The sequence below is a fragment of the Aptenodytes patagonicus genome, chromosome 1 (genome assembly GCF_965638725.1).
Source record: "Aptenodytes patagonicus chromosome 1, bAptPat1.pri.cur, whole genome shotgun sequence".
NCBI classification, from domain to species: Eukaryota; Metazoa; Chordata; class Aves; order Sphenisciformes; family Spheniscidae; genus Aptenodytes; species Aptenodytes patagonicus.
The window spans coordinates 127,523,429-127,645,324 of NC_134949.1; the positions used below are offsets into that span (position 1 = coordinate 127,523,429).

At 43.6% G+C, this 121,896-nt stretch overlaps 2 protein-coding genes and 1 long non-coding RNA gene across 5 annotated transcripts in view; 1 reads left to right on the forward strand and 2 right to left on the reverse strand.

The window, feature by feature from the left end:
- Positions 1 to 1,290, reverse strand: part of LOC143155906 (uncharacterized) — an 8,269-nt gene extending 6,979 nt beyond the window's left edge. The window contains exon 1 of the long non-coding RNA XR_012994500.1: positions 1,143 to 1,290. This is a non-coding gene — a long non-coding RNA (uncharacterized LOC143155906). The remainder of the gene's footprint in view (positions 1 to 1,142) is intronic.
- Positions 1,291 to 53,645: 52,355 nt separating this feature from the next.
- Positions 53,646 to 89,238, reverse strand: HSF2BP (heat shock transcription factor 2 binding protein). Its single transcript, XM_076328881.1, has 8 exons — positions 89,197 to 89,238; positions 86,347 to 86,497; positions 80,928 to 81,031; positions 76,641 to 76,790; positions 72,304 to 72,442; positions 70,043 to 70,160; positions 62,981 to 63,084; positions 53,646 to 54,364 (listed from the first exon to the last, which is right to left on the reverse strand). The coding sequence occupies exons 1-8, from the start codon at positions 89,230 to 89,232 to the stop codon at positions 54,156 to 54,158; spliced, it is 1,011 nt and encodes a 336-aa protein (XP_076184996.1). The 5' UTR covers positions 89,233 to 89,238; the 3' UTR covers positions 53,646 to 54,155.
- Positions 89,239 to 89,869: 631 nt separating this feature from the next.
- On the forward strand, positions 89,870 to 115,939 carry RRP1B (ribosomal RNA processing 1B). 3 transcript variants are annotated; one of them, XM_076354822.1, is made up of 16 exons: positions 89,870 to 90,031; positions 94,798 to 94,880; positions 95,831 to 95,888; positions 96,613 to 96,698; positions 97,732 to 97,793; positions 100,006 to 100,135; positions 101,601 to 101,665; positions 102,211 to 102,374; positions 102,945 to 103,039; positions 103,879 to 103,976; positions 104,486 to 104,505; positions 104,972 to 105,097; positions 105,914 to 106,650; positions 110,489 to 110,635; positions 111,385 to 111,451; positions 112,599 to 115,939. In XM_076354822.1, exons 1-16 carry the CDS (start codon positions 89,899 to 89,901, stop codon positions 112,787 to 112,789), a joined length of 2,262 nt encoding a protein of 753 aa, XP_076210937.1. In that variant the 5' UTR covers positions 89,870 to 89,898; the 3' UTR covers positions 112,790 to 115,939. The 3 variants fall into 3 exon arrangements, with proteins under 3 accessions (XP_076210937.1, XP_076210943.1, XP_076210951.1); XM_076354828.1 differs by having other exon boundaries at positions 102,948 to 103,039; XM_076354836.1 differs by lacking the exon at positions 89,870 to 90,031 and adding an exon at positions 91,012 to 91,076.
- Positions 115,940 to 121,896: the final 5,957 nt, after the last annotated feature.

Consider the following 121,896-nt stretch of genomic DNA (forward strand, 5'->3'; position numbering starts at 1 on the left):
CAACCCCAACTCTCTCAGCCTGTCCTCATAGGAGAGGTGTTCCATCCCCCTGATCATTTTCGTGGCCCTCTTCTGGACCCGCTCCAACAGGTCCGTGTCTTTCCTGTGCTGAGGGCTCCAGAGCTGGACGCAGTACTCCAGGTGAGGTCTCACCAGAGCAGAGTAGAGGGGCAGAATCACCTCCCTCGAGGTGTTATTAAGGGCATTGTCCAAATGCCTTTTAAACACTGACAGGCATGGGGCATCGACCACCTTTCTAGGAAGCCTGTTCCAAGCTTCCTAGATACCAGCTCCCTGTGGGCCACCAAATCTAGCCCCTGATTTCACACACAAGCACCTTTCACATCCTTTTTCATCCCTTCCTGATGCAGCTGCTCTGGCCAGCATAGCAGCTGCACCCCAGCATCCCAAATACATCTGCCTTCCCCATACCGGACATTTAGATGGGATACTTGGCTCAAAGCTTAGGCTGCTCAAGCTGGGCTGCAGATGAAGCCCTGTCTCTACTGAAGTCAATGGCAGTTTTACCTTTGGTTTCAATGGGGAGTTAATTTTGCCCTGTACAGTGATGACTTCCTGTTTGGCAGCGACCCTGCAGGACATTAGGCAAAGGCCACGGCCATTCTTGTCCCCATCCTGCTCCGACAAGCAACTTGCTGTGTGACTCGCAGTCACGCCACCTTTTCATGCCTCAGTTTCCCCCTCCGTATCTAAAAGGAAGCCCAAGTTGAAAATGCACCTTCCCCTTCTTTATGAAGTTCTTTGATACAAAGATTTAAAGAACATAAGAGCTAACATTGACCTTCACTTTCCTTTACTGTGTCCAGACCTATTTCGTGCCTATTTATGGCAACCTGGTCATTAGCACTATAAGAACAAATTCAGCACAAAGAAAGCTTTAAACCACTGAAGTGGGGTGTGCCGGGCTGTCAGAACAGCTATTGTACAATACTTTCCTCCTTGCCCTATCAAAAGACAAAAGCTGCATTTGATGATTGAAGACACAGAAACCAGAACAGCAACGGGAGCTCCTCCTGCAAAAAAGGAATTCCGTATTTCCTAAACCCCACATTTCTCCTTTCCTCCTTGGACCTCCCCACAAGGGGATCAGAGCAGGACTCTTCCCCCAGCTTCCAGCTCACCTCTCGCAGCCCCTCAAGTCAGTCCTGGGCTAAGCCATTCCAGCAGTGTCAGAAGAGCTTGTGATTTGTACATTTTCTGTCGTTCTGTTTTCAGATAAACAACGGAGCAGGCAGCTGATGTGAGATGTGGACAGTCTCTTTGTCGGTCAGGGAGCTGCTGCCACTTGCTGGCATCCTGTCATGTACAAGTGAAAAGGTTTTTCCTTCTGCATTTCTTCCCATGGAAGGTTTCAAGGGTGAAAACACATTGAAAGGAGGTGATGCACCTCCTGCTAAGCCTGGAGGAATTTTTCGTGTATGGTTTCAGGTTTCCTCATAGCTCTCTTAGCACCCACGGGCCTTACTATTGCACATCTCCTTTTATTTTCTCTCTGTCCCTCTTCCTGGAGCAGGGCTGCTCTGCTCTAGCTCTAGAGCCAGGGGAAGACCAGATGCCTTTGCCTCACTGAAACTCAGAGACAATGAGAAGACCTGAGTTAACCAGATCTTTCACGACTCTCCCTCTGAACCAAAATCAGGCTGGAACAGGATATTCATGTTCAGATGTGAACAACAGTGAGATTGCCTCAGAGAGAAAAAAACCCTAAGAATCCTATTGTGAAAACATAATGTCCTGGTGGGTTTAATTTTAATGAAAACAATTGTGGTAGCAGCTTGATATCCCTTGAAAACACATGCACAGGCACCCACTGTAGGTACACTATATATATCTTTTGTCACTCCATCATTTCTTGTCTTTTGTTCAATTCCATTTCAAAATGCCCATCTGGCCTATGTTGCCAGCAACATAGCAAACCAACTCCAGGCTTGATTGGTCCTAGGGAGGTACCCACAACTCTGTGTAAACAACACCGTGGAAGACATGGGTGTAGTAATATTTTCCAGCTTGGATATGATGGAAATGGAAATCCATACCCTCCTCAAAGAGGCACAGGGTTGTGCAAGTAGATGCAGCAAGGAGGGAAATATAAAAATGCAAAATAAAACTAGATCTTACAAAACGAGCACTGTACTTCAGGTGCCAGACCCTGTGGATGCTTGGAGGATGCTATGCTGCCCGAATAGACCTATTCTGGCAACCGTGTTTCCTGGGAGAAGAGGCTTTAGAGATATTTTATGGTTGACACAAATAAGCTGAAAGGAGGGAATTCATTCCTCCCAGAAAGTGCACCACAAAATGACTGGGGAACACCTTTTCTGCCCAGGAGGTGAAACTATGCTGTGGATCATGCAAACACAAGGCATACCCATCCTGAGAAAGCTCTGTTTGTTTGTTGACCATCGGTTTAGCTGGAGATTAGATAAAGCTTAATTAATGCAGTCCAGTTATGCTTTCTAGGTTAAATTCTCGACACACAGATAAAAATTATTACAGAAAGTCACAGGCTTAAAGTCAAGGGAAGAGAGAGTGCATTTTAATCACTAACTCAAAGGGGCCTTTTTACAAAACAAACCTTATTAGCGAGTTGTTATCTGGTCCATGCTCACAGCCTCCTTTGCTTGGCAGACCAAGAGTATCACCCTGGGAAAAGCCCCAGAAATGATCTCTCAAGCCTGCCCTTTTATGACCCCAAATATCTGTTTTCTACATTCATTTGCAAATATTCTGCAACATGTTGGAGTTGGCCTTTTGTCATTGGGAAAATATCAACTCATTTACATATATATTCACAGAATCTCAATGACTTTGCAAATGTCTTATCAGAAACCTTCAGGGTCACAGTGACCTCTAAGTAGGTATTAATGGCAGCCCCATTCACAAAATCTCACCAAAACCTCATTACCTTCCAAGCAGATTCTGACCAAACAAATTAACGCATCATGAGCCCTTCTTGCCTTTCACCCGATTTACAAACACAATGCCATCTTCTGGGTCAGAGAAAATAATTCCTGTTTCTGTTACACTGATCAACCAGGTTCCTAATGAACCCGGAGTCCAATTCTTTCCAAAGCCTTTTTAGGAGTCGAATTCCTGCCTGGTTATACCACTACAGCTACCCAAAACTTTTGTATCGTCAAGTGGCAGCCAAATGGAAAAGAGATGGACTGAAACCGGGATGGTGACCGAGGGAGAGAATAATACTAAGCAGTAGGGATGACTGCCTCAAGCTCCCCAAAACACCTCTGGAAACAGGACTAAATAACAAAAAAGTACCTTGAAGTTTGAAACACCTCAAGATTATGAACCAAAGTAGGCAACACGAGGGAGAGGAAGGGAGCTAGGCGTAACCAAAGGCAGAAGCAGTGTGTCGAGCCCTTCCCCAGAGAAAGCAAAGCCCACAACCCAGGACTGAGGATAGCGAGGCAAAATGCAGCAGAAAGAAGATGAGCAAAAGGAGAGGCTGGGGCCAGCTGATGTCCAGAGCTATGGCCACAACATCGGTGGGAGCAAGGCCAAAATGACATTAAATCTGCAGAAGCATCGTCAAAATAGCATCCCCCTGGCTGAAACGCCACGAGCCTGAGGGTGAGCTACAGGCCAGCTACTGTAACCGAGTCAGGCGGTTCCCAGGGGGCACATGTTCCAGCACATCCAGCAGACCTAACTTTGGCTACGCCTCCTGTTATTACGCTCAGCGCTATGTCAAACCATCCGACGGGTCCGCAGCGCCTTTCAGTGGGACAAGAGGGTCACTGGAAGAGCACAGCTCGTGTGGCGCAAGCCAGGGGGCATGAGTTAGTACCTGGTGAACTACCCCTGCTCTAACTCTGCTGCACTTGTAGCCGAGGAGCTGAGCGCGTCCCTCCCAGCACAGCGAGGACAGGTCTCCTGAGGAGGAGGAGCGGCTGAGAAGAGGAAGGCATTCGAAACGACCCAAGGAGTCTGTCTGTGCTGCCTGTGGAGCTGGCCAAGGGAGCAGAAAGAGTAAATGGCAAGAAGTAATGATCAGTTAAAATATTTGTATTACACATGGAAGAGAAGAAAATGGAAAGGGAGATAAATTATAGCATGCTAAGATTGCAAATAGTCATTTCCATTTTTCCTCTATAACACACACCCCCCCCCCTTTCTGCCTGTTTTCCTATGGAAACAAAGCACTCTGATCCCCTCCCTCTGACTTTAATAACTTTTGAACTTATTGGCCAATTTTGATTAAATTTACTGAGAGGCAATGATATCAAAGATGATTTCATTCCCGTAAGAGTTGCCCTGGCCAGGCAGAGAAGAGAATTTATCCTATTTGAGAGAGCAGTGTAAACTCACCATTTACCAAGCAACAAAGAATCCATGTGCGCACATATCTCTGCACAGCTGAGGAAGAAAGAGGACGACAGAGGTGTCCAAACACCAGTAACAGCTCTGGCCAAGCTCATGGTCTTAGACATCAAGGCCAATCAAGCACTAGACACACTGTCTTGCTGGTAATGTGTTTGGGAGACATGCTACTTGCAATGGCACAGAACAAGCTCTCCTTTTGCTTGCATGTGCATCACAGATTTCAAATTATGCCCTCAGGTAGGGTCAGTGCTTTGTGCTAAGGTTGAGGGAGCACCGCCCTAACCCCTAAGCACCCACCTGTAGGCTCATGCCTGCCCTTTCTACCTGGGGGTGGAGGCCTTTCCTGCCTCCAAAGCACAAGCGTGAAGCTCCCACCTACAGGCGAGTGGGAGGCCATTCGACACGGGTGCTCTCCTCCTGCTTTTTGGCTGTATATAGGCAGTGCTAAAAACCAGCCTGCATAAACCACCGGAATAGGAATGGAAAGCGTAACAGAATGATCATATGCCTGGTAAGAGGCCAAACGCTGACAGCAAAGAAGCCTATACGGTCTTGTTAACCTACTAAAATAACGTAACTCTTTCCCACTGGCACATTCATATATGACTTCTGCCACAACAGGTCAGTAAAGATTTATTTACCAGGTCTGCGGCACAAAGGGTAGGAAATGCTAGCTGGACCCTGCTGGAAGGCTGGATAAAAATGCAGTAAACAGCAGCAAACTGTTGTGCTGGTGGTGAGCGTAAGTGCTTCGGTGCTTTTCCTCTTGCTGAAACCTCCAATGGTGGCTATAAATCTTTTGCTGCCACTTGCAGTGGGTATTTACTAATTACAGCATCAGCACGTCTTGTACCAGTCTGTGGGTCCTCGGGATAGCCTAGCAAAGGAGCAGAAATAGTTTTGCAATGAAGGCAGGTTCAAGGAATGAATGTCTCAGCACTGATCTCTCCACTGCTCTGGCAGCAGCGCTAGGAAACTAAGGATCACAATACAGAGAACAAGGATGTTAATTCTGCCTAAATAACAGACTGCGTTTCCTCTACCCGGCTGTTCTGGGGAGCTAATTACACAGATTCCCAAATCAAAGAAATATAAAACAGTCTGCAAACGATTGCAATGTTGATGTGTTGGCAGGCCAAACCATGACATATGGTCCTTCAGTATGCCATCCTAGAGAACAGGCTCACGAGCAACGCTCGTTACGCAAAATAATGTCGTAAATAACAGAAAGAGGCTGATTTTAGAAATGTACTTGAGGTGGCCTCCCTGCTTAGCCTCACTAGAAGACAGTCAGTGTTTCACAGAGCTGCTGCCAGCCTGGTGATAGGTTCCCAAATGTACCTCCCTTGAGGGGGAAGGAAGGTGAATCATATCCAGACAGGATCCCGGCTCAGTCAATACCCACACACAAACTTTGCTAAAACAGCACTAAGGTTGCAAAGTCAAGATTTCGGCACTAACGCTCGCAGAGCACCGTGCGCGTGTGCGTGTACCACCAGCCCTGTTTTGGGAGCGCCCCGTGGCAGTGTGGCAGCCCTCACGCCACTCATCAGCAGGATTTGGACCTCGAAGTTCACCACCCGGACCCCTGCCGCAGACCTCATGGAGTAAGGGATGCCTGCACGGACCGTCTGTAGGCCAGGAGGGGAGAGAGGTGAGACACGAGTGCCCCAAGGGCTTTCACATGCCTTCACCCACAGCAGCCACATGGAGGTTCGGCGATCTGCAGTCCCAGCCGAGGAGGTGAGCATCACTCCCGATGGCACAGCGCTTGGGCCATTCCCCAAAAGTGAGACCCTTCCTCTCTCCTCCTCCTTCACGCTGCCCTTGCCCAAGCTCTTCCTCTTCCTCCACCCCGGCAGCGCCTCACTTCGTCCCTTTGCAACCTGACCCACTGCCACCACCCCACCTCGGCCCCTGGTCAGCCCCCCAGTTCGTCCTCTGTCCCTCATGGGCACCCCGGCACTAGCCCAGCCGGCACGCCTGGCCTCAAGCAGAAACACTGGGGACCAGACCAGCGCTCCTCCCTGGCAAGCGCAGAAGTGAATTTCCCTGTGCAAAGGTTAAGGACAGAGCTGATTTATTTTCTCCTTACCCTTGGGGCTACAAAGTTCAGCTGCACAGAGCAGCATCCCCGCATCGAGCGGCTCGGGGCACTGAGATCAAGATTTTGGCCCAGAAGACAGGTAACCCGGGCTCCCCTGCCTGCATCCTCAACCCACCCTCTTCCTGCCCCATCAGGACCACAGGGTGGTAGGGAAAAGGCAAGGGGGAGTGCGACCCACCGCACCGCTCCTCCCTTAAGGTCATAATTTTGCTGCTTGTAGCCCTGGGCAATGGATTACTTTTTACGTGCCCAACACCTGCTCTGGACACACGTCATTTGCTGTGGAGTTTATTATTCCAGGGAAGGCTAAAGGGGCACAATGCCATTGCACTTGCCTGCCTCACTGCACACTGAAATCCCAAATTCTGGCATGCCGAGGGCCCCAGGTTGCCTTCCTCTCACCCTGCCTGTGTTTGGCCTTCAAACAGGCAAATATAACTCTGGTAATGGCATAGAGGAAAGCTCGGAGAGGCCACGGGAGCCTTGTGCCTCTTGGGAAGGAGGCAGCAGATAAACAGGATTAGGGAATTTAGCATAGCTCAACCTGCCAATTTTTGCAAAAAGGAAATGTAGGCAGTGCCTGCAGCCCTGATTCAGAGGAGAAGCCTTTGAAATGCCTGCCAGGCGAAACATGTTAAGATACAAGCTGCTTTTCCTCCATAACAGGGTGCAGTGCAGGGAACAGCCCTCCTCTGTGATGCCCACCCTGCGCCAGGCAGAGTTTGTGGTGCATAGCCGGACGGCGAGAGCCCTGGGAGCCAGGCAAAGCAGGTCTGATCCTGCGTCACAGGCTCCAGCTGCTGCTGGGATTCAAATAGGGAGGTCAGCTGCAAGATGTTCTGTTACGGACCAAACCGAAAAATTTCACTAAGAATTGGTTCCCCAGAAAAATCTTGATTTTTTTTCACCTCTTTTTTTTTTTTTTAAAGAGCAGACCTGAGAACTAAAGTATGTGAAATGGGGTAGGAAGGGGTTGGATTTGGGGTTTTCTTTGGAGAAAGTGTTTGGATTTTCAGGTGAAAATGGTTAGTTTTCATCTTTCCATTGGAACGGCAGCTATACCATGGGGAAATACGGGTGTGCGCCTGCTAGCTCTAACACCTAGTCTCCCAGCAGCAGGATTGTTCTGCAGTGGTTAGGGCTTCGCCCTGTGGGAACGTGATATTAGAGGGGCCACCCTAGCATCGCATAACTCTGCCCTCAGGAGTCTCGCACCACCAGGAGAGGAGGACGTGCCCGTAACTTGCCTCTGCTCTGGGACAAGGGGAGCTGCCAGCGTCTCTCCCCAAAAAGCAGAGCCCCCGGCATCCTCTCCCCACTCCTGGTCACGGCACCGGAGGATGAACGCTGATTTTCGAGTGAGCTTTCTGCCAGCAAGCGCACAATGAAGCCCGCGAGGGCTCTGCTCATTAAACCCAAGGGGAGCATACTGGGAGAAAGGGCAGGAGCACTGTAAAAATAAGTTGCTGCTGTGTGATCAGCTTCATGGTGGTCCAGCCCAGCTCGTACGGTCCAGTACACTGGACTGCCGTGTTGGTAATACTTGGTGTTATCACTAGCGGCTGTGCCTTTTTGCCCCTCAGGTTTGGCTGGAGATGGTGCCTTGAAGGCACAGAGCCAGGTTTGAGCAGTTTAGTAGAGCTGGGGAGAGGGGGGATAAGAAAATCAGAGCAGAAACCACCACAGCCTAAGCAGTCCTTGTGGCACACCTGTAGGGGTGCTCTGACAGGGACAAGGACCCCCCCTGAAAGAACAGTAGCATCCATCATCCCAGCCAGAGAACAAGCAGCTCTTCCCGCTGCCTCTGCCACGGAGCCAGAAATCTTCAGCGAAGAGCTGGGGTAGGCACATGGGGAGAGAAACTGGCATGAAACGATGGAGCTGGTCTGGAGCATGGCAAAGCCCAACCCAGGGTTTTCAAGGCAGGACCAACCTGTTTCTTGGAAACACGGATGAAGGGATGCACACATGAGGTCTGCGGCAGTACGCGTGTCCCCTGGGGTGGGAATGAGGCGACCGGTGCGGGTGGTGGTGATGTAAGGTGGTGGAGACTTCCTGAGTGCCCCGGGTGCTCATACAGGATTTGGCCGTGTCTCTACAACTGAGGGGAGCAGGGCAGCCATCGGGCAGCTGCCGGCGATGGAGAGTGAGGCTGGTGTTCCCCAGCAGGAAGCTCCAGGTCAGGGCGGTCAGCCCTGTCTTTGCAAGAAGGCTGAGTCTGCAGGCCTTGCAACTACAGGGCCAAATCAAACCCCAGCACATGTAAACACACAAAAAAGCTGCACTCCTAGAGTACTTAGTACCAAGTCCAGCTAAAATGAAGAAAACTCTAAGTTTTTAGTTTATATATATATTTTTAATTATTTACTTGCAGGTAGTGATTCAGAAAAAGTTTTTTTCAAAGTTGGTCTGGACAGACTTTTGTTAAAACTTACTTTTCTCCTGCACAAGTGGCACCCACCACTAGCGAGTTATAAGAGCAAAGAATTAAGTGAGGAATCATGTCTGGTTTCCCTGCATCTGATCTGAATTTTCTCTCTTTCACATTGTGTGATATTTGTTCTCTTCCTCAGGGTACTCTTGTCCTTGGACGAGATTTTAGTGCTGCTCTTAAATCCTGTTTGGATGGATTTCCAGCAAGCCCCAGACAGTTGAAAGCTTGGTTGCACAGCATGCGAGATAGGACCCTTTGGTATGTGGTGCATGGAGCAGGCATGGGGAGAAGCTGCTTCTTCAGACAAGGTCTCACATGTGGTGGGCAGGTTTCCAAAGCAGCCCACCCCTTCCCTGCTCTCCTGGGCCTGGGGGTTGCAGGTAACCTGCTTTGTTGGCCCACTCCACAGAGCCCCACGTCCAGCCACATCGCCCACCTTCATGGCCCACCCATCGCACTGTGTTCAGGCAGGCCCTGTTGGCTATCAGGAGCCAGCAAGCGCAATGCCGAATCGGCAGAGGTTGGCAGCACCCAGAGGCAATGCCCAGGGCTGGGAGGAAGGTGGAAGACCTGGGTTGGAGGAAGGGATGGTGGCCCTGACAATGCAGTTCGATGACATGCCTACGGAGATCCTGGCAGCAGCTGTGCTCGCTAGCAGGCCAAGGGATGGCCGTGCTGATCAGCAAGCTGAGATGTGTCCTGTGCTGTCCTGAGCACTGATGCAGTTGGATGCCAAATGTTCATAAACATTGGACCTGAAGCTTACCCATGATCGAGAAGAAACTCAACTCCCTCTCCGAGCCTTTCTCAGGCGTACTGTATATCAAGTTACATCTAAGCAGAGATTGCTTAGGACATGAGAGACAGGCAAGAGAAGCTGTAAGTAAAGAAAATTGTCAAAGAAAAGTTAAAAAAACATCAAATATCCCACAGCGGTCCAAAGTAATAGCTCGGCTGCTATAAGAGGTGAAATTAAACAGGTCAATCTGTGGAGCTGTGCCATTTTATGCCAGATAAAGGAGCTAGCTTCTCATCTGCTAGACTATTTCATTATTTGCTTTTCCAAGAATCCATCTCTCTGCTAGTAATGATGTCAAATAAATCTTCACTAAAATGTAAAAATGTTTATGATTATACTTACTGACCTGTTCCTTTATTAAATGAGGACAATAGGATGATGCCCCGATATTTGCTAATGGATTACTCCCATCTAACCTTTTCTTGTTCATCCAGGTCATCTGTTTTCATTTCATCATACAATAGTTGCCAATAAAATTAAGTCAATTAAATTAAAGGTCTATTATGTTCTTTGAAATCAGGCTGAGACCTTTTTTCTTTCCTCAGTCAATGCTCTGAGATTTTTGATAGGGCAGTTGGGAAATCTGGAGCAGACTCTCATCTGCTGTAAATTGGTTTAGCTTTTCAGAAATCAATAGAGTGGCATCAGCTTACCCCAGTTGAGGGCCTGAACCCTGATGTGTACGAATAAGCCTCAAGCCTGTCTTTGGGCCAAGATTTAGATATGGAATTACTCCCTCACGCGATCTCAGAGACCTTGTCTATGTATCAAAGTGTTAGCAGTAACCTATAACATATACAGTGCAGTCAAACCATGATCTCTTCCCTATGTAAATACCCCTATTCCGGTATAAAAATGACCTTTTAGATTTAACTTTAAATGTGAGCTATTCCCAAAAGGCATAAGGGAAATCAATAAAAGACTCTCATGTCACATAGTAGTGTCTGCTTTAAGCTGCTTGCTTTGGTTTTCTGATATAAAACATTTTACTGCATTTTTTCCAGTGTAGACAAGACCTTAATATCTCATTCAGTGATTATTTAAATAAAAAGGCAAACAGGGGAGGAATGTTCTACATCCTAACAAAATCCTAAGCTCTAGCCTTGAAATGCCATTCAAGTATCTTAAGAACTAGTAGTGGATATTACAACTATAAATGGTCTTAATTTGCGGACGACCCACTCACTTTGCAACATCTTTGAAAGTGACTTCTCATTTCTGGGCCAGGCTTCCAGTAAATTTTTGCTGAAATCAGCTGCTGCTTAGAAAACGACATTTAGCTATTTCATCCTTAATGAAAAGGCTAAGGCTGATAAGGCAGCGTGCCCATAGTTTATACCCCTGCCTTACTGCGGGACAAATGCTTTGTGAAGAGCTGAACATGCCCCGCACACAGGATATGTAAGTGAGGGGAGCTCAACCGCTTCAAATATCCCCGGCGTGACTCACGGCTGGTGTGGCCCCCAGTCCCGTCTCATCTTCTGTTCACCCACAGTGCCTCTGGCACGTCTGATAAAAACACAACGGGGAACGGCCTCTCATGTGGTGGGGCAGGACAGATGCCTCCAGTCAGTCAGTGGGAGATACTAGGTTGCAGCCAGGGCCTCTGACCCATCCAAGGGAGCACCTCGGGGCAAGACGTCTTGTAGAAGACATATAAATTCGCTTGTACCTCCTAAGCAGTTGCAACTGGTAGGTAAGCCATTAGTGGCACTGGGGACATGGCTTGGCAAGGTTTGGGGGCTGCGGTATGAGGCTGAGCTCTCAGCCACCAGGAAACCTTGGGCTGCAGCCTCCAGCAGCAGGGCGTGTGGCCTGCCTGGTGGAAACCCTACACTGTGGCAATCACAGCAGGGTGCGGGCATGGGGGAGATCCTTCTCCAGGCACAGATGAGTGGCAACCGCTTGTGTAAAAGGCCACGTGCTGGCACATGGTCAGGGGAGAGAGGAGAAGCTGCCAGAGCAGCTGGGGACTGCCTTGAGGAGGCTTCCCAAAGGGTGTTGGGCTGCAGTCCCATAGATTCCTGGTGGAGTGAGGGACACCTACTGGAACTGGATAAGTGGTTTCCTTCAATCTCATCTCATAAGGTGAGGATGAGACCTGCCTTTCTACAGCCCGAAATGGCAGGCCTTGGGAAGACAAAGGGTATCATATCTGCCTTAGAGGCCCAAAATATTCTGATTAACCCTTTAGATGGCATAGACAAGCAGGCTTGCTCACATCGCTCCAAGATACATTTTCCTTTTTGTGTTTTAGTGTCTACCCCCTAATAATGAAGAAGGACTACAGATCTTTTCTGTAAAATTCTTATAGGGCTAGTGAAAATGTCAAGAATAAACCTAACCAAGATAGCATCAGCTAGCTCAGGTGATGGTCTTGGATGCTTTTTTCACCTTGAAAGCAGTGAACCTCCCTTAATACTCTCTCTGAATGCTCTGTCAGAAGTCATCTCTCAACTCTTAACTCATCATGTCAGTACTGCTGTTATATTTGAATCTCCAGCCCTCTGTTAGCAATCATCCTGAAGAGCTGGCGCACAAGTAGAAAGTGTTTTAATTGTCTTCCTGCAGACTTGATGGCAAAGTTAGTACAATCCCCACCAAGCCTAGACAAACTCTGCTGTGAAAGGAAGGCAAATAAAGACCTGGAAGAGCTCCTTCACAGAGATTGAGAGGAGAGAAAATGTTTACCCAAAAACCTTAAAGCAAACTTGGGAATTAACACTGAACAGCTTTGTATGTATATCCAAGTGAGAGACTTTGTAAGCAAAGCTTTATTTAACTCTCTGCTGTCACAAATTCAAATAGTGAAACAGCTCCTAACCCTAATTAACTCAAAATGTTTGATATCTTAGCACAGAAGGGCTTTCTATCGGCCAAACCTACAGTGCAGACCAGAAGTTTCCCTACTCAAACTTCAGAGTTTTTCAATTTGCATCAGGCATTGTATAAACTACGTGCAACCTCACACAAGATCCAGCAATGTATTTTGCTCCTAGAGTGCATTTTTCTAGGATAAAAGCTTTAAAGTGATCTACACATTTCTAACTGTAAGCAGAAAATCCCAACTTCTTTTCAAACCCAAGGGACATGAAAATGAATACAAGGGATATGGTCACACCGTCAAAAGGCAAGGCAAAAATGTCCCTTGCACGGTGTTGCAAGGAGGGTAGGATAAGAGGTTAGGGTCAGACCTTCCTCTGAGCTGATCTCTTCTCCGCCACTGAGCAAAGGATGGACCGGAGATACCCCAAAGTTTCTTGCCACAGCATCCCTCCTCAGGCTAGAGACTGGCTAAGTATAGAAAGTTTAACATTCTCTTTCCTCAAAGGATCTTATAATTCATTTATGGGTTTCCAACTCTAAACAGTCTCTGAAACGATGCAAACAAGATTTGGTTGCTCGTTGCCTGTTAATGACCCTGGTGTGTGCAGTTTCATCAGCTCTGTGTAGAGCTAATTTTTGCTGAACAATCACAGCTAAGCTGCTGGAAACCCACATATCATCAATTTCAAGAACTGTAAAGGTGAGCTTCCTCCCAGGAGATCCACACCCCTCCTGTAATTGTCAAATTAATGGAGTTACATTGCAGTAAAAGCGACGTAAATGAAGAGAACTTGCTTGGCAATTTGTGTGCTGTATCAGGACAACGTTATCACTTCTGACATATCAGGCAGATTCTCTGTTCACTGACAGTTCACTGTCACCTTTGTAACACAACAATGATTTTGATGAAATCCTTAGGTAATGATTACAGCAGGAGAGTTACACCACTGAAAAAAACTACAGCATTTTCCATCTGTAGTGCACATTAAATATCAGCAATGATGACTTCCATGGGGTTATCCCTGCATAGAAGTGAAGCAGTAGAGCTCAGATGCTTGCATTTTTGTCAAGGCAACGCATAGCTTTACACTTACTTCCAGTTGCTCACACGGAAACAGCATCTTGAGGTGCTTTACTACATTACAGCTTACAAAACCAGCGGTGGTCACAGTGGTGCCACAGGTAACTACTGCTTCTCATCATGTGAAGCCTGAGAGCCACAGCCAGGAGATCTTAGTGTCGACAAGAGAGAAGAGGAAGGGGATGCTTATACCTGATGTGCTCACGGAAGGAACAGGGTTTGACCAACAGAAGCAGCAGTAGAATGACTTCTCCACCTCCAGATATGCATCATGTCTACGATTCACTGATTCACTCATGATGGTGGGTTTTAACAGGAAGTAGAATAAAAGTACAAACTTGCTGAACAAGTTATAATATATAATCTGAGTTTGTATATAGCAACCTTTGCAATCCAGCTACCTTTTCCTTAAAGAAAGATCTTTTAGATCTTTAGATCAAGGCCTTTAGATCAAGATGCTCCAATGAGAGTTAATGCTCCCTTTGACCAAAACTGAAGTGTTGCTGCGATAAGGATTAGCCTGGGGGCTGTGGAAGAAAGTGCACCACACTCAGGGTAGGCCAGGGCGGCGTGCTCGGTCACAGGGCTGCCCGAAGGGTTTGCAAACAAGGGACATCTGGACTGCTAAGTCACACGTGAGGAGAGAGCCTCTGCTGCAAGCAATGGCCAGATGGCAAAAGCGTACAAGAAAAGCTGTGTCCCATGTGCCTCTCATACAGGACGTGGGATTAGACAGTATAATACAGGAAATCTGTGTTGGAAGGGGTGGCTGAAAGGCTTAGCCCTGAGTGATGGGTGAAGGGCGTCCGTTGCTAGAAACGGCAGAGGTGTGTGGTTCCTGTGCAGGATGGGGCATGCAGCAGCAGCTCACACCCGCAGCACCTGTGCACCCTGGGGGGGCCTGTCCACCACCCAGGCAGCACCCCACGTTTGCTGAGGAAAGATGCTGCAGGGAATCCCTGGCCTCTCCACTGGGCTCTCTTCAGGCCAGAGCTGCCAAGGAGGTCAGCTGCTTGTTTTAAGAGGTCTGCCTTGGCTGGTCTCCTCCCCTGGCTGTTGAGCCTCAGTCCGGGCCCTGCTGCATCTGGCTGCAGGCACCTCCGCGTGGGGAAGGGAGAACTCTCCCTGAAGGCTTTCCCCTGGAAGAGTGGAAAACCACCAGCAGCTCTCGGCAGGAAAGCACAATTGTTATAAAAGAATGATGAGAGAATACATGGACGGGGGTGGGCAGCAGTGAGAGAGAAGATCAGTCATTTGATAGTCTGATTTATTGAGCAGGGGTTATTTACAACAACATCCACAGTGCAGTGATGGAGCTGCAGCTTTCATGGGGGTGACGTGTCTGAGCCCAGTTCTAACGGCCAGGGGGTTCCTGTGTCACAGGTCCTGGCTTTCCTTTTCTGCCAGGTAGACTGGACACCTGGAGTGCTTTTTTTCCCCCTCCTTTTGTTTGCTAATGGGAAGAGGAATTCCATTGCATTAATCTGGGAGCAAAAGCCGAGACAACAAAAAGCACATATTGCAAGACTTCTTACAAAATCACAAGAGCTGGCAGCACTGCGTAGATTCATCTGTACGTCACTCATTCTAGAATAATTGGGAGAGACTTAACCAGCCCACTGGCAGAGACAGGGCACATGGTGCCTGTAAAACCCAGAGCAGAGAACAAAGTGAAAAGGTAGCATAGTCCAACTCCCTGCAGATGCAGAATTGCAGCATGAAACCGCGGATCTAGTCTCTCTCTGTGAATGCCCTTGTTCCTTGCTGCATCCCCAAATCCCTGCAGATTTCACCACGAACACGTATTCCTTGAGCCTTTTACCAAACTACAGGGGAAACAAAGTCCATATGACAAGAGTACGAATTAAGAAAAAGGGCTTATTAACTCCAGGTAGTCACTAAGTCAATGTGTCTAGACTGCATCCAGTAAATGCTCCCTGTGCCATGTGGACAGACCAGCTTTGATTCCCACTGCCTCTGGCATTTCAGTGGCAAGCAGCGTTTTGTGGTGTAAACTTGTCCTTAGTTCACTCACAGTTCTCTGCAGTTCTCTTGGGACTTGTTTGATATAACATGATTTTCTCAATGTCACCACAGTAAGGACCTCTGAGCCACATCCTGTGGTCCTCATGCATTTGATATACTTTCAGGGCTACAGAAATATCCACTCTAAGGCTAACATCTCAAAGAAAAAGCTAAAGATGCCTTTTCAGAAAAATATCATGGTTGAATGCTTTGAGTCTTCTCTCATGTCTGGAGCTTCAAAACCAGTTCTCCGCATGGAGTCATGGTTTAAAGGATAGCAACAGTTTGCATTTTGTTTCTAGACAGCCATTTATTATTATTATTATTATTATTATTTAAATAATAATTAATTATTATTTAAACAGCCATAATTATTTAAATGCTAAGACAAGCAACTTTCCAGGGAATCACACTGGCCCCATTTCTGCCTGCTGAAGGACAGCTGTCTTAACAAGCCACCAGTCAGACCTTTCCCCATGGAAGCACACCAAGCCTAACATCCTGCAGCATCCGGGCCTCCCCTCTTTCACTCCAGTTTGGGTTAGGAAGCATTGAAAGAGGCTCGACTGATATAAAACTGTAGGAAACAAGATATTCTTAGACACGGTGGTTATGGTAATACGGTACCTTTGCAGGACAGAAATAAGACAATTTCTTTTGACAAGAACCAGCAGCAACAGAACCATTGACACTGGCAAAACCGGCCGTGGCGAAGGAGTGAGAGCCATCTGACAAAGTTAAGTAAACACACTACAAGAACCAAGATAATCCCAACAATGTGGTGGGTAAACAGAATAGGTTTTTCTCTGTCTGTACATACACACCCGCACATCTATATACACACATGCACACATGCAAGTATATATATTCAGGTAGAAGCATTATTCAGACAGAGGTCTAATTTTAAGCTGATTATGCCCATTAGTGCAAGGCGTAACCAGCAATTTGGAAGCACTTGGAAGCGTTTCCTTTTGCGGGTGTAGAGCTGCTAAATTGCACTGTAGAGGCAGCAATGGCTCTCTCTTGGGGAGACTGCTGCACAGCCCCAGAAGGCAGGGTGGTGCCTCCACTTCCCCATGTGCCTTTCATTGCAAGTCAGAGCTAGGCTGCAAGTGGGATTTGCTGCCTTATCACCTCCTCCTGCCCCTTTCACTGGAGTTTACATCGGCCTGAATCTGGCCTGGCTCATTTAAAAAAGCCATCAAAGAAAATGTCACTGTGTTTTCCGAAGCACAAATGGATTCAGAGAGCCTAGTGTAGCAAGTGGCATTGTAAAACTTACTTGCTTTACAAGTACAATCTTGCTGATGTAAACCAGAAGACATATGCCAAGGGAAAGTTTAATAGTCACCTGGAAAAAACATTAACTTGAGTTACATCTATTTTCTAATGGCATATTGTGTACGTAACAAAACACCCACAAATAATTTTGGGACCAGGGATGTTCCCCCTTCTAATTGTTTTCATCATGGGGGCCGCCAGGGCTCTTACGTGCGCTTTCGACTGCCGCTGTGAAATATGTGTTCCCTGTTTGTTCTTGTTCTGCCTCTGCAGGAAATCAGAGACTCTGGCTTCCTGTAGGCTGCAGATGCTTTATTCTTTGTATTCCCCAAATAGGAAGTCCTGGGGTCATTCTGCCAAATATATGGAAACTTAATTTCATTTCAACGCAGGATTAATCACTAGGAAGTGTCAGGACATTGATGGTCTGATAACAAGACAGTTACAGCAGAAACCTTTTATGGGCACCAGGGTTAAAGCATTTGGCAACAGATACGAAGCTGTAAGTCTCTGCATCAAATGGGGAAGGAAGGCTACCTGATGAGAATTAATGCCGGTAATTGTAATTGCGGTGGTTTTTTAATGCCCTGTAAACCTTACCAAACTTTTAAGCCTTTTTATATTTTAAGAGAAAGGTAGATTGTTTTTGATGACTAACCCCTGTTTCTGATGACTAAGCTCTATGTTTTTCCTCTACAAATCATAACAGTCTGCGGTGAACGTCCTCTCACTTACCACAGCCCGGCAATGGCACACCTCCGCTCAGATGAAGGAAAGGCTTCTGATTTGCACCCTTGGAAGTCACAGATCAGTCCCCTACTGCCACTGAGTGTCAGAGGGGGTGCAGATTTCTCAGGCTAATGGATACAATGGGAACACTGGAAAAAACAATTGCTAAATTTAAGTCCATAAGAAATTAAATGGAGTTTCACCAAGTGCACTCAGACTTTCTGTTTAAAGCACTGTTTAAACACAGCCAACGCCACACTGCTGGGACGTTAGCAACTATTATTATTCCCATTGTAAAGGCTGGGAAAAGTGAGGCGAAAAGACTGAGAGCTTGGTCTGTGCCCATAGAGTAGGGCTCTTCATCAGCACTCGGGGATTGACAGCATCAATCTTTATGCAGTGTCTGGCTTTTGCTCAGGGCTCAAGATAGCTTGCAGAAGAGTTGCTTTACCTAGGATCCAGTTTTAAGTGCTCAAATCCCAACAGCATGACCTTCATAACAGCTCCTCCTGTATTCCCTTCTGTGCAGGCTAGCTGTTACAGGCCCCGTCTCTCGTACTGCACCCTGCTCAGGTCATTAGCATTTTTACACTTTTTCTGAGGTCTAGCTTTCGGGACAGGTACAACACTGTTTTATCATGACACTGGACTGCGTTCATCTTAGCTGCAATTGGGACAGAAATACAGCTCTGTAAGGGATTAGCATGTTTTATGGCAAGCAGTTAAGGACAAGACAGGGTTGTGCGAAACATTTCATGAATATAATGTTATCTCCTGCCTTAGAGGAAGAGATCTGTCTAAATCATAGGACTTTGTGAAGATAGTATGCCTCTAAAAACATATCCAGTTTAGTATTTTCTACAAGGAGTAAATGAGGAGGGAGGAATCTCCTTTACAGAAAGCAAGAACCCCTTCACAGAGACCAGCAGGCATGTGGTGCCCTGCCCAAACTGCTCTTGTGTGGTGTACAATGGAGCTGTCACCTCCTCCCTTCTAAAAACACGCTGCAGCAACTGAGTATTTCAATTTCTACCCTTCTGAGCTTGTGTGAAATCTGCTATGGAAAAGCAGTCAAATCAGCCCACTGTGCTTCGCGTGCCTCCTCCATCTCCACCGTCTGAAGCCGGAGATGAGAAAAACTGGGTGCGTAGAGGGACGCCCTCTGCATGCTGCATGGGATCACCCAGCTGCCATCACCCTTCCCACGCAGCAAAACTGAGATACTCACCAAGGTCTTGAGCAACCCCACAGGCCATTTCACCTGGCAAATAAAACACTACAAAAATGCCCCTTGATGAGCAAGACTAAAATATCAACACTGTGCCCTGGGAATAAACTGTTGGGTGCACAACTGGTGGAGGGGGGGAGCCTTGGGGCAGGAGTGCACCACTCTTCTGTCTGAACCCAGCTCAGCAAAGCTCCCCCCTCCTTGTAATTAATCCCCTTCTCATTCAGTGATGTAGTGTGGACGTTCACCTAAATCCAATAATAAGCCATGGGATTTGAGCATGAGTTTAATATTAAACTCATGGTTAAACGTTCTGCTGAATAGAAATAGAGCCAAAAATTGGCTTATGTGCTTTGCTGAATAGGAACGGCTTGCTGTAGTTGAGCATCGGTAGAGAAGGGAGATTACTCTGTGAGGATGATTCACTTCACTCAAGCCCAGACAACCCCGAGCTCCACAAGCCAGATCCCACCCTGCTTGTAAAGGAGGCTTGAGAACACGAGAGGCTGGAATCGAGCAGTGATGCATATGATGACTGCCAGAAGACACCCAGGACGTGAAAATAACAAATGCAAAAAGCTTTGCTGCAGAGCGTCACTCCCTCGGGGGTCTACATGAATCTGCAGAAACGCTGCGTGAATAAAGCAGTGGCCTTACCTAACTGACGTGCGGCAATTGAGTCAAACCACTGGCACTTCAGTCAGCTTCACTTAGGAGCACTTGTCTACACTACAAAGCCTTTACCAGCAGCTAAGCTGGCTGATTTATGTCAGCAGCATCTCCTAAAGCAGACTAAGCTTATATTTGGAAGGGGGTGATTTGGAAGATTTATCTTAATGTCCTCCCTGAATAAAATAAGCTGTGTTTTTCTGCTGGTCTAAATTCTGCTTACTTGGCAGGTTTTCCTGACCTACCTAACCTGGTTTGGGAAATAATCTCTTTTCCCCAGAAAAACTTCAGAACATCAGCTTGACTGAAGACACCGATGCGGCAGCAAACACACATAAAGAGGCCAGCCTAGGAGAAATTAAATATAAAGATGACAAGAGGCAGGAAGTTTGGGATAAAAAAACGGGCAAGGAAAGGCTTCCCAATGGTAAATCATTTTTGTTACAGACAAAACCCAAAGGAAAAAAAGCTAAACAGCTTATCACAGAAGGAGTCATGCTAAAAGACTGTCACAGAAGAGTTTACATTAGGGGACAAACAAAAGACATCAAGAAAGGCATAAAATGTTGCCCTGAAGGACACGTCCTTTTCAGAAATGGCGGGGGTCTGGAGGACAGAACAATTGGGGATGAGAAGGAAGCTGAGAGACCTAGATTAAAGGATCCTGCTGAAATTTGTTGAGATAGCCATTTCAGTATTTAAAGTCTGAACTGGAATAGCCCAAAAAAAAGTGAATAACAGCATCTCTTCAATTGAAGGGTTTTACCAGAAGCCCCGTGAAGATTTATGTTGTGCACCTGTGTAGCCCAGGGCATGAGCTGGCTACAGCCCCCGGTGGCGGGTGTGAGTGGGCTCTAGCCGGCCTCCGTGCCAGCCAGTTCGAGCTGTGGCAAGCAGAGATCTCCTGAGCAAGGGAGCTGGCACCAGTGAGGTGCCTTCAGGGCCAGACCAAGCCCCTGGGGGAGGCTGTTCTTGCAACATCACCGACATCTTTGTGCAGCTGTGCAGAGCTGGGATCAGGGAAAGGGGCGAGGGGTCCAGCAGGGGTTATACTGAGAATAAGACGACCAGTGAGCAAGAATTGCATTTCACAGAAAAAAAAAACAAAAAAAAGGATTTCAACACTTGTTCCCCACTCCATGCCAGAGCAGAAACTCAATTTTGGATGGCCCCAAGACGGGGAGAGGAGGGAGGAGAAGGGAGCAGGGGAAAGGGCGAGGGGAAAACATGGAGAAAGCCGGAGAGGAGTGCCTCGGCAGCAGGCGGCTTGGGCTGGGGTAAAGCCAGCATGCCTGAGGTCAGATGTGAGGAGCACTTAATCCTCAGCATGGCCATTCATTTCCTCACTGTTTAAAAAAATACATATACTTAAAGGACCTCTCAGGGAAGGGAAGTTCTGTGAATCAGTGTCTGACTATTAGTTGCTGACCCAGATGAAGGCATTAGCAACTTGGAGCACCCCTTTCACGTCAGCTCCCCAGGCATCCTGTTAGCTGTGTGCCATTAGAGCTAACCTCACCTGACCTTGCATCACTGTCATGTTGACATAGCACTAGTAATGTCTCTCATGGACCTGAGCTCACCTCAGGGGCTTTCTCTTCCTGCCTTGAAACTCTTGTTTCAAGGTCCTCGGCTTGTTGAAGTGTAAAATCTTTCAGCTTCATGATAGGAAATTCTTCAAAAGGAGGTACTCTCTCTCTACGCCGCACTATCCCTGGAGCTTCTTGCAGCAACCAAGTTCCTACCCCTAAGGTGCCTTTGATCATATCATTGCTCTGCAGAGCACCCCAAAATATATACTGCCAGTTTCCAAGAACTATGGATTGCCGAAGGAAACCTTGAAGCTGCCCACGTCCTGCTAGGTATTAAAGAGGCATTCCTTTACCCCTGTGAGCTGCCATCAGGCTCCGCAGTGCTTCTCCCAGGCTGAAGGGTCACATCTAATTTCAGCCGCTGTCAATGAGGCCTTTCCTGTACACCACAGCCCTGGCCTCAGGCCAGAGAGGGGTGGTGTTCAGGCAGCACGGCCGCTGAGGCTTCCCCGAGTTCCTCATCCCTGCAACAAGGGAAACCCTCGGAGGAGAAGGGCCGTTCGGAGCCCTTGTGAATTAGACAAGTCCTAAGTTTTCTTGATGGCATTTTCCAAACTGCCAGCCAAAGGTACCCCCGGGAGGTGAGGACCAGCAGGTCAGCCCAGCCCGGGGAAGCATGGCCAGAGGGTAAGGTTCGAGTCTGTGGAAGTGATGGAGAAACTTCACAATTCGAGTGGTTTCTGGTGAGAATTAGGCACCCGGAGGCACATTTGTAAAGGCACCCAGCAGGGTTTTCAGAAGATCCCAGTCTCCCAACACATTTATTTCAACGGAAGTTGGGGACCAATGGGCTTCCCAAAGCCCCATTGCTCCCCCCGCCACTTGGAGCTCATTGCACATCTGGCCTTTGAGAGCCACTGGCATCACCCACCAGCAGGCTTTCATCCCTGAAGGCTGCGGCTCCACCACCATCAGCGTCAGGTCTCTGTGCTAGCAGGTCACCTGGCAGGACAAATCTGAGCCCAAGCAGTCACGCTCACACGGTTGCCTCTCCGTTGAATGAGCCACAACACATGGCCCAACGTCTGTGCAGCTCTACTTTGTCACCCTGGCCTCATGCCAGCTTTGGGAGGACATGTAGCACCTGATCTAGCATGAAAGCTGCTTTAGTAACGTTAACCCATCCAAAACCACGTTGTCCGGTGAATAAGAAGCAGCAAGGGGATTCAAAATAGCAGCTCACTGTTTTGTGCTATATGGTTGCAATGGATTTGGGTCAGCGCTAAGTGCCCTGAAAGTTGATTTACTATCTCATTGAGACATGGCCTCTGCTATTTGGGAAATTTGAATAACATTTCCAGAAGTACCTAAGTGCTCCTGGTAAATTTTACTGCCAAAAATTAATTTCCTTCATTTCCTCTTTTTCCTCCCACTTTCTCCCCTTATTCCCATTATTGTTTCAGGAGCAAAGAATTGATGTCAGTGCCATGAATAGCTCCGAATTCATTTGCTTACAGCCTTGGGTAGGGAGATTATTTTTTTTTCATCGGAAGATTTTATTGCATTTATTCTCTCCACCTCCTTTCTTGCACCTATGCCTGGCCTCTTCCTCCCTGCACAAGCATTTCAAGACTCCCCCTCAGCTGCTTTCGTAATGGAGGCATCACTACTGAGTCATCCCTTCGCGTTCAGCTCTTTGCTAATCCACCTCTTGCTGTTTCCTTCACAAGGGTTGTTCACTTCTTCTTCCTCACATCCATCCCCAGCGGTCCGTGGTTTGGACATTTCCACCCTCAGACACTCCTGTAACCTCCTCCCTGAATTTCCTCTCTCTGCTTTCTCTGGAGTCTGCATTATTGAAGATGGCGCCCGCCCCTTTCCCCTACCTGCTGTTTATTTGAATGCCTTCCTCAGATGTCCTCCCAAGCTTCTGGCCTTTTCCCCCCCCGCCACCCCGCCATGAAAGTAGCTACCTTAACCTCATCTTTATAGTCACTGCGGATGCAGCATGGACGGGCTTGGCAACCTTTCGTTTTGATAATTTTCCATGGGAAATAGTTTTCCCTGTTTTGTTTTTGCTTTTGTTTCTCTGCTCTGGCGACCGGGTCCTAAGACCTCCTCCTCCTCCCTCTCCTCCTCCTTCTCCTCCTCGTTCTCCTTCAGAGGCAGCTCCGAAGGAAGGAGGCCCGGCCGCTCTTGGAGGCTGGTGACACAAAGCCAAAGCCTCTCCAAAAGCCTCTCTGCACCTTGTGCTGTTGAGGCTGACTCAGGAGACAGCCGTAAGCAGAGCTCTGTGCGAGGTGCGGGAACAGGGAAGGGAGGAGACCGTTCCCTCCCTGGTGCTCCCAGACACGCTGCTCAGGTCTGCAGGCAGCTGCCTCTCTTCTCTCCAGCAAGGCAGCTGAAGTAGGGCGAAAATCGCTGCCCCTCACACCACAGCGTAATGAAAAGAATTGTATTTGCAACATTACACCCACTATTTAGCACATTGCAACGACTCTATGGGCAGGTTGCTTATACTTAACCAAAAACCTTGGTTTTCCCACCTCTCCAAGAAAGGAGAGGACACCACAGTCCTTCAGTCCTCCAGGTCCTTTCCCCTCCCCTCCTCTTCCTGCAGCCCTCTGCTTGTGAGCCCAGCCATAAGGTTGGGTACCCTGAGGGTTTATTCCTCAGGCTGCCTCTGCTCAGGTGTCTGGGAGCTCAGAAATACCTGGGATGAGCATCACAAGAGGAGGGAATCATACCGAGTACCTTTCAGAGAGGAACTGGGGCTCCTTTGAAGACTTCAAGTTCCCAGATCAGAAGCTGGTTGTTATTACCACAGAAGAAACACACTTCAGAGGAGTGGGCTGCAGCCAGAGACAGTGATTGATAGCCAACAGCTACAACACAGGAGGCTGCATGCTTTTTTACATCAGGGTCAGAAGCTTTCATACCACGTCCTCAGGGAAGGACTGAAACCACCGTCAAGATCAGACCCTTTCTCGTCCAAGCAGCAGCTCTGCCCTCCAGCACAGTTAAAGCCTCTGGAGCGGGAAAGACTCCCTGTGCATGAGCACATCGAAACAGGCTGTCACACCACTAAGTGTGCCCATACCAGCATCTTCGCGGTTGTCATCGGAGAAGTCCAATGTGCAAAATGGAGGTAGAAGACGGATAGGGAACAGGACGCGCTCCTCTTCCAGCTCATCCAAAGACCTTTCTTTCAGAGGTATATGAATACAGTCCATGCAGCCAGGACATCAGCTGGCAAAACTCAGTCACCCAAGTAAGAGAGAAAGTTAGAGGATGTTTTGCCAACAAAAAAAAAAGGAGGAAAAAATAGGTTCAAGTGGCAACAAATAATTCAGCCAATAACAGCAGCAACCTTTCAGCAACTTGCTGGCTATTCAGTAGCTTTTGGTGCCATTTTTATTAGCCATATAGGATGGAGATTATATGATCCTATCCGGGTAACACCGTTAAACCAGAAAAAGATACTACAGCAAAACAGCCTTTTCTGTGGCTTAATTATATGGCCTTGATCCAAACTCCACCGAAGTCAATAAGAATCCTTGCCACTGACTTTAAAGACTTTGTACGACTGAATACTCCCAGCAGGGCTTTAATAGGAAAAAAGACTGAAGTTTAAGCTGCAAAATACAAGATATAATCCCTACAGCAGGAAAGCTGCCGACATACTTCCATGGCATATGCAACTGTCATTGATGTGAAAAAGGAGATTCTGACCTAATGGGAGAGCTTTAGGGTTTGCATCTTCGTTTTCTGTTGATGGACTCAAGGATTCCTTTGGGATTTACATTAATAAACCGGTGCCTAACTATAAAACGTACACTGTTAGAGGGCCAAAATGCATGTCTGTGCATCTGGGAGAGGTAGAGTATGTTGTCACCCAGAGTTTGTTTTTCTCACTGTGCCAAATCTTGATTAGGTTGAAGTGAATGGAAACACTTCCACGGGCTTCAGCAGGACAGTGATTTAGCTCACTCTCTGGAAAGGGCTGGCACTGTGGAAGGAGCACTGTTGCACACTCTGGACTGACTGTCGCTTTGTAGAGTCCTTTTTATAGATGCTTCTTGTTTATAAGCTAAGTACTTAGATTAACATTGCAAAAACAAATAGTCTAATGTTACATTTTAAGGGCACATTAACTTGAAAGAGCAGCCAAGTTTGTTGACTAAAATGATTACACAACTCTAAGGCCACTAAACAAGTATTTCTCAATGTCTCAGCAGCAGCTCAAGGGAGCAGAAGCTAAAAATGCCACAGCTCAACAAACAGTTCTGTGTTCCTCCTGTTGATAAGTACATCATGTTTCTTTGCAAATAAAAGACTGTCAGGGGTTGCTTTAAGAAAAAAACAAAAACAAAACAACAAACCAACAAACAAACCAGAAATAAATAAATAACATGAATAATTTCTAAGTACATACTGTCCTCTTTCCCTCCTTCCATTTCATGTAACTCCATTACAACAGCCCCAACAAATTACCTGCAATATGCCCAGGATTCCCTAATTACTTTCAAACAGGCTGCTGGCTGGCCAAGAGGCAACCCCTAGTGTGGCTGTTTCAATGCAACATCCCTTTGCTTGGCAGGGACAGGAAAGTCCAGGTGTCAGTAAACTCCATTTACACAAGTTGATCATCCAAGGCGCCCAGGTTGCCTGAGAGATGCTGAATGTCCTCCACCAGCAAATATTTTGATGGGAGCTGAGCGTGTTCAGCATCACACAGACATGGTAAGCACCTCACAGGGGCCAGCCCTAAGAGCACAAGCCTATGCATGGCCATGGGGCCTTATGCGTAATTCCGTTTGCAGATGCACCCCCTGATCTGTCAAGTTGCAATGGGAATAGGTCCCTGACAAAGGTTGTCATCGATTAAGAGCTCAGTCAGGATCTCTACTCAGTTCACCAAAGGGAAGTGTCCAGGTGCCTTGCCAAGGAACCAGTATAAAGTGAAGATGGTTCCTTAACAAAGCAGGCAAGGGAGTGGTAAAACAAGCAGCTGGAAACTGAACTCAGGAAAACATTATGCTAGCAGACATCTAATACTGAGAGCAATCAGTCAAGGGACTCATTACCAAGGCACACCGTGCAATCCCCGTTACCTGATGCCTTTACATTTAGACTAGCAAAACTTTCATAAGAGACACTGTTCAACCAAAAGCTGATGCGCTTGATTTTAGGAACTGGAGGATAAAATTCAAAGAAGTCCTCCATCACACAAAGGTCAAGCAAGGTGATCACAAAGGATTTAAAAACACTGAAGACTATGAATGCAATAATTTAAGAGATTTGAAAAGCTTTTGTCTCTGTCAAAAATGTCGGAGAAGCAGAATGGGAGAGTGTGCTCTGCAGCTGGACTGCAGGCAGGGAAAATACCAAGAAGCACTACACTGCTCTGTCTGGTTTGGTAATTTCTATGGCCATGGTTGCCAAACAACAGAGATCCTCGCTGTTGTGTTGACTCCAGCAGGCCTAGTGAAGCATGAACACGGCCAGCTTTCACAGCTACAGAAAGAGATGAGAACCAGTGTTTTATGTCATCCAGTCATGTAAAACATAAATATGTCCTAATGGAGGCATGCAAAGTACTTGCCTTACTTTCTCTGCTAAGCCAGCTGAGAATATGTTTTGCTGTTGCAGTAAAAATGGTCAAACCGCCAAACGTCACATTTGGGGCATACATCTTCCATCATATATAGTCTGTCTTTTCTCTTGATTTTCCTTCTTTGCTCTGTAAGGTAGCAAGAAAGCTTCACTGTAAGTAGACACATCCTGCAGACTTGATTCTCACTCAGGTCCTATATCCTTACCATGCATATTCATTACACAGATCTAGTCTGCCCTAAGAAGATGGGTGGTCTTTTGCCTATGATATGATCGTTTGCCAGAAATTATTTTAAACAGAGCAGACAATGAGCCTGTCACTTAGAAATGTTTTCTGATAATTATGTTCTGTCACCCTGAGCCAAAATGGTGTAACATCTGTGCTCAAACAGTTCCTACACAGACGCTGTCTGAGACCCGTCTTCCCTCTGAACATTTGGTGAACAGTGCAAGACAGAGCAGGAAAATACCACTTTGAGTAACATTGGCAGTATCTCCACGATACAGGGAGAAGTCCATGAGCTGAACTCTCTTTTCATAAACACCAATAGGGGATAAGTCAGTACTCTTGAAATCAGTATGTCACCTTATTTCAACATCAAACTAAAGCTTGATGTGAAAGTTCAGTCAGCTGAATCTGGCTCCATGATTTATAATGTTTATTTAACTTAGGAGCCAGCACGATAGTAAAATATCTCAGATATCTCTTTAATCTGGATAGTTTATATCCAAAATTACATTTAACTGTTGGAGGAAGGGAGGGAGGGAGAGTCACAGTTTGGACCAGGTTTTATTGGGTGCATTGGGAACTGCCTCTTGGATGCCCATCCTGGGGAGCAAGACCCGGAGAGCAGCTCCAGAGCGGGGACGAACTCTGGCCTTAGAAGCCAGAGGAGAGGCAGGGGAGGAGCGGGGAGAGAAAAACATGTCCATACAGAAGGGCAAAGGCACTTGGGATTTCCCCCAAAAATGTATGCTACAGGGCAGGAGGCTCAAATGAGAAAGGCACAGGCCAAGCTTGGCACAGGAGACAGCTCGACTGACTGCGCTGCCCTGGGAGGAGACGGGAACGGCTCCAGAGGCGACGCACGCTGCCTGCACTGCTCAGCTTCCTCTCCTGCTCCCTCCCTTTGTGCCGAAGGACACCGTGCATCTCCTCTGCAAGGGATACAGCCCAAAACCTGGGGGCCAAGCTTCGAAACTATGAGAACATGTCCCCGCTGCAGGCTGTGAAACGGGGTCGTGCCACCGCTGCTGGCGGGACTGACCCCTGCTTCCAGAGAGGCTGCTGAGGGGCCGGCTGGGCACGGGGGGCACTGAACACCCCTAGGCATTCAGCCTCTGGCTATTGAGCCACACACAGCCCCTGATGTAAAGGTTGCTGTTATTTTGGATTCATTAATGGCTGGGCTGGAAGCTGCTTCAGTAAGAAATTATATCCAAATCATCTTCAGTTTGGAGGGGCGGTGAACAAAACCTCAACACTTTGAAAATTTCCCGTCTGGGACATGTAGCTATGCACTTGGATTTTTAAATATCAATTTGCACTTTATCTGTAATATAAACATACATTTACACACATATGTATATAAAACTCAAGAGACTTTTTTTAAAGACATTTAAGTGCGGTAGAAAGTTGTCCCACTTCCCTTCAGGCAAGGCCCTGAAATGCCTCTCATGGCCAGATGGCATTCCCTGCCTTTCTCCACAGATGTCTCGAGAAGGTGGCGGAGGTTTGTGCTTGCTCGAGAGCCGGAACCCCTCGGGAACTGCTGAGGGACTCGTGCTGCCCGCCTCATGCAGGCCTAGCAGGGAACGGACCTGCCACGGGTGAAACTGGCTGAGGTGAGGCCACATGACCCCAAGGCAGGAGTGCTGCTGTGTTTTGTACAAAAAAAGTGAGGCTGTTATCCAGAGGGTGCTGCAGCTGAAGTACTTGGGTGCAATATCAGGGTTGGCACATCTCAAAACTGCCACAGGTCCCAACACAGATCTGCTGTGGGTAGCAGAGGCATAAGGGTATGCTTGGACCAAAACCACACCCACCCACAACTGCCATGTTGAATGGTTTGGCTCGTTGGGATGGTGACAAGACCTAACGAGGCCCAAGGCTTTGCTTTATCTGTTTGCTTGGTCTTGGTTAGCCAGTGCCAAGATCTCCTCCAGGACACTGTGACAAATACCTTGTCTAATGGCTCCCCCTGAAAAGCCAGGATTTTCTGAGTCCTAAAACTAGTCATCACCGGACCGTCTAGGAGGCAGACACAAGTGATTCAAACAGCAAGCAAATGCCAGAAAGGGGATGATTTCACTGCATTATTGAATGCACATTCGACAGATAAGCCTAGCAACAGGGACCCTGTCTGCAGGCTGGCTCCCAACAATCAGCTACTGCTATAGCTCCCTGTCATTTGACTGCACTGCTGCAAACGCATGAATAAATAAATAATCTCCTATAGCATTTGTGCAATAAGCAGAATATTAGCATGTGGCTCTCAAGACGACCTTTATCAAAGGAAGCAGCACTTATACTGGAGAAATGTATCTAAAAATAAATGATTATCACTCGTGTATACATAGAAATACCAAGGGCAAGATACGACTTTCTATAATGTGAAATGACTCATTTTCCCCCTGAAGTTTTAGTGAGTGTCGAAGATATGTACTTCTAAGAGTGAATCACTCCAAATGGCCACTGGGTGACTGGCTGAGTTTGAACTAATCTTGGGGAGGAAAGCTGACGTAAGGGCCATGGGACTTGGAATGCATGGGCTATTTGCAGGGCAAGGACGGCAGACGTTAGCACTCAGTTGTCACTAGTAAATCTCAAATTGCTTTGACAGGTGGCAGATGTGAATGGCTACAGCTTCCAGGGGAACACTTCCTTTCATGGAAAGTGGGATGAGGCCAAGGGAAGAGCCTATATTTCTTCTTTATATATATGTGCGCGCACACACACACACACACGCATATATAGCTGTAAAAAATAAAGCACCTCTGTTATGGATCAGTAAACTAACTTGAAACCTCATTTATACTTGCTAGCTCAACCCCAAAATAAGAGCTCAAGCTTTCTGGAAGCGTAGCTGGATTGCCAGCCTCCAGAACAAGCCCAAAAAAGTTCTCGTGAGTTACCTAGAAACTTCGTAAGTGTGAGAGAATTCAACAGCTCTGCAGATATTCATGGGGGAGTGTGGAGCCTCCTCTCGCTGGGTTCAAACCACTACTGGGACAATCAGTGATCCCCTGTCTTCCTGGACGCGGCCAGCGTATTAGTTGTGACAGCACCAGGGGAAAAGCTTTCTTCCCTCTTCCCAGTGGCATAGATGGAAACTGAGGGTGGCAGGACTGAGCAGGCACGGCTGCAGTGTGCTAATCGGGCACACAACAAATTCCTGACTCACTTAGGAGTGCCTGCCCCAGGGCACAGGCATTACATATACATAAATATCAGCTTCATATTGGAGACATGTCCTGAGGAGGGAAGTGAAAGAGAAGCGAGCCTTGACTTTACAGATTAGCTCACAGCTTTTCGCAGTCTCCCTTTAAACAGTGATTAGAGCTGCCTGACTGCTGAGGAGGGAAAGATCCCCAGAAAGCTCTGTCTTCCAGAGGAACTAAGCAGCCTCCATAAGCAATGTAAGTATAACTGTACGTGGCGATAACACATGCCAGCCATGCAACATGTCACACAGTTAAAATGGGCTGAAGCAGCAATGCACCAATGCCTCGGAAATGACTGCACATGCAAACTCATATCCTACGATCCACTACGTATAGCTCCCTGTATATAGCCTGATGCCTGATGCATGTGTGGGTTCCTTACGCTCAGTGAACTCAGTTGGTGAACGAGGGTCCCACACAGGCTTCATACCTTGCTAAAGGACTGGCTGATGCAACTGTGTCTTTCATTTTCCACTTCCATGGGGAGCAGCCAACACAGCTTGCCCTGTATTTTGTAGGGATGTTCGTGGAAACTAGTTACACTGGGGTAGAAGTTTTGCGGTGGGCTGTAAGAAAAAATTAAAATCAAATCAAACTGATTCAAGTCAAACTTGTCATGAAGAAATGTTTCCTCAGAGAACAGAGCTGTCAAGCAGAAGGTCTTTCAGAAAACAGGAGAAACCTCTTTTGACTAACACAGTCTGCCAGAAAGGATGAAATCCTGGAAGGATTTTGAAAATGAGAGGGAAATGTGGGTATTTCCAGTACTGCCACAGAGATTTTGTGTGACCTTGGAACAGCGGTTTAACACCCCTTTGAACCATAACTTCTCCCTTCCTCCAAAGGCAGAGAGAGGACAGGAACGCCTGCAGTTTCTCCCACTCTATAAGGGCATCGGTAGGTCTAACACACTGGACAGGTAGGGATTTTAAGCAGATGAATTATTTGCTACAAACATTCTTTTCCACTTTGCTAATTATTTGCATACCTACTTGGACAGCTATAAATTTGTTCATGATTATTAAACAAGAGAGGGATGCAGCTGTACTTCATCCTGTATGCAAACTCTTTGCACAACAAGGATGGAGTCAGCCCTTGTCCCACTGCAAGAGCTGTGCAGCTGCACAGCCACAGCCAGCTGCTGCTAGGGGATGGAAAAGGGTCGGGATATCTTAGCCAGCCTCACGCAGGAGTAAAACAGGACTGCAAACCAGTCATTTTTTTGCTGCCATGGAGTTATTTGGTTGCACTTCCCAGTTCCATGGTACCTGATGGCCAAAGCCACAAAGAAATGCCAAACTAACCCTATGAACCCTTCCAAATACTGATATATTTGCAGGTTACCTTCTTGAGAACAGCCTCAAAAAAACACATGAACTCCTCAAGTAAGTGGAGTCCTCAATAGCTAGTAATTCATGTGGTTTCTAAAGAAATTAAAGTTTCTGTGTCCTTTTGGGAAGAATTTAAACCGCTCTGCTTTTACAGTGATGCAGCTTATCTAGAGGGAAAGACACTGTATAAAAACACAGACGAGCTGGTTTCAAATCCCACTGCGCCCCAGCTCTCCTCTGTGATTTCAGACAAACTGGGTAAGCGTTAACTACAGTTTCCATTTTCCGCCACAGGACATTCAAAGGACTGTTATACCAATGACTGAGAAGAGCTCATAAACTACACAGATGAGATCTATAACCATTTGCACAGGTGAGGCAGGAGACTTCAACATAACATGCTTATTTAACAGAGAGGCAGGTTTCCTCTCTTCTAACAGGCAATAGTTGATACCTGAAGAACAGATTCTTGCATGAAGAATTTTGATAAGTATATTCCATCTTCAGTGGCTGAAACTCTCCTTTGGAGAATAATTAAGTATGCAATATATGGTCTGAAACAGCCAGGAAAGAGATTGAAAATATAGAAAATTGAAAGGAAATTATTTCAAACTGGAGTGCTCTGACTCTGGAAACTAAGTTATAAATGCTTTTGAGAACCTGCATTTATTACTTGCAATAAATAACTTTTCTTCCAAACACGCCTTTGTGTGAGAGACAGATTAGCAGTGCAAGTGGAGCATATTTCTGCTGTGCAGAAGTTACTTATTTTAGAATAATGGACGTCACAAATTGGCCCTGCATAGCAACACTCATTGGAAAAAGATCACAGTTCCACTTAACACAAAAGTGCAATCTTGAAGCCCATTGAAACTGAAGTCTCTTCACAGGGCAAACACTGAAGTAGCTCCTCATTTGCGTAAAGCTGGACAATTGCTCCACTTCCATACACAAAAAATTGCTTAGATATCTGCTATGCATGGGGAAAGGCTCATTAATCACATTACAGCAAGTGAACATCCCAAGGTTAAATCCTGCTGCTGAGGGGTACTTCAGTGCTTTATAAAGTCATCAAAACGGGATTTATGTCTGCAAATCTTCACAGTACGGTGAAGATCTGGAGCTTACCTTTAAACTCGGGGAACTTCCTTTTCGCTGTAAGAAAAGCATAGTTCTGAAAAACAAATTCAGATACATAAGGTCTGATTCTCCACTACATTAAGCCTGCTTTACAGCTGTGTCTCTGCAGTGAGAATCAATGGAGTGACACTGGTGAAAGTAATCAACTTAATGACGAGGAGAACTAGCCCAGGCTCTTTAAAAGGCAGTTCATGCAGCCATTCCCTCAGGTTTTCTTCAAGTATGTTTTGCTAGCTGCTATGTGGCAGGAGGATGTAGGAAAAAAAGGCCATGAGACAGCAAACCCTTCCACCCTTGTTTGCTCGTTTTATGGCATTCCTGTCTTTCTGCCTTTGCATTATAACTCTGCTTTCCTTCAAGGAAAAGAAAACAATGAGACCTAGATTTATCCTCACTAAGCGAGCTGCCTTTCCTTGCATTTTTTTCTGTGAGAAGCAATTATACCTGAATTTGTTCCACTGCTTCCTACCGCCTTAGGAGGACGGCTGGGAGCACGGGCTGTAAGCCAGCATAGCTGTAAATGGGACCAAGGGAATGGTGCTGATTTACACCATAGAGGATCTGTCTCATGAGGTTTGCCATCAGGCATGTTATTTCCCTTCTGGAGTCTCCACTGGCAGACACTAAGTTTCCCCTTAACAGCCGTCCAAAACTGCTCAAAATCTTGCAGACAGCTTCAAAGTCACCTTGAAATCGCTTGTGAGCAAAAAGGGGGCAGCTCCTCTGCTTGTCACCAGTCACATGCATCCCTCCCACTGCCCGCTGCCTCCCACCCTGCCCACACCAAGCTCTCACCCGCACTCCTCCAGGACACCCCGCACGGGGCCGGATCCAGCCTCGCCACCCCATCCCAGACAGAGCCAGCTGATAAGGCACACGTTCTCCTCATTCATCATACCTAAAGCTGCTCTTATGCGGCTGGGGCCCAGACACAGGAAGTCTGGGTTGGTGTTTAAATTTGCTGTGGACTCTCTGCATGAGATTAGGGAAGACAGTTGAGCCCTCTGTGTCTCAGTTGCCTGTCTCCAATGCTGACACCATGGCTTGCCCTCTCATCCACCCTCTGTCCGGTTCATCAGCTTTTGGGGACAGAGGCTTTTCTTTTTATGTGCTCCCCCTCCGGTAGAACGGGCCCAATCCCACTTCACTGCATGAAACTCTGTTCAGAGCTTAAACAGCAAAGGTGGGCTGCACACCTGTACCTGCATTCGCTTTCTCAGAGCAGACACTTTTCCAGAGTTTGGGTATAGTAAGACCAAGTGGCAGGAAAGCTGGCTGGGTGCTGGGACTCTGCTCAGCAGAGTTGCTGGCTGCGGAGGAGGTTGGCACAAGACAGCTGGCAGCAAAGAATTGTCCAAGTCAGGGGAGCATCTGAGCAAAAGAAAGTGTATATGAGCACAAACTTGCTTAAAAGAGAGGGCTACACCTCGGGCCCTGGCTCTGGAGAACTGTGAAGGGAAAAGAGACAGGACAACTGAGCAAAAGCCCGGGGAAGAGTCAAGAGCCATGTAGGCACAGGGCAGCACAACACATCAGCTTGAATTTTGTGAAAAAAGGTGTGAACCTCTCTGATTTCGCCGAGAAACACTATTCCCCTTAAGCACTTTGTGTCACATGGCTGCAGTGTTCTTTCACCCATGACAAAGTGCTCTAAACTCATATTTGCCACCTCCCGGATGCACGGTCCCGCAGCTGAGGGCTGTGCCTGTGCTGGAGACAGCTCTGGGGAAGGGGGAGCAGGGATCCCTGCACAGCAGGATGGCTCTCTGATCACATTACCGATAGACGCTGCTGCAGCTGCGATGTATACGTGTGACTGGTAGAGCTAAATCACCCTTCGTTAGATTAATAACTGATTCAAAGGCCATGCAGCTGTCATATCATCCGTCCCATTCCTGGGGTCAGACTGTTTTAATTTTAGCAGCCCCACATACCTCTGGGGCTACTTAAAAGGTTAGAAATGGGGGGTTTCCAAGTGAAAGCCGTGGGTAGCCAGACCCACCCAGAGCTTCTTCGTTCTGGAGGTGACGCAGCTAACTGGACATCAGCAACTGGAAGACATAGACAGCTCCACGAGGTGGCTGAGCGTCATCTGCCTGGGGTTTCTGATTTGGTTTCCCTTTGTCTGGAGGTAAAAGTGAAGTACCATGACTCCCAGTAAAATGACAAAGCACGAAGATGAACTACAGGGATTCAGCCAGTGACAACGTAGTGAATGAGGTAGGGAGGAAACTCTGCTTGGAGGACTCTTCTGTTAATCCGCAGCTGGATCAATTACTCCTCCTGATAACATGCACACAGTGTCCACTGACAGAAGGGCGGGCTTGAGATTTTCTGCAATGTCCAACAAAGCACAAGATTCAGCACTAGTTTGTGGGGACGTGGGGCCAGGTAAAGGAATGAGGTGAATAAGTGACATATCAGGAATAAAACAAGGTAAAAAGTTAGCTTTGTCAGTGGTGTAGCCAGAAGCAAACACAGGTAAACACAACTTACCCACTTCTAATTCAGACACTTCCTTCCTTCATGTATGAGGAAGCAGCCAGACAAGTGAGTTTACCCACCTCCTTCCTTACCAGCTCCCACCAAGCTACACTGTGTTATATTTAGTTGAACAGCCAGCTCCAGCACTGACCTTTAAAGCACTCTACAATCCTTGTAACCCCCCCCTGCAAATAAAAAAGCCTCCTATGGTAAGGACAGGCAGCTGGAGACACCCAGGCTATGTCCATAACAGTGTAACAGACATGCCCAGGTCTGTCCTCTGGCACTAAGGCCACCCAGCATGAGATACTCCACTTCCAGACTATTGAACTTTCTCATCTGCCAAAACAAGGCAGTTTCATCTCAAATGTCTACCGAGAATGGTCTCCAGGCCCTGCTGGCTTCCAAGCCATGCCTGGGAAATACCCGAAGGACCACAAACGTGCTTCGGACATCCTAACAATTTAACAGTATAGATGACTCAGTCTTAATATCTGGGAATGTGCCCTGACACCATTTAATTAAGTAGCAGAGAAGTAGCTTGAGGTGCTGAAGTACTGCAACTCCAGCTAAAACCAGGGGACAGTTTCAGGTAGCTACTGGCACCTAGCCCTTCAGTGCTTTGAGCCGAGCACCAGCATCTGAGGCACCAAGAACAAAGCAGCTTTCTAAAGCCTCTTTGTTGTGATTGACTCACTCGAGCAACAGAAGATGAGTCCAAATCACTGCCCCAGAGCATGTCTTGAATGTCTCTTATCTCCTACTAGAGAATGACGTGGGAGTGAAAGGTCCTTTCTCTTGTCCCCGTCCCACACAAAGGAAACCTGAGTGCGTAAGCTGAGCTAGACCCATGCCACAGCTTGTGGAAAATGTAGATGAAACTGCAGTGATCCAGAAGAAGAACTGGGAAACATCCTCCTAAGAGCTCTACCTCTCCGCTGCCTTTTGCCCCAACTTTCTGGACAGTCGTCTTCTGTGGCTAGGTCATGGAATCAACCCTGAGCTTAATTGCACAAATGACAGCATGCAACTTGCTAATTAACAACAGACATGTCAGTCTGCTTGCATGGAGCTGCACAGATGCCGTGCATTTTTAACATCGCTTAGTAAACAGTGGTGATGAAACATGATAAAGAATGCCAAATGTTTAGCACTGATACGATGCCCAGACAGGTTTGAGTGCCTTTGGCAGACAAGGGAGCGGGTGAGCTCCTTTTCTTTGCCATCACAATAACCCAGCAGTCTCACTAGAATCGTATCTGCAAGATCTCAGAACTAAGCAGGATGTCCTGTTCATAAATCAAATCCCAGCAGACCTCTCCCTTGACAGGCTTTTCCCTTCCTGGACTGGACTTTCTGGAAACTTAACATTTAAGATTCTAATCCTGCAAACATTTGTACACGTTTTCCTACCTAGAGGTCCCATTATTGAAGTCCAATCTATGCACAAATGTTGACAGTACGGGCTCCTGCTTAGGAAGAGATTTTGTACTGTTTCTTTTCAGCGTTACCTATTTCTAAACAAGTATCTGTATTTTTCCACATGACCTCATAACTCTGGGGCAAAAAGAGAACTGTATACGCCCACCAAGTGGCATTATAATCAGTTGTCTTAGCAGCCTTGCCCTATACCAGATTTGGGATGTGCCCTATGGATTACCTCAGATATTGCTCAAGTCTGTTGCACTTCCCTCCCTATTATTTAGGCAATAATAGCTGATGGGGAGGGTATTTCCTGAGAGTCATCTGGAGAAAATGAGGTCTCTGCCTTAGGCCCATAATTCAGTGAGGAATGTACCACTAGAAATTAAGTCCCACCTTGGCCCCCTGCGCTGGGCCCATCTGTTACAGCAAGCCAGCAAGCGGCTGCTTGGTTTGGGGTTTTCGGGTATAAAAAATACATCAGACCTACATTTGTGTTTTCTTCAGTGAGCTATTTCTCAGGTTTCCAGGGTGACTGGTGATTTTGGAGACACAGAGGGCTGCTCCACTTCCAAAGGGAAATTTTGCCCCAAAGGGTCAATGAATCGTGGGATGTCAGGCTGCAAAAGGGAAGATAGACAATACATGCAATATACAATAGACAAGATAGATACACAATCAATATATGATTGCTGCCACATGTCATGTATTGGTTGCTGCGGACTTCACAGGACACATAGGAAGGCTTCACAAGCAGCAGGGGGCTGCACTCTGCATTTGAAAAATCTCTGCTTTATATAGGGAAAAATTTACTGATCCAACTACACACTCGGAGCCATTGCTCCGAGCCATAAGCTGCCATCCATAAGCTGGGTTTATGGCTATATTGAATTCCCGGAAAGCTGCACAGCAATCAGAGCACACGGAGGAATCTGCTGCAATTATTCTATACCAGTGTTTCTTTGACTGATGTGTTCTTTGCTTCTCATAGAACCTCTTCTTCCTTAAAATTGTTATGATAGCAGGACTTATTCTTCTCAGCAGTTATATATATATATACATACATACATATGCATATACATATATAGGTATATATTTTCTTTTTTCCTAACAGAGAAATAAAAAAAAAACCACAGGGATTTTAAAAACCTTGGATTCAAACCTGGAAAAATGCCAGTAGTGGATATACTGGGGAGAGTTTTGTTAGCTTTATTAATGTGAACTGTGAGAAAGAGAAAATATTTTTTCAGATCTGTACCTGTATGACTACAAAGACGGTAGTACAGCTCCAGCAGCCTGCAGAACTCATTGCCACAGGACAGCAATGTGTTCACAGGCTGGGTAGGATTGATGTGGAGTATTTGGAGCCACAGGATATTCTCTAAAATTACTTGTTGCTGCTGCAAATTAGCACACTTCTCCTAACTTTACCAGAGAGCTGTTGCCATCAGCTGAGGTATTAGCTGCAAAGGTTCCTGTGGACATAGTAACACCAGGACTAACAGGCTATGGTTTCACAATACAAAGCCATCAGTAGCAACACTGGCTCAGGCAATTAACATTGCCCTCCCTTCTTGTCCCCTGTGTCATCCCCTCACACTTCCCAGCACCGTTCTCTGTGGGGCCAAGTTTCAAACTGGCTTAGGGAATGGATCCAGCAGAAAAGTAATTAGAAAAAAACACAACAAAGAATCCTTGGGTTTTGACCCAGTTCAGGTGTCCCACCTGCTTGACAGCACTGGCCAAAAGCAGGCAGGCAGCACAACAGAAGGCAGGCGAGCCCCAGTGTGAGGCAAAGGTGAAGAGCCAAGGGCATCCACTGCTGAAGCCAGCAGTGCTGCCAAAGACACGGCAGTGTGAAAGCATAGCCTGGCTGAGCTCCCCCGGCTCTCCGTGAACAGGGCAACTGTATATGATGCCTCTCCTGAACGCCCTTCCAGCCTACAACCACCTGTGTTTCCGGGATTTCCTGAGCCACCTGCAGTGTCTATAACCCTTCTGGTGATGCTCAGTGGATTTTCCTCCACAAACTTGTCTAACCTCCTCCTGGATCCACACAAGCTTCCTTAGCATCTACAATACCCCCGAAAGGGAGAGAGCTGCTCCACCACCAGGTCATGGGACAGGACCACTCCGCCACGTGATGGAGGAGTGCCCAGGCAGGGAGCGTGTGCCTCCCGGCAGGACTCAGCAAGGCCCTGCTGAGGGAAATGCAGCACAGACCATGGGTCAGGCTGACCCTTTGCGTCAGGCACGATGGTAGGGGGTGTTATGGGGCAGGAGAGATGCCGCAGTGCCTTCTCCTGTCAGACCATGAGGTAGTGGCCAAGGAACACATGGCGAAGGCCAAGGGGCCAGCTCATGCTTCAAGAGTACAGATCAGAGCAAACAACAGGACTCAGGAAGAGGTGTCCCATCCCCCTCATCCTCCTAAGAAATGCACCTATTCCCCAGCTTTTCAGCATTTTCCTTGAGAGCATCTGGTGGCGTTCCCTGCTGGAGGTGGGATTCTGGCTTATGGGTTGTGATTTTGCCCGATACAGCTGCCGCTGTCTTTGCACAGTCCCCACCACAGTGGAAAGAACCTGCCCGTGGAAGACGCAGTTCTTGCTCCTGTTTCTTTAGTGTTGACTGATTGCACATTTTGGGCGGGATTGTCTGGATTACTGCTGATGTGAGTTATGGCAGAGTGTCAGGTTGTTAAGCATCCAGAAGGTTTCAACATCTTGCACCTGCCACTTGGACAGCAAATCCTGGCATTTCACATTTCCACCGGACAAAACTTTAATCCCTTTACAGAAGCTGAATTTTCAAAGAAAGACACCAAATCCTCTAGCATGACAAAACTGACAGCATTTCCATATTCACTTTAGTTTGTCTCTCTTTATTTGAAATTACATCTACACCCTAGCGTGGCTGAAACTCTGGATGTACAGATCAATTGAAACTGAGTCACTGGGCTTGATAAAAGCAAACAGACGTCATCATAACGGGAGTGAAGCTCCACTTCAAGCCTCTACCGCCCTGCTGAGTTACAAGATTAATTAAAGGAATGTATAAAACTAATGAATGAAGCAACCATTAAACACGTTGCTAATATTTAAAGAAACCTGGCCAAAAAGAAAAACTAGCTAGCAGACTAACGTTTACATTGTAAAATGTAAATTTACAGTGTTAACTTTCTCCAGAATGAACAAACAAATATTTTAAGCAAGCAAAAAAAATGCACATACTTTCAGCAAACGTTGTCATCTTACACTGGCGAAATTCTTGTCATGCTTAACCCAAGTGTGACACAATGTCTTGTGATAATTATCCATTACTGAAGCTTATCTGGGCTTGCTGATAGCCTGGTGTTCCTGTAGCACATAAAGAAATGTGTATTTCACCCCATTTATCTTGGACACCAAGCTTATTTAATCCACCCACCACCTTAGGAGGCCCAACTGCCTGCATACTCAGCATAAACCAAGAAACACTTGGGAGCTTTGAATGACTCACTTGGGGCTATAGTCAGTCTTTGGAGAGCTGACAAATCTGTCAACTCAGATGCCTAAAGTAGGGCAGGGTGAGTATTTACTAAATATCCATCTCAGGAGCTGAGGGTTTGGTCCCCCACTTGAAGTTCACCAATGGGAAAGCCATTGTAAGTGACTTCCCTCAAATCTTCAAAAAAATTACCCAGGAAGAAGTCAGGGTTTCTTTTAAATCTGTGAATCTCTGCTCCCCCACAAGCAGATGCTCCAGTACTGCTGGAGAGTATATCCCGTGCTGAGAAAGGGGGAGAGGAAGGGTAGATGGTGACAGAGGGGGACAAAGCCCCTTATTCGGGGAATAGTAACACAATACCATGCCCTGCTTTCATGCACCCAGGGAAAAGCAGAAGAGGTCTTGACTAAGACCACCCACATGGGCCATTAAGAGTGTGCCAGTGCTCCCAGCTGCTTTCACGGTGGTGACACCCTACCTTGTTGGAATGGATCAATATGGGCCACAGGAGAAGATTTTACTGGCAAAACCATGCTGTGCCCTGAAGCTGTGGTGCCACCACTATTCTGATCTTCAGAGATCCTCTTCAGGGCAGCTGGAAGACCACCTAAAGGGAAGCCTTTTTCTAGACCAAATTAAAATGTGTCAGTGACCACAAAATACTTGTGGCAAAGAGCCAGGCAGATGCTGATGTTCCAGCAGCAGTTGGGCTGGGTAGCCTCTCCCCATCACACCGCATAGCAAATGCACCCTACAAGGCAGAGCTGATGGGGACATAGGGTGGCAGGGGGCTTACAGTCCTCTCACCCACATTCCTCTTGTTCCCCATCTATTCCCTAGCAAAGGGAATATCTATGTGTCTTTCTACTGATTTTCCCGCCCTAATGCCCATTTGTGGCCATGGGTTCAGGCTTGCCTCCACAAGCAAAACGCCGGCAAACTTGGAAGTCAGTTTTAACTGTAGTTATTGACAGAACAGACCTGATTCAAGTGATAAAGGTTTCACCTGTTTCTGCCTTTTTTGGTTTGGAGAGCATTTACATCAGGTTACGTTAGTGGGCCTGTGTCTTTTCTACTGATGTGGAGAAGGGATAACTGTTCCCACTTACCCCAATTCCTTTTATTGGGAAAGCAGCTAAAAAGTATTACTTATCCTCAGAGCAAAAACCACTGTCATCAAAGCTCAGCAGCAGAACCTGAAGTTCTTTGGTTAGGCCTTTAGTCCTGGTCTACAGTCCAAGAATTTAAAGATATTGGTGAATAAGTCAAACAGGTGTGTGCATGGGGAACAATGAGGAAATAGGGAACAGAGTAGAGAAGATAAACAACCATGTTATACTCTTCTCACTTCCAACAGCCCCACATTTTCAAGCCACAGCATGTAATTTTCATGCTGTCTCTAGACATAAGGATAACTGCTCTTCAGGAGCTACTTTGTGTGTTAAACAAATATGACATTTACAGATTGTTTTCTTTCACTATTTATTTGCTATGTCCTAAGCTAATGACCTTAAAAATTGCTCTCTCTGATGGCATTAGTGTGAGATGATTTCCAAAAAGCATGAAATTGCAATAAACTGTCAAGTTTGCACAGGTGCATTAGAGATTAAGAGATCAGCCACAAAACCATTAAGATCTATGGCAAAACGCCCAATGGGACCAAGATCAAACCTTCAGAGTGCTTTTAAAAATGTCATCATTAGTAGAGAGATGCCTTGCCTGGCAATCCCAGGAGTTCAACATAATGCTGGATTTTAACCATACCCTTCTGCAGTACTCCTCTAAGATGGCAGCTGCTGGAATTTCCTATTCATCTCAAAACAGATGAAGCAAATATTAATTCTGCTGGAGCAAAGATCAGTGGAACATCCCCACTGAGATGTTGGTATATACTACAGAAGCCTTCAAATTCTTCCTAACCTGCAGGAAGCAGGCATCTTACAGGTGCAAGAAGCCCATTTACACTCATTGGACAGGGACATATTTTTACCTACTATGAAAAACTCTAAGGAGCCAGCTCTTGTGAAAAATCACACTGGCCATCAAAAGGTGGCTTTGAGATCAGTAACTGTCTTCTCTGCAGTCACACAACTTTTGTTCTTACCCCACTACCTTTCCACATGGTAAGACTCCAGCCCAGGAAGCTTCTGCTAGCTGGTGTGGCCAAGGGCAAAGGTTATGTCCTGAGCTGCCTGTCTGCACAGAGGAGGTGTGGAAGGAAATCAATCAGCTGTTCAAAATCTGCCACTGCTTTCCCTGATCTTTTCCTAGAAGGACAGACAAGTTCCGTTTAACTGCCTGGGAAAGCGCTCCAGAGCATCTCAGCCCAAAGAGCCACGAGATCCGCTCCAGGCATACACGGGCAAATGCAGAAACATTGGTACTGCAGGAACGCAGGTGGAGATTTGCTTAGCAATGCTCACGCACAGGGTTGACTGCATAGATGATAGGTAATGAGTGTTTGTAATGGCTTGGGAATGCCTTTCCATGCCTCTCATCTGAAAAATGACATCATCAATGCTGAGGTTACATTTTGCTTCAGTTCTCTACTGGCAAACTCCCATTTCTGTCCTTCTGTACTGTTGCTTTTGCTCCATATCGTAAGTCTTACCCCACAAAGGAAAACAAAGAGAGAACGAATAAAAACAAATCCAACTTTTTTTTCAAACTTTTCATATTGCTTTTCCCAAGAGAAGACAAGCACGGAAACCCATACCCTGTATCACACTGTTGAGCACATACTTTCAGTTAGTTCTTCAAATAATTTTGTAAGGTAGAAAAGTCAAGCAGGAGGTGGGAAATGACTGGATCTGAAGGAACACATGCTTAGCGCGCTGAGTCACCCCTGAATCCAGCCAGCTGCCTGCAGACAGCTCCTCCACTGCCCAACTGCAAATTAGTTCTGGCCTTGTGCAGAAAATCTGTTCAACAATACGTAATAGATGTTACTTCTGTAACACTTTATTGTTGCGGATGTTGTCCTTGTCCCCTCCCACTGGGGCGTAGGCACCTCAGCCCTGTGGTTGATAGCATCATCTGCATGATACTGAAGGTGTTTTCTGCATGCCCGTTCGCCCAAGTCCGAATCTGACAAGTATCAGGTCTAGTACTGCCGACAAAAGACAGCTATATCCCTGCCGCTACAGCAGTTTTCAGCCTTTTTCAATACGAAGGCACATATGCATTTTCTAGTGCTTAATGCCCAGGAGAGGAAAGAGGGCAGAACAGAGGAAGGTGGCTATCTTTGTGGAAAGTAGTGAAAAGGGCAAGAAATGGAAAAAGAGTCCCATCATCACTCACAGACATCTAGGAGACCTTCTGCCCTGCCCTTGTTGCATCCTTGGCCTTAGCTGCTATTCTGAATTCAAGAACAGTGAGATTTTCAAACTAAAAAGACAAAGCATCCCCTGCAGGGCAGAGGAAGGAAGGGAACCACAGCAAGCCCTTGGGAGAGGGTCAGGATAAACAGAAAGTCACGGCACCTACCTGTCTGCCTCTCTTCCTCTCTCTGCAGGTTGCGGCCATGGAGCAGACAGAAGGCAGCACCCTGCCACAGCTGGGCAGATCCTGGTGCCCTGGCTCGGTTCCTCAAGACAGGCGAGGTAACTTTACACAGCACTCCGGTCACTGCTGCTGCTGTTTTCCTTTCTCAATTCTGCTCTATCCCCTGCAGCAATCCCATGCTCATTGCTGATGCAGAGAAGCTGAAATATCAGCCTGCTTGGTTAAGGCAGGATTTGCTGCCCCTCAGGGATAGCATCACTGCAGCTACCCTGCTGTCAGCTTATTAGATACACTGTCCAAAGCCACCAGCTGGCTCAGCGGTATGAGGAGGTTGCTCTAAGACCTTGTGAAATGAAGGAAGGAATTTCTTTGAGACCTGACAGGGAGATGAGGGCTGCAGGGGCAACACTAACACATGGTGTGCTTGGCTGTAGGTCTGGGAGATGTGCTGATCCGCAGCCAGAATGATGCCATAGACCCAACCAGCTTCTCCAGGCTCCAGCTAGCAGCAGGAACAAAACACACAGGACATTTTCCAGTTTCCAAGACACACTCCAAGTCTTAGGTTGCCCACTTCCCAACCGTATCTTTTACTTTCCAAGGAAGTTGAGCTCTTCAAGAATGAACGGATTCAATACTTAAAAAGCATCCTGCCCTGACACCCCCCCCCCCCCCCCCCGGGGGAGGGAAGGGAGCCAGGCCTGGCTGTGCTGCAGCATGAATGGGTGCACACACGGGCCTCCTCAAAGCCTGGCCCATGAACAGCAGCACACCAGTGCGGTGGGCAATACAGCCACAGGCAGTGGTTTCTGCTTCTGGGAGACGAGCTCCCCAGGGAACAGACCTACCTCTTTGCCCTGCCCCAAAGGACAAGCTTTCGTTGCTGAGCTGCTTCTTCCTTCCCCACTCTTTAATTTCCTTTCTCACTTCCTCCGTAAACAGAATCTCTTTCTACGTCACTGCTTAAGGGTTGAATCCTTGGAAGCAAATTTCTTTTTTCTCTTCCCCTTGGTGCCAGAATGCCCTTTGTCCTTTTGTCTTCCCTCAAAGTATCCAGAAAGTATTGCTTCACTCTCATGTAGGCTCTTAGTATCTCATTTAGGATCTTGCGATCCTCATTTAGGATCTTAGCAGTCTTCCATCTGGAGGGGCAGCAGAGCACAGGGCTGGAGTACCTCTCCCTCCCATAACCTATGGTGGTGAGAGCAGGACCACCAGTTTTAACCCTCCCTGCAATGTAGGAGCTGATCCTCTTGGCACCTGCATCCTGCTTTCACAGCATGAGCCCAAGAGAGCTCACACTGCCCAAATCCAGACTGCTCTGTGCAAGCTGGGCTGCAGACAGGCAGGAGCAGCGTGCCCAGGGCCTTCTTTTCCACCGAGTTCTCTGTAACCTGGCAGGAGCAACATCTCCTGGGCTGGAAAGGACTCGCCGGACTTTGCAAAGACAGGTCCCCTTAGCAGCTTGCATGGGTCTCACTCATTACCCATGGGTGGACTATCGAGTCGGCAGAGAGGCCATGTCACAGCTATGCAACCAACTGAGCCGGGAGCCAGCTGGAGGCTGGGACCAGTAGCCTGGGTATCCTCAACACCTCAGGCTCCCTCTTCTCCTTCCCTCTGCCACCTATTACTTGGACTGCAGTACTAGCCAAACGAGATGACAGCCCCTTTGTCTGCCAGACACTTTAGATACTTATCCCAAAGACTTTTGCAACCCAAATAAAAGTGGTCAGACTAAAGCAGAAAGGAGGGGAGTTACATGAAAAGAGAACCAAAGCAGAAACCTAATTTGGAGGACTGAACCCTCTAGCATATTCCCTCTGAAATCAGGAATGCTCCAAAAGAAGCTCAGCCCCTCGGCAAATTCGGTCCATGTGGCTTACCTGGGCACACAGGAGGCCTGTGACTGCACAGGGAACCGAGTCCCCATCCCCTGAGTCCCAGATAAGCACCCCAGCAGCTACGCCCTACCTTGTCCTGGAGGGCTGCATCTCAGGCCCCAGCAGGAACCATGGAGACAGTATCTCCTGGCCACCAGTGGAGCACAAGCTGTGCAATCTTGTGCCCAAAAAAACTGAAATGCAGGTCTAAGAAACTATAATTTAGTAGCAGCAGAGCACATCAATGGAAATGCTCAGTTTGTGTAGTAATGTTTCATTTTTTGTGGCATTATAGCAGTACCTTAGAAACATTTTCCAGTCCTTTCCTCTGTGCTCCTCTTGTGACAGCCTTATCAGTGAGAAGGTTGCCAGTGGGCCACCCCCTGCTGTACGCAGCCTATACAGTAGAAACTACCTATCACTACAGAACACTCCATTATAATTAAAAATTAATGGCAAATGCACTTTCTCCCTTTCTCCATCCTGAAAAATGTGTACCATTTCGGGGCCAAAGGCTTGTGGGATACAAAGCCCTTTCCGTTACAGGCTCAGTAACATCACTCAAAAGCTACCACATCAGTTTCACTGTGCTCTCATGCTTGTAATCTGCCCTTGAAGCCTCCCCTCTCCCTAGGCCACTTACAGCAGCACTATTGTTTTTAGCAGCTCAGCTTTTCAGCTGACTTTAAGATCCCCAGAGGCAGTCTCTTTTTTTCTGACTGTGTTCCAGGTTGCCATCGATGCTCATGAAACAACTCCCGCACCTTTTGGTCCCTTGCCATTTACAGCCAAGAGGGTACCTCCTTTCCTTTGGCTTGCTTACCCGAGATCTGTCTGCTGCTAGATTAGCTGCCTGGGCACAGGAGACACTGGCTATGTCTGACAAGCAATCTCTGAAGGTTTCCGGGGCAGTATTACACACTGTCAGCATTGTTAAAGCTGAATAGCTCGGCGGCGGATCAGGGCTGCACAGGACATTATTGCTAGAGAGGCTTCCTGAAGGGGCTTCCTTACTGGAACGAGGGTGACTCACTCCTACTCAGCTGCTCTTGTTTCAGAGAGATTAAGCTTCTGCTGCAACAGGGTAGTAATGATGTTCATGAAAATCACTCTGCAGGAATAAACAGTTACTGGAATAAAAAGAAGAGAAAGGATACGTTTGGGAAGAGCAGCAATTGCTATCGGTAGCTTCTTGCTGCTGAACAATTTCCGAGTGCATGGAGAGCTCTGCGCTTGTTTGTGTCAGGCACAGGATGAAGCGTCCACTGTATTTTCTGAAATGCAGCTGAACCCAGCCAAGCTGTGAAATGCAAAAAACAGTCACAAGAGCATGCGTATTTCTGTATATGCATGCTGGGGATCATGCAAGCACTACAGCAAGCCTACATAGGCAAAGCAGAGGTAACCACCTGCCCATCTGCCACACAGGTGATGTGACTATGGGTCCATTATGCATTACAGATCCCCCAGAAGTCCCCTGTTTTCCCTGTGAGCAGCTCTGCCCTCACACCTCCAGTGCCAGCAAGGTCTGCCGAGGCGGGCAGGGGACCCATCGGGGGCCGGCTGGAGAGTCTTTGCTTGCTAGCACTCGGGTTTACAGTGTCTGCCTGCCCTTCAGGTTGGCCACCCTGTCCTTCACCCCAGGTTCGTTACTTGGAAAAGGCATCCCACTTTCTGGCAGAGGCAAGGAGCCCTGGTGCTCTCAGACACCCCCCAAAGTAAGGCCAGCTCAGGAAACTCATTCAGGATTGTATGCACCAGTGCCCCCGACCTGGGTGGAAAAAAGCCTGCTCTGCTGCCGGGAGAAGAGCCTGGAGCATTGCTCAAATCCCAGGCATGTCCAGCCCTGCCCTGCTTGGCCGCTCTGCCCTGCCCTGCCCTGCCCTGCCCTGACTGTTGCCTCCTCAGAGACTCAGCTCCCTTTTATCGCTGGCGCCCAGCCCGCTTTCAAGCAGCGGGGTCCAGCCACAGCCTAGCATGGTGGCAGGGGTGCCTGGCTGCTGACTGTGGCCTTCCCAGGGTTCTGCTGGGCAGGTTATAGCTCATCTTAACCCTCTTTCACGGCCATTCATGCTGTGGAGGCAAGAGACGCTTGGCTTGAAAAGCTTCAGACAGCTCACCCACGCACAAAGTGGTCGTTTCATCAGAAAACCTCGCTGATGTTTCCTCTCAGTGCCATCAACAGCAGCATGGTGGAGCGTGGAGGGGCTGCCCTTAGTGCAGCAAAGCCAGCTGACACCCGCTTAGCCCAGCCCCGGGGTGCCGTCACCATGTTTAAAAGCATCTGAGGAGGCAGATGGAGACGGAGCGAGGCCCAGTGGGCCCGTGGAGCCACGCGTGCCAGGTCTTCATCGCCACGCCACAGCTCCCTCCCGGCCTGCTGCAGGGCTGAGGCAGCAGCTCAGCTTTGCTGCCCACCAGCAGGTTGGCCCTGCGGAAGCCTCCCTTTCGGCAGAAGCTGCCTTGCACCCACCCACCCGCACAAAATCAGTCTCTTCCCCATTTACTGCACCCCTCGTGCCAGGCCAGTGAAGCCCCATTGGGAGCTTCGCAGCCCTATCGGCAGGAACGGCACTGCCTCACGGGGCCCCAGGCCTCCCCGCCCTCAGCACCCCAGTGCTCTGCTCCACACTTAGACCAGCCTGAAGACCCGCCCCCCCACATTTCGCTTTCCTTGCCATCACCCTGGCATCACCTCGTAGATCTTCCACCTCTAATTAAATGTTCTGGCACATGCCTAGGAGTACTGACACAGATCCAGACTCCTATCACAGTGACTCGGAGGACTTCTTCCCCTAGCAGGAGGCCCTGACTCTCTTTGGGTTTTGAATGCCCACCGCCCTCTTTCCCATGCCAGCAGTTCCCGGAAACCCACAGGTTGAGAAAACAGCAGAAGTCCTCCTGAAGACCTATCCTTGTGCTTCACCGAAGGCCCCAACGAGCCCTGTGACAGCTGTAAAAACGCCAGGAACCATAGCAGCAAGTCCTCTGGTAAAGCTGCAGTACGCTGGCAAGCAGCGAGGGGCTGGTTGCATTGATCAGCCTTCACACATGCCATGGCTAAGCCAACGTGCCCTTAAAATTGATTCTGGACACCACAGATCCTGCCCAGGAGGAAGGGGCACAGACCCAAGAACTGAGCTTTTTTTCCTACATTCTCCATTTTCTGTTTTGTGCTAATACAGGGTGACTGCTGCACTTTATTTGACCGCGACGGCGATACGGCATTTATCTCTCTGCAGAGAGCTTCAAACAGCTCACTTGCTTTCCTAACACCCAACCCATTCCCCTGCCTCAGTTCAAAGCAAGACCCAAGTGGCATGAAAACCACTTACGCAGCTCAGTCGGACCTGACCTTCCCCATCCACGTGGCAGAACCACACAGGTCACACAACATCTTGCCCTTCCCCAGCCCTTGCCAAGGCCCACACCAGCCTTGCCCTCAGTGATTGCTGCCTCTCATGGCTGCAGCCCAACAGCACAGAAAATGAAAAACACATGCATTCAAAAAGACTGAGCACCTGGCATCAGAAGTGCTTTAACTGCAGTCACACCCACAGTAAAAATTACAGTCCTATAAATTACATGTGGAACTATAATTTGCTCAAAGTCTTTTTAAGGTTTCCGACCGAGCAAGTTATAGGTTGTAAAGTTCATCATAAAGCATTGGAGAAGTTAAAATCTGTATGACCTCAGGAGTCTTCTGATGACTTTTTATCAGCTGTAACTTGTAACTCACATATACAAGAAGCAATTAGCAGTTGCAAAAGTTCCTACATACAAATCAGGAAAATTACCTACAGAACAACATAGACACGGCCAGATGCAGCTGCAAATTAGATGCTATGAAGGGAAGGGACGAGGCAGCCATGCTTTGCATATCCCTGGTAGCACATGCATTGGGCAGGGATAAGAGAGGAAACAGAGGTTCTTTATTTCCCAGTAAAATTCCTTTCTCCTCACCTCCAGCATCCTTGCAAGACTTGAAGCAGTACAGGAAATGAATCATAAACATTTGCAAGACTTGTAAAATCTTATCAATTCTGAAGTCCAATTTGTGCTAATCAGCGCATATCACAAGTGCAAATGTTAACCCAAAGGAGTATCTAAATGACTGGTGCAACCAGCTGAAACTGAATCATCAGAAAGTTCACTCGTGGCCATATGACCAAATCGCCACCCTCTCCCATTCTTCCTCCGACTTACTTCCCTCCCTTAAACAAGCATAACAGGATGATGTGTCTTGAACTCTAGTTCACCACCTTTGTCATGAGCTCCTGGGAGCGGGCCAGCGTCGGCATGCAACCAAGCACCAGCTTCCCTCAGGAACTGGGCAGCTGGTTGCTGTTCTCATCCAAGATCTCACAGTCCCCTTCAGAGATGCCGGGCCGCTCATTCTGCCATGCCAGCCACTCAGCGGGGGACACAGAGCTGCCAGGGAAGGTCTGCCTTCAGACTGGGCCTTACTTTCTTCTGCTGAGGTTTTCCAGTTTCTTTTCAGCCAACTCATAGTCCAGGCCAAACATCAACCTAAGATACCACACGAAGAACTGGTGGGGCAGTACATTACATAGCTAAACTTCTTAAGTTACAGGAAATACGTTTAGGGGATCCTCATTTATTTTTCCTTTGCATCTAATTGATCATCAGCACCAAATATGAAAAGCCAGTATTTCCCAGGAGCGTCAGCAAACTGACGTCATTTCAGCAGCTCTGTACGCAGTATATAAAACTGAAGGGAGTAAAGTTCAATTTTAATTGTGCAGCTGATACTGTGAAGTAAACGGGCGCTTTCTTTTAAGGATTTTTAAAATAGATTTTTCATCTTTTGAGATGGCTTAGCATGAGTCAAATTTTGCTTTCAGTTATATGGGTATAAATCTGAAGTAACTCCGATAATCTCAAAGCAACACCAAACTCACATTTTCTTCTTCACTGAAACTCTGAGATCGTGCAACAGAGGAAATGGCAACAACGGAGTAACTCCAGACTTTGAACAGGGCTAGTGAAACTAGTGCTTTGACTGTGTGAATCACTTTTTCTCCTGCAAGCTAGTAATGCAATTAATCAATTACTATACAGAAGAATCCCAAACTTTTCTGCAGGACCCAGAAAAAGCAACATTCTAAAGCCGGTGTTTTCCAAAGCATACACTCAGCTCTTGATTTTAAACCAGTAAAACTTCCTAACGGCCCACAGTTTCAGACTGAAGCAAAACTTCACAGCGAGGTAATCCCAGAGATTTATAATGCATATGTTAGCCAGTCTTTAACTGCAGCAACACCTTATAGTGTCATATTGTGTTCTGTATATCACCCATTGTTCAACTTCGTAAATAAAGCTTTGAGACGCTCTAAGTTTTTGGAGCACCACCTGTTATTTAGAGACTTTCTTTTATTCATAAACTGTCAAAAAAGATGTGTTTCAGGGGAGAGGGGGACTCAAAGGAGATCCACAGTTACTTAACAGCCTAATTTCTGGCCAGATGAAGACAAATTAAGACTTTAAACGCTCTTCTCCAAACAGGGATTTCTCAAGCTTATCAACAAATGAGATTCTAAAATGCTGTCTGCGAACAGTAGGGTAGCCTGAGAACTTGCTCTGTATCTATTACTGCAAAATAGACACCAAAGGGTAGGATCCATCTCACCTAATCTTAGCCATCTGAACAGTCAGCACCTTGTCTCAGCAAGTCACTGCAGCTTCCTCTACAGCCAATGGCATGAGACACCAACCAATTTTAGCTTGGAGAAACAATAAAGAAGGAATTGATGCCGCTGATTGGAGAGTACAGATCATTAGTTTATGACAGATGCCAAGGTCTGGGAGAATCCCACCATGACATGTCCAACAGCATGCATGGGGTATAGCAGATGCCTGTATGGAAAGCTGCAGGCTTCACTCCCACAGCAAAAAGGTTCAACTAATTGCAACACAGCCCTAGACCTGCGGAGGAGCAGGAAGAGGGGGCTGGTCCCCGGCTCCATCAAATGGGGGACTGGGGAATCAAGGAACCTGAAAAACAGCAAAATGATATAACATCTCATAATGTAATCTGCAACTAGTAATTTCCAACTTACTTTACTAAAATATTTAAGTATGAGAAACCTTAATGAAATTTCAAACACTCTGAAATGTTAAGGGGTCAGGCTTATCCCTGGCTTCTATCCACTTGCCTTACTTCAGCACAATTTGACTCCAGTGACCTTTTTTTTTTCCAACCCACAAAGTATTACGAATTTGCTTCCCTGTGGTAACAAGTTCCCCTCAAATGTTGTCTTTTTCTTTTCCATAAACCCATATAAAGAATTAAAACTATAGCATTAACTGCAAACACCTAGACAAAGTAAATTTAGGGAAAACATAAAGACTTCCCTAGGGGCCTGTTTGTCACAGGTTCTCTCGTGATGCTTCTGATATTTTTGCTCTCCGGTATTTTTGAAGATACACTGTTTCACAGATGGGGTGACTTTTTCTTACTTACCAATCTCGCATGATGAAACAGTATAAAAAAAAGACATTCTCAAGATCAGTGGATCATTGATGGCCTGATTCTAAAGAAACAGTTCTGGTGAGCTACACTTGAAAATAAAGTCATCTGGGAGACATTCAAAGACTTATCATCAGATCTGAGCAGCTTGCTGGGGAAAAACTGTAGTGTCTCAAATCACCTATTTTAGCATGGCTTTTAAGTGCTGACCATGCCAGTGGACACACAATTAAAACGAACAGTCCTAAGTGGTTTGTTTCCTGATTTCACATAGAAATGAGGTGCAATTGCATTGCCAGTCCCTCTCGTAACACTGAACCTGTCAGTCAGCTCCCAGCAAACTTGACAAAGGGAGAAGCCTTCTCAAAGATAATTAAGCTCCCTCAAGCTCCATGACCAGCTAGGGTAACAGCAGAAAAGATCTAAATTAAAACCTTCATGAGGGCAAAGCTGGCAGAGTGGCATACACCCTGCTTGGTGGCAGCTAACCAGCCCGTCGCCACAACTTACTAACCTGGCCAGGAGCATCCATGTCACCCTCAGCTCGTGCACTCCATGCTGCCCCTTGGGTGGACTGGGTTTCAGGGGGAAGGGCTGGGAAGGACAGGGAAATTTTCAAGAAATATCTCAGATCCACAGGACACGAGGCTTCACCAGCTCTTCCGCTCACAGAACTATTTTCTTCTTTTTCTGTTATTTACTGGCTTCCAAAAGTTTGATGAAAGACCTTCATGAGCAGATACCAATTAAATGGAAAGTGGATGCCCTTTAGTGTTTCTTAAAATCAAACACTTCCATGAGTTGATATTCCAGGAAATTACCGATTATCATTTCGATCCCTTTAGGATTAAACTCTAGGAGGTTTAACTAGGATAGCAAGATAAGAAAACAAATCCAAAGAAAGCATGCTTTAAAGAAGATTTAAAGCCTTCCCAAAATCCGCACTTGGTAAGTTCAATGTAGTGCTGAAACAGACACAGCAGAACCCCATGCAACCCTTCCAGGTATGTGAGATCTGTATCTTAATCTTCATTTTACACAGTCCCAAATCAGACTGCTACCGTTTGTAGCATTTGAGCCAATTATTTCAAGTAATTTTAAGCTGCGTTATTACATTTCTAACTCTGAACACTCATCATTCTGCAAACAGCCTAATGGGAGATGACCTATACCTTAACTTATACGTTTTACAATGATCTTCCTCTAAAACTGTCTGCCAATCACAATATTTAAAACCTATGAAGTTTACTTCGTGTTTTCTATACATTTGGATTAAAAGTCCACGTTGTATTTTGTTAATACATTGGGTTCACAGCTGAGGTACTGTAACTTTAGTATGGAAAAAGTTGCTACCACAGTATTGCATTTCTCATTTGCTATTCCCTTGAATAGCATCACCTAACTGGCTGTGTTTCTGTCATCGCAGAAATGGATGCCATTTTTTTCTAAAAAAAGTGTAAATTCTACCAATACAAAGCACACAAATGTTTGTATTTACCACTGAGGTAAGCAAGCTGTACACAGAAGCTCTAACAAACACGACAGTTGTGAGGGAATGCAATGCTGCTCATGACAGAGCAGCAGTTCATTTTAGCCTCTTCAGCGCACAACTAGGTACCACGGACAACAGTAATCCATTTCCTTTTTTCAGGGCTTTTAAAAAAACAATGGCTCAGTTTCTAGTATGCCTGGCAGCCACAGAGCGGGTCGACTTGCAGTTCAAGTGAATCTGAATGCGAATTTTGAAAGCAGAATCCATTACACGCAACAGAATTTAAGTTTTCTTTTATTAGAATAGAAAAAGAGAGGTGAGAAATAACAACAATAAAACTGGAACTTGGGATGCGTTCTGACACAGAAGAGTTATGAAAAGCAACAAAGTTTTCCTCATAGTACAATAATTCTTAAGGATGGACCAAAAGGATTATTTACCACTGCAATAAACTATATATTATCAACAAATGAGATGACTACTTTACTCCCTATATACGGTAAATAGGCAACATAACCTGGATCACTTTGGAAACCCATTATCAACAAAACCCTACTCAAAGAAATAAAGTCTGTCCCATCTCTACCAGATCACCTAAGATTATATTTGGGCAGCTAAACCCCAACACGTTTTCCCAAGTATTATTTTAGTTGGGTTACCTAATTTCCGAAAAGGATTTTGTCAGAGGAACTTAGGCAGAGGTTTTTTTCAGTCAAGCCCATCTCCAACAACTCTTGCAGCATAAAAACATGGGAAGGACGTAAGCAGTTGGTGTCACGGAGCTCTTCTATGCTTCATACTCAAGTATTTTAAGATCTTCAAGTAGTTCTTTTGCAAGTGCTTGCAGATCTGCATTGCGGCTCTTTGACAGTGCAATGATACGCTGAAATGGCAAAGTATCACGCATCTCAGAGGCTGACTTGGCTAATACTTCTGGCTCCAAAATCACAGACTGGAGGAGCCGCAGAGCATGAAGACAAACTTCTGTATCCGGGTCTAAAAGCGGGGAAAGGAAAAAATCCAGTGCTTATTAGATGCGAGTCCAAACAAGTAGCATTAAAAGCTCTACAGTGCCATTCCTCATGACCCACCAGGCAGACGGGGAATAGCTGCTGCCATTTGGTGCTGACTAGCTGGCTCTGGAAGGAACCTGAAAACATCATCTTTGCCCTCCTCTGCAGCTTGTGCTCAGCAGTGTTTGGGAGGGAGAGATAACCAGGAACCTTTCTCTTGTTTTTCAAATGTTGAAAATGCTGTAAATCAGGGAATTTATCAACTGGAATTTATCCAGTCAGTAGCCAAGATAGATGCAATCCGATTTAAGAGCAGAACAAGCTACATCCCATGACTATTCAGACTTAAAAAACCAAACAGACCAACTAATCAAATCTGCAGTAAATCACCAGGCTTTTCTTTAATTTCTTTTTGTACGAGCCTTCACATTTCTTCAAAGCTCAATAAAATACTAATCTTTATAAAACTTTCTGGTAATCATGTATCAACCTTCCAAGTGTTTAATTCAGTCTACACAAAATTGAAATGGGTACTGAAGCTAAGCACTGCTGCTTAGGAACGCGTCACAGAAATGTAGCAAAGACCTTCGACTGACTTAAGCTAGGAAGACATATAACTCCTCTACTGTTAAGAACACAGGATGCGTTTTTAACTACTGAAACATTAGGAGCATTATATTTTAATCGTTCACAACAGTCCATTTGCATTTAGTTGTTCATAGCTTTATCAAAAGCATCTGGTAGAAAGCCCCATTTTTGTACTTCTCTTATTCTGCATATTCCAAATGAAAATGTGTAATGTATTTTTATGGCTGAAGTAGTTATTTGTTCCACGTGCCATGCATTTTTTATGTGTTTGTCATTAGCATACCTAGTCTTCAGCAAGCTTTTGTTAAAACATTGTGCAGAAATGTTGAGAAAAATTAATTCAGATCACTTTGCGCACAAAATCACCACAGAGACCAAAATCTCACTGAAGGAGCATAAACGCAGTGCAGCGGTAAACCACGCTGTACTGAGTTTGAAGGAAGCATTTGGTGGGCTGAGGTAAGTTCATTCCTTTCCTGGCTTATTTAATACCTAACACTGGTGACCTGAAAAAGGACTAAGGAGAATTATTCATTAAAGCATAAGGGGAAGTGTTGAAAGCACCCAGGGGAGAAAACGGAATGTGATGGACAGTGAAGACGACTATCGCTTTAAGCATGACACCGACTGTCGAGATGGGAATTTTTAAGTAATTCCCACTAGCACATGGCTGAAGTACAATACTAAAGATTGTGACATCTGATCTACACCCACAAGCCAGGCACTATCTCTCCCTTCCTCCATTTTCGATCATAAATGAAGTACGTAGGTCTTTTCTACCATACCTTCTTCCCTATTTAAAGTATAAACCTCTTAAGAAAGGAATTCTACTTTCTCCTGGGAAACTAGCAGAGTGGGGCATAATCTGAGGACACAGGAATTCTCCAAAACCAAACAATAACAGGCATTTTGATTTTCTGTGCAACGAGAATCTTCGCTATTGGGCATACTGGACAACTTTAGAGATTCAAATCAGCATTTTAAAAAAACAATGATTAGTGCTGCACACCCCGCAGAAGTGGCCATACCCATCGCACAGCCACTCCTATTGCTCCCACCTGGGCTGAAGGCTCTAAGGAGTCTCCTTCCATCATCATCTCCAGCAGTACCTGCAGGTGCAATTTTCTGAGTGATGAGCAGTCATAACTCATGGAGAAATGCTGCAACTCAGCCTCACAGACAGCAAGACTTCATGTCCAATTTCTTGGGCAGCGATGCTTCAGTGAATCCTTTTGAAAAAACTTGGGTGCAAGTTTTGGTTTTCAGATTTACTCTGACCTAATCAAAATAGGACTAAAAAGCCTTGAATTCGTCCTCCCATTCCCTTCCATTTTTGTCTTCATGTCTGCCAGAGGTTTTTTTTAATTCCTATTTTTTTTGCCTGATACAATGTTCAAACTCTGCACATATCACCTGCCCCTTTCTCTGTACTTAGTATTATTCTACGTATATTCACCGGAAATAGCAGCAACAAAACATAGCTCAAATAGATAAGAAGAAAGAAGCTTTTGGGAGTGAAATCTATGTAGTTCGTTACAATCTTCCTCCGTGTGACAGTATTCCTCCATGAAATAAAGCCATTAATACTTTTAATGGCTTGCAGTACTGCTGGGAAGCTTCATATATGTAAGATGTTTTAAATTCCTGGATGAAAAGTGCTTTGTTATTAATACCGTTACAGGCATCTGTGTTACTATTATCTGCAAGTGTTTAAAGGCCGTAGAAAGTAAAGAATTGATCAGGGAAGAAGCGTTAGCAGGGGAGCTAACAAAATTAGGATCTATAGGAGATCCGGAAATTATTTCCAGCTTGACAAGCAAGGACATTTTCCAGTAAGAGCAAAGAGGTTCTAGGAAGAATCTCCAGCAGCAGCCAGGGAAGCTCAATGGCTTGAGTCACTCAAATGAAGAACAGATTAGGCACTCGGGTATACAGCAAAGGAAGGAAATGATCCTGCACCAGAAGATGACTTAATACGCATTTAACCTCTGATTGCCATTGTTTTGCATGTATTTTGAGACGCTTTGAGTTAAATAAATACATATGCCTTAAAATATACTCCCTTAGGATTACATGCGGTTTTGAGAATACTACTTATTACAGATAATCATGTTTTCTAAGAGGATTTAAAAAAAAAATACCCTAGAAGTCTTTCTCTTGTCTCTCCAATATCATTAGGGATTTTTTCTAAAAACCCTGTCTAAAGACTACTCAGAAGAAATGTAAGGAATCTTCATTATTCAGCATTATATTTATTTCGATAGCTTCCAGATTTAGTAATTTCTACACTAGCTGAGTAACATTTTGTTTGTACAAGATCAAAAAAATCCTTTAGCTGTAATCAAATCACTGCATCATATCCTCCCAAGAACTAGCACACAGATCTATTCAACTAAAATTTCAAAACTACAATCATTATTTCTGGGGAATAGGGGAAGAAATCAAGCTGCTTGCCTCAGTCGGGGATCACAAGCATAGCGTAAGCCTATCACCATCATAAAATGCTGATGCAATTTCAACAAGGTTTTGAAACTGCTAGAGTTTGCTGACGTTCTGCTAGCTGCCAGCGCTACCGTTTGATGTCACTGGCTTTCAGTCACCAACAAAAGCAACTGATAACGTGGACAGATTTTAGTCACATCTGTCATTAGCACCATGCTCTCAGATGAACTGTTCCCTACAGCAGGGTTTAAGTAATTGCATTACATCAATGCTAAACACCTTATCTACAATTGGCTCCGAGTTGTGTGAACTCAGTTTGCACGTGCCCATACCATTCCCTGGCCACCTGAACGCAAGATTTATTACCAGCAAGCTGTTTACAGCTATGTCTATGTACAAGAGCAGTATTTCAAAAGCTTCCCACCACTGTCATAAATGTCATTCAATTCAATTACTGTCTGATTCTAGCATGAAGGGGTGACCTGCCACTCCCCCTTTCCTTTTTATGAACCTGTCAGACTACCTACATTCACAGCATGTCTAATGGAGAGGGCTAGGGCCATTGCTTGCCCCACGTAAGATCTCTTCGCATTGCCAATGCTGGTGGAGCTGAGCCAGTATCTGCGGTAGCAGAGAGTTTTCCGGACATTTTCGTAATGCTGATAGGTCTGAGGAGACAAGTAGTGTTGCAATAAAGATGCTACGTGGGGAAGGAGCAGGGAGAACATCATGGCAGAAAAAAGACTGAGCTTTGTTGCTGCAATTCCTATGGACACAAATGCACTTTCTCTCTGAGAGGTGTTTGCCCCGGTTCCTGTATAACAGCTGGGTTTGCTTCAGTCTCCTCCCTGGCCAGGTGGCTGCTCTCACATGGAGTTCAGCTAACCAGAATTCCCTAGTCTCCTACAGACACATGCTTGTCACACTTTTATCAGGGAAATCCCCGAGAGAGACTCCCAGGGTCCAGACTGAAGCAGCCATTTGGTCCCAATTTGCCTGACTGCTGCTTTAGGGGCTGCGAGTGAAAAGGAGCTTGCACAGACGTCGCTCTGCAGCCGGCAGATTTGTGGGTGAGCTGTTAGATAACACTGTCCAGCTCCCAGCAATCCTAGCTTGGGCTTTTGAGGATTCCCACAGTACCTACTGAATGAGAGTAACAATGTAAGAACAAACCAATGCTTTACAGTGACAGATGCATTTACCAGAGTTAAGGTTTCTTACATCTATTCACAAAAGGAGAAACACCGTGCTCCTCAGGAGAATGTCAGTTTGCATGAGTCTGCTGTTAGGCAGGGTGAGCACCTAGTCAAGAAACTCCTGCTCAGATGGCAAGGACAGCCACACCGCACCCAGCCAGAGCTCCATCTGGGCAAGTATTGTTTGCAGCAGCTGCTTAGAGGAGAGCATGAAAAAGGGCACGCATTCAGTGAGACTTCCCCGGCCATTCTTCCAGCCTCTCAGCTAACCGTGGTTCAGGGACTTTCTGTGTCAGAGCTGACATCTTTGCATTTAAGAAAATGGATGTGGTCTTAAAGGGTAAGAAGGGCAATCCTCTTTTTAAGATTAGCTGTTGAGCACTTGAAAGACTGGTAACTGAGGTTTTGATTTACGAACCAAAATTTGTTTTAATACAGGCATCAGTTTATAAATAGGGGGGTTCTGTTTGTCCAGATGTCTTTTAAATAACATGCTGCCATGCAAATAACCCGAATTTTCAAAAACTCTCACAGCCATAACCAATTCAGACAGAAAAGCAAGGCATTAGAAACCTTCAGGGTTAGTCATGAAAAGCAAATATTGAAGGTTGCAGGCAGCATTAGCAAAATGAGAATGTGCTTCATACAGGCATTTACAATAGAGACCATCATTTGCAAAGAATTTGGATAAACAAGGTTAGATTTCCGTGTGGAACTGTGGTGGAGGAAACTGAAGGGCAAGATCTAAAATTAGTCATACTTCTCTTGTTGTCTTTTGTTTAATGAAGTACCTGGAGCAATTTCCCAGCTATGGATGAGAAGTGTCACTGACATAGTCTCTCTGAATTCCACACTTTCTCATGTATCCAAGGAGAGCAATTTTTTTAACTGCATTCAAAGAGAAGTGGGGAAAACCAAAATAAAGATACAGGATAGTAAAAAACAAACAAACAAACAAAAGCAGAGAAGAGGCTAGACCCTTTTTCTCCAGCACCCATTTGTTGGTAGATGATCAAAAATGAAAAACATAAATCTAGTCTTTATTATTAATACCTGAGCTGACTGCATCTTCTTATTCTTCAAAAGATCCTTGGCAGAGAAAAGTCCCAGTCTACCTCTTTGGGAATTACAGAATTTGCAGAATTACAGACTGCAAATTACAGTCTTATTGCATCTATAGATGTAAAGCACCAGAAAGAATATTGACAAATCTCAGGTGAATTTCTACCCAAAATTATAGAACTTCTTTTTCTATTGCTGAGGACAGGCCTTCTTTAAATCTGAAAGTTATGCAAAACCCTTAGCCAAGACATCAACACAGGAACAGCAGCTGATGGAGGAAACTAAAGCTGCCTATTTTCTCCAAGATGGGAACAGCTGCTCTGCAAACAAATGGTGCTCCACAAGAAGAGAACTCTACTGATCCCACAAGCTGCTCCATGGACAGAAATCTGAGTCATCATTCACATGTTTTATGCTGGCACCAGGCTGGGAAGGTATAGGTAGGCATAGCCAATACCTACGCAAGAATACAACAGCTACGTAAGCTATCAGAGTATATTCTTCAGTGATCAGTGTTGCTTATTAAAGGGTCCCTATCTTTTAGACAGTGTTTAAAAAGGCAGAAAAAAAAGGAAAAAAAAGCCCACCTCATAAAGTGCTAAAACTACAGAGATCTGCATTACCTTCAAAAAGTGTGTCAAACATTTGTTTTTCTCCTATTATCAGTATAGCCTCCAGCAGAAAGAGCTATTAAGAATTCTTGTTAGCGAGTGTGAAGTCATACCGTCTCATCCAAATTTTCCAAAGACAGTAGGACAGATGAACCCAGTTTGCTGTTAACATTCTTACTCTTCTAGAAATCTTTATTAGATTTTTTCTCCTTTCTCTTCCAATCCATGTGTTCAATGTCAAGGCATATTTCTGTCTCTTCAGAAAGCCTGCTGGACAACCTGAATCAAATCCCTCTTTGCTTCAGATACAACAAAGGGGAATAATGAAAATCAAGTTCATTATTTGCTCTCTTCACTTAAAGGGAAGGACATTCTTCTTCAGGGGACAAGACGACTGGACAGAGACTGAGAATTCAGAGAAGGAATTTGAGGGATTTATCAGCTGCGTACAAGCCACTGGGAGAAAAATGGCCTTGATGTATAGGCTGAGGTCACAGACACTTGTAGATTGACAACGGAAAAGCAAACAGGATAATTCTCCGAAAATAAAAAGTCAGAGGATGATTTCTGGGGCCTCTCTTAGTGAGAGTGCTGATAAAAGCTTACAGAATTGTGGAAAGCTGAATCATCTCATAAGCCTTAATCAAAACACTCTTTGAAGAAGCTTCCTGCAGGAAGGCAGCATATACAGGATACCCTGCCAGCAGAGTGTAGTGCTCTACTCTCTTGCACGGAAAAAACTGTTAAGACCTTATGCTGTAGCAGCTCCAGGTGTTTATAAGCTGAATCATGGCTAGCAGAAGCTGAAGATGCTGGCCACGGAAACAGGAGAGGAACAAGAGTGGGAGGAAGCTACTGAGTTTTGCAAGTTGAAACATTTAGAAATAGGTTAAATGTAGAGAAAAACACAGAGATCTCATACAAAATGATGGGAACAAGATCAGGTCTTGGATCTGACCTCTCATCTGATATACAAACTAGTCAGCCCTCTCCCTTGACAGTAAGCAGACTTCCTCCAAAGTCAGAAATCTGAACCAGCAGATGTGGTTTATCTGAGAATCTTCCTCCTTTGCTGTAACTGGAGAACTTTATTATCAAAAAGTGAAGGAATTAGCCATGCCCGTCCTTCCTTCTACAACCCAGCCATACACAATTGACACTTTCAAAATGCAGAGTAGCCTTTCCATTTCTTATTTCCATTAGCAGCTGCAAATTAATTATAACTGTGCCCCATTTCATCCTCTTATGTGACCTAGGAGCCTTCTTCAAACAACAGACTGCATCAAACAATTAGCTTCTTTGTTTTATCACAACATTTAGAAGGGCACATTTGGGAACTCATAGTTAGACAGGGTTTTTGAGGGTGTTTTGGTTTGGGGTTTTTTTTTTCCCTAGAACAACGGCTTATGTATATATTAGCCAAACATAAAGTAAAAAGAAAATCTGGACTAACATGTTAAATTTCTAAGCACAGTAGAACAAAGGACCACGTATTCAGTGTTCTCTGAGAATACAATTTTTCTCAAACTGTATTAAAAAAAACCTATAAAACTGATGTTTTCCAACAGTCTTACAAGGATTACTTAATTTTCTGAGATCTCAGAAGAGAGAGCCTATGGCATTGCAAAGCAGGAAATTATTTGGTGAAAAGCACGAGTACCTACATTTTCTGTAAAATAGTTGAGGGAACTGTGAGCAATACAAGTAGGTTCCAGTTTACCAGCCCAAATCAAACCTTTTCCAAAACTTCAATATCAAATTAATTCCTTGAAAAAGCAGACGCAACCTCTCTCACTTCAGCTGCTGTTAGTATTTACTAGTTGTATTTTAGCAGGGTTTTGCATAGCAGCACAGAGTGCCAGGATGACTAACCTCCCCAGTCCTATGAACTGCACACCAAAATCTTCCCACAGACAAGCCACAAAAACTTGAGAAAGCCAAGACAGAGCAACTCTAGGAGCAGTACATAGGCAGGACAGTGTCATGGCTCTGTCCTTAACTGCTGTCCTCACTGTCCCTTACAAGCTATGCACACAGCTGCCAGCCAAGTCCAACGCACACTGGCAACGTCAATCTCTGCTGGCTCCTACGCAGGGATTTGAAGCCTCCGAAAGAGCAGAGCCTTGATGTCACTCATGTACGTGACAGTGGCAACAGATGTCCTTGAAGTCCTGCACTGGCCAAAGGCAAAGCTGGGAATAGTACTCAAGTCCTGCAAGCCCAAATCCTATTAGAGCACAAGACCTCTCTTCAGCTGTAGAAAGGGTCACTTTTGTCACAGGTGAGTGTAGTTACAGAGGTTGGCTTCTTTCCCCAAAATGTGTCAGAACACAGTTACATTTTCTTTTGTTAAATGGTAGTGAACTGATACGGTTTCCCCTCAGGGTTTATTTTAAAGTTGGTACGTGAAAATACAGGTTGCTTTTTTTAATCCACTTCATGAAATTTCTCCATTCCCTATTTTTAATTCTACCATCCATAAATTTTGTATTAATGGAATATTACATACAGTGCCAAAAATGTTGTGGGAAATGCACATCTTCTCCCTCTAGCTATCTGCCCATTTTGTTTACTTTTAATCTGACAAAAGCTATACGTAATCAGGTTACAGATATAAATTTCTGTTTTGTTATTTGCAACACCTATTGCCAATCTACAATCCCCAAAGTCACAATTTACAAGGTTCTTAGAGCAACTTACCATTCAATAGCCACCAAAGCAAAGGAATAAAACCTGGGCTTTCACTGATGTACTTCAAGCCTTTCAAGTTGATACTCACATTGTAAAGTGACATTAGCATTAGCCTAGAATTGAAAGAAAAAAAAGATGTGATGGCCTTTGATTTCTTTGCATGTTTTAGCATCTTTTGCTATTTGTGCCAAGCACGTACCGATGCAGAAGCCTATTCTAGTAATTTATATTTTGATAAAAGAGACAAGTCTCAAATAATATATAAGCAATGTTGTGCAAAACCTTGTTTCTACTGTTAAATCACCTATTTCAAACACATGGAAAAACATTCCATGTAAGAGTAAGAAAGTCTCATCAAACTCCATGAGATTCATTACTTGAGATGTGCAAAAACAGGACTTGGCTTTATGCGACCACACAAGCTATACGATAGAGCTTTCGTGGTGACGATCCCCACTGGGCAGATGATCATCTCAAATAAGCTGTTTGCCTTGACAAATGAAAGGGCTGCTAGGAAACACAGAAGGCAAGACTGTATACTGAGTACTAGAAACGTCAAAAGAAGTCTCTGCTCCATCGGTTGCGCAACACTGGCCTTTCTGTACACTGACCCTCCAGACAGCTGAAACACAGACACATTGCTTATGCCATCCTCTTTCACATATCCTCCTGTTCCTCCTGTAAACGGGAACAGATGCAAGACATAGCCAGCATACAGCAAACACCAGCGTAGTCTCTCTCCACTGGCAGGGGAAGTTACTATGCTTAGAAGCATTTGGAAGAAGGGGAAGGGCCTGAAGGAGGGAAAAGGAAGGGATTAGTAGTCCCAGCTCAGCTCAGCACACTCCCTCCTAAGGTAGACTCGTCCCTTCTGCTGTGGGTGCAAGGCAGAGAACTGGCTTGCTCTGCCTGCTCTCCAGCCCTTCCCATGCCATCTGGGCCATCGAGTGAGACCCTGCTGTGAAAAAACCCGACTGCTTGTCTCTTAAAATGTCATCATGGACTTTCCTATTTACTCTGCCTTCAGGAATCCAGATTGATTACGTTCAATGTACAAGTGGAAATTTTTTTTTTTTTAAAGTCAATAACACTGGAATTCCATTTGGCTGTAAACTGTGTTCTTGTCTTAGTGTAGATCAACACCAGGATTACACAGGCCAAACAGTACTCTCGCCCGCACCTCTTCAAAATGGTTGCCAAATAACATTTGGGCCCACTCAAAGCCTTTTTTTTTTTTCTTCTTTCTTCAGAAGGTGATTTCTTTTGGTCTTTTATTATGGTCATTGATGTCGAAAGAGAACAGAGCCCATATCCTGTCTTCCAGGTAACAGAGAAGATCTATGGCCCGGCAGCTAGAAAACATTTCCTTAATTCAGCATTGAAAAAAAACTAAGATGACATCTCTGACAAACCGAAACCAAGACTGTCCCTTGCACATCAGCGTGTAAACAACAAAATAAAACCACACATAGTAAGTATGTGTTAATTTCAGCCACATTTTCAAAAGCTTCCAAACCCAGGATTTTCTAATTTATCAGCCTCCTAAAACAGGAAGTTCATTAGTCATTTTGGGGTTGCATACATCACAGGTTATAAATTAAACCAACGTCTCAAGTTTTCTACGGAGAGAAAACCAGGTAGGCTGGAGAAGGCTCTGCATTTTAAAAGGACTGCCCTAGCCTGCCAATCCCACCGGCTTCTCCCACGGTGGCTCACGCTGAAGTTACTGCAAACATGAAAAGCTTCAGTATGGTCAGTAACCTGCAAAATCTGAAACCCATCAGGGAAAGGGGTTTGGCTATCCGTACCCCCTCAGCCTTAGCCACAACAGAGCTGAGGTAATGTTGTAAGGTACAGGAAGCTGCATACAGAAATGGCAGCTTTGCCTCTTTATGCGGAAAAAGTGCCTGGGTCAAAATTTACTTTTAGCTGCCTTCGACTGTCAGACAAGTATGATAACTTGGGGCTCAAAATCAGTCTCCCTTTCCAAAGCTATCCAGAACAATCGCTAATACTCAATGCAGAGCATTTCATTGGGATTAAATCTTCTCCTGCAGTTTCCGCTGAACTAAGTTCTGCTTTCAAACATTCAATGTTCACGTTGTTACGCCATCTTCCACATTGCTGACAGAAGTTTTTTATGGTTTTGGTGGATAAAACCTTATTTTTAACTAAGCAGAGTCTCAGTGGGCTTAATGCAAATTATTTCAATTTCCCTCTAACTTCCAATAGGAATGGGACCTGATACTAAAAAGCAGAAAGCATCCAGAAAAAAAATCCCCACTGACATTAACAAGACAAACTAATGCTCAGCCTCTTTCAGAATCAGATCACTGCTGCGCTATGAACTTCGAGCCAAGAGGCCCCTGACGTTCCTGAAAAAAGAGCCGTACTCTGGAGTCAGAAGTTGTCTTACAAATTCCTTCACCCCTGCCTTTTATGCAGATCATCTTTACAGCTGTGGAGTAGCTGCGGGGACAGGGCATTAGTGCACTTTATGATGTGCTATGATGGATGCTATTACTTTTTATTTTATTTCTTTTCAAAGATGGTAACACGCAAGTTAATCTTCTGGACAATGAAAAGGGAAGATGAATGAGCAGTGCTCCTCTAACATTTATGGAACATGTCACCATACCCACTCACAGCTGGGTGCCGGGTTGCATACAAAACAATTGCAGAGAAACAAGAACAGGCTGGAATGTTCTCCTCCGTTCTGGGGCCAGCTTGGCTGCTGCTATCTCTCATGACTGCGATAAATCCGCCTGTCACTGCACTGCCACCATCTCCAAACAAAAGGGAAATAATGTTATTCCGAATGGACTTCACACCTCACATCCTATTCTCCAACGAGTTCTCATGGCTTAAACTACTATGCCACTAGCAGACTTTCGGACACCCTCCGTGCATACCTTCAGAAAGCGGGAAAGAAAGTAACCCATTGCAGGCTAAACCGAGCTGTAAGAGGCATAATTTATATTATGTGCTGCACCACGGTGAGTTTGATCACCTAGGCTCTTAAGCGGTAGGAAGAAGAAATAGTAGATTATTAAATCTACTGCATCAGTGGCCACTGACAAGCAGGGAGGGGTGCTGTGGAACTGAAATTGCGGCTTGTAAAGCCCATACGCTTCTTTTCATACAGCCTCTGCAGCTCTTACTTGGCTTCCAGAACCCAAGCCCTGACAAAGGAGCACAGCCGTAATTACCTATAATCAGCCAGAATGAAAATTATCAATAAAACAGTGTCTTATAATGGAAAGTGTTAACATTTCTTGACAATGTCTTTCATCCTTAATCTGTTTGACATTTGCAGTTAGAAATAAAGTGACGTAAAAAGATACTGCTACGTTTGTGTTTTTATTTAACTTGTTTGCTTTGTGCAGACAAAAGGGACTGGTGGTGGTGATCCACGCAAGTGCTGTGGTTTTGGAGTGTCAGAAGAAGACATAACCCACCCCACAACCCAATGTAGTAGCATATTATTACTAATTAAACACGCTTACCTGAGCACAACATAGAAGCATTTCCAGGCCCTTTATACTACCTTCACCTCCAGTACTTGCACATTCTAATAAGTATTTTTGGCGATGATTATTGCAAAAGTGCTTATTGAAGCAAACCTGACACACATAATTACTGGATAAACAATACTTTCTGGCAGTTTTTTAATGTGGAGGGCTTTTTAATTATGCACTTCATAGTCTTCCTATTTAGGCAAGCCAAATTTAATTAACATCTTGTACTACTGTATCTGTCAATGCTTTCTTTAAAATCTAGAACTAAAAGCACAGCTAAAGGCCCTTCTCATCTGCTTAATACATGACATTAGTACATAAAATGTACTAATATGTACTAAAGTACATATTTTTACTGGCTACTTTCAACTGCTACATAAGCAAAGTTGAATATTCCTTACAATTTAATTATAGCTATGAACAATTGTGTAAATGTTTATTGATGGCCTAACAATTACAAATGTTGAACAAACCCTATACCAATGAGAAGAAAACCTGAAGTCTTTCACACCACTGCTATTTCAGAAAGGCAAAGACACCCGTGAGATTTCAGTCCCAGCACTCATGTAGATGCCTTGGATATATTTATTACATACTCGTGGACTACAATGGATATTGTAGCAGCGCTGGAATAAATGACAGCTTTTCCCTCTAAATTTTTTATTTATATACCAGTACAAGTAAAACACAGGATTGCTAGAACTAGAAGAGGAAAGAAAACTCCTCTCTTTATCAGCTTACTTTGTTTGATACTGCTGTGTGTAGAATTAGACTCACAGTTTCCCCTGATTTGTCACACAGTAAAGAAAAATATTTTTGAAAATTAAAGCTAGAAAGGAATTGTAAAATCTCAAAACTGAGCAAAGGACAAACATATCCTTGAAAATAATAAGCCAAATTTTTTGTTTAACTGATTAAATTTTAAGTTGATGACGTCCTTCCATGTAATACCATGGTGATGTTTTGAGAAAAAAACATTGCATTTCCAAAATAATGCACAGACATTTTCATCCATGAGGTATAGTTTTAAAAAAATGTGTCTGTCTGTATGTATGTATATAACTGTGTGTGTGTAAACGTTATTTATGATGACTCCAGAATCCATCTATACATAACTTTGAAATTTCACTACAATTTATGTTAATTATCATATCCTTATCTCACAATTGTCTTTCATTTTACGGTAGGGAGAAAAGGGAGTTCTTCTGACACATCTGCTTATGAAAATGTTGATTATTTAAGATTAACAAGCAGCTAAAAAACCTTACATGCAGAGAACAATTTAAAAACAAACCAACCAACCAACCCCCAAAACCTTTCTTTGCTGGGCTGGGAGAGTGTAAAATACCCAAAAAGGACAGGAAAGAGATCTAGTGCTAGTAATGGGTTTTAAGAACTGAACAGTGACAAGACACGTAGGGAGCTTGTGGACAAAAAGGAACCTGACCACAGACATGAAAGACAAACACAGAGGAAACATTTTGCACCAAAACATTTAAGCAAATTAGGATCCCTTGATCCATGACAAGGCCATGAAGAAATCTCCTTTCTGGCATTTGCTCTAATGTCATAATACAGAATTTTTTTTATCAAATGGCAAGTTCAGAGTAAGAAAAAAAATTGTTGGTTCTGTGGAGCATCAGAAAACATTATCACTGCACTGAATTCAAGCTATTGTAACATATGCTTAATGTTTCTCACTTATCAAAGACCTTGTGCAACCTCTTTTTTAAGCTTCACTCAATTTGTTAGCCTAAGAGGCTGGCCCCTGTTGAATCCCTAGCCACTTCATGGGATTGTTTTATGTATACTTTACCAGTATTGCTGTATGGCAGCCAAGTTTATATCACCATGTGTAATTCTTCTGCAAAGCAGGCAGGTTTTGAAATATAGTTAAAAAAACCACCCAAAATATCAATTCAAAAAGAAGGCCCTCAAATCCAAGCACATTGTCCAATTACATTAATACAATCTGAAATGATCAAAAATAACTTATCTGGACCCATAGACACACATTCGCTTGGAATTCAGAGCGTGTGTTTGTGTGTGTTTAGGAACACTTTCCTCTCCCTCCTCCTCTCAAAATAAAGTCCTCTCTTGTTGTTTTTTTTTTTTTTCTGTACAGAGTTTGAAACAATATAGGTCCTCTTTTCATGGTTTTTTTTTTTGTTATATACATGAAGGCACAAATTACCTTTTCTTTCTTAAAGTTGAGATTCTCATACAAATTTTTCAGTTGGGGCTTTACAAAAAAAAAAAAACACCCACTGTTGCAAGAGTTAACTACCCTGTTTTGAGTGCTGACCTTCAAGCCCAACACTTGGGAAACACAGTAGAAGACTGATATCAAAGTATCTAACCACTACCTACAGCACAGGCTATTCAGCTTCCCCCTCGCTACTTCCCCTCGCAGACTGGGGAAAGGCAAGCACCTTCACAGAGGGCGACTTGCTCCCCCTAACAGGGGCTGAATGAGCGATCGTCTGACAGCAGCATCTCCTTCTACTGACTGTGGGAAGGAGCCCAGACAGTTAGCAGATACTTGACATCTAGCTTTCTGATAGCTGAGGTTAGGCAAGATAAAACCTATCCAAAGTTAAGACCCAGCCTGATTTCAATGCCTATCATATACAACCTGCCTAAATGCATGCACGGACGCAGTCAAGTTACTGTGGCTGACAGGGTTGCTGCTTGTCAGCTGAGCTGTGACAGCTGGCTTGGGTATGAATTCTTTGTGCGTATGTGTGCGTCCCATTTATGAAAAAAACTACCACACTGGCTTAAGCCATCTTCATGAACAAATTAACCAGATGTACGCGGCAAGTGCCCACATCTTAGTGGATAAGCAAGTACTCGTTAAGGCACGGTAATTTGCTCGGTCAAGGCCATATATCCTCAGCTTGTAACAGCTCTGAGAAAAAGCCAAAGACAATAGTTTATTTAATTTCTCCATGAGCTGGAAAGTACAACTTTTCCAGCATCTGAACTGTGTAACATGGCCTTTTCTTTACAAAGCTGTATCACAAGGTCCCTTTATAGGCATTACCTTTTACAGACATAAGTGCATGGTGCTTCTGGCTACTAAGTAGCATACACTAATTTAATTTTTGCTCTTGGCAGATACGTAACTCACTTTCTTCACTAAGCAGATGTAGCATTTTACAGTCTTCGTATTGGAATACGAAGGGAAAATTATTGGAAGGGAATAAATGAGTCCACGTTTCCCACATCCTCTCTGTTTTAAAACTGGACCTCACACCTTCCTTATCTGACTCTCAACTGACAAGCCCCTCTTAAGGTAGAAGAGTGCATCCCTGCTCATCTCTACAATATTATGGTGCTTAAAAGTCTTCCGAAGAGACACAAAACCTGGATGAAGCTAGCCTTGTAGCCAAGCCTGGTATATCTGCAAGGAATGCTACTGTTTCCAAAAATTATGTTTCCTCTCTGGGAAAGGAAATAACAGGACAGTGGGAAAACTACTGTCATCACTGTGACCTACACTGCAAGATAATGCATTTCATTTGAAAGGAAAAAAAAAAAGTCATCGTACACTTTAAATTTGGTACAGAGTCCCGGCTTCATGTCTCCTAGGAGGTGCATCATTGTGTCCAGTAATTCACGACTTGAACTAACCAAGAACTCACGGCCACATGCCAGTGCAGCCACATCTGTGAGAGAACACAAAACATCACCATAAAAATAATGTTTCAAACAAAAGTTTATGCTAATTATCAGAACCACTAAAAGATATGTCAGCTGTGAAGAATGAACTACGGTATCTACACAGACTTCAAACTATATTAATCTACATAGCAAATACTGAAGCAGCAAATTATACTGGTCAAACTCCTTCATAATTCTACTTTGGTAATTAAAATATTTATTGAGTGGCCAGTATCCTAATAGTAACACAGTGAATTATGAAACAAAAGGTTGCATTCATCCGCAAATGTGGGACGGAAGCAAAGCTGACCATTATAGGTCCCGCTTTAAAGAAACGAGATTGCAGATTGTTTTACAATCGCTCAATCCAATATACCTGGCACGTTACACAACGAAAACTCTCGTGGACGTCTACTCAAAAGCTCTTTTCCTACCTCTCTGCAAGTGCTGCATTATTCGTGCACAAACCAAAAGGCAAAAATATTTCCAAAGACTACTGCTCCAAAGCAGACTTTCCTTCAGTATTTTCTCTTACACCTGCCCCATACTTTAGGGCATCCTTAGGTGCAAGAGGTATCTTCCAGCAACCCGAGCTTCTTTGTACTGTGCAACTGGCCAAGCCTCCTCCAAACTTGTGAAGTTTGTCGTACTTAACTAGTGACAGAACCTGGTTCCCTGGCCTCCCATTCAAGGCAACTTTGGGGATCTGCTGCATGATACAGTTCTTCCACTTTCATGCAGCCTCAGGTTCTCTCTCCTACGCACGTACATCACAATGCCTTTTTTAACCTCAGAATAAGCAGAGGTACTATGGACACAGCATATAATTACTCTTATCGCAATGTTTGTGCGCACTGGGCGGAGTTAAGACTGCACTAAGAACTTCTGTTCTGGTGTTTTCTAACTTCTGAATACTTGGCACTTCATGACCACCTCCTCAGTGTTCTTTTAATACCACCTTCTAGTGTAATACTACTTTACAGTGTAACTAGGATGATTAAACTGGTACCTTCTACATCGTTCACCTGATTGTATCCTTTATCACATTTGAGTTTCGGCAACCTCCTTTCCCAAATTACAGAGACAAAGAGACAAATCTTGGTAATATCAAATTCACTGGCAAAATTTATAATCGGCTTCAGTGAAGCAAGATTTTGTTCCACTATCCTGATTCCTCCTCAGGCAGAACCCCAATACCTCCCTGCCCTGCCCTGCCCCCCCCCAGCCTTTAAACGTTTTCTTTGTTCAGACTTTACTTTTGCTATGCTTTTTTTGGCTTTTTTCAATGAAGCAATTGGAGAGAACTGGATTCCACCTTGGTACAGTGGCATAATGCATCACATTGTTTTTCACTACAATCTTTAATGGCACCACAACACCTAAAATCACACATTCAAAAAAGCTGTTAATGCAAGAGTCACTTATTTGTATAAATACCCACTGTTTCATCTATCTTGCATCATGTCATTAGTATCATTTTGACAGTTGCACAGATTCACAAAAATGCAGATGATGTATCAACCCCATTTCTCACAGCCTTCCAAGCCAAGGGCAGCCATACTAAGATAGATCTATGGCTTTCTACTTATTTTCTGACCCTAAAAAGAAACGTTTAGTATGGAAGTCAGCTTTATTACCTTTTACTTCTCTTAGCACTATGGACTCAGGACAGTGAAGGTGGGGTCCATCTGGCAGCAAAGGAATTCTTAAGCAGTTTCAAAATGCTGAGCACATACCTTAAGATGGGGCTGATCTACTCACATCATCTGCAATTCATACATCTTGAAGATGTTAGCATTATTGGTGATTCAGAAAGTAAATTGCTTGACATTTACAAACTAAGGTGAGCATACAAGACTAGCAGAATGGTCCTTGTTTTACTCCAGATTGAACAGAAGTGTAAGGAATTTCAAAACTCAATGGCTCTTACCCGTCTAATCCTTAACTGTGTGACAGACAGTACAATGCCTCACAGAAGTGTCAATGACAAAATCTGCAAGAACTTTAAAAGACTAGGAAGTCACCCAAGATATCAACATTGACTAAATACCTGACTTTGAAAAGCTGTATTTACTGCAGCACGTATAAGGCAATATAGAAATTCCCAGGACACGTGGAATGCTATTCTGAGAGATAACATTAACTTACTTGTAACAATCCCTGCCAAAGCTAATACAAACTGATTTTCATCAGAATCCAAATCCTGCTGTTTCATGTCTTCACTTAATGACTTCACAAAGCTCTCCATGGTCTGTGCAGTGATTGTGAAAAACTTTACTGCTTTACTCTGCAAGCGCGGAGGAGAAAAAAAGATTATACACGCTACAGCAACTATGATTATTAGATGCTACAGTAAAACTGGACTTCAAAAATCTTCAAAATTACTAAAACATCCAGTTACTTCAAAAAACAACAGAAAATAGCAGGGTATGCACCGACATGTTTGATCCCTTAATATTTGAAACCATTACCTCAGAAGAAAATGGGAAACTACTCAATGCTATTTATTTATAAAACTAACCCATTGCATATTTACCTCCTAAACCCACAATAATATATATCAAACAGCAGAATTAAAGCTTATTTTCAGAAGTGAGGATATTATGACTTTGCTTTGCAATAGCTGCACCAGGTGTTTCACACTTACCTGGGCTACTACAGCAGCTTTTATCAAAACCTTATCCAGCTGAAGACTGGAGAGCAGCCTGACGTAGTGACTTGACATGAATTTCCTAAGAAAACCAATGAAATACCCAGAAAAAAAAGCAGAATTCGACTGGATCCTAACAGGATTCATTAATTGCTCAATACAGGATAGAGAACAACAGGCTAGGTAGAAGTTCTTTACAAAAGGAAACGGAGGTGTCTCCTGGGTCACACACTGAATTTAAGTCAGCAACATCACGTGAGAAAGACAATCATCACACCAGAGCGTACAAACAGGAGTACAGCCCGTAATTATGGTACATGGTCTTCTCCCCTCAGCTGGAATACTGCTCCATTTTGGGGTATCTTGGCTGAGGAAGCAGCCACCTGGTAGAAAGCTCAGGGCAGGTCAAAGAGCCTGGTCAGAGGTGCAGACAGAGCCCACAAAGAAGGACGGAGAGAACTGCTTCTGTTTATTAATAATTCTGACCTGTAAAACATTGCTGGAACACTATTTCACACACAGGATGCTGGTTTTCGTAATAAAAATAGCACAGCAGAGCACCGATAATGCCAGGTGTCCAGGTGTCTTTAACAGTTTTGCCAGTTGTTTCATGAAGCAGCTGAAACTTTTAATCATTCCCGGCAGCGACCCAATGGGACAGCCCAAGAAATGCCTGAACTTTTATTCATTTTGCAAAGTGACTGAAAATTTTAGTATTTTATCAAAACTACTGGTTTCACAATATGTGCAAAGCTAATGGTAGCATTTATTTATTCCTCCACTACTGCACATTCACCACATCAAAGATGTACAGTTCTTGTGGGGTGACTCCAGCAACGGGGCATAAAAAGCAGGGTCAGCCAATACTCGGTATCTTCACAAATGATACTGTGGTCCCAGAATAACAGGAATGAAGGGATCATGGGGAAAGAGAATGAAAAAAAGTGCATTTCTGCATGTGCTGGGTGTACTCATTATACTTATATGGACACCACACCTCAAAGATGGCAATTTTAATATAAGCAGTGACTATAGTTCAAGAAGCAGAGGGCATGAGAGAAAAATGAAGAGAGCCTACTATAGCAGACTAGTATAAGCTATCACGAAAATATGTATTCACATGAGAACATAATAGAGTACTAAGAAAACCAAGTAGTTGCACAGAAAACAAGCAAAATCTTCTATTTGCCAGTCTCTTGAGGCGCCGCTGGTGTCCTCTCTGCTGAACCTTCTTTCCAAATAGCCATTAATTAACTAGCGGTGAGGTCTGAGGAGCTGCTGCAGAGACCAATCAGGTTTATAAATAGCAAACATTACATACTCTGCGCAGTCTCTTATAGGCTTGACAGTACTTTCATGGGACTGAAGAATGTCTCACCCACAGACACTGAGATAAAGACCATTCTGAGAGCAGCCATTAAGGTGCTTGAGCTCAGATGGTGCAACGAACCCTTTGCTGTCCAAGTAACTCCTGCGTGAAAACATCAGTTAATGTGCAAAATTGCTGCCACAAAATATAAAGCCGTTTGTCACCAGAGCAGATAACTGAAGTAGCAGACCACCTTGTAGGATCCAAAATTTCTCAAGTTGAAGCAAGCCTTGACGTTGTTCTGAAATCAAACCTTCAGTTTGCATTTCCATGCGAGAGCCCTGTCATGGATATCTGGTTGAAGTTTTTTGAAAGACATCTAAAACAATCTCATGGGAATTAATTTACTTCTTTTTTGGCACATGCAGGTAGGCATCCTTGAAAACTCTTTCTCATGCCGCTTCTCTGGATGTTTCTTCCAGTTCTCTCTAGAAACGTTATGCATGGGCAGAAACAGCAGGCATCTCTCCCCCGCTGCCTTGAAAACTACTTGTGTTACATTTCAAATTTACTGCTCAAGTTTTGACTTTCCCAACTCATATGGACACAAATGGTATACTGGTTCCAAACATCATTTCAGTCAATCTGCAGTATAAAACTGTATTAAATACCTACTTCCGTATCTGTGCAAAGACTGAAAAAAGCTTGAGCATTGTTCCCTAAAGCATGAAATGGTTTTGAATTGATGCCACCCTCCCCACATGCTTAAATATGAGCAACAGTTTCAAAGCACTCTTGACGTTCTAATACATTTCTGTAGTTCATAGCACCTTCTCAGGCGAGGGGGGAAGATGCTATAAGCTGTACAACTTGTCCAAAAATAACCCAAACCAAAAACTTTGTATGACAAATCTCCATCATCTTTTAATAACCTGACTCACTGCCAGTTGTAATCTGTGGTTGATGCAATGCCATACAATCCATTTACGTTTTTCCTAGTAGTCTTGTTGCAAACCTACGCACATTTATTACCGTGTTATGTACACCATCACAAGAAAATGATGCCCAAAAACGTTGCTATGATCTTCACCGGAATTAGAGCAGTTCAATGTGCTCTAATGATTGCTGGGAATGACTATAGTAGAAGTATTTTGCATTTCAAACAAACCTAGAAACAAAAGTATTGCATCTTCACAGTTGGGCTTTCTACCCTTATACAAATCATCAGGTAACAGTTTTGTTTTTACCTAATTCTACTTAATTTTGATACTTAAGACTGCTTTCTGTTGAAGGCTTCTACTAATTTTACTCTCCTCTTGTAGAAATACAGTCATTTTCATCCCTGCTAGCGTTTTGTTTGCGGGAAACGTACCATTTCAATACTGTTTCACAAGTCAAATAACAAGGGCTAGTCACTAAATACTGTCGACTCTTACAGTTATAAACTGTTCTGAAAATACAGAATGTAATTTTATACTGTTTTTGCTGCTGTGTGGGGGCTCTGTAGTACCCACCTGCCTTTTTTTTTTTTTAATTTTACCTGCTTTATACAGTGTTTTTACAGACTTTTTTCCCTTCATAACTGCTGCTGCTTGGATCTTGAATCATCAGAAGTTATCACCAAAAGGTATCACTGTACAGCTTTCTAATATCCAATACAAAGTTATAATTGTATTTTGATGCACCCAAACTGGAAAATCTTTTACAAACACACTAGTTTACCACTTACTATAATGAACTAATCCTATTCACTCAGCTGTTCATCATGCTGCTGAAAAATCAAGCCAGAAGAAACTGTGGCATCAGTTCACTCAGATTAAATACAATTCCTTCTCATGTTGGCTGTGACAAGACTGAAAATCATATTTTTATCAGGCCTGTTCCTCTGATCCCTCCTAATCCCATCAGCTGCACTTGGCAGTGAAACTGTGTTAGTTGTAATATTACTATTGTCTTTAACTGTTGTTGTTTTGTTTTTTTCAAATAAGCTACCTGTCCATGTTTAACACTGAAGATTTAATAAGATTCACTAGCAGCTAGGCTGTCTAAATTTCCAAGAGTCATGAAAGTATTAAGGCAGCACAAAGATTTAAAGAAGTTGAGAATCGATGGATCCATCTTCCTTCCATGGAAATAGCTCCTCAAGCTCTCTACAGGCATGGGAACTGCTGCATGTGCCCAAGAATTATTTTCTTCTTCTGTTAGCTTGCAAAGATATTTACATATTGCTAGCTGTAGCCTTGCTGCCGGTTTTACTGCGTGTGGTGGAAAATAGATAATTCTTGTTTGGTAACATAAGAATTAATTACTGCATTTATTCCCAGCCTGCTTCGTAACACTTTATAGTTCCAACACTTCTTAAATGAGAATGGATGGTTCCCAAAGAATATACAACTCTGTAAACATTTTTGCTGTCCAATTAGTTTCTGAAATATATCCTTATACTAAAGCGTGTTACAGAGCAATGTCCTTATTTTAAAGGCCTAACAGCATTACCACCGATAAGCATTCACCTGCCATACTTACTCCTCCTAAAATGGTTTTAACAGCTTCCTCACTGCTAGATACGCCCCACAACAGTGTGCACACCGCTGCACCCATTTCTGTGCAATACTCTGCTTGCTGCAGGAGCTGTTGCTTGGCCTCGTTCAGCTGCTGGCGGAGGTCTAGTTTCTCCTGAAATAGCGTAAGGAAATTTTGGTTGCAATTCATATCAGCCAAAATAAGTTTCTAGGCTAAGGGACAGAACAAGAAACAACATCATGGCCATATATGAAACGGGGGGGAAGCGGGGTGGCAAACTCACAGCAGTTGCAGATACATACCTTGTCTTCTGAGCTGTATCTAAGTAGTAAGTACATCGTGGAGGCTGACAGTAACCAGAAGCCTGTCCACAAGGTCAGACCAAGTGACCCACCGAGACTGAGTGGCACCTAGAGAAGTCTGATAGGAGAGTCTACTCCTCCTAAGCAAACAGCCACATGTCTTTGAGAGAGAAGGGATTTCAGCATCAGAGGTCAGCCTTTCCAGACACCTTACAAAAGATACTGGAAACATCTTATAGGAAGGGAGGGTTGCTTTGTTTTTCAAAACAGACTTCTGCCTTAGCCAACGTGGTAGAGTTGCTGGATATCTAGGATAAATACTGTTGTCTCTTCCAACTTTTTTCTATTGGCATATTTCCTGATACGCAGTGGCAAAGTAAGACAGAGTCCCTGAAAAAAACATACCTAAGGTTTGAAGTTGGGAGGGCCTTTCGTACAAAGAAAGCCCAGGCACCACTGTGCATCCATCACTTAAGCGAGCTGCTCAGTGGTCCTTGCCACAAAGCATAAAGAGAGAACAGAGCAATCCCACACAACCAGGACACAATTTCAATTTGGCAGTACTTTTTTCCAATCACATGGGAAGTTGGCCAGAAGAATATCATGAGATTAGGTATGATTCTAGGTCTCACTGGCTTCCTACCAACTACCACAGGGGTAGCGAAGCTGCTGCACTTCTCAGCTTAGAGCTAGTGCGGACAGTGAGATCGAGGCAGGGATACCGCAGTCTGTGGCCTCTGAGGGTGGGTGTCGGCTGTCTGCTAACTCTGAGTGGGGTGGTATTAGACAGTGCTGCAGGGAAAGATGAAGGCCAGTCAAGAAAAATGATGCTAACTCAAGTATTGAGAGAGAGAGAGAGAGAGAGAGAGAGAGAGAGAGAATCACAGATCAGACGATGTCAAAAGAACAGAAGGATCTTGCCCTGCCCATTTTGTGGGCATGGGATTTTCAGAATCACTGCAAAAAGCACCCTCCTCAGCCCAGCCTCCCCTGTGTTTTTAGCTATCAGGATGAAGTATGGGGAAATGAGAAGGAATCTTTTCTATGTCAATTCTGAAAGCAAGTAAACAGAACAACACTTTCAACCATGTATTCCCATCAAGATTTTATAATAATTATCTTGTCATTTTTGGGGTTCACCTCCATGTTTTGTGTTGAGGGTTTGGAAAGAATAGAAACAAGTCATCTGAAAATTTACGTAACATGCTATCAACCAGTACAAAGCTGCTTGTACTGTGTCATCAATTACCTACCTAGCCTCCTGTATCACACCTGACAGCCTGATTTGCATTGCTTTATCATGCTGATGATGGAACACACAGCCTAGGATTTGTAAAGTTCAAATTAAATTTATCAAGCAGATTTCTGTGCGTATTTACTCTCTTTCACCTTATAGGTTAATATACGCAAAAGACTGACACTTGCTGCTGATTCCCTAGGCATAGAAGTCCCAGGAAAAGTCTCTTATTTCTTAATACTTTTATCATTTTTAAGCAAGTTAGCCAAATTTTATCTTTTACATAACTCACTGCCAGACCTATCCGCTTTTCTGCCACCATGTGCATCAACAAAATGTCCACAAGCATCTTCCTGTCTAACCCCTATATAGTCCCTGTCTTTCTTTTCCGCACTGTCCTTGACTTAGGAAAATGTATCTTTTAATACATTTTATTCGCATTTTGCATTTGGATGCTAATACTGAATAATAAGACCTAAAACTCTGTAATACTAAAGGTAGATCCCCCAACAAGTATGCAAAGCCAGTACAAGAAATGCCAGAATTTTTAATAGATCAAAAGCAACATCAGAACAAAGATACAAAGCAAGGAAAACAAAATAGTACATTCAAGAGCCAGGAAAATAAACGGAGCCTGCAAAAGCAAATAACCTAGCTGGAAGCAACACTCCTGAGTGTTCACATCACGAAGCAATCACTGTGCTATGCAACACCACCATCTTCAGGAAAGGGTCAAAGCACAAGAATACAGCAGTGCTTAAGTACATAACTATGAAGAGAGAGACAAAGAAGACACTAGCCAAGAATAACATGTGCTCTTCAAGTTTTGCTCAGGTTCAGAAAGCACAGCAATTCCCTAACCAGTGATACAGCACTGCACAGAAATTTTGCAATGAAAAATGTTGATTTATGATCCCCTAAGAAAAGGACACTGCTCAACTAGAAAATGCATTTATTTTATGTTTGTTTCAGTAAATCATTTCCTTTTCCTTCAGAAGATGAATATGTAGAAAATAATTCAGAAACTGTACGCAAGGATGCCTATAGCAGAACAGCAACCAAATGAAAAACACCATGCAAAGTGATTAACAGGAACAAAAATCACACATATACATACACCATCTTCTTTTATCCTGAAGAGCTAAAGGATTTCACAATGTACATAAGCACAATCCACTCAGACAAATACACCTTTGTGGCATATAACAGAAGCCATTTAGACAATCGGTGTATACTGCACAACAGCAAAGATATGAAGAGAAGAGCTTTGATCAGGAACACCAAGAGAACAACTACTCTTAGTAAACTATCCATGCTTTAAGTGAAACTTTCATCCAAAAGAAATCACAAACGTAAACCACCTGCCATTCATTTTGCAACATTAACAAGAATAAGGGGTGGGACCCATTTCATTAATATCTAAAGCAGCAACATTAAATCTTACAGAGATTTTATCCTGAATGCTTATACAACTAAAGACCTGGGTGGCACAGCAAAACTAACTGTGTACCTATTGCCAAACTGCAACAGCTATCTCAGAAGACACTTATTTTGAAGTAAGGAATATCCAGATAGACAACTATTCCATCATACTTCACATTCATATCAAACTTCATTCCAGAATGACTTGTCCACGCGGATGTGCCTAAAATACATGTCTGAACTCTTCATTTACTCCTTTTCAAAAATGAAATCATTTCTGTAGATTCATCTGTCTTCGTGCAATCCCAAGGCTGGCAGATGCTAACTCTAGAACCCCAACAAAGCGAGCTTCTGCTGACTACTGAAGATAGCTATCAGCTCCAAGGAAATGAACTTTTGCAGCAAATAATCACAACTGATTCTCATACCTCCCAGAAATTAAGCCACTAGTCTGCATGATCCTATTTGAACCCCAATGGCTTCACAGAAGACCCACAGCCTGAGAAGTCACAGTCTTTGCTATTCCTTCATTGTTAACAATCTCCCCTCTCATAATCACTAAATACAATATTGACAGAGCAAAAGGAGCCCTGTAATTGTTCTTTGACTCACAGCTGTATACGGCAATGGGATCAATAGATGCATTGAGAAAGACTATTAAAACTAAACGGAGGTACACAGCTTACAGCAAGCCAAAAGAGAGGCCAGTTTCATTTCGTACATTGCATTGCTTACACTACCTTCTATTGTCCTCTTTGAAAATACATTATATATAGTTACATTAAATTCAAAAGAACTGATTCTGTGAAGGACCTTCTGATGCCAGCTACACCACAATCTTCCCGAACACCATGTTTTACTTCAACATGTTAATATAAACAAAATGCTAATGGTTGATTTTTAACTTTACATACACCAAAAAGAACCCTGCCAAGAAGCCCGTAATGCAAGCCCACACAACCTCACCTCACACAGTGTGCAAGAGAGACCTATGCAGTTATGCAAGAGTTAGGTATCTAAGTGGGAGAACGACTGTCAGTTGGTACCTCTATTTGTACACATTGAATACTTTTTGGTACTGCATCATATTATATTTTGTCTAGTTATAATATTGATCCTTTTGCTCTAGAAATATCAAGGGTAAGAAAACATCAGTTATGAACTTACAGGTAAGTAATTTACTCATGACCTGACTATATGAATAGAAATCCCAGATTGTTTTTCAGGCTGAGGATGTATTTTGTGACATAAACATGAAAACCCGATCATTACTGCTTCTGTTATTAAAACTCAAGCATACAGATACCAATATTCTGACAGCAAATCTACCTTCTTCTCCCTCATGCAATCTGCCTGGGCTGTTTCCAGACGGGCTCTGAAGTGTTCACAATCCATTTTCAGCTGGTCTATTTCCTCCTCCTTTTTCTCCATGTCTGTGATAGGATAAATCAGATAAACGAAGCAGTAAGTTACGACCAACGGGCTTGCACTAAAGAAAAAAGAATCCACTAAGTGCAACTTTAATGAGGTGCTTTAACTATTTGCTTATGTTAGATCACCTCCTTGTGGCGAAACTGGTATATCGCAATTTGCCACATTTCAACAGTTCTTAAAAGAAACTAAATGAACATCATGTTTCTGATTTAAAGCAGGGAAAGACTGAAAGAATCACATCTAGCTGTTAAATACTGCGTGCGATAAGATATCATTCTGGAACTGAGCTCCAGCTCCTCAGGGATTTTTAAAAATTTACTCAATTTTCTACTTTCTTTGTTTGTTTGTTTTCATGATGTTTTTCATGTCTGGTATCTTTGAAATTCAGTGAGTATAGTGAAAATCTAAGAAAAAGAATACCAAAATTGGTCAAGAGTGTTTCAATATACAATGTACAAATTATATGAATACTAAGAATGAAATGCAACTACTCCAAACAAATTATGTTTATAAAAATACTCCAAGACATTATAAACTATTTAAACATTGTATCAGTGACAAGCAAATTTTACGATTCCCTTAAAAACTTAATCTCTGATGTTATGAGAAATACATTCCATTTTAGAAGCTTTATTTTAGTGAATGGAAATCAAGTTAAAAGTATTATATTTCACGATCATGATGTCTCTTTTAAAAAATTCACTTTGAAGGATATTTTTAACAATTGTTGTGTGTTGTATTTTACTTTAAAAACCACGGTTCTGGATGCTTAGCATTTATATTGAAAAAAGGAAACACATTTAAGTAATTCCAAAAAGTAATGTCCAAACAGCATCTATTGTAATTTTGGTTAGCTTAAAAAACAAGCTAACCAAAACAATTACCTGCCAGTGAAGGATGTGGCATCTTTGTGTGTCTGCTGGCTGTGCTGATGCTGGATTCAGGGTAGATCCATCCTCTCAAAGGCTGGAAGTGATTCTGCTCATTCAGGAGAGCTTGTTTCCTTGCAGTGAGAGATTTTCACTGGATGTACTTACCTGGCAAGGATAAACAGGTTCTTGGTCTGCTATTGATAAGCAGAGCATGCCCTACTCATGCTCAAGATGTCTTTCTGTCAAGTACTTAAGACTCAAGTACTCAAGTACTTAAGACTCATAATTTGAGTCCCATTGGTGCATGGGACTGAATTTTCTTTACTTGACTGAAGGAAGGAAAGTTTCCTGCCACTGACCAGAGTTATTCCTCAAAAACTCAATGAATCCATTCCCCCTTCATTCTTTTCCTTTGGATTGCAGGTTGAAAAGAACTGAATGCTCAGAGAGCGTGCCCTGGCACATACATGTTTCCTAGGAGTGGACCCTTGCCTTGCCTCTTTGGTTTCTGTTAAAAAGTGTTAGTGTTGATGGCTTAGAATCACACAAGGGCTGAGTAGAAATAGTTCCACCTCTGTAGAAAAGCTGTTTGTGGCTAGATTATCTTCTTTTATACCTGCTACTCAGAGCAATGTGTATATATTTGAGATGATAACATTTTGTCAATTAGGACCTAAAAAGAAAGGAGTTTATTTCCAAATAATGTAGAATTACTAAATAAAATGCCAGAATCCAAGCTCTTTGGATAATAAGGACTGTTTTTTTAATGATGTTATCTTTTTATGATTGAATTTGATATGCTCTTTGGTAAATACATTAAAAAATATTGACCACATGTAAGGGGAAGTATTTGAAGTGTGGTAAGCTGTAGACCATACTCTCATGATCAAGGGTATGGCGCTCAAAGTGGGGTGTAACTTGTTTTTTAAGCTAACCAAAATTACAATAGATGCTGTTTGGACATTACTTTTTGGAATTACTTAAATGTGTTTCCTTTTTTCAATATAAATGCTAAGCATCCAGAACCGTGGTTTTTAAAGTAAAATACAACACACAACAATTGTTAAAAATATCCTTCAAAGTGAATTTTTTAAAAGAGACATCATGATCGTGAAATATAATACTTTTAACTTGATTTCCATTCACTAAAATAAAGCTTCTAAAATGGAATGTATTTCTCATAACATCAGAGATTAAGTTTTTAAGGGAATCGTAAAATTTGCTTGTCACTGATACAATGTTTAAATAGTTTATAATGTCTTGGAGTATTTTTATAAACATAATTTGTTTGGAGTAGTTGCATTTCATTCTTAGTATTCATATAATTTGTACATTGTATATTGAAACACTCTTGACCAATTTTGGTATTCAAAGGTCCTGGAACCTAAACTGAGCCAGGAGAAGAGGAGTAATATTAACTACTGAGTGTTAATGCTACCTGTATTTTTTTTAAGTCCTTCAGATAAAAGAAGGATGTGTCAACCTCCTCTAAGGTATCACTATGTTTTATGTCAGGGGGGCGGGGGGAAAGGGGGTAATATTGGAAGTTACTGAAAAGAGACCTACTTCTAGCTGTGCCTCATTCATGGAAACTCCCCCTGTTATACCCAGTCAGCTCTCCCAGCTGTGCACACCTTTGCTCTGAAGAGAATTCAAGGTTGCATGCACCAGTCCCAACATTTGACAGCCTCTTGACACACAGCAGCAGAATGAGCAGCAGACATTTTGCTGACACCGAAGACTGAAGCTGTGCTGCTCACTCCTGCACACCATGGTCCTGAGCAGCACACAGGGAAGCCCGCCAGGTTCTTCCACTGGCTGCAAGTCCCAGCCCCTGGTAAGAAAGTTCCTTCCCTCTTGACACTAAAATCTTGAGGCTCAGCCTGTCTACCTCCACAAAGTGAAGAAGCAGCTTTCACTATCAACTTGTATAAGGGTGCAATTTCATATTTTTTTTGCTTATCCAAACAGGAAACACATAACTTTACCACTGCAGTGGTCAATCAGGCTCTGGGAAGAAGTGGCATTTGCTCCTGAGATAGACAGCAGACTCAAGAGCAGAACAGGCATTGGGCACAACAAAAGAAGAGGAAGCCCACATTGCAGGCGTGAGGTGGACTCATTCTCATCCACGCTATAGGTCACATCAGGAGATTTTCTGGACTGGGGATCTAATCTCAAAGCTCTGGGAGGTGGAGAACTGAGTACAATTACGATGAATGCCAACGAGTGATGGAATTCCAATTCTACTGATCCAAATGCTAGATCAATGTTAAATGCAATTTTTAACATTTCCCCAGTGGACTGAGTTCCACTAAACATATGCATAATAACACAGAAAATTTGTTGGAGCTATTTTTCTAAGATTCCTGGAGCCAAACACTCTTCCTGAGGAGGGTAGTAAGAACAAAATGGACCTTTCTTTTTGAAACGAACAATTACCCTGGCAAAAGCCTTAGTGAAGACCCTGACACCAGCCTGAAAAGTACATGTTGGTTGCATTGACCGTTGCAAGCTCAGATCTCAGACACCACCTATGGGATGCTCCATAGCAAATGGGTATCCTATTGACCTAGATATACAAGTGAAACATGCAAAGATCTCAAGGTTTCTCAAAGCTATTCAAGAGTCCATCAGTCTCACAACTGAATGCGCCAGAGGTGTTGAAGGTCTCTGACTATAATCTGCACTTCTTGAGGAGCATGAGAACCTGCTAACCACTCCATGTTTACAATACTTAGAAAACTGCAATACCTGATCGAAGTCTAGAGAAATGTACAAATCGCCCATTAGACTTCTGTAAGAACAACGTGAAAAAAAAATCTCTAGTAGCTGCCAGGACTCCTGTAAGCTTCATATGCCAACACCAAGAGACTGTATTTAGTAAACAGCACCAGAGAGCTCACCAATCTGAGACTGAAGACTGCTTGCGTCCCTGTGATGTCCAACCTTTTGTGAACTGTATGCTCCAAAGCCTCCTTTCAGTCTGCCTTATTGCACACTGCAGAGGTAGGAGCAGATTGGAGTAGCAAAAATCACCACTTGACTTGTCCAGCTGTAGGGGCAAACAATGGCAAGAGCCTGAATATTCATATGACCTCATTAACTGCAAGAGAAATCTCCACTGCGGGGATATACTCAAAAGAGTTCAAAGGCTGACTCAGCTTCAGGTACTCCTCCAAGGAACCAAGAGAATGCTGGCCAGCCAGCAGAACATTTGAAAGAACGTCTTAAAATCCCCATGTTGATGCCACAAACCTGCTGCTGGAAGGCCCTGACAGTGTCTCCTTGATGCCTGGCACACAGAGCATAAGAAGGATCAGTGAGAGAAATCTTGAGACTGAGCACTGACAAAAGTAGGTAAACCAAGGATCTGACTAGTTGAGGATCTTGGAACACTTAATGCAACTGGAAACAGTCCTTGATGCCTTGCAATAGCATAAAGAGAACACTTCCAGATCCTATGTCACTTCTTGTGACATGGATGACGTCTCAATTGGCAGCAGGAGAGGTGGTACAGTCTTCTCATGTCTGTTAGGATTTGATGGCATGGAAGAATCTTTCCAAAGAGCGGACCATTGAGGCAGCTGGAAGCTCTGCCCCAATATATTACTTGATATCGGAGACAAGCCTTGAGGCTCTATCTTGCTCTTTCTTAGCTAGCTGTTGCAAATTAACTTTCAATTAACCACTTGATATTCTAGAAGAGATACTCTCTATAATCTGTCTCAGTGCTTGCCCTGTGCCTTTTCAGCCAAAAGCAACTCCTAGGAGAACAGGTGAATTGTACTGCTGCATGTAAGCTACAGGCTAGGGATGGAGCTAGGATGGACACAGATTTGGTCCTGATGGCATGTTGGGAGTGGTGCAATTGTTGAAAAAATAATGCACAGAGAATCATAACACTGAAAAACTGGACTTTGGGGACAGCAGTAGAAAGACCTTTATAACTGAGAGTCTTCAACTTTTTTTTTTTTTTTTATTATGAATATTTATGGCAATAAAAGCATACAAGCTAAAAAACAAGACAGGCTAAATACAACATTATTATTTCTTCCTCTAAATTTAACTTTTTATCCACAGCTATTTACCACATTTTTTGCTGTGCATCCAAAGTGACATTTTGAAAAACACAATGTTTTTGCCTTTTCTCAGAGAGGAATCACTTCTTTCCCGATACAGCTTCCCTCACTGCCTGAACTAAGTATGTTTTTATCCACAGTAAAGTATTTTTAAAGATTAATTTGACATGTCTAATTATTTCTAATGCAGTTTGTAATTTTCTTCATTACAAACACATTAATTTACTGAAGCAGTCATTGAACATCATAGTTTAATCTGGAATACCTCCACAAACTCTACAACTATTCATAGGGGCATGACAGTTTGTTCTAAGTAGTCTTGGCAGAAACTGTAAGAGCTTGTAACATGGTACTACTCACTTGATTCAATAGCATCCAGTTTCTGGAACGTCCCCAGGATATCCCCATTTACTATTTTGGGTAAGAAATCCCGCAATTGCATAACCTCAGTTGTCAGCCTTTCCAAATCCCTCCTTCTAACTTTAACAAATTCCTCTTTGGTCTCAGCCTTCTGAAATTTAAAACAAACAAACAAACAACCAAAAAAAAAACCCACACACAACAAACAACCAAAGACACTGTTACAGCCTTGCAGTACTTTTCTGCTTGAACCCCTTCTCTCGGACAAAAATATTCCTCTGTATTACATCACTACAGAAATTCATAACCTTTTAAAAGAGAACTATCCAGTAATAAATAAACCCAAAAGTTTCTGAGATGGACTCTTCAACTGCAATCTGATTTTTGCCACTCTGGCCTAAAGCAAATCATATTACCTCTCTGCATCTGTTTCTTCACCTAAAACGTGCGCAATGTAACTCAGAATGCTGTAAAAATTAACATTCACATTTTAAAATGTGAGCAGCTATGCATATGCCAAGCTATTGTTTTGAGACTGCTGTAGAGGATACAGTAACTCAGTTTTTTAATTAACTCAAATATTTGCAAGACCCTCAGTCACCTTCCTAAATTGCAACAGCTCTTTTAGAAGAAATTGTATTTTTTCAAAAGAATTCATCTTTTGTGAGGAGCAAAAAATATTTGCAACTATTTGCAACCCAATACCACATAAAAGTAATTTAATCCCGAGTTAAGACAAAAAATGTTTACCAGTTTCCTCTTCTGCCAAGATATTACTATAAAATTACTTCAATTCTACAGTCCAAGAAAATGTGCATTAATTTTAAAATTATAAATTTCTGTACCAAAAACCTCCTAAACTCCAATTTCTGATGTATGTACATGTGCACACTGCTGTGTCTTAAAAAGGCTACCATATACAGACTTAAAAAAGGTTTAACGTTCTTTGCCTAAAACATTAATCATATAATTCTGCTTTGTGAAAGCGTATTAGAACATATCTTTGTACTGTTTTGCACTGCATTGAGAATGGTGCAGAAAAAATGAGATCCTTTATGTATCACATCTTATTCTAGAGGGAAGAGGGTACTACAGAACAACACAAGAAACTAATCTGCAGGTACAAAACATGCCGTCCCCCCAGTCTTCTCGAGTCCAGCTCCACAAGACAAATGGAGGTCATTATCACTGGTACAGAAAATGCTACCCTGGCATTTCTATCCTTTCCAACCATTTCCTACAATTCTCTCTTTCTGCTTCCCTACTTCCTCAGGTTATACATTTCCTTTCAGTTTTGCTTCCTAGTCTACTTCTTTTCCAGCTGTCTTTTAAACCCAGACAGCTGTAGGGACAGAACAGGCTAGTTCCAGCCTTCCCGGTTCAGAGGCATCAGAGCTGCAATAAAGGTATGGAAGAAAGATTTTACTTTGAACTTGAATTGTATGCTCTAAGCTGCATTTAGGAAGTGCTTATGGCAAAGTTGGTATGGCCAAGTACCACCACATTACATGATCCAAGAAAAATACAACTCATTTAGGTCTCAAGAAAGTATGGAATAAACACATGGCAACAGGACTCTACAGAAGAATACGATCTGCATGTCAGCAAACAGGAAGGACAGAGACAATTCAGTATTGCTCAAAATTATGGAGCACAATTTGGTACAGGCATAAAAATACCTCTATTCAGTAGCAGAAGCTAAATTCAAATAGAATACACTACTGAAGTACTGGATTGAGATATGAAAGATACAATAAGGAGAAAATTCTCAATTTATAGTTCTCACTGTAAGCACAGATCTTTGCAATACTGCAGTTCCAACAAACAAGTTTTATTTTCTCTGCTTAAGCAGCTCCTTGACATCTCCCCCCCACTACAATAGTATGTTAAAAGCTGTATTTGACAATGGAGAACAGCAGAATCATAGAATCATTAAGGTTGGAAAAGACCTCTAAGATCATCGAGTCCAACCATCGACCCAACACCACCATGCCCACTAAACCATGTCCCTAAGCGCCTCATCTACACGTCTTTTAAATACCTCCAGGGATGGGGACTCAACCACTTCCCTGGGCAGCCTGTTCCAATGTTTAACCACTCTTTCTGTAAAGAAATTTTTTCTGTCTAGCCCCTTACAGTAATGGCAGGTGACTGGATGTAGGAAATTTTACTTCAGTCCTCACAGATCTCTTGCACAACGGCCAAGTTACTCAGTTATGTACCTCAGCTCACCACCTGCACGATCTGAATCCCCCATCCCCTGCCTGGCAGGGGGCTGAACAAGGCAGAGATCCCAGCTGGCGATGAACACCCAGCAGAGAATCACAACCAGCCCCTTCTCCACTCTCCACCAGCCCAGGGCGCCTCCGACACTCCTCTACGCAGTCCCCACCACGCTCCCCCCCTACAAGGGGGAAGGTCCCTCATCCTCGCCTACAGGCGTATCACGAGCCAACACTGCGCGCAGGAGCCCACCCGAGCAGCCACCGCGGCCCCAGACGGTGAGCCCCAGGGGCCGAGCTCCTGCGTGCCTCGCACAGCCAGCTCCCCAGCGCTAGCCCTGCCCTGCCCGGCACTCCCCGTCCCCCCGCGGAGCTCCGCTGCGCAGGCCCCGCCATCGCCCCCTCAGGGGCCCACGAGGCCCAGGGGACAGCGCCGACCGCCACACAGGCCCCCCCCCCCCCCCTTCTTCTCCCTTTTCCTCCTCCTCCTCCGGGGAGCTGACCCCCCCGTGATGGGGTCCCCTCACGCCCCGACCCCGGGGCGGGCAGGGCGGCGGGCAGGGGCGGTCCGGCGGCCGGGCCGGGCCTAGCCCCACGCCCCCCGGGCCGAGCGGGCCGCGCGCGCTACCTGCGCGTCGCCAACGAGGCCGGCGCGGCGCCGCATCGCAGCAACAGCCGCCGCCGGCCTCGTGGGAGGGAGTGAGGGCGGGAAGCGCGCGCCTCCGGCGTCACTGACCCCGCCCCTCGCGGTAGCCCCTCCCTCCCCGCGGGCGGGATGGGCGGGGCCCGGGGGCGTGTGGGTTGGGCGGGGCCTGGAGGCAGGGTCCGCCCCACCCGGAGCCACCCGGCACCTCCCTGGGCACGGACCGAGGCTCGGGCCCGGCTCGGCGGCGCCCATGGCCGGGCAGGGCAGGGCAGGGCAGGGCTGAGGGGAGCTGGAGGCCGGCCCTGCTGTGGTGTCGCTGGGGCAGGGGCTGGCGACCCCGGGGGGTGACATGGGGTCCCGGGCCGCGGGCAGGGTGGGGGACCCTCGGGGGGCCCTCGGGGCCCGGGCAGACGCTTCCCTTGGTTGCTTCTGTCCCGTTCGTACCGATAGGTTTCCAAACTGAAACGGGGGGTGTTGAGATGGCACCTCCGCAACGCCTCCACCGGCCACCTCAGCTACCCGGCGGGGCGAGGCGGGGCCGCTCCCCTCCGCCACCGCCACGGCGCCCGCCCTGTGATGACGGCAAAGGCAGGCGACGGGGGTGTCGGTGACGCCATCAGGCGGCGCCCGGCTGTGCGCGGCGCGGACGGGACGGGCCCGGACGGGACGGGCCGGGGACGGGCCATGGCTCCCGCCGCCGTGCAGCCGCCCGAGATCCAGTTCGCGCAGCGGCTGGCCGCCAACGAGAAGCGCATCCGGGACCGCGCCGTGAAGAAGCTGCGGGGGTACATCAGCGTCCGGACCCAGCGCCCGGCCGGTAGGGCCCGGCACGGCGGGGCGGCCCGGCACGGCCCGGCCCGGCGCTGCCCGGGGGCGGTGGGGCCGGCGGGGCTGTAGCGGCGGGGACCGGGATGGGGCCGGTGGCCGGGGCCGGCGCCGCCAGCGGTGCGGCGCGGGTGAAGCGGCGGCCCCGGCAGGCTGGCAGGGGGTGGGGAAGCACGTGTGGCGGAGAGCCGGGACCCGCCTCCTGGTGCCCGGCCTCGTCCGTCACCGCGGGGCCGCCACCTGTGGGGGCTTCTGGGGTTTTTTTGGTTGGTTCTTTTCTTTCTTTTCTTTTCTCTTTTTTGTTATTTTTAGTTTTTTGCTTTTAGGCCTGTGTTTCATCACAGGAAGTATTTGCCGCGGTGACCCGGCGAGCGCCGAGCGCGCTGCCGGCAGCCCGTGGGGGAGCGGAGGGCCTTTCGCATCCGCGCCCGTAAAGTTTCCCCGCGGTCGCAGCGAGCAGGCTGGGGCGCGGCGCCGGCTCGGGGGGCTGGGGGACTCGGGGAGGGTCTGCTTGGCCCGGGGGGTTCTTGCTGGCGGCACTGACGTTGCCGGGATTGGAGCGGTGTAGCTCACGCGCTCATTCCTAGGAACGGGACGTAACGGCACTGAGCCGACCCGGACTGAACCCACCCCGGTGTACGGAGCGTATAGTTTTATTCTCTGCTGTGCTGCCTGGTGAGGTGGTGGCTGCCCGTTTCCGTGACTGATGCTCCGGAGCACTGGGGGGAACTGAGGAATGCTCAGGAGTGTTTCAGCGCTTGTATAATTTCAGTCAGTTCTCTGTTACCTGTTCAGATTATCTGGGTTACCTGTTACCTCCACATTCATGGTATCAAAAGCTTCTTTCCAACAAGGTTTATTATCCTACTTGGAGCTGTGTACTGCCGCCTTAGAGCCAAGAGTCCAGTGTATGGGCACTTCGGTGGTGTCCCTGGAGACAGCTTGTGTCTAGCCATGCCAGTCTGAAGCTGCCTGCAGCTGAAGGTGCCTCCTGTGCACCCTCTCCTCATGGATGCAGGTTATAGGAGGCTTACGAGGTCAGTCATAGCATTGTGTGAATGCGTGGATCTGGTTCAGTAAACCTTCCTGTTGGAGTGATAAGGAGCACGGTGCAGAGATGCCCAAGAGATTGTGTGATGTTTCTGGACTGCTTTTTCCAGCACCCTGTGTTGCAACCTGGACACAACACGGGAGAGAAACTGGTCATGAGCATTTGCAGGGCACTGTGTCTGACCTAGTAAACCTTCCTGCAGCATTTGGGAAAGTGGTGCTGAGCTTTATGCATACACACTCCTTTGGCTTTGAGGAAGCCAGCCTAGACCTGGCACCCCAAGAGCTAAACTGAAACTGGAATGCTGGTTGAACCTGAGTCAATTCCTTGAAAAGACACTGGGGAATAGGTGTTGTTTCTTCCCTTTACCCTCGTCCCTTTCCAAATAGTATTTGACCCATTAGCCACATTTGACAGAGGGAAGAGCACATAAGAACAGCCGTACAGGGTCAGGCCAGAGGGTCAAATAGCCCATTATCCCAGTTCTGACAGTTACCATAGATCTAGGGGATGCCTAGGGACTAGTAAGAACATGCGAGTGGACATTATATTCCTCCCAAGTACTGTCTAAGCCTCCAGCTATTTTTAGCTCTGGAGACTTCCCAAGGGGGACATGGCTTCTCTGTGTTCAGTAGTGCTCTGTGCATCTCATTGCAAAGTGCAGATTCCTTTAAATTTGTGGAAGTAGCCTGCCAGATGGACAGGATTGCCCTAACCGAGGGAAAAGGTTGCAGGGTAAGCTAATGCCTTAAGATCTTGGGAAACCACCGCAGGGAAATTGTCGGTTGGGATGTGAACCTTTCGCATGTTAAGGCAGCCCACCACGAAATTCAAATGAGTAGGAAACAAGGGTGACTAATTTCCAGAGCTCTTAGATTTACTTACTGTTACGTACTATTCAAGCTAGTAATATTAAAACAAAGATTAACTTCTTGGGACTTGGAGAGAAAGTGTTATGTTCAGGAGAGAGATTTTTTTAGTTATTTTATTAATCAGCAGTCTTCTATCCATCCAGCGTTCTGAGAGAGATGAGGCTCGCATGTTAGATAACCCAGCTAGATACCCTAACCTGAACAGTGGAGAACCTGCTAACTTTTGAAAGGGGTGGTGGAGTTCACCTGACGTTCACCTCAGTCAAATGTTTCATAGGTAGGCAGGACTGCTCAGTACGGTCTGTGCAAAGGCTGAATTATGGGTCATGCTGGGGAAACGTCTTCGAAGAGCTAGAGCTTTTAATTTTCAACAAGAAGTTAAACTCTACAGAAGGAGCAGAACTACTGAAGCTCTGAAGTCGTCGTGTGTGCAGATGAACTTGCATGAGCACGTTATTCCTTGGAAGTGGTCCTTTTTTTTCCTGTTAACTCGTTCTTCTTAAAATCCTTACCTTGAAAGAGAAAAAGAGCGTGCTGTACTGGGCTGATAATAGGAGGGTATCTTTATGGGGACAATCGGTAAATGATTTGGTAAAAGAATAGTAAATAAAAGTAACTTCTAGTAAACGAGGAAAGATTGCGGGTGGTTTCCTGTCTGACAGAGCTGCACTTACTTGGGCCCAGATCTAGAACGGATTTATGTGATTTCCACTGAAATGAGCCCATGTGGATCTGGTCCTTGGAGATTATCTAGAATAGGAAAAATTGCAACAGTTTTAATGATAGCAATGTCAAAACGGCATAACTTCCAAACAGAAGTGCTAACAAGGCTTGCATTAATGTAGCACGTCATCAATGAGTGGTTGTAACATTACTAATCCAAGCTCCCACGCTGTAGATGGGGACAGAGTTACAATCCAAGCACTAAAACCAAAATCTTTCTCAAGGTATCTTTGAGGTAAAGAAGGCCTTCAGTTTTGTGCACTGTGGTTGCTAATACTATAGATTCAGGTTTTAAAATAACTTTGCTTGAATGATTATTATTTGCCAGCTGTGGATGGCAGGGCACATAAAGTTGAAAAATGGAAAACCCGATCTTGAAACTACTTTTTGAGTGACTAGGATAAGAGACTTGCTCTAAAACCTTTTGATCAGGGTCCTTTGTCAAATGGACAAAGGACTGCCTAGGACACTTTAAAAAGCCCTCAATGTATGAAAAGCAACCCCATGGAAGTCTGTGTTCCCTAGACAGGGAAGAACTCCTCCACCATCTTTAGAGGCAGCAGCTGACATCCCCTAGACATAACCCTTATGTCTGATGCCTCTGTAGAGTTAGTGCTGCGTGTGAGGTTAAGCCTGCTTCTTACTGCTACGTACATAGCATATAATTCTGTTAAAAAATGTTATTAATTTTAATATTTCAATGAATATTAAGCCTGCTTCTTACTGCTACATACGTAGCATATAATTCTGTTAAGAAATGTTATTAATTTTAATATTTCAATGAATATTAAGCCTGCTTCTTACTGCTGCGTACGTAGCATATAATTCTGTTAAGAAATGTTGCTATTTTAATATTTCAATGAATATTAAATCAGTGAAACAAATGGATTCATATTTAATATGACTGACAAATCTAAGTTAAATTCATAATTAATGCTTAATATTACTAGACATACTGTTTCCTACGTAGCATTTTGCATATTTCCTTTGCTTAGCTCTACTTCCTTTCCTTTTAATCAAGCGTGACTGTAGACGATTTAACTAACATGTTTACAGTTTTTTTGTCTGAGTGGAGAATGATGCAGTAGTGATAACTGCTTTCAAATCATTTGGTCCCAGGAGGAGGTACTCAATTTAGACCTAGCACTGGGTCTCAGGCTTTTTGATTGTCAGACTCCTGAAAATTTTTCTAAAGTGACAGTGAACTTTTTGGAGCAAATTTGAATTTACTGACAATGATTACCTTTTTAACGTGATTTTTCTTGAAATTACTTGAGAGTACTTAATAGGCCATAATTTGAAAATAGCTGTAGTAGGTTATTGTAGCTACCTTGTAACAGTATGCCATTATAATTTTACTTCCCAGAAATGTATTTGATGTCATGAATAATCCAGTTTTTAAAACATTGTTGAACAACTGTTGCTGAGAGTAAAATTTTATTTTCTGTGTAGTACTTCCCTTCTGTAATGTGTGATTTTGACTAGAATGTGAATTTTTATACTGTTAATAGTGAAAATATTCTTTGTTGTTAAAATTCAGATGATACTGTACCTCAAGACTAACTGCAATGAAAATATCTTCATTATAGTTGCTCAGGCATTTTTATTATGCATGTTGATATAGAAGAAAATTTTTTGACTGCTAGAAGCTTATTCTGTCAAAACAAGCCACTAGTAAGGAACAAAACTATTGGTAAAGTGAGACTTTATTTAAAAAAAAAAAAAAAAGGCTTGTCAGTTATGTTTGAGGATTTGCACATCACCTCTGTTGCAAAATTAGATATGATGCACTCATTAAAAATACTCTCAGACTTACTGAGAGACACACTACTAAAAATTGCCAGAGATTTACCAGAATTATCTTAGTATTCATCTAATCTCATCTGTGATTTCTTTGAAATCTTTGTTACAAGATAGAAGCTTACTGTCATGGAATCACTGAACTACTCCAAGTTGCCTTCCAATTAGTGTGCTTACAGTAAGAACCAATGTTTGCCCAAGAGAAAATAACAAAAACAAAGGGGAAAGCAGGGAACAGAGGAAACTGCATGAAAACATTTTGATGGAAATGTGGGATTTTTGGTTTTCATTCAGACTTCTTCTGTACCGTAGGTGGCTTCAGCCAGGAAGAACTGCTAAAAATATGGAAGGGCCTGTTCTATTGTATGTGGATGCAGGATAAACCTCTGCTACAGGTATAGTAACTGGTTTTATATTTGCTTCAGTGAGTCTCTTCTAAAATGCACTATAGGGACATAATAATTTAGAATAGTGAAAATGGCCTTAGTGAGTTGAACTCACCCTTTTTTTTTCTTCCCCTGCTGCTCATATGTGGCATGTGCAGGAGAGGTGACTGTAACTCGGTGATCCTCACCACATGAACAGAAGCCTAAATGGTATCATGTTTGGAGTCACCCTCTGAATGGCAGGTGTAGCTGTTTACCTTCCAAAACCAGAACTGAAATACATACCGTTATGAAGTGCATTGATTTGGTGGAACTAAAGCAGTAACAATGGGTTGCCCTTAACTGCAACTACAATGTACTTGCAACCTTTAGTTAGCCTAGTTTGAAAATTTCACACTTCCTTTTCTTTCGTTAGTTTGATGGCACTTCCTCTACTACCAGCTTTGTCTCTACTATTGACTTCTGTCAACTACTACCAGTTTGTCTCCCTACTTCCAAAAGATACCAGTTTTGGAGTACCAGATCTTAGTAACCTCACTTAATCAGTTTTCAAATCACTTGTCTGTTGGCATGAACAAGGTTTATCTCACACATAGCACAGAGAGCTCCACCTACAATTAAGCTGTATGAAAACAGTACCCCTAAAGTTTTACATCATTTGTTAATTCAAATACATGGGGTTTTTCTCCTCCTAATTTAGTTTTGTCTGCTGTCAAAAAGATGATTTGTGTAGAGATCTGGTGAAATGAACAGGGCTTGATACCCTTGAATCTTCTCTTACAACTGACCTAATCCCAGTGGAAGGATAACTGTAGTACTAAAGCAGCTGTTAAGAGAATATTTTTAATTTTGAGGGATATTTCATGATATTCATACTTCTTGCTGTTTTCTGGTTGCGTGTTTAGTGAGGAGACCAAGCTCTGAAACGTGCTATACTAACTATATTTATTTACTTTTAGGAGGAACTTGCAGACAATATCTCACAGCTTATCCATGTGATTCAGAATACAGAGGCTCGTAAGTACTATTTCATTATCTGACACTTTGTAAGGTACTTTCACCTTTGGCGATTTTGAGGCCGCTGTCACAGTGCCAGAATAGAGACAGCTAGATAGGGGTGCTGCTTTGGGTTTTCTTCCTTGCTTTTTGTCCAGCTGGTGTGTGTGATTGCATTAAGGGAAGCATGAGATGCGGTTTGTTTCTGGTTGTTGCAGGGGAAGAGTTGTAACTCCAGTGTGATAAAGGTGAGACTTTGCAGGGTGGTTAGCAAAGCAAACTTGTCCCCTTACTTTGCCATTCTGCAGAGACTTACTTGTTCTGTGTATTTCCTACTCAAAACCAGCCTTGTTTCATAAGCTGTTAAGCACCTAGCATTCAAAATGCACTTGAAACAGAGTGCTCAGTCAACGCCAGAACTTGCCTGGGTAGAAGTGAGTGCAGAATGGATATTTTGCTCTAACTTGTGTGTATATAACACAAAATAGATACAAAGCTGTCCCTGTAATTACACTTGTCTTTAAAAGTAGCTGTGTGTATTTTCTTGTGATGTTCTGAAGTTTAATTGACTTGTCCTTATACCCGTCTCAAGCATGTCTTCCCATAGCTCTATCCCTGTCACTAGGCAAATCCCTAGGGAAATGCATCCTTTTCTCACGTTGAAGTGATTTCTTGAGGTTCTTTTAGGTTAGCAAAATAAACTGTTGTGCCAGACACACAGATATTTCTTCTTACTCTCTTACAGGAAACCTGTTCATTCAGACATTTTGGCAAACTATGAACCGTGAATGGAATGGGATAGACAATCTACGTCTTGATAAGTACTACATGGTAATACTAACTCTTTTGTAGATTTTTTCTGCAAGAAAAGCTGTGGTGGTGGTGTGCTGGAAGGCAGCTTTGTTTACACATGCATTTATGTGTATTGTAAGAGAAGACAAGTGACTATCTTCTTGACACGTTGCAAGAGACACTTGTTTTAAAGCCTTTCACTCACCACTGCAAATCTAAAAGCCATTACAGTTTGTCATGCCGCAAGTGCTTTCTTGTTTGCCTTTATAACATAGTGATGTTTCTCATTGATTTCTATACAGAATATAAATACTGTCTCAGAGGACACTGCATCAATGTCAGTTATTTAGATCAGACTGTTTAAAGACTTCTTTATGACTCTGTGTAAAGTAGTTGTCACTAGAACCCCAACTTCCCACCACTAAAGTATTCACTGTAGTACATTCAGCTATCAGAATTCTTTCTATAGGAAACACTATGTTAAAACAAACAGTAAAATCAGTGAGAGAAGAATCTTAAAAGACCTACCTTTGTAAAAAACAAAATCTCATTAATCTTCTTTGAAAGAAGTTAATTGCAGGCACATTCACTGCTGTTTTTTGTTTCTCAATGTTAGCAGAAACCAGGTATTTCAGTTAAGTGAAGTGTTTTGAGCAGTTTAATGTAACTATTTTACATATGTCTGTCTCATAGTGCAAGTTTCAAGTAAATTAAATTATTATTGTTATAGTCTGTCCCGTATTGTTGTCTCCAGTTTAAGCTGTGGGGTTTTTTAGATTTGGCAGCACTTACTGAAGACATCAGGGTGATGGAGCAAGAGAAAGCTGCATAGTAGAAATGGTCATGGATTTTTCTGAGCTTAGGATATGAAAATGGTTTATTGTCTTTTGAGCTTCACAGCATCCTTCTGTTGCTTGACATGATAGACAAGTCTGTCAGAATGTTCATATGATGAAGCTTTCCACCTTGTTGTGCTATGAAGTTTACTAAGAAGTCTATTCATCTTACAGTCACAGTAACTCCTTTATCTGTTTTCATGAACAACGTGTATAACAAATTTTGTACTTTGCAGCTAATGCGTATGATTTTGAGGCAATCCTTTGAAGTGCTGAAAAGAAATGAATGGGATGAAAGGTAAGCAGATTTCTGAATGTAGTTGCATCATAAAGTAGTTGCCCAATTTACCTTTATCAAATATATTTTCATTTAATAGATCCTTTTTCTCCATAGATGGCACTGTCATGAAGTCTTAACACTAAGGCTTATTTGTTCTCCAGATCACTTAGATACGTAGTTTAGAAGCAAAGTTAGGTGTTACGCTTCATTAAGTTAAATACACACTGCAGTCGATAACTCTCGTGTTCCCCTAAGCCATTTAGTGCGTGTTTCACAGAAAGAGATTTGAGAAAGTAGTTCATGTATGCTTATGCAAAACCTGAATGTAGGAGCTTGTCGTGTGGTATTCCAAGCAGTCGTGAAATCTGAGGGCTCCAAATTTATAACGGAGTTTGCTAGGTCTGACTGATTTAGCCAGGAGAGCTATCAATGGAATATCACCTGTGGAGAGATTAGACAGAAAAGGATTTTTTTTCGTTGTATTGTTTTTCTGATTGGCTGTGACTTTTTTTTAATTTTTGTTTTACTGTGTTTAGTCATGGTGACTTGTCTTTTGATAAGACAGAACTCCTTAATTGTAAACTGGCTTCCTGTTTGTTGTATACATCAGTGGTTTTGTTTTTATTTCTTCTATATTCTGTCAAATGGCAAGTAATTGCAGTCACCTTGCTCTGTCTAGAGCTCTTGTGCCACTTCCAAGCTTGCTCTGTGTTTAAACTGATGAAGAGCTTTAAGTCTTTTAATTAAAAGTGTTTGATAACCTAGTGTTAAGGTTATCCTTTCTCTTGCTTGCCTTCTGAAATGTGGAATGCATATAGGCATGTTTTTGTGGAAATAGAAAGGAATGCAAAGCTAAAGTGCACCCCATCCCCTCTGTTCTACCTTAATTTTGCATTGGGTAAATGCCCACAGGTTGAAGAGATGAAAATGCTCCTTGACAGGAACAGAAAGTGTGGGAGGAGATTTGATAAAGCCGAAGCCCTTCTTCCCCACACACATTCCCGTGGCAGAGACATGGTCACCCAAACTGATCTCTGACAAGGTTTCTTAAGGCTTTAGCCTCCCTTTTTCCGGCTTCACTGGAAGGGCGGCCTGGAGGCCCTTCACCACCAGAGGAGGCAGTGAGGCGGTGTGGGAAGAGAAGATCACGATTCCTTTCTTTGCAGAGTGAGGGAGCTCAAGAGCTGCCTTTCCCTCCTAGATGGAGCCTAGAAGCTGCCTAGCATGTCTTCCATTTCTCTTTTCTTTTAAAATGTTTTTGAAGAAAGGAGTATTAGAGTAAAACTGAAATAATCTTTATAGTTTTGGAATGCTTTAAATTCTCTTTGGAACTGGAAGTGTTTGTTCTGGGCAAAATTGCAGGAGGTCCCACAGAACGCCAGGGGAGAAAGTGTGGAATATACAAAGCTTCACTTTCCTGAAAGATAGCAAGGATAGGCCTCAGGAAAAAAAAGGAAGAAAAGTCCCAAATGCTGCTTAGATGCAGCAATGACAGCATGCCTCTTTGGGCCATGTCACTCCAGCAGTATTTGTTAGTACTCCAGAAGTGGGTAACTGAACAGAGCCACAGTCCTACTTGTACACAACTCAGTCACTTCTGGCATGAGCTGTTGGGATGATGATTTTTTTTATGCCTAGCTTAGCCCTCGATCTGTTCTTCAGTGTAATTGTTTTGCTCTAAGGGACAGTGAATAACATGCTTTAACGAAGACAAAGTCTGCACAGTTGAAATGAGTTTGAGAAGGATCAGTATTAAATTTAATCGTTGGGTGTGCACCAAAATGAAAATTGCCTCATAAAATAGAAGGGTATGAGGTGCTGCCCATCAAGGATGGATGAATGCGACAGCTGTCCTCGGAATGCCCTGCTCATATGGCAGAATCCCTCTTCCTACCCATCAATCATATGGCATAATAAACTTCAGTCCAAATTAAGCTGTGAATTTAAAAACAGTGATTTTCACTGTAGCAAACAGCGTTGAGTGGATTGTCTGATGCTACAAAACCATCTAGACTGTAAGGAGTTCTGATTATGGATGGATTTTTTAAAAAGTTTGCTTTAAGATGTGAAAATTGGTCACTGGATTTATTTCTTACGAGTGTTTGGCCAGCTGTCTTAAAGAACTGGTAAAACTGTGAATGACTAGAGTTTGTCTTCAACGCAAATAGAACGTGAGCAATTGAATACTAAGATCTTGTTCTTTTTTTTCCCTTTTTTTTTTTCCCCCCAGTCTAATTGAACTATTCCTGCAGCTACTAATGAAAGAAGTTATGGACCCAGACAGCAATGCTCCCACTGGGATAAAGTTACATTTCATTGATATCTATCTGGATGAATTGGCTAAAGTTGGTGCAAAGGAGGTTAGGAAATACGTTGTAATTTTCTTCCTGATTAATGTTAACTGTGGCATGCAGCATTTTAGAAGAAATATAATTTTCAGATTATGTATGTTTTAACAGTTTTAAATGTAACATAGCAACATTGAATAAGCATGAAGAAAGTGACTTATTACAATTTTTGCTTTTACTTTTGTTCATGTCTTAGTGTAGACAGTGAGAATATAGTAGTTTCTCTCAAGTTCCTGAGTACTGCTATACTGCTCCAAATTGAGGTTGGAAATAGTGATAGAAAAGTTATACCATTCTCATTTGTTTGTTTCAACAGAAAGGACTTAACATCTTTTACCTTGTGTAAACATGTTTGCCAGTCTTTGCTTTTGCAAAAACTGACGTAAAGCCTGCTCTTGGCTGGTTGTATAATACACCTAAATAGAGGAAGAAAGTGAGCTTTCAAAGTTGTCTATTATTTGCTTATTGTTGGCTTCAAACATTGTTGCCTGTGCATTGAGCAATTTACCCTCTCCATCCAGTTGTTCATTTTGCTGATGACATCTGTCTTTCTCTGCTGTGTATTGCTGTTTCAGTTGCCCTTAATTTTGATTGATGTTACAGTGCTGCAGAGTTTTGCAGCAGCTGAAAGCCTGTTACTGCAGCTGTCACTGCTGAACTTCTTCCAAAGAGTCTATCTCCTGTTACTCCACTAGGGCGAGCTGCCCGCTGCCCCACACGTTGTTCCAGGCTTCTGCTCATTTACCTCCTCTTGTTTCTGGCATCTGATACATCTCCTTGCAGTGGATGAAGCTGTTAGCAATATTCCGTTTCTATTCTTTGCAGTACTGACTGCTATCCTGCCTGCAGCTTTTGTGGTTCTGGATTGTGGAGTGTGAGAGAGAAGATGTCTGCACAAGAGAAGTGCCTGCACTTGGAGCCCAAATAATTTCTGCAGCTCCACAGTCACAAAGCCCTCATTCCACGGCTAAGCCACTCACAGGAGGCATGGGGAATTAGTCCCCTAGACTATTTGAAATCACAGCTGATGCTCATAAATTGAATTTAGGGAAGGATTTTTATCTTTAGTACTACTGACAGTGTTTTGGTCCAAGCGGTCCAGTTAAGAGAAACCCAGATCTTATTCATGTCTGCTACAGACCTTCTTTGTGAAAGAGCACAAAATTATTTAAGTTTTCTCTGCCTCATGTTTCCATATCTGAAATAAGAAGCTTTGTTATATTCCTGTACTCAGTAGATTAAAGTCTGCAAAGCAGTCAACATTTCTATAATGATTCCAGGGAATATCTGGACATTTGTGGTAGCAGTGGTAACAAAAAGTCACTGGATACTCCTGTCAGTTGGAATTAGACACTATGCTGAAAGACTTTGACTTAACTTCTTAAAGAAGATCGCCCTACACTAAATATTCAAGGAATTTGAGTGTACACATACACTATTTACTGTACTAATTATTTTTTTCTTTCTAATCATACAGCTCACAGCAGACCAGAATCTCAAGTTCATTGACCCTTTCTGCAAGATTGCTGCCAAATCAAAGGAGTAAGTTTAATGAAAGGATAAATATTTTTTTAAGAATTAAGAAATTCTGCATATACCACTCTACATGGTAATAAATGGATTGAAGAAGAGTCATAGTGTAACTTCAGAATGTAGAGAAAGAAGGATATTTTACTAACGATGTGCACAGTCATTTGAGGATAACTTGTGTATCAAAGCTATAGATAATCATGGGTTTATAAGAACTATATCAACCTCTGTTCGTTGGGTTTGTCTTTTTTTTTTTTAAACATGCATAAAACAGCTGAGCTGGTTAGATTCTTTGTTGTTACAGTGTAATATAGAGCAGCATATAAACACAGTGAAATTTAAGAGAGGAACATCGGCAGGACACTATTTGGATTAAAGGACTGCTGTTTAGGAAGTAACAGGTTCACTTTCTTCATCTGGAGAGCTAGATCCTCTTCCACTTTCATCTTTCTTACCCATTTTCCCTGTATCCCTCAAATTTCCTTTTTATAATGTGAGAGGGGAGGGTGTGTATGCTTCTGCCTTTCAACTCTCATCCCTGCTCTCTTGGAACACAGTCGATGTGTGCTGCATGCCGTGGCCACTGGTATCTTTGAGATCATTGTGGATCAGTCCCCCTACGCCATCGAAGACCTAATGAAAGAACTGGGTAGCAACAGTGATGAGGAGGATGTGTCTGAAGAAGACAAGCAGGAAAATGAAGAGGTGCTTAAAACCAAAGGTGAGGAGGAAGTTCTAAATGGCCTTGGTAACACTTGCTAGGATTTAAAAATCTGTTTCTTAAAAATACATTTCTGCTCTGAACCAGTCAAACACATGTTCATGGTGTTGTAAGGATAATTGTGTTTTCCTCTCCTCCCTTCACATGTGCTTAAACAAATTGACTGCAAAAATCAGTGGTTTCTATAACACCAGGCAATATCAGCTTTCTGCAACAGTGCTAGATGATAAATCCCAGTCTGGCTTTTGGCTCTTGGATATCCATAACATTTTTGAAGAAGATGAGGTTTTGGCAATCTGTGGGAGTTTTAAGTTAAATAAAAAAATAAAAAAAGCTGAGCAGGGAGGTTTTCAATCCAGATGTACTCTGGTACAGAGGCAATTTTTTAAAAGGTGCTCAGATAATGCCACGGTTGTGTCTTGCATAATGGTGACATAAAGTAGTTAAATCAGTCCAGGCTCACAAGATCGCATGAAGAAAATGCACCTGATCATCCATCTATCAGAATAGTGTGTGCTATCTCGGTTTTTACAAACTAAACATTAATATTCAGTCTTTTTTTTATGATAGCAGACAGATGTTTGTCAAGAAAATCAGCACAGAGCTCTGAAAAAACAGGGGATGTTTATGAAAATGCTGATGATGGTATCGGGACTGTTCTTCAGGTTTGTGGCTTGCTTGCTCTGTTATTGATACTCCCCCACTGTTCTCTTTTTTCCTATCCCTGTCAAGAGGTACAGAAGTAAAGGGTGTTAATCGGATAAACACGTTACAAAATTTTAATCTCCTTCTGCTTTAATGTAAGGTGGTATTTATGTAATGTATACTCTGTGAGTAGTTTATAGGAAAATAAATGTGTCTAAATTCTGAATTCTTCTTTCCTCTCTCCCATACCTTTTTTCTGCTCCTCCCTTCCTGTTTCAGGAGTTCAAAAATGCATGGCAAAAGCCAAGTCACTGTGGGCGGTGAAGCAATCAGCATAAGTTTCATTGACAGTAAAAGCAAAAGTAATGGATGATGGGATACATAGGAGAGAGGGTAACATGTTGCAATTTGCGTTTTTTTAGACTCTTCCAGTGCAGTGTAGTGTTTTTGACAGATGCGCCAATCAAACACATATGCAGGTAGATACGCTTCATGCGTCTGTGGCTTTTAAGCAAAAATTAGGGCGTGACACACTTTAAATCTGATATTTAGCTAAATATTTGTGGGAGTTTTGAAGTTGGTTGGCTTCTCTCTTGAGTAAGAATTAAGGTTAGGAATGTTTGAGAAAGTGATACTGAGTTCAACTGTTCTGTTAATGAAGCAACCATCTGTAAAAGTCAGTATACGTGTGTGAAGGGGGTGTAAATTTCAACAGAGAAAAAAATACTTCGGGTTTAAAGGAAGTAGCTGTTTAAAGGATGTTTATGCTACTTTGAAGTGTTGATAACATGAGTCGCATTGGGTTATCTTGCATGAATAAGCTAACTAAGAAAAGCTGTATCATACTTTCCTCCAACAGTTTGATTATAAGGCTGTTGCTGACAAACTCTTTGAATTGGCGAGCAAGAAAAATACACGTTCCCTTAACAGAAAGCGTCTGTACAAGCTGGTCAAAAAGTGAGTGCTGTTGAAATACACCTTGCATGTGCTACCTTGTCCTAAACAACTTACTTTGCTTTCTCCCCACCCTCGCTTGTCCTGGTGACAATGTCATGAAAGCAGGCTTGTCTCACAGCCCTGGATAACATGCGTAAGGTGCCTGAAGCCTGCACTACTGTTCCTCGTTGGTACTAGACAACTGCAGCTAGCTGAGGTGTATCTACACTGGGTGGATTTGCACTGCAGGATGTGACATTAGATTGTGTTTGATGCAAATTACAGATATGGGAGAAGTGTTAAATTGCTCTTTTCTCAATGCTTTCAGTGATTTGGTTTGAGTTTTTGGATTTCTGAGGCAGATTTCTTCTGGAATGAGCTCTTTGTCACTTCTTGTGTAAAATATGTTGTTCCTATGTTTTGACAAAACCATAATAAGCACAGTGACACTATGCTGCTAGTGTTATTATTGGTACTAAAGCAGTAATACTGTTTTGTTTTTCCTTCTGTCCCTTCCACCCCACCTCCAGGTTCCAGGACTTAGCAGAAGGTAAGGACTGAGCAACACACAGAGACAGTAGTTTCTTTCTGTTAAAGGATATATAATGTTCCCATACAATGTGTATTGCAAATCTTGTTTTCTTTTTTCTTTTTTTTTTTTAAATGTGTATTTCAAGGATACTGTTTTGGGAGTTTTGTGTGTGTGTGTGTGTTTGTTTTAAATCTCATTAAGACACAGTACACGTTTTTGGTGAGATGGCCAAATCCCCTTCACAATTTGAGCAACCCTGTACTTTGTCCTTAAATGAAAGATGATTATTTTTATGTAAACAAATAGGAATCACTTGTATGATTTTCTTTTGGGTTGAGTGGGGAACAAGGAGTTGATTTTCTTTCTGTGGGAGTTAACGCTGTATATGAGCAGCATGACTGTTCATAGAAATAGAACTAGACATAGAAACTGTTCAATAGAAAATACTGTTAGTTTTCAGATACCTATCCTTCCTCCTCAACAGGAATCTTCCCCCAAGATTTTCCCGAAGATGTTTCTACAGATGAAGACGATGATGAATTCAGCAGGGGAAGGCGAAAGAAAAAAGCTGTTAAGCCTTGGGAGAAAAACAAGTTGGAAAAAGTAACAGGTAAGGCAAGATCAACCTTTGGAAGAGAGACGATTGGCAGTCACTTGTGTAATTTGGCAAAGTATCAGATACAAGCCGTTCTGAAGGCAGCAGACCTGGTGTTCAGGATGTGCAGATTTGTATCATGTTGCGATGAAGGTTAAATGTGAAATTAAGGTCTCTCTGAAAGTGGTGGGAATTTTGTACCAATTTTGAGGCAAGCATCACCTCAGAAATTTCTATCAGAAGCAGAACTGGAAGCAGTTGTTTGCATTGCTCCATTGAGCAGTTCCATTTACTGTAGGAAAACAGAAACATGTCAGTTTTCTTAAAATAGGATGACTGTTAGAATATAGGAATTTGGGGATGTTTCTGGAAAGGTGAAGAGAGTTACTGAGAACCATGTGCAAGTATCTCTAGCATCACAGCTTATATTGACGTGGCACAAGCCCAATCATACCCAAAAATATCTCACCAAACTACTGAACCCCTGAGTTGCCCTTCTGATGGGCTTAACAGGTGGGTAGTAACAACTTTCTCTAGCAATATTACTATACAAAATAGGGTTACCACAGGGAATGACTTAGATGTTAGCTGTGACAAGGCAAGATCAGCAAAATATTAATTAGTCCAGGCATCAGAGGAATGCAATGTCCTGACCAGCTGTAATAGTAAAACTGTTGTGCTGGCTGATAGCAGAAAAATGGTATGCCTGTCTTACAAGAAAAGAAGAAAAAAAAAAAAAAAAGAAAAAAAAATAGAATAGAATTCAGTTGTTGTAAGTACCTTTGTGTTTCACTTCTGTGTTATATGGCATTCTTTTTGGGGTGGATTTAGAGGATGAACAAGACATGTCAAGTGCGAAGGAGGCATCAGTTCCCCAGAAGAAGAGGAAAAAAAGGAAGAGGAGGGACAGCCCAAGTGCTGATTCTGGAACAGCTGATGGAAATTGTGAGGAGGGAATAGCTGAAACATCTGGATCTAATGTTTTTAGCCAGGGAAAGGTGCTGGAAAATAACAAGGAAAGGAAGAAAAAGAAATTGCTAGTAAATAAGGCAAATGAGAGCACAAATGTAGCAACTGACACCAGAGAAAATCACAGTATCTCTGCGCAGAACAGTCCAACTGACGCAGAACAGAGTAAAAAGAGTCAGCTGAAGAAAATGAATCCAAAAGCGCAAAATGTTCCTGTAAAGCCAGCGTGTCAGAATGGACCAGCTAGTGCCAGTGAGGCAGAGGATATCAGCCCATCTGTCACACTGTTAACTCCTAAGGCTGTGAAAAAGAAACAGAAAGCAGGGGCTGTCTTGGTGAATGGGGATACCCTTTTGCAGCAGACTGACATGAAATCCAACAAGGAGGGCTTGCTGGGGACCCTGTCAGGAGATGCAGACACTGAATCTGTGCCCTGCAGAAAGATCAAATTGAAGACAAAGCTAGTTGTTTTGGAAGGGATGAAGGTCTCCAGCCAGAAAGCAGCAACCTTGAAAAAGAAGAGAAAAGTAAAAGAGGTGTTAAACTCTGTCGAAGCCAATGGAGTTCTGGAGACTGCATGCAAAAAAAGCAGGAAGGGGGTACGTAGATCTCACTCTTTTCTCTGCCTTCTTCATGAACTGCCAGGCTCGTTTTCAAATTTGGATTTAGCTTTCTGAGTGTGGGGCTTCACGGGCAGGCTGCATGTCATCATGCATTGTCACCAAAAATAACTCAATTCCCCAGAAATCCACGCCCACCGCCATGGTCTTACGCCTTCCTGTGCAACGACACTAAAGCCTGTGCCAGCTACTCAGCTGAAAGAACTCATCTAGCTGAAGCTTGGGTTGTTAGGGTATGGGGTTGTCTTTTTTTTTCTTCTTTTTTTCTTTTTTTTGGTTCCTGGCTTAATTGTTCTTTTGCATGGGGTCTCTGGTTGAGCTTACAGCATGTTCACAAAGGACATGTTTTGGCAAAAGGATGAGAATGGGAATATGGACCATCCCTTTCTCAGCAGCAGCACACACTTAGATTAGTATAAGCTCCTTGTGAAATTGCCCTCAGCGATTCCAATAGTGGCTTCTTTTGCTAGCTCACTTTTCCATCTTAAATAAATTGTTAGTGCTTTATCAGGGAAGTACTTGGAGAAAGAGCAAACAGAGAATATCACACTGTGACCTTCAATGTCATCAATGGCTGTATGATCACATTTATGAATGGTCCAGTTTCTTAAAAAGACAATGCTGGTTTTTTTGCTAGGAAGGTATGATTGTAGTCGTCTTCAAAAATTTGTCTTGCAGTTTGAGAAGAAGCTAGTTTTTCCCCTCTCTATCTCCCACACCCATTTTCTTCTTGGCAATGAGTAGAATAGGGTTGATTTTACTCAGCAGTTTGAGAGTCAAGAGGCATTTTGCACTGTATATTTTTGGTGGCGTGGCTAAGAGAGACAGTGCAGGGGTTCTTTCCTCTCCTGCCACTGAAATTCTTTTAACTGCTCATTTTCTGTGTATATATTCACCCTGAAACATTTAGGGGTTCCATTATTTTGTTGGAAGTCTTGCTGACATTCTCACTTTGGTGGAAAAAAAATTCATAAAGCATAAATGAGATTCAGTATACAAAACAACTCCATCTTCCTCTGACTAAAAAGTGCATGTTACTAGCCTATCAACTCACCTCTGTTTGACTTAGCTAATCATACAGTTTTAAACTTAAGTAGTGCAGGCTTATATATCAACTTGATATAACGACTCAGTCCTTCAAGGGAGAAAAAATGCATTTTGAAACATTGCTGAAATAGTATTAAAATAGTTTTGACATTTTCTATTTTTTTATGGTAAAGTACTGAGAGGAAAGAATCAAAACATTTCTCTCTCTCCAGTATGCAAACTGCATTTTTCTCACTGCAGGGCTTCCCAAGTGGGAATTGTTGGCTTTGTCTCCTGTTGCCTAAATATTCCGTGTTGCATCTTTCTTTTTCAATAAAAGCTTAGTTTCTAAGAAAATATGATTATGCCACCCCCATCTCCATCTGTAAAACTTTGCTGCAACTGACCAACAGGTTCAAAGACCTGTAATAGATTCAAGATGCAAGCTTCATGGAAATTAGTTGTTGGCGCAAATTAGTGTAGCCACTGAGGGAAGGAGAGCAGCATGACCCTAGCACCTGTCTGTTGGCTGGCTGGCCAGTCAGTGCATGGGCTAGCAGACCACTCTTCCCATGTGTAATTCCAAAGAAACTACAGCTTTTGCTGTTTCTTGCCCAATCCAGGTAGCTCTGCATATATGTGTGTGTGTGGTGGGAGCGGGAGGATGGAGACAGGGAGAGAAAGTTGGGAATTGAGTCAGGAGGAGAATGAGAGCATTGGTATAAGAAAGAAGTGAGCAGGGTAAAGCTAAAATGCATAAATGTGGAGGAAATTAGGCTTTGCTAATTTTGTTTTCATTGCTTGAGAAATAACATGTTTTATTTCCTGGTTTTAGTTATGTAATACCGGTCTTGTGCCCAGAAATCATGAGGGACGTGTTTTGATTCTTGATTTCAAAGACAACACACACCCCAAAGAATTAGCTTCAAATATTGAGAGGGGGGAGGAGGGGGAGAAGGGGAAAAAAAAGATGAGGGGATCGAGTGCACCCTCAGTAAGTTTGCAAACGACACCAAGTTGGGCGGGAGTGTTGATCTGCTCGAGGGTAGGAAGGCTCTGCAGAGGGACCTGGACAGGCTGGATCGATGGGCCGAGGCCAACTGTATGAGATTCAACAAGGCCAAGTGCCGGGTCCTGCACTTCGGCCACAACAACCCCATGCAGCACTACAGGCTTGGGGAAGAGTGGCTGGAAAGCTGCCCAGCAGAAAAGGACCTGGGGGTGTTGGTCGACAGCCGGCTGAACATGAGCCGGCAGCGTGCCCAGGCGGCCAAGAAGGCCAATGGCATCCTGGCCTGTATCAGAAATCGTGTGGCCAGCAGGAGTAGGGAAGTGATCGTCCCCCTGTACTCGGCACTGGTGAGGCCGCACCTCAAATACTGTGTTCAGTTTTGGGCCCCTCACTACAAGAAGGACATTGAGGTGCTGGAGCGTGTCCAGAGAAGGGCAACGAAGCTGGTGAAGGGTCTAGAGCACGTGTCTTATGAGGAGCGGCTGAGGGAACGGGTTGTTTAGCCTGGAGAGAAGGCGGCTCAGGGGAGACCTCATCGCTCTCTGCAACTACCTGAAAGGAGGTTGTAGCGAGGAGGTGGGTGTCGGTCTTTTCTCTCAAGTAACAAGCAATAGGACGAGAGGAAACGGCCTCAAGTTGTACCAGGGGAGGTTTAGATTGGATATGAGGAAAAATTTCTTCGCTGAAAGGGTTGTCAAGCGTTGCAACTGGCTGCCCAGGGAAGTGGTTGAGTCCCCATCCCTGGAAGTATTTAAAAGACGTGTAGATGTGGTGCTTAGGGACATGGATTAGTGGTGGACTTGGCAGTGCTAGGTTAACGGTTGGACTTGATGACCTTAAAGGTCTTTTCCAACCTAAACGATTCTATGATTATTTCACAGTTGTTTCCAGAATTCAGAAAGCTAAAAGACTTACGCTTTTTTACTTTATCGAAAGCAGAAGTGATTTTCAAATCGGAAGAGGCCATATCCCTGGACATTTTCCACAGCACGTCTGCGAACTGCTTTAGGAATTTCACATCTGTAGGTTGATATGAAGCATAGCTGAACTTCTCCTCACAGTAGTCCACAGATATCTGGGGCCCATAGACAACAGGTTGGAAAGCTCTGGAGAGGTGCATTTCATTAGTGGCGCTGCCAGTACAGGTCCTAAGAATTCCCTTGTGCTGGAGAGAAGGATTGCTTTAAATGGCAATACTCAGTATGAATTTGAGGCAGCAAACTAAATAGCAATACACACTAGCTGGATTTCTGAGAGTGTACACAGACTTCATATTCCACTTTTTTTTTTTTCTCCAAAGTCTCCATCTTAGCCTAAAGCTGAGTTTGTTCATTAGTTGCGTATCTCATCCATCCAGAGGTACCACAGAAGAGATTTTGCTTAAAGGCAAGAAAAAAAAAAAAATCAGTGTTTGTGTGCAGGAGAGCTGGGTCAATTGTAAGGCAGCCTCATACACTAAAGAAAACATCTTTCTTTGCACTCTGACTGGCCAGGCAAATGTATTACAAGTTCTTCCTTCTTTGCTTTGCAATGACCTTCCTGTTTCTGCGCAGATCCTGCCTTAAACTTCTGTTTTCGGTCATGCCAACTGCAGATTTAACTCCTGAGAGTTAACCATGTTGATTAGCTTATGTGAGTACAAACTAGCTCTCTCTCAGCTGTGGCAATATTTACAGAAGCTGCATGTGGTAAGCTCTGAGCACTGCTCACTGTACTAGGCATAGTTTTAACTACAGTACTTTTGTACTGAGAGCATTTTTTCCTTTCCCTCCTTTATAGGAAAGTAGTGCTGCTCTATCACCGTTAAAGAAAAAGAAAGCAAAACCAGGAAGTGATTTTGTAAAATTTGAAAAATCAACTTTACCAAAGCCAGTATTCTTCAGGAAAGCCAGAAGCACCATCTCTTCCACCAGGGCATCCATGCAGGTAATGTGGTCTCACAGATGGCAGCTGAATCTGGGCACAGGTCTCTTTCCAAGCTACCTGCCCAAGCAAAGGGCGCAACCTCACTCATGCTGTCTTTTCCACTGCGCGTTAGTCTCCTAACACGGGCAGATAAAACTGGGAATGCTGTTGTATTTCCTTGTAGACAGAGTCACACATGGCTCCAGAGTTTCAGAAAACGAGTTGCGAGCATCTTTAAAGTCTCTTCTTCCTTCCCCCCTGCTTTCCTTTCTTGTTGAAAGGACGCCATTCTGAGCCTGCTCATTTCACAAGAAAGCAAAAGCATAAACTGACTTTCAGTCTTGCTAAGGGACTTTGAGCCTCCACTTCTTCCCATTTGTGGAGGCTGGCAACAGTACAGAGCTTCAAAAGACTGCCCTCTTTTCTAAACCTTTTTAGCATATAATATCTTTTCAAGCCCTCTTTGCACTTTGAGGCTTGAGTGCAGTGGGGCCAGTGTATTTAATACACAAATATCTTCTTGATTGTTGTTGAATTACATAATGATGTTAGGGAGCGTATGTGATTTCTCTACAAATGCCATATGTTTGCTTTTGGCTAGAAAAACAGTGCTGTCTTAGCAGCGGTCAATGCTAGAGGATTGGGGGAGTTCTAAATCAAATGAAGGAAGCAGGCTGTTTTGCATCAGTTTTGATGGGATGCAGGTAAAAGAACTTGTAGCATTGCCTCAGAAATCTTATTTTATTTCATGTCTTTATTTTGCTTTATAGCTGAACAAGCTGCAGTCGTCCAGCTCCAAAAAAGTCACGTTTGGCTTGAATAAAAACATGACTGCTGGTGAGTCTAATACATCTGTGTGCCTCTACAGTCTCTCTTGTAGCCGAGGAAGGGGGAAGCTGTACGCACTCATACACACCTATACTCTTCACCTCTCTAGAACAGAATGATTCTGATCCTTTTTTGCCTCAGTGTTGTATATAGTTTATAAACCACCCTCAAGTTCCTGTCCAGAGGAGATGGTAAAGTTTAGGACACTCGGCCCACGAGCTAGGCTTGCGTGATTCCAGGGTGCTGCGTTACTGACTTGCAGATGGAGCCTTATGGATAGAAAATGGCACAGCAGAGCAACAAACTCTCCTTCCTGAGCCACCTGTTCTGCAGGGCACCTCTTAGAGAAACATGTGCACTTCAGTCTTTATTGATCACTTCTGTTTCACAGGACAAAGGTGCTGATATGCTGATGAGCTCAGGCTGTATAATAGCAAAGTTTCAGTTTTATCTTGGCTGCATGGTGGCTTATTAATGGTAATGAGTAGGTAAATGTCAGTTCCCTTCTGGATCCCACATGTGAGCAGACAGCATTTTCCCTGATAAATAAATTTCTTGCTCCGTAGCATAAAAGTTTATTCCGTGTATTCATTTAGCTATTTTTTTTTTAACTCTCTGAGGTGTGCTATAGGCCAAGTTCAAATGGAGAATAGTGGGTTTAGATACATGTCTTTATGTGAATATAGCACAGCTGCACAAAGAGGAAAAAAAATGCCTACCTGCCGGCAGAAGGGATAAACAAGAGTCTCTAGAACAGTGCTGTTTAACAGTCAGAGTAGAGCCACTTCTTACCCATCGTCATCTTTTAAACCAAAGTGTGGTGTTCTTCAGGATAGCTGGAACACCTGTTTCTGAGGAGTAGGCCCAGAGTCTCCGGTGGTCTGTGAAACCATGGGGAATGGTTCACAGCCTCTCTACGGATTGCAACAGACCCCATTCTTAAATGGACTCTGCTAAGAGATGTGCTTCACCACCATCTCTCCTTTTTTTTTTTTTTTTTTTTTTTTTTTGCAAAGTCATAGGCTTCTGATCCTTAGTGGTGGACTTAAGCATCTAAGGCAGACTTCCAGGGTTGGACAATTCCACAACTGATTGACGGGCCCAATTATTCCAGGAGTTGTATTTCTTTTAACTTGTTTGCTTGTTTTTTCAACAGAATTTAAAAAGACTGACAAAAGTATATTAGTGAGCCCAGAAGGACCCTCCCGTGTGGCTTTCAATCCTGAACAGAAACCCCGTCATGGGGTGCTGAAGTCACCCGCAGGTACCCCAGCAGAAGAGGCTCAAATGAAGAAACCGTTTACTATATCAGCTAAGAAAAGACCAACTGCTATGGACTTCTTTTAAACCAACAGATGTAGCCTACTTTTGTACAGGACGTTTTGCTAACCTAGAATGTTCTCTGGAGGTATTTTGAACTTCTTTATTTTTTTAAGTTAATACAAATTGTATATACAAAATTCTGATTGTGACCTGGGTCATCGCTATTTTGACACCACTTCAGCTGTATCTTGAAATACTTATTTTGTCTATTTACGGAAAAGAAACAAAATCCAATCTCTGCTCAGGTTTGGTCTACAAAAAGTATGGTCTCTGCCCATGTCATTCCTGAGAGACTTGTTCATTTCATTAGGGAATGTTCAGGGTTTGACTGTTCCGGTGATTTTTTTTTTTTGAGCCAGTTTAGGAAAACTTGCGCTTCACGCTATTAAACTGTCTTTCATTGGACAGGGCTTAAAATGGAAAAAGACAATGTAGATTTTAAACCTCCTTGTTGTTCATGTATTTTAAAATTTTACCCCATCGTTTTTTCATGTGTCACCCTTGGCATCCTGTTAATTCTTCTTCTGGAAATAATGATTACCTCATGTCTCTGTTTAATAACAGCTGGACTTGGGTAGCTTTACAGATAGTAAGCAAGCTTTCTTTGGGATAAGAAATGCCTAGCTGCTCAAGTGGTCACTGTTGCAAATAAACCTTCACAGCTGTTTGCCTGCTGAGTTGGGAACAGTCACCACGTTATTTTCAGTAACACAAGTGCCAAAGCTGGCTTACACTTGTCATATTGTAAGCTGGCTTCTTCTGTTTACTGTAGCTGAAATAATGCTCTCGCACGGGAGAAATCTTTGATGTTTCCACATCTTCCCCCCCACCCCCAGTGCTGTCTTTCCTGAAGGTCTGACAAGACTCCTAGTTTTCTACTTTAGCAGCCGGTGTCACCACACTTTACCAGAACTCAGATCTCATTCAGTGAATGAACCTCTGATTGTCCTACAGTGAGCTAGATCGGTGTAGTGCGTCTTTGGTTAGGACACACATCTCTCTCTAAAAGCTTTGGTGCCTCTCAATAAGGGTAAAACTTTACAGCCCAGACAGCTTGGTTTTGGTTTTGATGTAGAACCAGAAGAACTATTTTGGCAGCATTTCCTTGCATTAAGTTTTTATTTGGATGTTTTATTACTACTGTGCATGTTTTGTTTTTCCTTTGCTGCTTTGGTAAAGAATGAGGTGTACTTCTGTGAGAGACCATTAAAGTATTCTGAGGGGGAGCTGTGAGGAAGGGGAGAGCAAATGAAAATAAAAACGTTTTTGATACATTTGAAAGATTTGAAATCTTTCTTTGAAAGTTTTGCTTATGTGAATAAGGCAAAGGCTTTGCGGCAGATCTCTACATTAGAGCTCAGCTTCAAAGCACAACCAAAGCAAAGCTATTCATGAAGCTTCCCACCAGTTACTTCTGTGATCCTATAAGAGAGGGGGGAGGTCTGCTTCATTACCTTGTCTTATGATAACTAGTAAACATTTGGCTACTTCAGCCCCCGAAATTAAATTTTGTGACATAACATATTTGCATACTTCAATACTACTTTTTAGCAGTCTTTGATGCTGACCTCTGCCAGATCACTCCCCATAAGCAGCTGGATTGAAACTGCTCTTTCACAGCTCATCTAGAATGTCTTCAAAATACTTGTGTACTTGTAGATTGCTAGTTGGTCTCAGTTGCTTAATTCTAACCCGTGCCAGTTCTTGCACTAAGTTTGTGACAGTCCATGGTTTGTGGTACTGCCAGAAAGTCATTTTGCTCGTCTTTTCTCGTTTAAAGTGGGGGACTGAATTTTATTTGGTTTTGTTTTAATTTGTATTCATTTGACTGATCAGTAAAGAACTCTGGAGAATACATCCAATACTTGCTGTTTGAGCAATTATTGTTCATTTATTTTTTAAAAAATCTCATTGTATATTAGCATAATGCATTTTTTTTGACAAAACGATGGTAAGTAGGATTTAACAAAGACTGTTCAATATGTTGTACTGTTTATCTTGTACCGTGGGTGAGAAGTCTCTTGTGGAATATGCATAAAAGCATTTGTATGTGCATGGTTGTTAATGCATTAGGTTGAAGACGCCATATTCCTCCAAGGATATAGATGCAAACAATCAGTAGGTGGATCTGGTGCGTGCAGAAAAATCCAGGATCAGGATGCATTGGGGTTTGGTTTTGTTTTTAATAAATATAACCTATTACAGAAATGTATTTAAATGGTCGTCTGGATCTTTTTCTATTGGTTGTGGATCCATTGAACCTGTTGCTTGTCCAAATATTTTGTTGCCCACAGTGCTAAATGGAGAGCCCAGAAATGGCAGTCAGTTTTTTATCAAAAATTTTAGTGATGTGATTGCTTGTTGGGATTCATGCATAATCCATCTGTGCCATGAAACTGGTGGAATGTTTTGTAAATATACATATGTTTTGTGTGTATTGTCTTCAGTGGTGTCTGGAATTTCATTCAGGACAACTTTACAAGCAAAAGCCAAGCACCGTCAATGCAGTTTAATCGGCATTGTTGGGTTAAATTGAATACATTATCCAAAATATTTGGATAGTGAAAATTCCGATAAATGTTGAAGACAAAAAGGAGAAATAAATGTGACACCTGGGATATCCACCGCACAGACACGGTGGTACTGTAAGGAGAGATGTATCGATAGGAAAGGATAAAAGAAAAACTGATCTGACCTGTTTGATGTCGCTTTATAGGTTTTTTCATAGTGTTATTCCAACTCTGCAGCTGCCCATCATGCTCTGAGTCAAAGTTAATGTGGCATACCTTTTAAAGGACAGTATTTTGTAATGATTGTCTCTACATTTTTGTTCTGAATCTGATCAACTTTGTACTTCCTAAGCTCTAATAGTTTATAATTCTTCATAGCTTCAAGAGAACTAAAAAGCACAAAATGAATTCAGCAAGGCAAAAAGTTGAAATTATATTTAAGTTATTGGGTATGCAAGATCTTTTATAGTCTATCAAAGCTATGTGACTTGGAAAGCATCAAATGCCCTTTTTGTCATTTATTTTCTGTGCTTAGACTTAATTACAGGCAGGAAAAAAATCCATGTGTCATTTTATGTACCTCTGCAACAGCATTGTTAATACAAATACAGTGTCTAAGCATTACGTCATTTAGTCTAGTCCAATAAACTATCTTTTTTTTGTGGACATTGTGTTTTGGGTAAATCTGTAAATTTGGGGGGTGGGAGATGGGAGGGTGGCATCTGGGGGGCCACTTGAAAGTACAAAGGAAGTTGTTCTTCCATGCGTGCACATGCTCTCTCTTTGTATTTTATTTTATTTTATTTTATTCTGTTTTTATTGTATAAATAACCAAAACTGATGAAGACTCAGACACGTGTCAGAAGTGAGTAGGGTTATGATAGGATACACCTGTTCACACACCTTGAGCTTCTGACCTTTGTAATGGGGCCATAGAGTAGATACCAGCAGCTGAAAGATTGCTCAGGAGAAACTAAGTAGATCACACACAGTCATTCCTTGACAATTAAAATTGGTAATTGAAGTGATAATGCAGTAAGAGGTGCACTTGAAAGGTATAATTGTGCAGGTGCCAAAGTAGGTAAGAGGTGGGCACTCCGAAAGACGTCTGCACGTTCGTTAGCAGTAGCACGCCCTATGGAGTTAGGTACATACAGGAATCCCCCCCAGAGTACTGTGTCTCCATCTCAGGTACTGACAGGCCCAGCAACTGCACAAGATCAATAAAAAAATGAATCATGCGAAAAATTTTATTCAGACAAAGAAAAGCGACCTATCCACAGCAGTGGCACTAGTAAAATTAAAACACAAATCCTCAGGTAAAATGAAAACAGATTTCCTTCAGAACGAAGTCCTGCAGAAGTGACATTCTTGTTGCATGTTTAAAAAAACTCACACATCTAAGTTTCTAGATGGCAGTATGTTCTGACAGCGTTGAAGACCATAGTGCTAGCGTACAACCGCAAATTAAGTGCTGCACGTGCCCTTATTATACATGGTGTCAGGTGGAAATCCCCATTTGTAGTTTAGCCGTGGGGCCAAGATATGACTTACTGCAGTACCTTATGCCACCTTCACGCCGCGTAGGATCTCAGTCTCTCCGGTGGAGTGCTGTACAGCAAAACTGGTGGTGCCTGCCCTGAACGCGCTCCAAGGGATCGTTGTAAGATTCGCTGGCCCTCATCGTTCTTCATGGGATCCATGCAAGCAGGTTGGACCTGGATTGGCATTTCAGTGATCCGTACTGGCTGGCGTTTCCAAGAAGGCAGAAAGTGTCTGTCTGCGCAACAGCCTGCAAGGTCACACAAACATATTTTACGTTTTATTCCCACCATGCAAATCAAAGGGAAACATAGTGCCTCTTTCAAGATTAATGTAGTCTGTTGCAGAACTAGAAGTTGAACCATGGAAACAACCCTTCCCGGGGAAAAACTTACTTAAAAAAAAAAAAGTATGGATTTTGTTACTTCAGCTGCAACAGTTGTCATATGATATTTTGGACAGATGATACAATTATTAACATGATAATTCTGTTAACCTCTAAAATAACTTCAGTGTATTTGACCAGTCTGCTGCAGTCAGGCACCTGTAATGGCTGCATGCCAGATTATACAAATTCTAACTCAGGTAAGAGGAATTGAAAGAATTTTTTTTCCTCTTATCCCTGAAAGAGGGGCGGGGAAGGGAAAGAGTATTCTCAGTTGTAGGACCCAAACAATCATTTTGCATGTGTAAAAGCACAAACCAGTTTGAGGAGGAAAACAAATATTTCATCTGCAAAAACATTGCAACATGTTGTAAATAATACAGTTAATTACTGTAAATAAAATCCAGAGGCGGTCAAAATACTTTTAACACCATTTTGCACAGTGGTTTCCTTAATATAGCCACTTTATTGGCATGTCTTTTTATTAGACACGGAAGAGGAAAAATCGGTTCTTCAGGAACCCTTTTTAAAGGGGGTTTAAGAAACCTCCAAAACCTGTTTTTAGACCCCCTTTTACATTAACTTCATCTTGGAAGATGAATTATTTTACAGAAATTGACTTTCGAAAAAGACAGGGCTGACTGTGTTCTGTAGAGCTGCTTATGTTCCTTATTTCTGAGACGTAGGCTTCAGGTTTTAGCACCTCCATACTGTCTTTCTGATATTGGCCCCACACCAGAAAAAAATACAGAAATGTTAAAGGAGGCATTTGTGAGATTCTTTCCCACGTAAGAAGTCTTTTGAAGGTTTCTTCTCAGAGAAGAGCTTTAAGGCATAGGCTTAAAATCCTTCCTACAACCAGTTGTGCGTTGACTCCTTTTGGGGAGTTAAACAGAGAAGAGCACTTATTAGTAACATCATTCCTTTAGGATTTGTACGGCATTCCTTTGAAATATCACAGTGTTTTGGATTCAACACCAGCAGATACTAGCCAATTCCAGAGTTGTTTTTTTGAAAAAAAAAAAAAAAAAAAATCTTCAATGGCTTCAGCACAAGCATTTTGCAATGTTCCACGTAGAACATGTAACCCAGTGCAATTACACAGTTCCTAGGCTCAACTGTTCCTTATTTACATTTCTCTTTCAGATGTTTGTCTTGCATAATCAAAGTAAAGCCCTGGGAGGTTTGAATTCTGCTCACGATGTGGTTTTGACTGTGGGTACAAGTCTGCAGTCTTGGAAACTGTCTCCTGTTTGCATTCCTGCAGTATTTATTGCTGAAAAGCTGCTGTCGCTGTTTCTATGGTCCACCTTCCCTGAAGACTAACAGGGCAAACACGATGGTAAATGTAATACTCAGCACAAAAACATGCATACAAGGTCAGAAAGACAAAGAATTAAAACAGAAGGGAGAAAGACTGACATTGGAGTTCACGACCTTCTTAATAACAAAAAAGCCAGACTTCTCCCCAAAGTCCGGTAAGATTTCTGGGTGCACGATTTCTTAGAATTTTTCTGCCATTGAAAGCTTTAGTTTAATCAAGGCTTGGTCAGGCTCCAGCCTGGACCATTCTCTGTGATCCTGCTCAGAGGAGGATACAATACTAAAATGGCACTCAGTGAGGAAATTTTGCTCTTTACAAACTAGTGGGTATGTGGAGAGAATCCCTGATTAAACCCTACCTCTTTGACACAGTTTTGTAAAAAAAAGTGGAAGTGCCAAGAGTTAGGCTCTCCAGGGAAGTGAATTCCACACACTCTTAATTTTTTAGGAAGCAGATCTCATTCCAGACTCGAGCCGCATTTTCATAGGCTTTGCCACTATGGTAAACATCTGGGAGACATCTGCTGTAAAATGAAGGCTGAAACTGTAAACACTTGTATAATCCAGTAATGTGTACTTGTCTCTGCAGAGTATTGCCACGGAGTAATTTTGTTTCTGAAAAGAAAGCCCTCAACTCTTTCCCCATCCTTAATCCCTTTGAAAGGAAGAACGGGAATCATTCATGAGATCTGCGCTGCCTTCAAATAGACTGACAGAGAGGAAAGAGTGCCCACTGTTTCTGGCTTAGAAATCCACTCAGGAGCCCTTTATGGCAAGAGGGGAAGAAATTCCTGTTTGACATTCGCACGCTGCAAAATTGGCTCTTGAGGGCCTGAACTCCAACACGGTTGTTTGCCAAGAGCAGGAAATATTGTATTGCATTGTAATGCCAGGCACAAGAATTTGCATTTGACCATTGGCTTGTTTAGGGCTTGCATATGATACACACGTTTTTGCTGATTATTTCTAAGCAGCCATGGTCAATGATGTTAATTTACCAAGGAGCCTACCATTGCTGCTGATAATGATAGGCAGCTCACCTATCTGCCAGGACTAGGTGGCAACCGTTAGTCTTCGCCCATCTATCTCATGCAGTCTTCATATCTCTTCTGTATCAGTTTAGCTTATTTAAATATAGAGGTGGTTAGCTGTCCTGGAGAAAAACCTTTGCTATCAAACCTACTGGTATCTTGCTGGGTGTTTTTCACTATGTGGTGTTGGTAATTTTTATGTAAAGTTTTCTCTTCTCTCCTTCAATCCCTGGATACCAAATTAGGGAAGATGAAAGGTCTTCATAAGAAATAATTTTGTATGAAGCGTCTTGCTTTCACTTAGGTGAGAGACTGAAATGAGTCCAAAACAACGTTCTGGTTTTTGGCCCTCCCTTTCCAGAAGCCCGAATCCAGATTCTGTGGCTTGCACACAATTGCATTGCTCATGTTATGCTAATGGTCTGTAGTCTTAGGTTCTCGTTTTATCCCTTTTACTTTTGCTAGAGTTTTGGGGGGCTGCCTTGGAATTGCTGCTGTTTGCTGAGGGAATCTTAAGCTGCATTTATCTTCAGTTCCCAGAAAAAATTGTTTATTATTCATGTTCCAAGAATGGACGATAATGATTATTTCCTCTGAATTTTTGTAACTTCGGCTATTTGTGTGAATTTCAGTGCTGGAAGAGTGTGTGCAGGGTTTAGGCTTCTCTTTTTTTTTTTTTTAAAATACGTGTGGGTGCTAAACCAACAATGTGCTAGTAAATGCTAAATATAGCAAACCTAGGATCATTCTGAAACTCCTGATGAAAGTTTGAAAGTTTGGTATGAAATCCTGGTCCCACTAATGTCTGCTAATTTCATCCTACCATTGTATTTTTGTACTAAGAAGGAAAAACCAGGAGACCTTCAGGGCTACATAGGTTAGCCATTGCTACTAGCGACAATGGCCAAAGCTACAACAGTGGGGAGAATTGTCCCCTAATAGCACAGGCAAAAGCAAGAGCAAATTAGAAAGGAATTGCCAGCCTGGACAGAACTAACATCTCTCAGACTCCTGAAATGTCCTCTATTATCACTATTTTGCTAGTTAGTGAAATGATGCTAACGGGAAAAAATTACATAGTTTGTGAACTTACTGAATTTCATTCAGATTTTTAAAGGTTAATTTAAAGTAGAAAATCTTTGTGTAACCACCGAAGGAAAAGAACAAAATGAAATTACCATTACCCAGGTAACAGGACTAGAAATAGATACGGTATTAGTCAACTTAGCATGTACTCCCTGCAGCTTGAACTCAAATGCAAATCTGTTCTGTTTCGAGCACAGCAGTGGCCTGACTTCCCACTGCTTTGTGTGCACGTTTCCCCGGGGAATAAGCTGTGTAGCGACATAGTTTTGCCAAGCCGTGGGAGCTGAAGCAAGTGACTCATGACTGCAAGACGACAGCATGTGATGCAAGACACGCACAGGACAAACTGCTGAGAGATGCAGTTCATGACTGAGAGGTTTATTCCCACTGCCAGGAAAGGCCTTGTTCTTTTCCAGCTGTTACCATGTTTTATAAAACAAATATACATAGCGTGGCATTTCTGATCCAAAATCTGTATCAAACAATTTCCAAGGTTAAATATTAAAAACCAGGCACAGAAGTGTCTGTGAAATAAAAATATTAAAAGCAATGAAGTAACACCGATTTCTTCACCCTTTCCCCCCAAGTGCCTTAAAAATGAAGCAAAAGCAGAATGAAAACATTTGTATGCATTTCTCTAAAGCTGTTATCATGACCACGTGCCACATCGTGCTGTATTGCACTGTAACTGCTTGCATCTCCTACCTCTTTGCTTGCCAGAGCAGGGTTTCGGTCTGCTGCTAGAAATACATTGGTTGGCAAAGAGGTATGTGCACTTATGCTGCTACCTCTTCAATGCTGGTGAATGGTTATTCAAGGACAAAAAGGGGTAGCTGGGATTAAACTCCGGATAATAATGAGTTATTTTTCCCCAATATTAGGTAGTAGATACTAAGTAAGTGCAATAGGACTGGATCCTGAGGGCGCAAGCATTAGCATTAGCATAGCAGGACAAAACTGCAAGCTGATCCTAAGCACTGTAGCTCCCTTAGTCAACCAAAGGCGGCCTTCTGCTTCCTTTTCACTAACTTCAACCATTTTGTTAAATGGACGCTGGAACCAAAATGTGCAGACATCAGCACCAACCAAAATACCTGTGTACAGTTACTGGGAATTGTACCAGTATAAGGGGTGTTTTACCTTAGAATTTCACAGCAGAGTGGTCTTGCGTTTTTTTAAAAAGAGGTGTGGTTTTAGGTTGCTGAAGGAGATGAGGACGAAGAATGCCATGCTATACAGTGCTGTTCAACTGTG

Coding starts and splice junctions, on each gene's coding strand:
- HSF2BP (XM_076328881.1), bottom strand. CDS start 89,232: ATGCGGCGCCGCGCCGGCCTCGTTGGCGACGCGCAG. Junction 81,032..86,346: donor ACTGGATGCTATTGAATCAA/GTGAGTAGTACC, acceptor ATCCTATCACAG/ACATGGAGAAAAAGGAGGAG. Junction 63,085..70,042: donor CTCTGTACCAAATTTAAAGT/GTACGATGACTT, acceptor TTTCAATTCTAG/GCTAATGCTAATGTCACTTT.
- RRP1B (XM_076354822.1), top strand. CDS start 89,899: ATGGCTCCCGCCGCCGTGCAGCCGCCCGAGATCCAGTTCGCGCAGCGG. Junction 97,794..100,005: donor AGAAATGAATGGGATGAAAG/GTAAGCAGATTT, acceptor TTTTCCCCCCAG/TCTAATTGAACTATTCCTGC. Junction 105,098..105,913: donor CAAGTTGGAAAAAGTAACAG/GTAAGGCAAGAT, acceptor GGGTGGATTTAG/AGGATGAACAAGACATGTCA.